Source organism: Myotis daubentonii, chromosome 4 (genome assembly GCF_963259705.1).
Source record: "Myotis daubentonii chromosome 4, mMyoDau2.1, whole genome shotgun sequence".
Lineage (NCBI taxonomy): Eukaryota > Metazoa > Chordata > Mammalia > Chiroptera > Vespertilionidae > Myotis > Myotis daubentonii.
The window spans coordinates 3,046,614-3,190,792 of record NC_081843.1 but is presented as its reverse complement, the minus strand read 5'-3'; the positions used below and the strand labels follow the sequence as shown (position 1 = coordinate 3,190,792).

Sequence of the window (144,179 nt, the reverse complement as noted above, 5' to 3'; positions counted from 1 at the left end):
CTGGGGGCAGCCCCCCCCCCATTAACACCCCAGCGTCCCTCTACCAGTTCCTGACATCCCCCTGTTCTTTGCTGCTGCTCCTACCCTGCCCTCGACTCCACAGCAGTCCCTTTAGTAACCGCTCCTTAGTGCTTCTCAAAGTTTGAAATCACAAGAATCACCTGGGGACTGGTCCCCCCCACGCCCACTCCCATGGGAGATTCTGCCTCAGGAGGCTGGGTGGGACCCGGGAAGTTTCCCTTGTAACCAGCTCTCAGGAGGTGTTATGTTGCCGTCCAACCCCACTTTGAGTAGCAGTCTGTTCGTGTTACCCTGTGGGTGTGTCCCTGATTCCTGAAGGGCCCCTGCTGGCACTGGGGGAGTTCACAGAAGTGTCTGTGTGTGGAAGGCCCTGTAGTCGCCTGCACTCCCTGGTCGGGTAGCCACAGGCTGTGGGCACTTGAAATGTGGCTAGTGCAACTGAAAGACTGGATTTTTATTTTATTGGATTTTAGTTAATAAAAATAATTAGCTCTGAGTTCATGAAAGTCAGTTGACACATTCCGCATTCTACCTAGAAATTCCCGTAACCAGACCGATGTGTTCATTAAGCACCGTTTCTGTCTCCATGTTACGGAAGGGACATTTGCTAGTTGTTCAGGCATTTTTTCTGCCTCCAGTATCCCTTCCAGCCTCCATTACCAGTCCCCTCAAGGCCCCTATGACTCTGTAACAAGGCCATTGCTGCAGGCTATAAGCTTATATCACATCAGCACCGTGCTCCTAGGTAACCACCTCTCTCAGGTATGTGCTGCTGCACAACAAACCACCCAAGATGTAGTAACTTAAATCAACACCCATCGTGATCTCTCCTAACTTTGTGTGTTGACTGGGTTCAGCAGGGTGATTCTTCTGCTCCATGTGGTGTTGGCTGGGGATACAGTTGTCTGGGGGTTCAGCTGTGATGGAACATCCTAGATCAGTGATGGCAAACCTATGACACGCGAACTCATTTTTTTGGTTGATTTTTCTTTGTTAAATGGCATTTAAATATATAAAATAAATATCAAAAATATAAGTCTTTGTTTGACTATGGTTGCAAAGATCAAAAAGTTTCTATATGTGACACGGCACCAGAGTTAAGTTAGGGTTTTTCAAAATGCTGACACGCCGAGCTCAAAAGGTTCGCCATTACTGTCCTAGATGGTCTATTCCCCCGGTTAGCAGCTGGGTTGGCTGGATGCTCAGATAGGGCTGTCAGCTAGAATGCCTCTATTCTCGTCCATGCAGCTTAGGCATCTCACAGCATCACAGCTGGATCCCCAGTGTGAGGATGAGAAAACTGTGCATAAATGCCAAGACATAGCTTCTGGTGCCTTCCAATGCCCAAAGCCAGTCACAGACCAGCTCAGATTCAGGGGATACAAGTATTTCCCTTATCTAAGAGCAATATGTTCCAAGACCCCCAGAAGGTGCCTGAGACCATGGATAGTACCGAACCCTATACACACGTACATATGATAAAGTTTAGGTTATAAATGAGGCCAGTAAGAGACAACAACAATAACTAATAATGACACACTGTAATGGAAGGTGTGAGGCTCTCTCTCTCAGTGTCACACGGCCCTGCGCACCCTGTGGGGATGATGTGAGGGCCGCCGTGCCCCTGACAGGAGGAGTGAGTGAAGGGCGCACCCTGTGGCCTAGCGCTGGGCACTGCTGGCCGCCTGACCACCTGCCAGAGGAGGGCTGTGAGCCTCGCGAGGCCTTCTCCGTCCTAACTGAGGATGGGTCATGCGCTGTGGCCGTAACTCTTCCAGTGTGAGGTGTGACAGCAAGACGAGCACATTTTGTTGTCCTTCACAATTTCGTGGACAGAGACCTGAACAAGCTCAGCAGGAAAAATTTCCTTCCTTATTAAGTCAAGAACTTCCACTTCTTCCCTTAAAAGAAGACCTGAGGGCTTCTTGCTGGCTTATCTAAATCGCTATCATTACAACGCTTGTGCTTTGGGGCCGATAATAAGTCCATAAGAGTCACCTGAGCACAAGCCTGTGACCCTGCTACAGCCAGTCTGCTCACTGGGGTGGCTGAGTGAGCAGTGGGCAGGCAGCCTCCATGGAGAGTATAACCGGACAAAGGGATGGCCCTTGTCCCAGGTGGGATGTCCTGATGGATGGAGCAGGACCCTTGAGATCAGTTTGTTGGAATTTTCCATTTAACATTTCAGACCATGGTGACCATGGGCAATGACCTGAGGAAAATGAACCGCAGCTAAGGGGGATGGCTGTAAAACGACATCACTCCAGCTCAAACTCCTGTAGGAACTCCCACTGCCTTTTGGGTCTGAGAGTCCAAAATCCATCCGAAACCCATCCCTGCTATTCCCTGCCCCACATCCTGGGCTCCACTCATGCCCAGTGTCCTGCCGCCACCACCGCCAGTGCTCAGCTCCCCACTCAGCCATGCTGTGCCTGGGGTGCCATGGCCCCAATCCCTAGCCTGGAAGGGTGGCCTCCAGCAAGTCCCTTCACCTCTCTGAGGTTCACCTGACACATCACGACAAGGAGGCCATAGGTATGCTGTCCTCATGGGGGAGAACGATGGGAATGACAAGATGTGCAGGAGCCCAGAGCAGGGCCTGGCAGCCACTCTGCCTGGCAGAGCCCTCCTTGCCAATAGCGCCTTAGTCAGTTGTATACCTTCTCAAAGAAGTTTCTCATACTGTCCTCTCCTCTACCCAAAGCCCCCCTGCCTCGAAAACCTAACTCTGAATGAGTTACAAGGAATTTTTAAAAAGCAGTATGTATTTTTTCTCTCCTGTGGCCAAGGGAGAGCAGAAGGAGAGAGAGATAGCCTAAGGAAAAGGCAACTTTGTGTTGGTCACTGGAGTTCTAGAGAGTCAGACTCAAGCTTAGGGATGGAGGGCCAGGGAGCTGACATGTCTCTTTCTCTTAGAAAGTAAGGACAGTCTCATTCAAGAGACATAGTTAGCTTTCGTGGCTAACTATGGCCATTTGTCACCTTTTGGGGAAAGCATGAGTAGAAGGGGAAAATATTAAAAAGTATTTTACCCTAAAAGCCCCGCAGTCTTTTGGGTGAATTGCCTGCCATGGCTAGAGCCACAGGGAGATTTCAAGTGGTTACTTGCCTGAGATTCTCATAAATTCAGCTTCGGCAGTCGGATGTAAATTGAACTCGAGGGACAAGAGGAAGAGCATAAACATTAAATACATAATCTTGAAGTGTGTCCCTTCATTTCCTGACTGTTTTTTAAAAAATAAATGTTTTATCTTTTTTATTTGGCGTTGCATGAAGGAGTCAGGGGTCATCAGTTGATTTCTTACTCACCACAGTGGCAGGGGACTGACAGAGAAGAGGTATCGGGGGGAAGCAGAATGTGGGAGTCATTATTCCCCCCCCCGCTTTGTTTTTATTCATAGCTCTTATCAATACATGGTATAAAATATATTCCCTTATTTTTAATTATATTCATTCCTCATGGGAAATGTGAGGTTGAGCACAAAGATCTTACCAAAATTCCAACAGTTATCACATGCCTGCCACATAGCAGATATTCAATAAATACTTGTTGGATGAATGAATGAACCTACTGCTACACTCTGTCACTCTAGCCATTGAAAAGGCAGAACTACCTCCTCTCCTGGTGTGCCCTCTGCAAGTTCAGCGACTGTGAAGGAGGTGAAACCAGGGTATTTGTTTTGGGTATCTTTGTGGTGAAATAAGACACCCTGAGCTTCATGGGGTAAAACAGCAACCACCTACTTTGCTCATGATTTTGTGGGCAGGAGTTCTGGGGTCTCAAGCACCTGCCACAGGTGTTGGCTGGGCTGCAATCACCCGAAGGCCCGATGGGGGCGGGAGGACTCAGTCTCAATGTGCTCACATGGGGTGGCACTGATGCAGCGTCAGCAGGAGCCTGGCGGGGGCTTCCCCAGGCACACCTACCACAGCCTCCCCCGTATGACAGTCCTGGAGTAGTTAGATGCCTCACAGGGCTTCCCCAGAGCACATGACCCAGGGGGACAAGGCAGAAGCTTTGCCTTTTTGGCCTCACCTTGCCATCACGTGGTCAGAGCAGTAGCCAGCCCACTGGTGCGAGAGGAAGGAACCAGGCCCTCCCTCCAAATGGAAGGAGAGCTGAGGACTTTGAGGCCAGTCTTCAAACCTGCACTGTCTCAGATGCTACGGTGGGGGGGGGGGGATGGGTATGAAAAGTAAGTGAAGGGGGTGTGGGCGAGTAGCAGAAAGTGGTGGGGACTACGGGAACCTTCACCCTGTCCAGAGGGGCCATTTATAACTCAGCTCAAGTGAAGTGTGAATTTGCAGAGGGATTTTCCAACTTCACAAACACTGTGTGAGCCAAAAAGAACAGATCTGAAGGCCCCTGGTTCCTCCGTGGTGATAACCTGAAGCCAGTGCTATGTGAGGACCGAGCGTGGGTCTGCCGCCTGTCCTTCCAGGAGCCTGGGGGACGCAGCGAGCACCCTCTCCACCAGGAAACAGTAAGAATGAAGTGGAGGGCCCCTTAGTAAGACAAGTTGGTACCAATTTTGAGGACTGGAAGGATGGGGTAGGCAGAATGACCTTCCTCACAGGAGCGTGAGCTGCCCTGCGTGGCCAGGCCCGTGCTGCATTCTCACCTACAGCAAGTGTGGAGCCCAGGTGGCAGGGCGCGAAGCCCACACACAAACCTCTGCACCAGACTGTGCCCCTGGAGTCACCACCGCTGCACAGTACTGTGGTGGCTCACACGGGCTCAACCGGACACCTGGTCACTGAGCTGACAAGTAAGTCCTTATGGCACCGTGGGCCTCAAAGTGGGCCAGAGGTTTGCCGTCTGCACGTTGAGCATCCCCTGGTTGTGGTCCTTGTGCCAGAGGAACCTTTCTATGATAATAACCAAAATGGCTAGTAAAACTAAAAATACCACTTGGAGAGTGTGCCATCTTCTGTTTATATGGATGGATATAGATGGATGGATATATATATATACACACACACACACACACTAGTAGACCGGTGCACGAAATTCGTGCACTGGGGTAGGGGGGTGAGGAAAGGGACCCCTCAGTCTGGCCTTCACCCTCTCCAATCTGAGACCCCTCAGGGAATGTCCAACTACCTGTTTGTGCCCACACTTTTAACAGATAACAGCTCCATTGTTGTTTCTTTCTTATGCTTAAAACCATTGGAATTAGTAGGTATTCAAAGTATGTATACATTTTGGGGGGACATCCTGCATATCTCTAGTTAGTAGTGAAAGAAACCAACAGCAGATTTGGAACCCCCAGACAGGGAACCTCACTTACTCCCCACATCTCCCCATTTCACTTTCCACCTTCTTGAGAAGCAGGAGAATCAACGTTTTCTCTCATCAATTCGGAAAAACACGTCCTGTCACCTGCTGCCTGGCAGGAGTGCACTAGGCCCCAAGCAAGCAAGGCTCAGTCAGGGCAGCCTTCGCTCATGGGTGCTGGCACCCAAAGTGCACATTCCTTCTCTACAGTTGCCCCGACTATCCCACTGTTTCACTGAGAGGACGGAATTCCTCTCCACCTCTGGGTTCTTGATCTTGAAGGCTGACCGAAGGCATCTCAGCGAGGGCCGCCCTCGCCCGCCAGGTGTGTCTGTCTGCACCTGCTCCTGCCTCAGCACCTGCATTAACCCCCCAGAGGTGATCTCATAGCTGCACTGGCCTCCGTGGAAACAGTGCATCACCACTCCGCCCTCTCACTGTCATCTCACAGGCGCCCACTCTCAGCACCCAGAACACCCAGACACTCTCCAAAGGATGTGAGCGCATCAGAGGGGATGTGTGCACATCCTGTGGGGGTGTTAGGCATGCTGGGTTGATGAAAGTGTGGTGGAGAGGCAGGGGGAACTTGTGCATGCCTTGGTTTGCAACTGTTGCAGGCACGGGAGGGTGACAGTGTGCTGGGGGATGTTCGCACGCCAAGGGGGGGATGTGCACACTGTAGGCTTCTGGCTTCGCAGATCCGCAAATCCCCATGGTGCGACCAGGAGGACGTCAGTCTGGCCCGCCACGGTGGCTGTCCCTGTGATCCTGCACCTTCTGGCCTAGGAGGCAGATCTTGCGCAGCCACTCCTGGGTGCTGATGGCCTGCAGGCACTACTTCAGCTCAGCCTGCAGGCTCTGCTTGGCACGCTCACAGCTGTCACCACTGCCATGTGGGGAGTACAGGCAGCCCTCCACTGGCCTGCTACTCTGTTCAGAGGCTCTCTGCACTGCTCACCTGCCCAGAGTGACTGGGGCTGGGCCGAAGCCAGGCATCCTGCCCTGCTCAACCCCGACCGATCCGCCCTGCTGGGAAGGGTCATGGATCCGGGTCCTGGGACCTCAGACAGCCTCAAGCATTGCCCCCCGCCTGGCAGGGTCACAGATCCATGCCTTGGTCCTGTAGACAGCCTCAAGCACTGCCCCCCACCCGTCAGAGTCACAGATCTGGGTCCCGGGACCACGGACAGCCTCAAGCACTGCCCCCCGCCGGCCAGGACATGCACCCGGATCCCAGATCGCCGACAGCCTCAAACGCTCCCTGCCGCCCACCAGGTCACGGATCCGGGTCTGGACCGCGGACAGCCTCAAGCACTGCCCCCTGCCTGGCAGGGTCACAGATCTGGGTCCCAGACTGCGGACCGCTTTTCCCGCTGCCGCCTGCCTTCAGTATGCAAATTAGCTGCCATCTTGTTGCTTCAGGGTGGGGGTCCCCACTGGGGTTCCTGGCCAGTCTGGGTGAGGGGCTGAGGGCCGTATTCAGGCTGGCAGGCAACTGAGGCTCCCAACCTCTCCTTTTTTTCTTTTCTTTTTTAATTCTGGGATTTATTTACCTTCTATGGCTGTCACTGGAGCTGAGAGCCGGTTTTAGCTCTGAGGCTCGGCTCCAGCTATGAGACCTCTGCTGCTGAAAGCAGGGATCTGGGTTTGTTTGGGTTCTATAATTGTAACACTGTTGCGGTCCTGCTGGCTGAAACCAGGCTGGCTGAAAGCAGGTTTCTGGGGATGGTTTACCTTCTATATTTGCAACAATGTTTCATAGAGTTGCAACTCAGAGGCCAGCAGTGGCAGGCGGGGAACCTTGGCTTCCTCCGTCACTGGAGCAAGCAAGCCTCCTGTTCGCGTCAGGTGCCTGGCTGCCAGCCGCCATCTTGGTTGGCAATTACTTTGCATATCTCCCTGATTAGCCAATGGGAAGGGTTCAGGGCCATGGTCAATTTGCATCTTTCTCTTTTATTAGATAGGATGGATATATATATATATATATATATATATATATATATATATATATATATATATATATACATACACACACACTAGAGGCCCGGTGCATGAAATTCATGCATGCAGGGGGCTGTCCCTCAGCCCAGCCTCCACCATCTTCAATCTGGGACCCCTCGGGGGGATGTCCAACTGCCGATTTGTTGGACAACTGGCAGTTGGACATTCCTCTCACAATCTGGATCTGCTGGCTCCTAACCGCCCACCTGCCTGCCTGCCTGATTGCCCCTAACCACTCTGCCTGCCAGCCTGCTTGCCCCCAACTGTCCCCCCGCCAGCCTGACCACTCCCACCTGTCCTCCCCACTGGCCTGCTCACCCCCACCTGCCATCCCCTCCTGGCCTGATCACCCCTAACCACCTCTGCCTCTGCCCCACTACCATGGCTTTGTCTGGAAGGACATCCGGAAGGTCTTCCGGAAGGTCTCCTGGTCTAATTAGCATATTTCACTTTTATTAGTATAGATAGAGACCTGGTGCACAGGTGGGGACCAACTGGTCTGCCCTGAAGTGGGTCCTGGATCAGGGTGGGGTTCCCTTTGCGGGGCAGGGCTGGCCTTGGCGAGGGACCTGGGGCAGTTTGCAGGCCAGCCATGCCCCCATCAGAGTGGGGGTCCACACTGGGGGTGGTACTGGTCTGGGGGAGGGCCTGGGGCAGTTTGCAGGCCGGCCATGCCCCATTGGGGTGGGGGTCCCCACTGGGGGGCATGGCCAGCCTGGGTGAAAGGCTGAGGGATGTTTTCATGCTGGCCATGACCCCATCTGGGTGAGGGTCCCTGCTGGGAGTGGGGTGTACCTGGGCATGGGGCTGAGGGCTGTTTGGGGGTGGTTTGCAGGCTGGCCAAACCCCCAGCATTGTCCAGAAGGACGTCTGCAAGGTCTCTGGAAGGTCTCCTGGTCTAATTAGCATATTACTCTTTTATTAGTATAGACTAGAGGCCCAATGCACAAAAATTTGTGCACTCTGAGGGGGGGGGTGGTCCCTCAGCCCGGCCTGTGCCCTCTCGCAGTCTGGGACCCCTTGGGGGATGACCACCTGCTGGCTTAGGCCCACTCCTCCCGGGATTGGGCCTAAGCTGGCAATCAGACATCCCTCTGACAGCCCGGGAACCCTTGGGGGATGTCCAATTGCCAATGGGGAGCAGGCCTAAGCTGCAGTCAGACTTCCTTAGAGCTGCTAAGGAGGCGGGAGAGGCTCCCACCACCACTGCTGTACTGGCAGCCATCAGCCTGGCTTGTGGCTGAGCAGAGCTCCCCCTGTGGGAGCACACTGACCACCAGGGGGAAGCTCCTGCATTGAGCATCTGCTCCCTGGTGGTCAATGTGTGTCATAGTTACCAGTCATTCCCAGTCATTCTGCTGTTATGGTCTGTTTGCATATTACCCTTTTATTATATAGGATAGAGGCCTGGTGCGTGGGTGGGGGCTGGCTGGTTTGCCCTGAAGGGTGTCCTGGATCAGGGTGGGGGTCCCGCTGGGGTGCCTGGCCAGCCTTGGTGAGGGGCTGATGGCTGTTTGCAGCTGGTCACACCCCCTTCAGGGTGGAGGTCCTCACTGGGGTGCCTGGCCAGCCTGGGTGAGGGGCTGATGGCCATTTTCAGGCTGGCCAAGCCCCCCAGTGACATAAACTCCCAGCCTCTCCTTTTTTTCTTTTTTTTTTGTTTTATTCTGAGATTTATTTACCTTCTATAATTGAAACTTTGTTGCCTTGAGTGGAGCTCAGAGCCAGCCAGGGTGGGTGAGAAGCTTGGCTTCCTCCATCACCAGGGGCAACCCAAGCCTCCTGCTCACTCCAGCTCTGTGGCCACGGCCGGCTGAAAGCAGGTATCTGGGGTTTATTTATCTTCTATAATTGAAACTTTGTTGCCTTGAGTGGAGCTCAGAGCTGGCTGCGGCAGGCAGGAAGCTTGGCTTCCTCCATTACTGGAGCAACCAAGCCTCCTGCTCGCTCCAGCTCCATGGCTTCCAGCCACCATCTTGGTTGGGGTAATTTGCATATAGTCACTCTGATTGGCTGGTGGGCATGGCTTTAGGGCATAGTGAAGGTATGGTCAATTTGCATGTTTGTCTTTTATCAGATTAGATATGTGTGTTTGTTTATTTGTTTGTTAATCCTTAAAATAGTTCATTTTATACATGAGGAAACTGAGGCAGAGGAGGTTAAATAACTTGCCTGAGGAAGCACAGTAGCAAGTTATAATCCTGTTCTGTTTCAATCAAAGCTGTGCTCTGGCCCTAGCTTGTTTTGCTCAGTGGATAGAGCATCGGCCTGAGGACTGAAGGGTCCTGGGTTCAATTCTGGTCAAGGGCACGTACCTTGGTTGCAGGTTCCCTGGCCCTGGTCAGGGTGTGTGCAGGAGGCAACCAATTGACGTTTCTCTCTTACATTGATGTCTCTCTCTGTCTTTTCTTCTCTCTTCCTCTCTCTCTAAAATCAATGGAAAACTATCCTCGAGTGAGGATTAACCAAAAAAGTCAAAGCATGTGCTCTGAAGTCCTGGCTGCCCTAGCTGTTCGCCCTTCCTCAAGGCCTGTGGACCAGAGAGGTCTGAACGGCTGCAGCTGTCAGGACGGGACATCACCGGGGGTGGGGGTGGGGTGGGGGAAAGGCGGGGGGATGCCTCTCCGAGGCCTGCGGGTGCCCTCATGGCTGGCCAGTGTCCCTGAGTGGCACTAGCACAGGCACTCGGTGCAGTCGTGTGCTCAGGAGACTGGCCCAGGCTGGCGAAACTCAGACTGCTGAGCACACAGCAAAGCCTTCATCGCAGTGACTGTTAGAGTGCCAAGGGGACCAGAGTGCACACTAACTCTTGTCTGGAGCCAAACTGCAATCATTTCTCCATTAAACAAATATTTACGGAGCATCTGCCCAGCCGAGTAAAAGTGACCGCAAGAGGGCTGTTGGGTGAGTGTGTTACCAACAAGCGGATGACGCTGTACCCTGTGGCGGGTAGGCACAGCGACAAGAGGCCTTACACACAGAAAGACCAGTTATTACAAGCATGCAGGCCCTGCACCCTGAGGGCAGGAGTTCCCTTGGTCTTAAGTGGGAGAGGAAGTAAGACCCAAAGGACAGACCATGAGATCCTCTTTCTCTCAAATGTGTGTTCCATACAGTCCCTCTCCTTGCAGGCTCCCCTAGAGCGGCTTCTCCCTCTACACCTGCTCCACTTTCCATCGCACCCCCCAGCCCCCTGGCTGCCTGGAAGCAGACAACTTTAAACAGGGAGTTTCCTGGAGGGCAGCAGCATGTGTCTGGAGCTGCATGGGCAGCGGGTGAGGGGGTGGGCTCCAGGAAAGCACTGCGTGGCTAAGCTTTATGGCTCCCTGTGTACCATCAACGGGACGCATCCTTCCTTTTAGTTTTGTCCTACGCAGATGTATTATTTATTCAAAAAACAAATGATACAAGTTAAAATGACACTTGATCACTTTAAAATGTTTTTATAAAAGGATATTAGAGGACTCAAAGAATCTCCAGAAAGCCCAAAGAACTAGATTAAAAAGGCAAAATAAGGAGAGGCCAGCCAGCCACATGCAGCCAGAATCGTGCTGCAGCCGCAGCCCATGCCCAGGAGGTGCCCCGGCCACCACGGCACCACCTCACCTCCACAGGTTTTGTTATAGAAATTGACATATATGTACACACACCTTTACACATATGCAGTATGGTCATCCCTGGTATTCTCCAGGGATTGGTTCCCAGACCCCAGGTCCCTCAGGTAAAATGGTGCAGTACTTGCACATCACCTACACTCGCTCCGGAAGCTGTCAGCCATCTCCAGGTCCCTCCCCATTTCTAATGCAGTGTAAGCGCCAGGTAGGCAGTGCTGTGCCATATTGCTTAGGGGTTAACGACAGGAAGAAGCCTGCACATGCACAGGAAGAGGCAGCCAGGCAGGCCCTCTACATGTGCATCAGCAGCAGCGCTTTCCTTTCTCATGTTCACTCTGCAGTTGGCTGAACCTGAGGAGTCAGAGCCCACAGATGCAAAGGGCAGGCTGTGTGTGTATTTCCCCAAACGCAGGCGGGGGGGGGGGGGGGGGGGGGCAGTGACAGGTCCCCGAGACAGCTGCTCCTGGTCTCTCGCCCTCCAAACAGATCTTCCGGGTCCACATGGCCAAGCGTGGCTGCCTGGCTCAGGGACCGACAAAACCAGGTCCCAGTTCTAAACTCCCAGGAGCTGTGGTCTTGTGGTTCCAACCTGGATCCATTGCAATCAGGCTTAGCCTAGGGGCAGGGTCGCACAAGATAATCCTGCCCACAGGGCGGCTCCTGAGCACAGAACTCAAGTCCCCGAGGAAGGAGACCATCCTGAGCCCACACCCAGGAAGAGTCCTCACTCAGAACCAAAGGAGGACCGGACGATGATTCGAACGTTGTCAGCTTTGGGGTCCGGAAATGCAACGGGCCCCTTCCTGCAGGCCCCACTCTGCCGAGCTCTGAGGATCCCCCCCAGGCCTGCGCAGTCCTAGAGGGCCCTTGTCTCGGGGACATTGTGACTGCTGCCCCCTCTCCTGCCAACAGTCACATGAGTGAGCGCAGAAGCACACCCTCCCCACTGACACCTGCAGCTGGGGAAGACCCTGCATCAGGAGAGACCCTGGGCCAGAGCCACTCACTAAGCCATGTGAACCAGGCTTCAGTGGGCAGCTCCTGACCCACAGAAACTATGAAAAAAAGTTTGTTCTTTTAAGTGCAAAGCTTCGCGGTGCACACACAGGAATAAGTACCTAATCCATCCGGGGACTGTTCTCAAGGTCAAAGTAAGCCCATCCTGGAGGCTCCTCCACCATCAGCTCTCCCATGATGTTTTTCAAAAGGCAGATGACAAAGGGCATATCACTAAGTCCTGGACGCCTTTCAGCGCCGGCCTGTGAGTGAGCGTGGGCCCTGGAGTGGCCTGGCCAGTTCCGTGACCAGCTCCACACACTGGCCTTGGCAACAGTCTCCTCTCCTTTAAAATGAAGATGAGGTGCGTGCCCACCTCAGATGGCGCATGCAGTCAGATAACGACCAGCACAAGCGTGTAAGAGCCAGCAAAGTCAGTGCTTGCTCACACTGGCTAGTGTGGTGTGAGTGTTACTGTTGGAACTGGCATTATTAAGGCTGAGTAAGAACTGCAAAAAAAAAAGCATAAGAATTTCTGTTACCTAAAATATCTGTTTAGAGACGGAACTCTGGTTTGAAATAAGACAAATAACTGCCTGCAAAGGGCACGGAAGAACGTTGATTATGTAAGTGCGGAAAGTCATCCCAAGCAGTGCTTCTGTACCCCCACCTCAGGCACCAGAGGTGCTCTGACGGGCCCACTGCTGGCAGGTGGCTGCTTCTAGGTGCCACACTCTGCATCTGAGCTGGACTCCTGAGGGCATACAGGAGCAAGCCATGGCTTAGTCACTGTGGGCAGGTGGCAGAGATCTGCTTATGAGAGAAACTTAACTCAGAGGCAGAGCCTTGTCCCAAAAGACCTCATTACTCCCTCTCTCCCTCGCCCTGGAAACCCCTGGTTGCTCCGGAGCCACCCCGTTCCAGGAGGGCAGTAGCGGGCAGGAAGGCCAAGATGAAATCACTCCTGTGTTTAATGGAATCCTACCTAAGGGTTCTTTCCAAACCCCAGTAGGATTAGGACCCCGGGGTCAAAACAGCTCAGTTCCAGCCCCAGTTCAGCCACATACAGCTGTGTGGCTTGGGGCACGTCACTTATACATCTGGGACTCAATTTCTTTGCTGTAAAATGGTGCAATTGATGCCTACTTGGCACGGTTTTGTGAGACTAAACCAAGGTCACATGAGTAAAGCAAAGTATCTAGCACACAGTAGGCCCACAATAAATGGTAGTTAGACATTTACCAGGGTTTGCTCCTTGGGGATAATAAAACTGCCTTCAAGTTGTTGCCATGAGGACTAAATGAGATAACAAGTAGAGCATCAGGCACACTCTGTGCATAGTAGGTCTTCAACAAGTTGAAGTCTTTTCTTTCTAGTAGTTTCTAAAATCTCTTCTCCTTCAGGGAGTCTTCCCAGACTCACCAGAAGAGGGTTGGTAAATTCCTCTGGCGCTTCTTAACCAAATTTAAAGATGCTTTGGTGTGAGCACTGAGGGAGACACCAGCTGGTTAGTCACCAAGCCTGTCCCCTCTTCTTGGGTGCACTATTGGACCGCACTTCCCAGGCTCTTTTTTTTCCCCCGCACCCCTACACCCCTTTCCACCACCCCCAGAATAGTCAGTCCACTCCCTTTCTATGCCCCTGATTCTATTATAATCACCAGTTTATTCTGTTCATCAGAGTATTTGTTCACTTGATTTTTAGATTCACTTGTTGATAGATGTGTATTTGCTGTTCATAATTTGTATCTTTACCTTTTTCTTCTTCTTCCTCTTCTTAAAGGATACCTTTCAGCATTTCATATAATACTGGTTTGGTGGTGATGAACTCCTTTAGCTTTTTCTTATCTGTGAAGCTCTTTATCTGGCCTTCACTTCTGAATGATAGCTTTGCTGGATAAAGTAAACTTGGTTGTAGGTTCTTGCTATTCATCACTTTGAATATTTCTTGCTACTCCCTTCTGGCCTGCATAGTTTCTGTTGAGAAATCAGCTGACAGTCATATGGGTACTCCCTTGTAGGTAACCAACTGTTTTTCTCTTGCTTCTTTTAAGATTCTCTCTTTGTCTTTTGCTCTTGGCATTTTAATTATGATGTGTCTTGGTGTGATCCTCCTGGATTCCTTTTGTTTGGGCTTCCTGGACTTGTAAGCCTATTCCTTTCACCAGGTAGGGGAAGTTTTCTGTCATTATTTCTTCAAATAGGTCTTCAATATCTTGCTCTCTCTCTTCTTCTGGCACCCCCACAATTCAGATGTTGGTACACTTGAAGTTGTCCCAGAGGCTCCTTACACTATCCTCATATTTTTGGATTCTTTTTTCTTTTTGCTTTTTCGGTTGGGTGTTTTTTGCTTCTTCGTATTTCACATCTTTGACTTGATTCTTGAGATCTTCTAGTCTGCTGTTGGATCTCTGTACAATATTCTTTATTTCAGTCAGTGTATGCTTAATTTCTAGTTGGTTCTTTTTCATATCCTCGAGGGTCTCACTAGATTTCTTGAGGGTCTCACTAAATTTATTGGTGGTTTCTAGAAAATTCTTGAAAAACCTTATAAGTGTGGTTTTGAACTCTATATCCATTCGTTTCTTTCCTCCACTTCTGTCATTTGTGACCTGTTTCTTTGTCTCTGCATTTTTTATGCTTCCCTGTGTTGATAGAGTGGCTTTCTGTGCTAGGTGTCCTATAAGGCCCAGTGGCTCAGCCTCCCCAATTACCTGAGGTGGACACTCTTGGTGCACTCCTTTGTGGACTTTGTGCACAGTCTTGTTGTAGTTAAGCCTTGATTGTTGTAGGTATCACGGGGAGAATTGACCTCCAGGCCAATTGGTAGTGAGAATCAGCTGTGTCTGCAGTGGGAGAACTTCTGTCCTGGAGACACCTTTCTGGGGCAAGACTTGCTTCAGTGAGGCTTTGGTACTTACTGAGTCTGCTCCCTGAGTGTGTCCCTTATGCATCTGAGGAGTTGTAATCTTGATGGTCCCACTCTGACCACTGGGTACACTGGCTCTTGGATCTCTAAGGAGGTGCTAATTTAGCCTCTGCCTGAGGCTATCCAGCAGGAGCTATGGAGAGATCTGCAGATTCCTCTTCTTTGTTTGGGGTTTGGAGGTGCCCAGATGAGGCCCAGCTGTGAAGTACTGCAAACTGCTGTGGGGCCTTGGGTCTTCTTTTGGAAGTTCTGGGTCTCTCTGACCCAGCTGCAGTTTGTTAGGTAATTTTCAGATTGCAAAGGGCCAGACCTTTCATATGCAAAAGCCTCTGCGCACAGCTTGGGTGGGGCGGGTCTTAAGGGATCAACAGGGTGGAGCAAGCAGCTGTGGCTGCTCCTCAGTCCTGCCCTAAGAGACCCTGTGTCTCAATGTCCTGGTAATCACTGCAAGCACCTCTGAGAGAAAGCTGCCCTCGAGTTCCGACCAATGCCAGACAGTCCAGTTTCTCCCTGTATGAGTCTGGGTCCCCAGAGACTTGCCCAGAACTGGAGTTTAGAGCAGTCAGGAGCTTGAGACTCCCTCCCGATTGAAAAAGACAACCGTGTCCTCAGTTGCCAGCCCTTTCCATGTGCGCCTCCGTACCTCTGCACCTTACTTCTGCACCTCCTCTGAGTCTCAGTGTGCTTTTCTCTTTCCTTCTAGTTGTAGAATTTCCACTCAGCCAGCCTTCCTGTGGTTCTGGATGATGTCTGTTTTGTCTTTTAGTTGTATTTTTGAAGTGGTTGTGCAAAGCAGCAATTTCCGGTGTTTACCTATGCCGCCATCTTGGTTTCTCTCCCCAGGCTCTTATAGCTGTGTGTGACCATGTGACTGAATTCCAGGCAAAGGTGCAGACAGAAGTGATGCAGGCCCTTCTGTGCCTGGCCCTTGGAGACACCCCTATTGCTCCTCTGCTCCTCCATGCTCTCTCCCATCCTCTGGTGATCAGAAGATTCACAGCCCCAGAGTGGAAAGAGCCACAGGATGGAAGAACCTGGGCCCAGGCCTCATACTGTGAATGACACCCAGTGACCAGGAACACCCATTCAAACTGGTATGTGAGCAAGAAGTCAACCTTTATAGTGCTAAGATGCTGGATTGCAGGTCTGTTCATTTCAGCAGCTGACATGACAGCACCTGGAGAATCCCACTCTAAGTCCCCACTTCACAAGGGACCAAATGGATACACGAACTTGGCAACTCCAGAGATGTGAGAGTCAGATATCCAACCTAAATATGAATGCTTTTGACCTCATGGCCATAAAAGAAACCTCATGAGGAATTAAACCAGGAAGTGCCATTCATAATAATACCCAACATTACTGAGGGTAGTAGAAATGATTATGTGTTACACGCTGTACATGCTTGATCTTCTATATTCCTCAAAATAATAATATGCAAGAAATATTGTTAAGCCCATTTACCATGGAGAGAAGTGAGGGTAAGTGAGACTAGCATTTTCTCAATCTGTGGCAGAGAACTACTCCGTGGCATGAGACGATGGCGGATCCATTTTGTCAGGAGAGGGGCAGGAACAGCCCTGCCCTGCTCCTCTGGGGCCACTGGGAGCAGGCAGGCCCTGGGTCCTGAACGTGGGCAGAGAGCACACTCCCGTTTCTGGGTGGTGGGAAAAAACAATGTCCGGACCTGGCAGCACGTACCCCGCCAGCCCCACGCAGTCTCCCGTGCTTGATGCAGACTATGACCAAGGTTCCACAGAGGCATGTCCCGGTCTGTGGGCTGGAAGCTTTCCCGGCCACGCCAGGCCCACCATAGACGCTCTCTTAACCCTCAGGGCACTTTATTTCACTCCCTCGCTATATGAACACAGGCAAGTCACCTAACCTCTCTGAACCTCCACGTTCATGCATGGTCTAGAGATAGTAAGAGCACCAATGTCCTGGGGCTGTTGTGAAGGTTCGACAATGTAGTGCCTGCACAGTGTCTGCCATACAACAGGTGCTCAATCAACCAGGTGTATGTGTGTACGTGTACATATTTTCTGCCCACCTTCCTACCTTCCCAAGATAATATTAACTCCTTTGGTGTCAGGAGAATTGACTAAAATCACACATTTCCAGTCAGTCCAGCACCCAGCACAGAGACAATACTCAGTGAATCTTAGTGGGTGTTGCTGCTTCAGGCCCACCACCACCTGCACTGGACTGAGACGGAGGCCCTGGTTTGAGTCCTAAATCGCCTGGCTTAGCAGCTGTATCCAGGATGTTCATTTTCCTGGGCCTCAGTCTTTATGGCAATGCCATGGTGACAATGACAATGGTGACAGAGGATTTCTTTAAAGTATTGAATAATGTATACAAATATTTTAGATGGTAATAACACTTTAAAATGTATGTTTAAAATTAGAGCTATTTGGGACATCCTTTCTAATTGTTGACAGGAAACTGATTTTGCTTCTTTTATCCCCCACAGTGACTGGCACATAGTAGGTGCTCCATAAGTGCTGAACAAATGTGTAAGCAAACAAATGTGTTTGGTTTTCAATAACAATGGTGAGAATCCACCAAATCCTTTCCAATAAGCGTAACAACAAAAATTATTGAATTCTTTACTTTCAAAATTCTTTACTTTATTTCATACTTTATTCTGTCAGCCCCCTTATAAAAGCAAGAATTATTATTTTCACTTTGCAAATGGAAAAAAATATTGAAGGCAAGAGAGGAAATGTAACTTCTCCAACTGGGACAGCCAATGGCCTCTGGAGTGTTTAGGAGAAATCTGATTTCATCAGTTCTTCTCCTTCTCGGGGTATCTTGATTTAGGGATTTTACAAAGTGCCCAGATGGTTGGCATCCCTAAGAGCTCATTTTAAATTGGTTATTTGCTCTGCTGGATAAATGGAATCATCTTTTATACAAATGTCCTGTTTAGAAATCTGGAAATTGTTCCAGGTTCCCCACCATCTCACATGTCCCCCAATCCATACCGCACATTCTTGCCCACTCAGGCACAAGCATTCACAAGCCAGTCACCATGTTTTGAACCTTTTTACCTATCTCCATTCCCACAGTAGCCAGGACCATCATTGTGTCTCAACCAATGACTTCAATCCTCTGATGAGCCACTCTACCCCACCCCTGCTCCCTCCGACCATCCCACAGGCTAAGGGATCTTTTAAACATATGCATTTTATTTCATAGCCTTGGGATAAAATTCACTCTTCACCATGACGCACCCTCCCTTCAGGATCTGCCTTCTGCATTCCTGACTTCCGTTCTGGCTACCACCCCCTCCACTCATGTTCCTACCAGAGAAAAGTCCTTGAAATTCCTAGGGTGCTCCCTTCTCTCTCCAGCCCTTCACACACATTGCCCCCTCCTCTGGGAAGAGCTGTCTCCCTGCCATATGCTTCTGGTCTTCAAGACTTAGCCTAAACATCCCCCTCAAGGAACCCTCCCTGTTCTTGCAATCCCCTATCCATCCTGTATCATTCAATAAACTTGGTTATTTGTGTGACTCCATTACCAGCTGTAAGAGCTAAATAAGATTTCATTGAGCCATCATTTCCCAGTGAATTCCACTTCTGTTCAAAGTCCTCCCAAAGACTGGCAACAGAGGAATTCACTGCCTCCTTTGGCGGATTATGCCCAATGGGAAGCTAGTTCTGCTCCAGCTCACATTCAAAACCACTCTCACCTACGGCGGGGGTGCCGCTTGGGTGCCTGGCCAGCTTGGGTGAGGGGCTGAGGGCCGTTTTCAGGCTGATGGGTGACTGAAGCTCCCAACCTGTCCTTTTTTCCTTTTTTTTTTTTCATTCTGGGCCAGCTTTAGCTCTGAGGCTTGGCTCCAGCTATGAGACCTCCGCTGCTGAAAGCAGGTTTCTGGCCTTTGTTTACCTTCTGTATTTGAAACAATGTTGCGGTCCTGCTAGCTGAAGCCCGGGGCTTTGTTTAGCTTCTATATTTGTTATGGTGTTGCTTAGAGTGCAGCTGAGAGGCCAGCAAGGCAGGCGGGGAACATTGGTTTCCTCCGTCACTGAAGCAAGCAAGCCTCCCTGTTTGCATCAGCTGCCTGGCTTCCGGCTATCATCTTGGCTGGCAGTTAATTTGCATATCTCACTGATTAGCCAATGGGAAGGGTAGCGGCCGTAAGGCTAATTACCATGTTTCTCTTTTATTAGATAGGATTTATTCTGTACAAAACCTGCAGTTTTAGAAACCATCTTGTTTAACTTTCATAATAACTGTGATAATTGGACACTAATAAGTTGAATTCTCAGATGAGGGAACTGAGGTTCAGAGAAGTTTAGTCATTTCCCTAGTTCACACAGCTAAAAACTGGCATTTGAACAAAGGTTTGTGCAACAAGGAGGAGGGAAGGCTGAACCTCATGGTTTCATGAGGCCGAGGTAGAATTGAAGACAACAGCTCTTCTCCCTTTCTCTCCACAGACTCTCCTCTAGACTTTCTTGCCAACTCCCTTGGAAACTGGTCTAAGCTGGAAGGACCCTGAGACAAATGAGACCGTTTCCGTAACAACTCACGAGGGACAGAAAACAGCATACACAGGTATACGCCAAACAAAGGCAGGAATGGAACCAGAATTCTTGGCTCAGCAATTTCAAAGTCCAGGGACATTTGGCTTCAGGCATAGCTTGCTTGTGCCCAGCACATGTCCACAGAGCCTAGGACTGACCATCTCTCTGGCACCTTCTCCTGATGTTGCTCCTCTGTGCTCTTCATAAGCTCCTACAACCTCTCCTTCTCGGCAGCAACACTCTCTTCCTTATGTGGTCACAAAAAGCTCCATAATTGACTCTAATTGGTTTTAAATGGGTCACATGACCTTCTGTGAACTAATCACTGTGGCCAGGAGGATGGATCACTTTGGACCTGGGGAATAGGGTCAGTCCCACCCAAGCCAAAGGCCTGAGGTGAGTGGAGAATGTTCCCCAAAGAAAACAGAAGAGGCAAAAGGATGGATGGTGGGTAGGCAAAACCCACAGATATCAACTATAGCCTACTTTTTAATAGAATTTATTGGGATGACATTGGTTCATAAAACCATATGGGTTTCAAGTGTACAACTTAATAAGACATCACCTGCACCTGCGCTGTGTGCACCCACCGCCCCAAGCAAAGTCTCTTTCCATCCCCATTAATTCTCCCTTTGCCCACCTCAGCCTATCCCCACCCCCTTCCACTCTGGCTAGCACCACACTGTTGTCTGCGTCTGTGCTTTATATATGTGCTGGGTTGTTTGGGGAGGGGTCACTTAATTCCTTCACCTTCTTTCATCCAGCCCCCGAACCCCTTCCCTCTGAAAGCTGTCAGTCTATTCCATGCATCCCTGCCCCTGGTTCTATTTTTTCCATCAGTTTATTTTGTTCATCAGGTTCCTCATATAATTGAGATCATATGGTAGTTGTCTTTCTCTGACTGGCTTATTTCATTTAGCATAATAATCTCCAGGTCCATCCATGCTTTTACAAAAGCTAAGATTTTTTTTCTTTTTTTAATGCCCAATAGTATTACATTGTGTAAATGTACCACAGCTTTTTCATCTACTCATCTACTGATGGGCACTTGGATAGTTTACAGATCTTGGATATTGTAATTAATGCTGCTATGACCATAAGGATGCATACATTCTTTCTGATTGGTGTTTCTGGATTAGGATATATTACCAGAAGTGGAATCGCTGGGTCATGAGGCAGTTCCATTTTTAATATTTTTAGGAAACTCCATACTGTTTTTCATAGTGGTTGCACCAATCTGCATCCCCACCAGCCGTGTATGAGGGCTCCCTTTTCTCTGCATCCTCACCAGCACTTGCTGTTTGCTGATTTATTGATGGTAGCCATTCTGACAGGTGTGAGGTGTTATTTCATTGTGGTTTTAATTTGCATCTCTCTGATGATTAGTGACATTGAGCACCTTTTCATATGTCTCTTGGTCATGTGTATGTCCTTTTCAGAGAAGTGGCTATTTTGGTTCTTTGCCAACTTTTTAAGTGGTGTTGAGTTGTATAAGTTCTTTATATGCAGGGTTGAGCAAAAGTAGGTTTACTGTTGTGAGTATGTGAAACAGTTTATTCTTGTATTATTTATTAACTAACTAGAGGCCCGATGCACAAAATTCATGCTAGAGTAGGTCTTCCTTCCCCTGCTACCAGCACCACCTTCCCTCAGGCATCTGGGACCTGGGCTTCCCTCGCAGAGGGATGCCCCACCCACCTGCCGCAGCCCGCTGGTCAGTGGTCTGGGCCTCCCTCTTTTGGGCGATTGTGGAACCCCCACAATTGATTGCTCTGCCGGGCAGTCACCTGGGCCTCCCTCTGCAGGTTGATCATGGGGCAATGGCTGGGCCCCTGACCAATCGTGTTACACCTGCCTTGGCTGGCCTGGTGCAGGTGGGTGTCATAGTGTGGTCCCAGATGGTCATCTGGGTGGTTGTTCCACTGTTCAGCTATTCGGTCAATTTGCATATTATGCTTTTATTTTATAGGATTAGTATATGATTTATTTGTCTTCTTATTATTAGTTATTATTTTGTACACATACTTATGATTTATCTTTTAGGTAATGATGGCTAATAATTTTATCTACTTCTACCCATACCTGTATTTTGTTAATTAACTCCTTATCAGTTGTATCTTTGGCAGATATATTCTCCCATTCAATGGGCTCCCTTTTCCTTTTGTTGATGGCTTCTTTTGCTGTGCAGAAGCTTTTTAGTTTGATGTAGTCCCATTTGTTTTGTTTCTTTTCCCTTTGTCTCTCTTGCCCTAGGACAGTGGTCAGCAAACTGCGGCTCGGTGGGCCGTGGCTCACGAGCCACATGCAGTTCTTTGGCCCCTTGGGTGTGGCTCTTCCACAAAATACAGGCTCTTCCACAAAATACCGACTTCTGTGCATGGGCCACGAAGTTTTAATCGCACTGTATGTGTGCACCCACACGTGGTGTTTTGTGGAGGAGCTGCGTTCGGGGGGGCTGGGGAGCCGCATGTGGCTCGCGAGCCGCGGTTTGCCAACCACGGTCCTAGGAGATGTAGTATCTGTGGTAATACAAGAGATGTCTGAGATTTTACTGCCTATGGCTTCTTCTAGGATTCTTATGGGTTTCACGACTTACATTTAAGTGTTTTATCCAATTTTGAGCTTATTCTTGTGTATGGTGTAAGCTGGTGATCTAGTTGTGTTTTGTTTTTATGTATCTGTCCAATTCCTATTAAAAAACCAATGGCATATCTCACAGGTATAGAACAAATATTTCAAAATTTTTTATTGCAGAATAGTTCAGCAATATTGAGAAGGAAAGACAAAATTGGATGTATAACAATACCTGATATCAAACTATACTACAAGGTCATAATAATCCAAACAGCCTCATACTGGCACAAGAACAGGCAGATAGATCAATGGAACAGAATAGAGAGCACAGATGCAAACCCACACCTATATGTCAATTAATATTTGACAAAGGAGGCAAGAACATACAATGGGGTAAAGACAGTGTCTTCAATAAATGGTCTGGGAAAATCAGCTGTAGTCTTTATTTCTGGTTCTATGCAGGTAAACTGGCTCTCAGGAAAACAAATGAACCATTATTTGTAACATTTGAAAATTTCAATAATCCCACCATAGCTAATTTTAAGCTACCAACACCCCAAAATTCCTGACTATGTAACCGTTTGTTCCCATGAGCCATGGTAGCTGGTCTCGGCACAGCACTGCGTCCTCCAAACTAAGGAGAGGACAGCCCCACGAGAGGAGGTATTGGTAAAAGGGAGAGGACCTTCAAAGCCTCTTTGTATTTTGGATTTTATTAAATGAAGTCTAAGTCTCCTATAGTCTCAGAAGTCGTCCTTCCTCTTATCGTCAGAGCACGGGAGAAGCACGAGACAGCCCGAGTGGCTGCAGAGCAGCTAGAATTCTTGACATTCCGTGGAAAGCTCCATTACCCATTAACCCAAAATCTTTCAGAAAAAAACACACATGGCCAAACTATAGCTCCTCTTTGTACCTTAGGATTTATGTTTAATGTTATTATCAAAACACCTATTCCAAGAAAATTCTACCTTCTGTGAACATCTCTTGTCATTGATTGAAGCCACTTAGAACTAACCCATTTTCCATCTTACCCTATATTAACAGCAAACAGGCGCCATGGCATGGCCAATGTCTTCTGAATGCCTTGTAGGAAACGGGGATGATTCCTTAAATGCATGTTCCAATGAGGACTCCCCACAGGAGTGCCAGGAGGTGAGCCGCATGCTGAATCACAGAGGGTGCTGCATTAGTCTGGGTTCTCAGAGAAACAGACCCAATAGGAAACAGATGTAGTTATAGATATGGATACAGATACAGATATTTACTATAAGAAATTGGCTCACCTTATTATGGAGCCTGAAAAGTCAAGATGGGCAGCTGGTAACCTGGAGATCCGGAAGCATCAATGGGTTCCATTCAGCCCGAGTGTGAGGGCTGATGGCAGAGGTTTCAGTCAGAGTCCAAGTTGAGGCAGAAGAAGACTGATATCCCAGCTCAAAGGCAGCCAAGTAGAGAGAAAGAATTCTTTCTTTCAGCTTTTCATTCTATTCTGATCTTCAACTGATTGGATGCAGCCCACCCATGGTGAAGAGGGCAATCTGCTTTAGTCAGTCACTAATTGAGTTAGTATCATTCAGAAACACCCTCACCGACCATCCAGAAATGTTTAACCAAACATCTTACCATCCATAGCCCAGTCTAGTTGACACTTAGAATTAACCATCACAGTGGCCATCTACCCTATATTCCACTTTTTGAGAAATGATCTGTTAGCCTGAGACTGTATATTACACATTTTATTAAGGAATTTCTATAGACAAATATCCGATAAGCTTAACCCCCCTGACTTCCTCATGTTTGAATCCTAAGTACGAGGAGGGTGCTGGGTTGTGGCAGTGAATATCAGAAATTTGATTTCTGGTGAATATTTTCAATCTAGAAGGGATCATGAAACTCCTCTTTGAGAAGACACGAGGAGTCTTGGCACTGAGTCTCGGACCCTGCCCAACAAAACCACTTCCGGGGTCAATTTTTAGAGGCAAGTCAGGGCAGGCCTAGGGACTCCTGGAAAGAGCATTGTTAAGTGCCCCCCAGAGCAGGAGCATGGAGGCCAAGGCTCAGCTTGCTACCCACAAAAGCAACAGTGAGGATGGAGACCCTGAGGACCAAGGATCACAGCAGCAAGTAGGACTAAGCCCCATCAACCAAGCAGGTAAGCTTTAGAGAGCAATTTCATTGTTTCAAAAAAATCTAATAATGCTATATTTCTGAGTGTCATTCACAAGTTTCTAAGCCTAATCTCAACTGGAAATCACTCAGAGCAAAGGCCACCATGTCCTCTCAAGCAAGGGACCCAATCAAGGCTGATGGATCTTCAGAAATCCAGCATCTCCGATGCAGAAACTATGGTGACGGTCTCCTAACTGCTCATTTGGTTCCGTATTGAATGAGGATTCACCTCCACCATTGTCTCATTCAAGTCTCTCTTCCAACAACTCTCAGAGTGATGTTTTAAAATCCAAATCCGGTTATATCAGTCTCTTGCTTACAATATCTCAATGGCTTCCCATTGCACTTAGAAGAATGTGCAAACCCCTCAACATGACTTGAGGTTCAACGTGACTGTATCCCTGCCTACTTCTTGCATATTCTTTGGTGCCTCTGTCTTCCTTACGTTATAAGTCAGTGCAACCCACCCTTAGGTCTGGGAGGGACAGGGCCCCACACTGGGGCTCCCACCCACATATCATAAACACACATGAAAATAAATGTATTAAAGAACACTAGAGCAGCTCTTAAGAACACTTGAGATCTGACATTGAATGCCAGCACAGTGGGACCCATATTCTTAACATCCACACTCATGACTAACTTGATTGAAGCCCCCCAGAAATGCTTCCCCTACCCTTTGTCCCATTAAAACAAAAGGCACTGCCATTCACATGCCAATGAAGGGGTGCTTTGGGGCCTCCTTTGACTTTGGAAGAAAACACTGCCTTGGAAGGCAGAGATTGCAGCATTGAAAACACTTAAGTAAGAGAAAGTTAATTAACCTGTCACATCCTTCCCTTTGATAGCACAAAGTGAGGCACTGGAAATAACTCTGAGCAAAAGGCTAACACGTCCTTACTAAGTGAGGCACTGTTTCCTAGTATTTCCAAGCAGCCATTTTCTTGCTTCTCTTCATGTTTCAATTTATGGGCTCAAGGGGACTCAAAAATTAGCATGGCATTTGCAATGGTTAAATAGGGGGATGAGAAATACTTTGTAATATTAAATGGTTTATTATTTTCTGGAGTTTTTATGTCTGTTGATCTAGATTCCATTCATGACAAGCATGAAGCATGGGCTCTGTTCTTCTTGCTGAACTTTACATGCTAAGATTATTTGATGAGTTTGAATTTAAGTTCTTAAAGCTAAAATAAATTTCAGTTTTATTTGAATAATTTAGATTTGGATTTTGATATTTGTTATCATAGATGGGAAGAATTAACATCATTAAAAATGTCCTTATTAATGAAAGCAATCTATAAGTTCAACGCAATTCCTACCAAAATACCAATGGCATATTTCACAGAACTAGAACACACCATCTAAACATTTGTATGGAGCCGAAAAGACCCCAAATAGCCTCAGAAATCTTGAGAAAGAAGAATAAAGTTAGAGATAACATGATACCTAGTATCAATCTACACTACAAGGCTCTGGGAATGCAAACAGCATGGTGCTGGCATAAAAACAGACACAGATGAATGAATGGAACAGAGTAGAGGGCCCAGAAATAAACTCAGGCTTATATGGTCAATTAATATATGGCAAAGGAGGCATTCAATGAATAATATGGAAAATGGGAAAATGGGACAGATATATGCAAAGAAAATGAACTTAGACCACCTTCTTACACCATATACAGGAACAAACTCAAAATGAATTAAAGATTTAAATGTTAGACTTGAAACCTTAAAACTCCTAGAAAAAACATTGGCAGTAAAATCTCTGACTTTTCTCTTAGCAATATTTTTTACTGACATATCTACTCAGACAAGGGAAACTAAAGAAAAAGTGAACAGCTGGGACAACATCAAACTAAAAAGGCTTTGACGGCAAAGGAAACCATCAACAAAACAAAAAAGACAGCTTACTGAATGGGGGAGAGTATTTGCCAATGATACATCTGATAAGGGGTTAATATCCAAACTTTATAAAGTATGCAAACTCAACACCAGAAAAACAAACAATACAATTTTAAAAAGGGCAGAGAACCTAAATACACACTTCTCCAAAAAGGACATACAGATTTTCAACATCACTAGTCTTCAGAAAAATGCAAATTAAAGCCTCAGTGAAATATCACCTCACACCTGTCAGAATGGCTACCATCAATACATCAACAAACAAGTGTTTGGTGAGGATGTGGAGAAAAGGGAGCCCTCATGCACTGTTGGTGAGAGTGCAGCCTCTATGGAAAACTGTATGGAGAGTCCTCAAAAAATTAAAAATGGAACTGCCTCATGACCCAGTGATTCCGCTTCAGGGAATATACCCTAAAAACCCCGAAACCAATCAGAAAGAGAATATGCACCCCTACATTCATAGCAGCAATAGCTAAGATCTGGAAATAACACAAGTTCCTATCGATAGACGAGTGGGGGTGGGGGGAGGGATTGTAGATATACACAATGGAATATTACTCAGCCATTAAGAAGAATGAGATTTCACCATTTGCAACAGCATGGGTGGACCTACAGGGTATTATGCTAAGTGAAATAAGCCAGTCAGAGAAAGACAAATACCATATGATTTCACAAATAAATGAACAAGCAAAATTGAGCCAGACTTAGCGACACAGAGAACAGACTGGTGATTGCCAGAGGGGTCAGGGGTTAGGGGACTGGGTGAAGGTGAAGGTATTAAGAAGCACAAATTGGTAGTGATAACATAGTCATGGGATATAAAGTACAGCATAGGAAGTAAAGTCAATAATATTGTGATAACTACGTATGGTGGGCACTGGAAATATCGGGGGACACTTTGTGAAGTATATGGCAGTCTAACTACTATGCTGTACACCTGAATCCATACAACGTAGTATAGAAAGTAAACTGTAATTGAAAAATGTTTTTTTAAAGTGTGGGGTTTTTAAAACAGACAAACCCACCTTCAATTCTTGGCTCCACCACTTACTTACTAGGTATTTAATCTACAGAATGGGCTCAGTGCTCAAGTAGTCAGGTTGTCATGAGAATTAAATTGGCTAATGCAAGTATAGTGTCTATTATGACACCTGGCCCTTAGCAAGCAGGTAATAAAAGGTAGCAAGCATTATTATTATGGTTATCAATATTATCACAGAAATTGTATGAAAAAATTAAAATTAAGCAGTTCAATCAGGGTCTCAGCACGTGTAAATGGTGGGTCAGGTCCTTAAATCAACATTTGAACATTCAGTATCATTTTACTTTCTTGTGATGACTGGGAGGAGCAGGGGATGAAGATCAATTAGCCAGGATGGTGACTGGCACTTTGCATGGCCTTCCTTAATCTCACCACCACAATGAGAATCAGTGGACGGTGTCTCCAAAGAGAAGTCACTCGCCCACTGTCACTCAAGTTGGGAGTGAGGTGGATTATCATTTTGTGATAATTATGAAGCCCTACCACTCATTCTTATGCAATTCTGGTGACTGGGGTGTGGGATAGCAACACAACACTGGCCATGAAGACCTGAGGGTCTCAGGGTGTAGGGGAGCCTTTAAGAAAGTTTTCCCTCCCTGAAAAATAAAAATAGATGCCCAGGGGAAGACTGGCCCCTCCTTTGTGTAATTTACACAGAACAGCTGTCAGCATCTTCAAACATGAGAAGGGCAACTACAGAGGAAAACTCAGCAAAAGAGATAACAGAGCAGAGCAGAAGGGAATCTAGTCCTTGATGGAGTCACTCACCAACCACTGATTTAACAGCTCGGGGCACTCTGTACTGGGACTTGTTTTCTTGTGAAAAAATAAAGTACTCTTTTTGTTTCGTCCATTTGAATCAGGTTTGCTCTTACTTGTAGCCAATGCATTCTGAGACCATCAACCACTATTGTGATACCCTTCCTTCTGGTAAGAATAGGATTCATGATAAACTTACTACATTCCAAATATTACACTAAGCTTTTTAGATTTGATATTTCATTCGATGTTTTATCCGTGTGACAAACTCACAAAGTAAATACTGTTATGAACCCCATTTTACAAGCATATAATAGAGTGAAGAAAGAAAACTAGCATTTGCAGGTTGATGACACACCCACAGCCTCTAGGCACACTGGGGAGATGGTTCAGAGCACAGACTCTGAGTCAGTCTACACTCAGATCACTTACTGACCATGTGATCTTGGCCCAAGATGGACAAAGTATTCTTTTTGAGCCTCTGTTTCCTCATCCTTAAAATGAACATAACAGTGACATCTATCTCAAAGCATCATTAGGCTGAAATGAAATGCGTGCAATCAACAAATATTGTGTGGGTGACCTGATGTTCCTCATTTTGAAGGCCGGGAAATCCTGCCTCTGGAGACCAATTCCAGCATGACAGCAGGGCTGCATCTGGGAATGGCTGAAGGCATCTCCCCAAACCTGAATAGGATACATTCAGTGGTTTTCAACCTTCTTAATGCTGCGACCCTTTCATACAGTTCCTCATGTTGTGGTGACCCCCAACCATAAAATTATTTTCGTTGCTACTTCATAACTGTAATTTTGCTACTGTTATGATTCGTAATGTAAATATCTGATATGCTATATGTGTTTTCCGATGGTCGCGACCCACAGGTGGAGAAACACTGCATGATTAAATTGATTTCTTGGCTGCCAGACAGTTAAAGGGCATCTTAATCTACATGTTATTGCCTCCTACTGGCCAAACACCTGAACAGCCGTAGGCTAATTCCCCCATTCTGACAATGGACTCTGTACTGAAACCCTGACCCTTTGATGTGTATATCTCTGCCTCGCCTCAGGACAAGTTGTGTTAATAAAAAGCATGGCGTCCTGGGAGGAGGAGAATCTAAGGCCTTAGACTTAAGATCTTAGAACTTAGCTCCTCTGACCCCCAAATGCCTTTCAAAATTATATTTTGTCTCTGGACTCTTTATTAGTCTCTGGATTCCTATTTAATCTACACACAGCCGTCTCTAGATTCCTGAACCCTTCTTGATGCTGGGACAAGAACCCCGGCATGCCTCCATTTGTGTAAATGAGGAAACCGAAGTTTAAAGGGATTCGTTCAGTGGACAGGACACCAACACCTGGAGCCTGACACAGGGGCTTGAACTGAAGGACAGAGCACTGGACACGGGCCTGGAAGGTTTGCCCAGGTGGATGCGGTGGAGCAAGCAGAGCACAGCAAGCTGAAGAGTTAGGGAAGCCAGGGCTATGTGCATGGTCCCAGGAGGTGGGAGCAACAGCGACCTTAGGTAGCTCCAGCATCGGGGCAGGAAGGAGAGAATTCTGAACTCAGGTAGTAAATACAGATTTGGAACTGTTAACTGACACGCACTAGGTCACTTAATCTCAGGACAATTTGATGAATAAATAACTAGATAGATGATAGATAGATGATAGATAGATGATAGATAGATAGATAGATAGATAGATAGATAGATAGATAGATGATAGATAATCAATAGATGATAGATAGATAGATAGATGGATGATAGAAAAATACACTCAGTCTGTGGAAAGCATCCAGCCTCTGGGGGGACACTCACTCCAAGAAGGCCATGGGCTTTGCCCTGTGCTCTGTGGTTTTGGATTCACTCTAAGAAATATCTGTTTGGTTATCTGAGAACACCATTCTCAGACCCGAGGTAACTATGAGCACATTGCTTGCTGTCTCTGGGCCACAAATTTCTCGTGTGCAAAGTGAGCTGATTAAACCCTATTCACTTCACAAGGGTAAGGACGAGGGTGAAAATAGAATGGCCCCCATGCTCTTCTGCGTAAAGCCCATGCATTGCCAAGTGTTACTGCAAGGAAACAGTGTCACCAGTGGATCAATGATTGTCCTCGAGTTGCTACTAACAGAACCTTCTCTGACCAACTTCAATGAAAGGGCATTTTTTGGAGACATACTCCTTACACCTCTGGAGTTTTATCTAGACAGTCTTCATGGCTTTTTTAAATTGTTTTTTAAAAATTGTAGTGAGAACATTTAACATAAGACTTAATCCTTTAACAAACTTTAAGTGTACAATACAATATTGTTCAGTATGGGCACAACCTCAGAGTTAAGTTCTACGGAACTTATTCATCTTGTGTAACAGACTTCATGCTCCTTGAGTGGTGTTTCCACTCCCATCTCCCTCTCCGCCCAACCCTCCAGCCCTCGGAACCACCTGTCTACCTCCTGCTTCTCCGGGTTTGACTACTTTAGACACTTCATTAAGTGGAATTGCACACTATTTGTCCTTCTTATTGTCATGGCTTACTTCACTCAGCATAATGTCCATGTTGTCACATATAGCAGGGATTCCTTCTCTTTTCTTTAATTGGGTGATTTTATTTATTGTATTTATCTTTTTCCCTATCACCATTTACCCCCCCATACCCTCCTCCACCTTTACCCACCCTCCCCCCACAATAACCACACTGTTGTTCATATCAATGAGTTCTTTCTCTTTTTCTCTTTTTGGCTCAATCCCTCCACCCCCAACATCCAGCCCTCACATTGACAGCCATCAGCCTGCTCTCTATGAGTCTATCTCTATTTTGCCTGTTAGTTCATTTTGTTCATTAGATTCCACATAAAAGTGACATCAAATGGTATTTGTCTTTCTCTGATGCTTATTTCACTTAAGATAATACTCTCCAGGTTGCAAATGATAAGATATCATTCTTTTTATGACTGAGTAATATCCCATTGTGTAAGTTTATCACTGCTGCTTTATCCACTCATCTACTGATGGAGACTTGGGCTGCTTCCAAATCTTGGTTATTATAAACTAGAGGCCCGGTGCACGAATTTGTGCATGGGTGGGATCTGGCTGGCCTGCCCCAATGGGGGCCCATCTGGCTGGGCTGGCAGGGAGGAGGGGCCACAGGTGGTTGGCTGGTTGACCCTGCACCTGATTGGGGTGTTGGGGACAGATCCGGGATGGGGCCGGCTGGGGGGAGGGGCTGTGGGCAACATCCCGATCGGGGTGTTGGGGGCCAATCAGGGGCTGGGCCTGCTGGTGGGGGGTGCTGATCAGGGCCCAGATCAGGCTGGTTGGCTGCTGCAGTGCATGTCATAGCCAGGTCAGCTCTGGCCCCATGCTGCTAACAAACCCGGCTTCAGAGGGCAGATTGGCCCCTCCTGCTTGCAGCCAAGTCCTGTGCAGACACACAAATTGTGGGTCAATGGAGCTTCAAGCAGGTTGCCTAATGCCAAAGGAGCACAGTCCCATGACAGTGGTCAGCACCTGTGTACCTCACAGGAAGCCCAGGATGGGTGGAGAGAACAGAAGAGTGGGGACCAAAGCAAGCTCCCATGGGGCACTAAACTTGGCTGAAACAAACACCACTTCACTTTCTTTTTTCTCTTTATTTCCTCCCTTTTTTCTTCTCTTTTCTTTTTTTTAATGTTTTCTCTTTTGTTTCTTTTTTTTCCTTTTTAAATTTATCTTTTTTATCTATCTGCTTTATTGATTTGTAATTATTCTAGTCTTTGTTGTTCCATTCATATATCTAATTTTTTCTTCCTTTTTACTACTCAATTTTTTTCTCGTTTATTTCTTTTCTTTTTCTGCTGTTTGCTCATCTTTTTTCTTTTTCTTATTTTAGGTATATTAGCTTTATCCTCTATCTTCCTTTGCAATTTTTTCTTATCTTTTCATTCATTTTCCCCTTTATTTTAAACCATTTCCTTCTCTTATTCCCCCAATTCTTTATTCTTATTTTCTTTATTTCAGCTCTGCATCTACATATTCTATCCCCCCTCTTTCTGCTGTTTTTCATTTGTGCTTTTATTGTTTATTTGTTTACTTTGTTTTATTTTCTTCTCATATTTTTTTTCTTTTTTATTTCTCTCATTCTTACCCCCTTTTCTCTTTACTAATTATCTCTTCTCTGGTGGTTGTTTCTGTTGGTGCTGTAGAAATCTTGTGTATGTTTTTGTTTTGTTTCTTCTGTTTCATGTTTTGTTGTGTTGTATTTTGTTTTTTTCACTCAGCATCTTCACAACAACTCACACAACGTTATCAGTGATGAGCCACATAGTCAGCCAGCCTGAGAGGAGACTCCATCCATGAATGGGACAATAATATTCAAGACACAACTACAACAAGAGTACCCATAAAACTCAAGTCAGGGGCTTTCCTAGAGCACCCAGCCCAGGAGTTCTAGGAGACTGCACCACTGGGTCCTACAGAACATCTACTACATAAGATCACCCCACAAAATCTGGGAGGCATAGCAGTTTTATCTAATATATAGAAACAAAAACAAAGAGATAGCAAAAATGGGGAGACAAAGAAACAAACTCCAAATGAAAAAATAGGAGGAATCGCCAGAAAAAGAACTAAATGAAATAGAAGTAAACAATTTTTCAGACAAAGAATTCAGAGTAATGGTAATAAGGGTGTGCAAACAATTCATTGAGAACTACAAACAAGTTAATGAGAGTTATAAGGGTATCAACGAGAGCTACACTAACTTAAAAGGAGATCTTGAAACAATAAATAAAAGTCAATTGGAAATGAGGGATTCCATAGCTGAAATAAAGTACACCCTGGAAAGATTCAGCAGTAGACTAGAAGAAGCTGAGGACCGAATCAGTGAATTAGAAGACAAGGTAGACAAAAACTCCCATTCAGAGCAGCAAATGGAAAAAAAAAATTAAAAAGCAGGAGGGGAATGTAAGTGTGCTTTGGAACAACATGAAACATAACAACATTTGCATTATAGGGATGCCAGAGGGAGCAGAATCTCAGAGAGGAATAGAGAACCTGTTTGAAGAAACAATAATGGAAAATTTCCTTAATCTAGTGAAGGAAAAAGTCACTCAAGTTTAGGAAACACAGAGTCCTAATCAAGATGAACACCAAAAGATCCACACCTAGGCACATATTAATTAAAATGGCAAAAATTAAAGACAAAGAAATAATCTTAAAGACTATAATAGAGAGACAAAAAGTTGCCTATAAAGGAGCTCCCTTTAGACTGACTTCTCAATAGAAATATTTCAGGCCAGAAGAGTGTGGCATAAAGTATACAAAGTAATGAAAACCAAGGGACTGAACCCAAGACTACTCTATCTAGCAAGCCTATCATTCAAAATTGAAGGTGAAATAAAGAATTTCAAGATAAAAAAAAAAGACTAAAAGAATTTAAGAATTTATTACCACCAAACCAGCACTGCAAGAAATGTTAATGGGACTGTTGTAAGAAGAAGAAATAGAGAAAAATAGAACACAGAAACAAAGAACAAGAATCACAATAAATAAGTACCTATCAATAATAACCTTAAATGTAAATGGCTTAAATGCTCCAATCAAAAGACATAGGGTAGCTGAATGGATAAGAAAACATGACCCATATTAATGCTGTCTATAAGAGACCCACTTCAGAACAAAAGGATCACACAGACAGAAAAGGGAGGGATAGAAATAAAATTTCTAGGCAAATGGAAATAAAAAAGCTGTAATAGCAATACTCATAACTAACTAAATACAAAGTGAATGCCATAATAAGAGATAATGAAGGCAACCTCGTAACACTAAAGGGATCAATACAACAAAAGGATATAACTCTAATAGACATATGAACCAAATACAGGAGCATCCAAATATATGAAAAAAACTTCTGGAGGATTTTAAGGGAGAGATTGACAATAATCTATATATATAAAAGCCTAAGCGACCGTTACAACCAGACAACTGGATGACTGGACAACCAGCCAGTAGCTATGACGTGCACTGACCACCAGAGGGCAGATGCTCAAAACAGGAGCTGCCCCCTGGTGATCAGTGTGCTCCCAAGGCCAGCCTCCAGCAGCCAGCCAACCTCCTGCAGCCCCTCCCCCTGGCCAGCCTCACTTGGGACTGGGTGAGATGGCCCAGATCAGCCAGGAAGGAGCCCACCCATGCACAAATTCATGCACCGGGCCTCTAGTATAATCATAATATGGGACTTTAACACGACACTGACATCACTGGATAGATCTTCTAGACAAAAAAAAATCAACAAGGAAACATGGGACATTTTCAAAGATAGACCACATATGAGGACACAAACTATGTCTCTACAAGTTCAAGAAGATTGAAACCATATCAAGCATCTTCTGAGATCACAATGGCATGAAATAAGAAATCAACCACAATAAAAACACTAAAAAATATTCAAACACATGGTAACTAAAACACATGCAAATAAACAACGAATGGGTTAAATGAGATCAAAGAAGAAATAAATAACATCCAGAAACAAATTAAAATGAACACACAACATCTCAAAATCTATGGGACAGAGTGAAGGCAGTCCTGAGAGGAAAGTTTATAGCATTACAGGCCTAACTTAAAAAAACAAGAAAAAAATTTAAGTTATCTAACTCTACAGCTTAAAGAATTAGAAAGAGAACAACAGAAAAGCCAAAAATAAGTAGAAGGAAGGAAATAATAAAGATCAGAGCAGAAATAAATGACAGAAACTAAAAATCAATACAAAGGATCAACAAAACCAAGAGCTAATTGTCTGAGAAGATAAACAAGATTGAAAAACCTCTAACCAGACTCATCAAGAAACAAAGAGAGAGAACCCATATAAACAAAACCAGAAACAAAAAAGTTGAAGTAACTGACACATGGAAGTACAAAACATTGTAAAAACATACTATCAAAGACTGTATTCCAACAAACTGGACAACCTGAACAAAATGGACATATTCCTAGAAAAATATAATCTTCCAAAACTCAATCAGGAAGAATCAGAAAACCTGAATAGCCCAATAACTACTGATGAAATTGAAGCAGTAATTTTAAAAAACTCCCAGCAAACAAGAGCCTTGTTACCAAACATTCAAAGAGTTAACACCTATTTTCCTCACACCATTTCAAAAAAATTGAAGAGGAAGAAAGACTTCCAAGCTCTTTCTATGAGGCCAGGATTACCCTAATTCTGAAACAAGTTAAAGACACTACAAAGAAAGAAAATTACAGTCCAATATCCCTGATGAACATAGATGCTAAAATCCTCAAAAAAATATTAGGAAATCATATCCAGCAATACATACACCATAGCCAAGGGAGATTTATTCTGGGGATGCAAGGATGGTATAATATTATCAAATCAATAAACAGATTGCAAGACAAAAATTACATGATCATATCAATTACTACAGAAAAGGCATTTGACAAAATCCAACACCTTTTTTTATAAAAACGTTAGCAAAGTGGGAATACAAGCATCATACCTCAACATAATAAGGGCCATATATAACAAACCTACAGCCAACATCATATTCAATGGGCAAAACCTAAAACCATTTCCCCTAAGAACGGGAACGAGACGGATGTCCACTTTCACCACTATTATTTAATACTAGAGGCCTAGCACGCACAAAATCGTGTGCTAGTAGCTCGCTTCCGCTTGCCTCAGCTGGCCGCCCAGCCCATTGCCGCTCGTAGCCCTCTGCCACTCATAGGCCTCCGCTGCTCTTGTAGCTCTCCACCACTAGTAGCTTGTCCCCCACCCTTCCCACTGCGAACGCTGCTATTCATTTGGTCGTGATGGTGTTACAGCATTATGGCCACAGCCTTTTATTAATATAGTTAGTACTGGAAATCCTATCCTCAGCAATCAGATAAGAAGAAAAAAAAAGGCATCCAAATAGGAAAGGAGGATAAAAAACTGTCATTATTCACAAATGACATGATATTGTATATACAGTAGAAAACCCTAAAGAATCCATCAAAAAACTTCTAGATTTAATAAATGAATTTGGCAACATAGCAAGATACAAAATTAACACCCAGAAATTGATGGCATTCTTATACACCAATAATGAACTCTCAGAAAGAAAAACTAAAAAAACAATCCCATTTACCATTGTAACAAAAAAATTGAGATACTTAGCAATAAACTTAACCAAAAAGATAAAAGACCTGTACTAGGAAAACTACAGGATGTTGAGAAAAGACATAGAGGAAGATATAAACAAGTAGAAGAAAATACTATGTTCATGGATTGGTAGAGTCAACATAATAAAAATGTCCATATGACCATAAGCAATCTATAAATTCAATGCAATCCCTATTAAAATACCACAGGCATATTCCACAGATCTAGAAAAAACTCTCAAAAATGTATATGGAACCAAAATGATTCCAAATAGCCACAGCAATCTTGAGAAAGAACAAAGTTGGAGGGATCACCATACCAGATATCAAATTATAATACAAAGCCACCATAATCAAAACAGTGTGGTACTGGCACAAGCACAGGTATAGATCAATGGAACAGAACAGAGACCCCAGAAATCGACCCAAGCCATTATGCTCAATTAATAGTTGACAAAGGAGGCAAGAGCATACAATGGAGTAAGGACAGTCTCTTTAATAAATGGTGCTGGGAAAACTGGTCAGGTATAAGCAAATAAATGAAACTAGATCACCAACTTACACCACACACAAGAATAAACTCAAAATGGATAAAAGACTTAAATGTAACTCATGAAACTATAAAAAAAAAACATTAGAAGAAATCACAGGCAGCAAAATCGCAGACATCTCTCATAGCAATATGTTTATGGATACATCTCCTTGGGCAAAGGAAACTAAGGAGAAAATAAACAAATGGGACCACATCAAAATAAAAGCTTCTGCACAGCAAAATAAACCATCAACAAATGAAAAGGGAGCCCACTGTAAGAGAACATATTTGGCAATGATACATCCAATAAGGGGTTCATTTTCAAAATATATAGGGAACTCATACAACTTAACAAAAGGAAGACAAACAATCCAATTAAAAAATGGACAAAGGACCTATATAGACACTTCTCCAAAATGGACATACAGATGGCCAAAAGACATATGAAAACATGCTCAAAGTCACTAATCTTCTGAGAGATGCAAATTAAAATTACAATGAAGTATCACCTCACACCTGTCAGAATGGCTATCAACAAATCACAAATGACAAGCACTGGAGAGTATGTTTTAAAAAGGGAACCCTCATGCACCGCTGGTGGGAATGCAGACAGGTGCAGCCACTGTGGAAAACAGTATGGAGTTTTCTCAAAACATTAAAAATGGAACTGCCGTTTAACTCAGTGATCCACTTCTAAGAATAGATCCTAAGAAACCTGAAACACCAATCAGAAAGGATATATGCACCCCTATAGCAGTGCAATTTACAATAGCTAAGATCTGGGAAATAGCCTACATGGCCATTAGCAGATGAGTGAATAAAAAAGCTATGCTACATTTATACAATGGAATACTAAGAAGCTATAAACAAAAACAACACAAGAACTCTTACCATTTGCAACAGCATGAATGGACCTGGAGAATATTTTTTAAAATATATTTTATTGATTTTTTACAGAGAGGAAGGGAGAGGGATAGAGAGTTAGAAACATCGATGAGAGAGAAACATTGATCAGCTGCCTCTTGCACACCCCCTACTGGGTATGTGCCCACAACCAAGGTACATGCCCTTGACTGGAATCACACCTGGGACCTTTCAGTCCACAGGCTGACGTTCTATCCACTGAGCCAAACCGGTTAAGGCAGACCTGGAAAATATTACACTAAACAAAATAAGCTAGTCAGAGAAAAATAAGTATCACATGATTCCCACTCATATGTGGAATATAATGAACAAAATAAACTGCTAATGAATAAAATAGAAACATAGATTCAGGGAACAAACTGATGAATTTCAGAGGAAAGGCTAGAGTGGGAGGTTGGGAGAGGAGTGATTAACCAGGGAACTTACATGCAAATATGCATAGTCCATCGACACAGATATTAGAGTGGTGAAGGCCTGAGGGGGACATGTATTGGGTGGAGGAGGTCAATGGGGAAAAACACAAACAAACAAAATGGAATACTTTCAACAGCAAAGACAAATTTTAAGATAATAATAAAATTTAAAAATAAGAGCTTTATTCTGTTGAGCTATGTTCCCTCTATTCCCATAGAAAGTTTTTTTTTTCCATAAATGGCTGCTGGATTTTATCAAATGCATTTTCTGCATCTATTGTTATGATCATGTAGTTTGTGTCCTTCATTTTATGTGGTGAATCACGTTTATTGATATGTGGATATTGTACCAACCTTGCATCCCCAGAATAAATCCCACCTGATCATCATCTATGATCATTTTAATGTATTGCTGGATTTGGTTTGCTAATATTTTGTTAAGGATTTTAGCATATATGTTCATCAGGGATATTGGCCTGTAATATTTTTCTTTGTACTGTCTTTACCTGGTTTTGGAATTAGGATATTGCTGGGCTTGTTAAAATGAGCTTAGGAGTCTTTGATCTTCTTGAATTTTTTGGAGTAGTTTGATAAGTTTGTTAGCTCTTCGTTGAATGATTGGTAGAATTCACCTGTGATGCCATCCAGTTGAGAACTTTTGTTTGTTGGTAGTTTTGTGATTACTGGTTCAATTTTATTAATTGTAATCTGTTTTTTCATAGTCTCTGATTATTCCTGATTTGGTTTCCAAAGATTGTATTTGTGAGGAATGTATCTATTTCATCCAGATTGTTCAATTTATTGGCATATAATTGTTCATAAAGTAGTTTTTGCTTTTCATTACTTTGGATATTTAATGCCACTCCCTTCTGGCCTAAAATGTTTCTGTTGAGAAATCAGCTGACAGTCTTATGGGAGCTCCCTTGTAGGCAACTAACTATCTTTCTCTTGCAGCTCTTAGCTTTCTCTCTTTGTCTTTATCCTTTGCCATTTTAATTATGATGTGTCTTGTGGGCTTCTTTGGGTCCATCCTGTTTGAAACTCTCTGCACTCCCTGGACTTGTGTGTCTTTCTCCTTCACCAAGTTAGGGAAGTTTCAGTCATTTTTACAACTACGTTCTTGATATCCTGCTCTCTCTCTTCTCCTTCTGGTACCCCTAAGATGTAGATGTTGTTATGCTTCATGTTGTCCCACAGGTCCCTTAAACTCTCTTCATTTTGTAATACTCTTTTTGCTCTGATTGGGTAGTTTTTTCTACTTTGTCTTTTAAAACACTGACTTGACCTCTGCTTCATTCAACCTATTGTTTATTCCTTCCAGTGTATTCTTCTTTAAAAATATTGTTTTATTGATTTCAGAGAGAAAAGGAGAGGGAGAGATAGAAACATCAATGATGAGAGAGAATCATTTATTGGCTGCCTCCTGCATGCCCCACATTGGAGATCGAGCCCACAGCCCAGGCATGTGCCCTGGCCAGGAATTGAACCATGACCTCCTGGTTCAGGAGTCAATGCTCAACCACTGAGCCACTCTGGCCAGGCCTTTCAGTGTATTCTTTATTTCAGATATGCCATTCTTCATTTCAGACTGGTTGTTTTTCATGGTTCTATGTTTTTGTTGTTGTTGTTTTCCTATGCTTTTGAGCATCCTTATAATCATTACTTTGAACTCTATATCTGATAAATTGCTTACCTCCATTTCATTTAGCTCTTCTTCTGGATAATTTTATTCTTTCATTTGGGGACTGTTTCTTTGTCTCTCCATTGTTGCTGCATCTTTGTGTTTGTTCCTATGTATTTGGTAGATCTGCTATGATTCCCAGACTTGGTAGAGTGGTTGTATGTAGTAATGGGACCCAGTGGTGCAGTCTCCTTGATCACTTGAGCTGGGTGCTCTAGGAATGTCCCCTGTGTGGCTTATGTGGGCCCTCTTATTGTAGTTGAGTCTTGATTGCTATTGGCCTCTTCGTTCATGGTATTAACCCTCACATTGACTGACAGTGAGACTCACCCCACACCACAATGTGTGAGCTGCTGTGTAGGTGCTAACCACATGGAGCAGAATTTGTCCAAGAGGGTTTGGTGTCTGCCAAGATCTCCCTTTGGATTTTCTTCTTGTGAAGCTTATTGGACCCTACTCTGTAGTTGTCTGAAGGTGGCCACTAGGTGTATTGATTCTTGGCCTCTTGGGATGGACTCTGGTGCAGGCCAGTGTCAGATGCTGCTTGTGACTGGCCCTGGCAACCTGTTTGGAGTTATTGGCAATCCAATGTTTGTGGCTGCCTATGCTGGGTCTGGGTGCATGTGGAAAGGACCAAGCTGTGCACCAAGGCCGGCTTTTACCAGCACCCAGAATGGGGGCAGGTCAGCAAATGTCCCAAAGATCCCAGATATCAGCCTCCACTGCCAGCTGCCTGTTAGCCTCAGTTACTGAAGCATCCCCTGGCTGTACTCCTTAAGCAGGGCACAAGCTCTGCAGAGTGGGACAAGAGGTATTCCAGAGTGTGGGACTGTTGCTCTTCCCCAGACTGATGCCCCAAGAGGGGAATACTCCACCCAAGAAAGATGGTGCCTGCGTTATGAAGCAATGACTCAGCACAGGGATCCTGGAAGCTGACCTCTCAGCTCTCCCTAGAGCCACCAACCCCAGACTCTTCTCACACACCTCTAGTCCACCCTACCCTACCTCTACTGGATCCCAGGGTGAGTGGCAATGAATGGAATTTTGTGAGTTGGCCCTTTAAGAGGGCACTTGTGTCTCTCCCTGGTGGACAGAAACCCTGCTGCTTTTCACAGCCAGATGTTATGTGGGCACCTTCTCCTGGCTTGGGTGCACTGGGCTGGGGAGCCCTGCCTAAGTTTGAAACCCCACAGTTCTCATGGGGGGACCTCTGCAGCTGAGCTATCCCTCCGACACTCAGCCTTCACCAATGGGTGCAGAGCCAGCCCTCTGCGCCTCGGCCCTGCCTACCAGTGTCGATGTGCTCACCTCTCGTTGGTGACATCAGTTGGAGGGGCCAGGATGAGGGTGCGATTGTATGCACTAACTATAAAGTGTGTCAAAGATTACACAGGCTAATGGGTAACTAGAAGAATGGCTACGTGTATGTTTAAACCAGGAGACATTAATAGCAGAATCTAGGTATTGGGTATATGAGTTTTCACTGTAAAATTCTTCCCATTCACATATCCTTGAAAATTCTCATGGTAGAGACAGGAAGGAACATCTTGTGTCATGTGGCTTGAACCTGTAGGTTACTGCGCATTGTCGAAGCCAAGCCCTCCTGGTGGTGCAGTTCCTCAGGAGCCCAGCCTGGGAGCTGGAGCTGGTGGAGTGGCCCTGCATCCTCCCGGCGCTGGTCTCTGTGACCTTGGCAGTGCTGCTGGAACTTCATCAGCTCTTGTTTGCCTTCCCGCAAACACTGCAGCGCTGTGTCTCTGCTGTTTGTTCCACTCCACATGCGTGGCCCCTGGCAGAGGGCGTTTGGTGAGCTGCTGAGGGCTCTCCATGTAACCTGCCTCTCCCTGACACAGACACTCCTTTTCTACACCAACTACTACACGGTATTTTTGACATAAAATATAAAACCCAGGGGTTAGGGGGAGGGAGGAAGAGGCGGGCACAGAGAAGTCTGAGGGCAGTGGAAATACTCTTTGCGATGCTCTAATGTAGAACCGGTGTCTGTGTCCAGCGACAGGAGGTGAGCTGTGCCCTGCAGGTGAGCTGAGTAGGTAGGTCCATGGGCTGGGATGTTCCCTCTGCCCGTGCTGATGGCGGGAGGCCGAGCGTGTGGGGGGCAGAGGAACCAGAGGGGCCTCTGCTCAGTTTTGCTGTGAATCTAACCTGTTCTAAAGAATAAACTTTATTTTTAAAGTAAACTTTATCATTAAATGACAAACTCCGCAATAGAGCTCTCACCCGGACTAGTAAGCGCCTCTGGTGGCTGCACTCAGCCTGCAACGCTATCCCTCCCTCTGTCCCCAAGCACCAGGCTGCCCAGGCCATTGCCCCTCCTCCAGACTCCTGTGGTCTAAGCACTAAGCATCGCTGGCGGCTCCTCTTGGCCCATCCCTGACCCAGGAGTCCCGTGGCCATTGCGCGGACTCTGGGTTGAGCTGTCCCGGGAGTCCCTTGGCCCGCAGAGAGCCTGCTGGACTCACTGAGCTGACAGCGCGTCCGCAGGCCGGTCGGCCTCTGAGAACCTGCTTATGATGCGGATGCGGCGAATCCCATGCAAAGCAGAACCCACGGAAGGAGAGGGACGGCGACCTTTGCCCCTGCGCCCAGGGGACCTAAACAAAGTCCTTCAGACGGAGGTACTTCTCAGCCATGGACGTCACCACGTTCCCTTAGAAACGAAGCCCCTGTGGGCTGCTCCCTGTCAGTGCCCAGGAGGACCTGGTGAAGGCAGGACCCGGCTGAGTCTGTGCTCACCTGCGCATTGGCTCACCGGCTCCCTACTGACCCTGCCATTAGGTCACGTCCTGGCGGAGCCGCAGAGCAAGGACACTTACCTGCCCGCGAGTGGTCTGCTCCAGGAAGGGCCATGGCATGTGCGGAGTGAAGGGAAGGGGCGCCTGTGCCAGGGGGTGCGGGACTGGCAGGTGGGGAAGGCCTACCTGGAAGGAGATGGCCCTTAGAGGACGATAGAAAAGTGAGGAAAAGCCACAGGAGACAAGTTACACTCCAGAGAGGCGGAGCCGCAGGTGGGCAGAGAGGTCCCAGGGTGCTCCACTCTCCCTCCACAGCCCGACTGCCTGGGGGTCCAGGGCAACTCAGTCCTAAACCTGTGTCCTCCCTCCCCATCCACCTGTCTGTCCAATCCCCTATGTCAACTATCCCTCTATCCCTTTGTCTCTATTTTTCTGTTCCACTCAGTTTCTTTATTTTTCTCTCTCTCCCTCCCTCTATGTACTCTCTCTCTCTCTCTCCCCATGCCTCTATGCACTCTCTCCCTCCCTCTCTCCACTCCCTCTATTCTCTCTCTCTCTCTCTCTCTCTCTCTCTCTCTCTCTCTCTCTCCCTCCTCTCTCTATATACTCTCTCTCCTAAATTCTGGGGTACAGCCCACTCTGTGGTTAGTTCCACCCTAGCCTAAGCCACCATCACTTCTCATGTGTCCAACTCAATAGCCTCATCACTTGTCTTCCCACCTCCATTCTTGCCTCCCCCATCAATCCTCTGCCTCCCACAAAGCAAATGTCTTCAAATGAACATCGCATCATGGTGCTTCCCTGCTTAAAACCAGGGGTCAAGACAACACTGGCCACAGCCTGTGGAAGCCTACCTTCTCTCCTGCTGCCTCCAGCTCCATGTGCTTGCCCACTCACTGGACTCAGCCTGCCTGGCCATCTGGTTCTTCAAAGAATCCTTTCCCTCCCATCCCAGGACCTTTGCACTTGCTCTTTTCTCTCCCTGGGATGCTGCCCTCACCCCCAGTTGCACATACATTCACCTCATTAACCTTTTTCATTCTCTGCCTCTTCTCTGCAGTTCAAATATCACGTCCTCAGAAAAGCCTTCCCTGATTGCCAGGCCGCAGAGCTCTAGTGCCCACCTGGCAGCACACACAGTTCTACAATATTACTGACTGTTCCCTATGCTGCACTCTACATCCCGTGACTGTTCTGTAATGCCAGTTTGTACATCTCAATCCTTCTCCTTCACCCAGTCCCCTAACCCCTCCACCAGTCTGTTCTCTATTATCTATGAGTCTGTTTTTGTTTTGTTTGTTCATTTATTTTCTTTAGATTTCTTTAGTGAAATCATATGGTATTTGGTATTGTCTTTCTCTGACTGACTTATTTAATTTAGTATAATACCCTCTAGGCCAGCGGTTCTCAACCTGTGGGTCACGACCCTTTTGGGGGCCGGATGACCCTTTCACAGGGGTCACCTAAGACCATCAGAAAACACATATATAATTACATATTGTTTTTGTGATTGATCACTATGCTTCAATTATGTTTAATTTGTAACAATGAAATTGGGGGTCACTGCAATATGAGGAATTGTATGAAAGGGTCACGGCATTAGGAAGGTTGAGAACCACTGCTCTAGGTCCATCCATGTTGTTGCAAATCTTACTACATTTCATTATTTTTATGATGGAGTAATATTCCATGGTGTACATGTCCCACAGCTTTTTTATCTACTTGTCTAATGATGAGCACTTGGGTTGTTTTCATACCTCGGCTATTGTAAATTGCTCTACAATGAACATATGGGTGCATATATTCTTTTGAATTCGTGTTTTTATGTTTCTTTGGAAATATACCCCAAAGTGGAATTGCTGGATCATAAGGCAGTTCCATTTTTAATATTTTGAGGAAACTCTATACTGCTTTCCACAGTGGCTGCACCTGTCTGCATTCCCACCAGCAGTGCGTGAGGGTTCCCTTTTCTCCACATCCTCACCAGCACTTTTCTGTTGATTTGTTGGTGATAGCCATTCTGACAGGTGTGAGGTGATATCTTAATGTGGTTTTAATTTGTCTTTGATGAATAGTGATATTGTACATCTTTTCATATGTCTCTTGGCTGTCTGTATGTCATCTTTGGAGAAGTGTCTATTTGGGTCCTTTGCCTATTTTTTAATTGAATTGTTGGTTGGTTGGTGTTAAGTTGTATGCATTCTTTACAAATTTTGGATCTTAACCCCTTATCAGATGTGTCATTGACAAATATCTTCTCCCATTTAGAAGGATTTCTTTTCATTTTGTTGATGGTTTCCTTTGCTGTGCAAAGTCTTTTTAGATGAATGTAGACCCACTTGTTTATTTTTTATTTTGTTTCTGTAGCCCAAGGAAATACAGTAGAATAAATATAACTAAGAGAAATGCCAGAGAGTTTACTGACTGTTTCTTTCTTAGAGTTATGGTTTTGGGTCTAACATTTAAGTCTTTAATCCATTTTGAGTTTATTCTTGTGTATGGTGTAAGAATGTGGTTTTTTTTTTCTTTTTTTTTTCTTTTTTTGCAAATATCTGTCCAGTTTTCCCAAAAACATTTATTTAAGAGACTGTTTTTCCTCATTGCATGATGTTGCCTCCTTTGTCAATATTAATTGACCATCTGTGTGTGGGCTGATTTGGAGGCTCTATCCTGCTCCATTGATCTGTGGGTCTGTTTTATGCCAGTGCCATGCTGTTTTGATTCCTATGGCCTTGCAATGCAGTTTGACCTCAGTAGTGTGATACCTCCAACTTTGTTCTTCTTTTTCAACATTGCTGAGACTATTGGGGGTCTTTTGTAGTTCCATATAAATTTTTGGAATATTTGTTCTAGATCTGTGAAATACACATTGGTATTTTGATAGGATTTGCATCAAATTTATAGATTGTTTGGGTAGTATGGACAATTAAATCATGTTAATTCTTCCAATCTATAGCATAGTATATGCTTCCATTTATTTGTATCTTCTTCAATTTCTCTCTTCAGTGTGTTATAATTTCCTGAATACAGGTCCTTTATCTCCTTGGTTAAATGTATCCCTAGGTGTGATTTCTATGCAATTGTAAATGGGAGAGAGCATATTCTATATAATAAAAGCCCAGTGGCTGAAACGGCAGAATGATGAGAGACCAGAACCACCAGGCCCCTCACCCGGGATGGCCCTGCCCCCCAGCAAGGGATTAGGGGTGATCAGGCAGGCAGGTGAACAGTTAGGGACAAGGAGGAAGGCAAGCGAGTGGTTAGGGGAGATCAGGCAGACAGGCAAGTGGTTAGAGGTGATCAGGCAGGCAGGAGAGTGGTTAGGGGTGATCAGGAAGGCAGGCAAGTGGTTGGGGCAAATGAGTCAAGCAGGCAGAGCCCTGCAATCGATCGCCTCAAAGAGGGATACTCAGGCCACCCACCACAGCCTGCGGAGGGACGCTCAGCAGCTGCGATGGGAGGTGCTGGTGGTGGTAGATGCTGCAGGGTGGGGCTGGCACCACCACGGCTCCTGAGCGGGCAAGGTGCCTGCAGCCTGGCCCAGGCCCTGGGGTAGCCGCCTCTGCCTGCAGCTTCAGCAGGGCTGGACTGCCACTCCTGCTATGATGCCTGGGCAGATCTGGACCCTTCCATGACTGCGGGCTCACTGCCAGGGCTTGGCCCCCTGACTGGACTCTCCAGCTCGGCCCTGACTGCAGAGGAGCTGAAATATGCTGACATCCACAACATTGGGACCATGAAAGCCCCTTGCACTTCCTGGAGGTGAAACTGGGCAAGAGGCCTCAACCTGTGAAAAGTGAGCTAGATGAGGAAGAGGAGCGGAGGAAGAGGCACCGGAAAAAGAACAAAATGGGGCAGCCGGATGCCGGAACAAGAAGGAGCAGATGAAGTGCCTGCAGGGGAAGCTGAGTGGCTGGAGCTCATGAATGTAAAGCTGAACACCCAGATGGAGGAGCTGAAGCAGGAGTGGCATCGCCCCACCTGCATCGTCAGGACCGACAGCGTTAAGACCCCCGACTCAGAAGGCAACCCACTGCTGGAGCAGCTGGAGGAGAAGTGACCATGGCTGGGAGGAGGAGATGAGGAGAGGGAGGAGGAGGAGGGTCCCAGAGGGCTCTTCCTTGCTGTATGCAAAACTTTTCAATGAGGCTCAGCACAGCCAGCATCGGCTGGGGTTTTTTGTGAAACTCAGATCAGCCACACCAGGGTGATCAGAAACCCAGGCTGATGAAACCCAGGACCAAGTGCTGAGACCAAAGTAGTCCTGAGGGGGACTGTTCTGCCTGGGGCCAGGCTTGCAGGAGGCAGGACAGAGGCTCTGGGCCAGAGAGATGCCCAACCAGGCAGCTGTGGGCACTTCTCCGGCCTCTCTGCCAGGGCACCCACCCAAGGACCTCCGAGCAGCCAGGAAAAGCCATGAGTTGCAACCAAAATTAGGTTAAGGATGGATTCAGAGTGAAACTGCAATCTACCTGCCCCCAGCCCTGCCCCTGATCCTGGAGAAGGCTGGAGAAGGGCACAGTGCCAGGCCCTGCTGTACCCACCCACCATGGTCCACTCAGTCTTGCCCAGAGTGGCAGCCGGGGAGCACCCTCGCCGGCCCTGCTGGAGCTGCTGTGGGCATGAGGCACAGGTGCCCTTCCAAAGCACATGCTCACTGAATGCTTACAGACTGGCTGTCCTGGCAGGGCTTTTAACTGCACGTGTTTCTTTTACTTTCTTTTTTTAAAATATTCTTTACAAAAAAAATATTTTATACAAGCAAAATATAAATGTGTTTCCATAATCACTCGATGTGATACAGTATAAATGTGCTATGGTTTGTTTGTTACGAACAGATATTCAGCAGTTATGGCCATTGTGTGTAACTTCTAAGTACTGTAGTCTCTGGGTGTTGGGGTGGCAAGGGCGGGGTGCAGTGCATTTCTGTCCTGGTGAACCCTTCATAGTACTCAGTTCTGTATTGCTCAGTAAACATGACTCTTACTTAAAGGAAAAGAAAGAAGGAGGCCCAGGCCACGTGGCTGGTGGTGCTTCAGCCGGTGTCCCTCTGCGGGGTGATCGATCTGGGGGCCCCACCATCAATCGCTCTGCAGAGGGAGGCCCAGGCCAGCCAAGCGATCGCACCCTATGCCGTTCGCCTGCAGAGGGAGGTGACCGGTGGTGGGGGGGGGGGTAGCGCTGCTGCACAGACAGCAAGCAGTGGCAGTGGTGGGGGCGGGGCCAGCTGCCTGCAGTGAGGGCGGGGGGGGGGAACCCCAATAGGCCCTGATCTCAGGCCAGGCCTAGGAACCCTACCCAAGGGGTCCCGGATTGTGAGAGGGTGCAGGCTGGGCTGAGGGACACCTCCTGCCCTCGAGTGTATGAATTTTCATGCACTGAGCCTCTAGTTTTTTTTTTTTTATAAAAGAAAAGGATATACATTAGTGCTTCCACATGTATGCTAATTGCTGCCTCAGCTTATAGACATTTGAGTTTGCAATCCCCTCCCCTAACAGTCTTCATATATTCCTATTATATTTATGTTTATTTATTTAAGATTTATTTCTTTTTTTAAAATATATTTTATTGATTCTTTACAGAGAGGAAGGGAGAGGGATAGAGAGTTAGAAACATCGATGAGAGAGAAACATCGATCAGCTGCCTCCTGCACACTCCCTGCTAGGGATGTCCCCGCAACCCAGGTACATGCCCTTGACCGGAATCGAACCTGGGACCCTTCAGTCTGCAGGCCGATGTTCTATCCACTGAGCCAAACCAGTTAGGGCTAAGATTTATTTCTGGACAGTGTCCTGGCACTGCTGTGGGCAGTGGTACACAGTGCCAAGAAGGACAATGCAATGACGTGCTTGCCCTTGTGTCACATGGATCCACAGTATATCTTGTGACAGTTTTGGGTTGTAGGTTTGTCCTTCCACTGCATGGAGCTCCCCTAGTGGTGAGAGTGCAGGCTCTGAAGCCCTACTGCCGTGGACCTAATTCCAGCTGGGCGGCCTCCAGAAAATTGCCAAACTTCTCTGTGACTTGCTTTTCTCAGCTGTAAAATGGGACTAGTAACTGTCCTTTCCTTCCAGTGTAAGCATGAGGATGAGATAAGACACAGCTTCTCCTAATAAACCCCTCATAAAGGTGAGCTCTTCTTACCCACCTGTATCCCTTAAGCAGGACTGGCTCATGGTGCGTGGCCTGGGCAGTCACACAGGGCCCCACACTTAGCCGGGCTCAGTGCTTAGTGTAAAGCTCTGCTATTCCTGGAATTCTCAATTTTTTAAAAAATTTCTATTCACAACTTTACTCACACAAAGTAGAATACAGCACAAACCTTCCCAACTTGATTACAGAAGCCAAAAAAATGTGGTAATTTTATTTCAGAAATCACATCAGAATGTGTACTTCAGATTACTTCAGAACCTGCCCTTCAAATTACAGGACTGTCTTTGGGACACACCTCAACACGGTATTTCCAAAAAAGTTACATCACACTGACGCTTTGATACCGTGGAAGTCATGAGAATCCTCAGTGTTTTGCAAAACAACAATGTTGGAAAGTAAATAAGGTTTGTTGGCATCTCTGAAGCGGAATGGATACATACCACCCACTCCACAGATGACAGAAACTAGGTAATAACTTAAGTGATATTTAGATGGCAACAATACCCTTTTCCCTTTTTTCAGCATAAATATATAGGAACCTTGCTAATACATTTTTAAAACTATCCTAACCTTGGATTTATATTTAGGTATCAAATGAAAAGATTATGGGATTAATTTTATTTTTTCCTTCTTTTTCTTTTTTTATTTTATTGTCTAAAGTTTTACATATGTCTCCTTTTTCCCCAATTGACACTCCCCCCTCCCCCCAAGTCATTCCCACCCCGGGCAAGTCCCCACTGCCCCAGTGTCTGTGTCCATTGATTATGCTAATATGCATGCATACAAGTCCTTTGGTTGCTCTCTAACCCCACCTCCCCTACCATTTGTCTCTAGATCGATCTATTCTTGTTCATCAAATTATGTTGATCATTATATCCCACATATGAGTGAGATCATGTGTTATTTATCTTTCTCCAACTGGCTTATTTTGCTTAGCATAATGTTCTCCAGGTCCATCCACGCTGTTGCAAATGGTAAGAGTTCTTTCTTTTTTACGGCAGTGTAGTATTCCATTGTGTAGATGTACCACAGGTTTCTAATCCACTCATCTGTTGATGGGCACTTAGGCTGTTTCCAAATCTTAGCTATGGTGAATTGTGCTGCTATGAACATAGGGGTGCATATGTCTTTTCTGATTGGTGTTTCTGGTTTCTTGGGATATAGTCCTAGGAGTGGGATGACTGGGTCAAATGGGAGTTCCATTTTTAACTTTTTGAGGAATGCACCAGTCTGCATATGGAATTCTTAATTTTTGAATATTTTTATTTTCGCATCAAGCTCTGCAATTATGTGTCTAGTCCTGATAAACACACATTAAATATCCAGGAAAAGTCTTTTGAAAGAATGAATGGGTGGGTGAGCTTAGCCACCCACATTGTCAGTGCAGCACCCACTATCCCAAAGAGCCAGTCAGGGGGCAAAGTCCCCCCTTGATGTGGACTCACCTGCCCTTTCCCTGGGACCAAAGGCCTGCCCTAGGTCTTACAGTCCTTCCATCCAATGGACAGCCCCTCCATTTCCTGGGAAACTGGCTGCCAAAGAGAGGCCGCAGGCCCATCCCCATCTCCACAGGGCAGCCTGCACATGCCCCCTGCCCCCTCTCCTGGCTCAGTGTCCTTCTTCCCCAGTCAATACGTGGGCAAATGGAGGCTCAGACACAGTAAGGCTCATTAGGAGTCCCTGCAGCCCAGTACCTCTGCCTGGCCACGCTTCTAGTTTCATAAGGAGTCTAGCTGCAGCCCAGAAGCCACACAATTCATCGCAGAGTGGCCGTCACATCGGGTCGTACATGCTGAGTCTGAGGTCGTGCCCCATCCCCAAACCTATTGGATCCACGCTGTGACCTGTGGCTGAAACACGCAAAGAACAACACACCTTCCCGTGCCCTGCATGCCCCGGCCAGTGCGCGTTAGAGGGGCCTTTCGTTCTTCAAGGCTTCTGGAAAGTTCAACATTCAGGATCTGTGTAAAAGCCAGTGATGTCACCATAAGCAAAACATGCCAGAGGGCCTGCCCCTAAGAGGGGAAAAGATGAGAAACTACGTTGATAAATAGTATATGGTAGGCCAGAGTGCTAGCCCCAGAGGAAAAGAAGCAGGGGAGAGGCAGAGGGACTGAGCGTTTGGGAGTGGAGAGTTCGGTTAAATAGGATATTTAGGGTTAGCCTCCATGAGAAGGGGACAATAGGTAAGACCTAAAGAAGGGGGTGAAGCAGCAGGTTAATGCAGCTTTCTAGACAAAGAGCATTCCAGGCAGAGGAGGCAGCCAGCGCTACAGCCTGTGGCACTGCTGTGGTTACAGAGGGGGTGTCTGATGGACAAGGGACCCTCAGGACTACAGCCTGCAGCACTGCCTGTGGTCACAGAGGTGTCTGATGGACAGGGAGCTTTGTCAAGTCCATCTCCTCCCCTCCTCAGCCCCAGTGTCCATCTCTGACTAGCTGACTGCAGACCAATCCAGTGTATAAGGTTTTGAACAATTATTTATTGAGCCTCTATGAGTGGTACTGCTTTATTATCATCATGTGGGTTTTGTTTTTGTTTGGGGTTATTCACATTCAAACAACAGAATTCACAACCACATTCCAGTACCTAACTCGGCCTGAGATGCCAGCCCTGCACTCTCTGTGCCCAAGGACTCTTAGTAACAATCTGTCCCTTTAGGCCCACAGCCTCCCTGCTCACCAGGGGCCCAGCCCAGTGGGCACAGCACATCCCACTGCTCTCCTCTCCTGACCTGAGGGTGGGGGTCCCCTCCACCTTGGGATCCCGGGATGAGGTGGAGAAAGGGCAGCCAGTTCGCTCTGCCCAGACATGGCTGTCCTGGGGCTGTGAGGCCTCTGTGGTTCCTCTGAGCCACCACAGCTCCACTTGCCCTGGCGGCTCCTCCCTTCCATTTGCAGAAGCTTTGACTCTCTCACTGTCCTGAGCCCCAGGCAGCTCCTCTCTCTGCTCAGTTCTGCTGTGGCCCCGGAAAGCTGCCTGGGGGGCTCTCCCACTGCCTGCCTGAGAAGGACCTGGCTGTGCACCCCATCTCTCCAGGTAACCAGACCCACCGCTTTCCCCTCCTGACCTTCCAGGCCTCCACACACTAGACTAGACCACACCCCATGGCTCCTGTGGGTGTGTATGCTGGGATGGGTGTGAGTGTGGGCCGTGCACAGTGGTAAGGATGCCCAGGTTTTCATGTGTCTGAGTGGAATGAGGGGGCCTCTGCATGCCCCTGTGAGTGTGTGTGTGTGTGTGTGTGTCTGTGTGAGTGTGTGTGTGTGTGAGTATGTGTGTGTGAGTGTGTGTGTGTCTGTGTGAGTGTGTGTGTGTGAGTATGTGTGTGTGAGTGTGTGTGCGTCTGTGTGAGTGTGTGTGTGAGTGGGTGTGTGTGTGTGTGAGTGGGTGTGCATCTGTGTGAGTGGGTGTGAGTCTGTGTGAGTGGGTGTGTGCATCTGTGTGAGTGGGGGTATGCATGTGTGAGTGGGTGTGTGTCTGTGTGAGTGTGTGTGTGTGTATATGAGAGAGTGTGTGTGTGTGTGTGTGTATGAGAGTGTGTGTGTGTGTCTGTGTGAGTGTGTGTGTGTGTGTGAGTATGTGTGTGTGAGTGTGTGTGCGTCTGTGTGAGTGTGTGTGTGAGTGGGTGTGTGTGTGTCTGTGTGAGTGTGTGTGTGTGTGTGAGTATGTGTGTGTGAGTGTGTGTGCGTCTGTGTGAGTGTGTGTGTGAGTGGGTGTGTGTCTGTGTGAGTGGGTGTGTGCGTATGTGAGTAGGTGTGCATCTGTGTGAGTGGATGTGTGTCTGTGTGAGTGGGTGTGTGTCTGTGTGAGTGGGTGTGCATCTGTGTGAGTGGGTGTGCATCTGTGTGAGTGGATGTGTGTCTGTGTGAGTGGGTGTGCATCTGTGTGAATGGATGTGTGTCTGTGTGAGTGGGTGTGTGCGTGTGTGAGTGGGTGTGCATCTGTGTGAGTGGGTGTGTGTCTGTGTGAGTGGGTGTGTGCGTGTGTGAGTGGGTGTGCATCTGTGTGAGTGGATGTGAGTCTGTGTGAGTGGGTGTGTGCATCTGTGTGAGTGGGGGTATGCATGTGTGAGTGGGTGTGTGTCTGTGTGAGTGGGGGTATGCATGTGTGAGTGGGTGTGTGTCTGTGTGAGTGGGTGTGTGCATGTGTGAGTGGGTGTGCATCTGTGTGAGTGGATGTGAGTCTGTGTGAGTGGGTGTGTGCATCTGTGTGAGTGGGGGTATGCATGTGTGAGTGGGTGTGTGTCTGTGTGAGTGGGGGTATGCATGTGTGAGTGGGTGTGTGTCTGTGTGAGTGGGTGTGTGCGTGTGTGAGTGGGTGTGCATCTGTGTGAGTGGATGTGAGTCTGTGTGAGTGGGTGTGTGCATCTGTGTGAGTGGGGGTATGCATGTGTGAGTGGGTGTGTGTCTGTGTGAGTGGGTGTGTGCGTATGTGAGTAGGTGTGCATCTGTGTGAGTGGATGTGTGTCTGTGTGAGTGGGTGTGTGCGTGTGTGAGTGGGTGTGCATCTGTGTGAGTGGATGTGAGTCTGTGTGAGTGGGTGTGTGCATCTGTGTGAGTGGGGGTATGCATGTGTGAGTGGGTGTGTGTCTGTGTGAGTGGGGGTATGCATGTGTGAGTGGGTGTGTGTCTGTGTGAGTGGGTGTGTGCGTGTGTGAGTGGGTGTGCATCTGTGTGAGTGGATGTGAGTCTGTGTGAGTGGGTGTGTGCATCTGTGTGAGTGGGGGTATGCATGTGTGAGTGGGTGTGTGTCTGTGTGAGTGGGTGTGTGCGTATGTGAGTAGGTGTGCATCTGTGTGAGTGGATGTGTGTCTGTGTGAGTGTATGTGGCTTTGGGAGTAGGTGTGTATCTGAGAGGCTGCACTAGCCTTGGTCCTGACAGGAGGCTTCCCTGAGCCAGCCTGCACCCTCTCAGAGGCTCCTGCTCCAGAACCAGTCACAGGTGCACAGACACACACACACACACACACGCATGCATACAGACACACACACACACATACACACTCACACACGCATGCATACAGACATACACACACACACACACACACACACACACACTCTCTCTCTCTCTCTCTCTCCAGCTCAGCCTCTGAAGGGATAGCATCCTTGCTCCCGCCCCGCTGCAGCTGCGCTGCCGCCTCCCGGCTCCTGGGTGGAGGGTCCTCCTGGAGACTGGCTGGGGGGAGAGGGGGTGGGGGAGAGGGGTCGGGCGAGAGGGGGCTGGGGGAGCGGGGCTGGGGGAGAGGGGCTGGGGGAGAGGGGGCTGGGGGAGCGGGGCTGGGGGAGAGGGGTTGGAAGAGAGGGGTAGGGGGAGAGGGGCTGGGGGAGAGGGGTTGGGGGAGCGGGGCTGTGGGAGCAGGGCTAGGGGAGAGGGGCTGGGGGAGTGGGGCTGGGGGAGCGGGGCTGTTGGAGGAGGCCGACTGAGGACAAGCGAGGGGAGGACGAGCAGCAGGAGCAGAGGGTGCACCCCCTCCGCCCCTCCCACAGCGGGGTGGCGGGGCGCCCGCTCTTGGTCCCCACTCGCCTCCCTGGGGGTTCCTCGTGGAACTCTTTCTCCTCTCCTGACCCTGGAGCCCAGGGAGGCAGCCCAGAGACCCTCCTCTGAGCATCCCCCACCCCCTCTCCCCACACCCCCACCCGTCCAGGCGGGTGCTGATTGGCTCTGGGGAGCTCGCTCCGCCAGCCCCGCCCTCGGCTCAGGCTGGAGGCAGGAGCCAGCGGTACACCCGCTGGAGCCCCCCTGAGGCTGAGGGCTCTGGCGGGTGCAGGTGCGGAGGGAGCAGGGACCACGGAGGGAGCGGAGAGGACACGGCCAGGGGAGGCGCAGGTCCCGCGTGGAGGAGGCGCCGTTTCCACAGCCCCGCTTGTGGAGCGGGACGCAGCCCCGAGGCCAGGAGACCGCCCAGGGCCCATGGAGCACACGCACGCCCACCTCGCCGCCAACAGCTCGTCCTGGTCCCCTGGCTCGGCCTGCGGCCTGGGCCTCCTGCCCGTGGTCTATTACAGCCTCCTGCTGTGCCTCGGCTTACCAGGTGAGGGGGTACCAGGTGAGGGGGGCGGAGCCCTAAGAGCGCGCGCCCTGCCCGGGACCAAGGCTGTCCACCTCCTCTGCGCCGCCCGTGGCCCCTCTGAGAAAGTTTAAGCCTAGAGGGCAACTGCAGACGTTGCGGGGGGAGGGGGGACGGGCATGTGTGCGTTCCACCCGTGTGCGCGGCGGCTGCGTGGTTGTGGGTTGGAGGGTGCTGGTGAGTGTGTGTGCGTCTGACGGGACTGTGGTCCGCGAGGGGTCAGGGAGGGCGGCGTGTGCCTGACTGCACATCTGGACAGACGCGGGCCTCCTTCTCCCGCCTGATACTGGGCAGTCTCCGCTGGGACAGGGAGGCGCTGGGACGGAGGAAGGACTGCGCTCCCGCTGCACCCCCTAAGCAGGACTGTCCCCAGCCAGCGGGGGGTGGGGGGGGGGCGGGAAGGGGGGAGCTCTGGGATCAAGCTCCGCCGGGGGCAGGGGTGCAGAGATGCGGGCGCTGCCAAGGCGCCACCTAAGGTCGCAGTCTCCTTGAGGACCAACCTTACCCCTGGCTGTGCCACTTGGCAAACACCCCACATCCTAAGTGCGCTGGGAGATTTGCTGAGCTCCTCAGAGAGCTGAGCTGGGAGGGTGCCTCTGAGGGTGGGGGTGGGGGCTCCTGGGCTCTGAGAGATGGCCTCACTTCCAGGTGACTGAGTTCGGAAAGGCTCCCAATGAGCACTTGCAGGAGATGGGAGAGAGCGAAGGGCAGGGAGAGGGGCATCCCTGTGCGGACTGGGATCCTAGCACCATTCCCGGCCTCCAGCACCCTGAGACCCAGGCTTGGGAGCTGTGTTTCTGAGAGCCCGTCTGAGGTTTCCATTCCAAACCTTCACCTGGGTAGCCAGGGCCCCAATGCGGTAGTGTAAATACCCCCGTGCCAAATTATGCAGGTGCCAGAAACCTAACTTTACTAAGGCTGCCTCCCCACGCCTCTCCCTGCCCAGCCAGCGATGAGGCTTTATTACTAACTGATGGCCCGTCCCCTGGGAGCTGAGCCGCCAGCCCCGCAGCCACAGCCTCAGGCACTGCCCTGGTCCTGCAGTGACCTGGAGCGGGTGGACTCGGCCAGCTTGCATCCTGCTCTGCTCTGCCCTCCTGCCCCCCCCCTCCCCCGGAGCTCTCTCTGGGGAGTGGGTTTCTCAGGAGGTCGCTGACCTGGAGACGTGGCCGGTCTCTCTCCCCTGAGCCCTCACATCGGAGAGTGTCTCCCCAGCCCTCCCTGCTGACTGAGGCAGCCACTCTCACTGGCTTTTCTTCTGAAAAGCCAGTCAGGGACAGAGTCATTGGGACAAGGAGAGGCTGACCCAAAGCAGGGGCATGTGGGTGGGGAGAACAGAGCGAGGCGAAGCTCAGACCTTCACACACCCCACACCTCACAGCCTAAACCCCATGTCAGCTGGGCCCGCCCCACCCACAGCATTGGCACCTGCTTATGCCAGGCATGGCGCTAGGCGTGGACTCAACCAGGCTGGGCCAGGGCTTGGAGACTTTAAGAGTGGGGGCAGGGAGGAGGGCCTTGGACTGAGATTAGAGAGTCAAGGGCAGTTATGTGTTTAAACACCCAACTAAGTGTTAGGATCACCTACTGTGTGCCAAAGGGACTCAGGGAGCCCTGGACAGCTCCTGGGTTCACAAGTTTAGGCTTGTGGTTCTAGAGACAGCGGTGGGTGCAGGGCCCGGCATTTTAGAGAAGAATGATTGACAGGCCGCTCGCATAAAGGTCATGGGCTGATGATGGTTGTTTTGTTAACTGTATTCGAGGTGGTTCAAGGTGAACTCCTTGTTACTCTCTTTAAACCAAAAGGGCAGGCAAGTCTGCCTGGTGACTAAGATGCAGTTTGTAGAATGAAGCAGAACTGGTGTTAATTTGTGGCCTTTTGTATCCGGTGCCTCTGTCTCCACATCTGTCAACAGCTTTCTGAGGGCAGCTCCCCCTGGAACCGCAGTGAGAAGGGGCCAGGTGGACCAGGGAGGTGGCAGGAGCTGGGCACTGGGCTCAGGCCTGGCCCCTTCATTGCTGATGCCATGCTGGTGACCAGGAGGTTGTTGGTTGTGAGGAGGAGCAGCAGCTGGCCTGCAGTGAGCCAGAGAAAGGCCTGGGAGGCCCCAGAGAAAAGCACTGGCTCAGCACCTACTCCCAGTGCTGTGCTCGCTGCAGCCTTTGCCTCCCTCCCCATCCCCCATCCCCCACCCCCCATCCCAGCACCAGCAGTTAGCAAACACTCCTGCCCCACCCCTGATGCCCCCCCACCCCACTCAGCTGGGTGTGAGGTAATGACCACGCGGGGCTTGGGAATATTGTTGAAAAGTGAGATTTTAATTGAATCCCTTTTCCTGGCAGAGGACTCAGCCTGACTGAGTTCTCACTGTGGTGGCCAGAGGTGTGGATGGGAGCGGGTGGGGGTGGGGAGTGGGGAGCGGCTGTGTGGCTGCGGGGAGGCAGTGACTAGGAGGAAGGGCCCACTTTTCCTACCACCTTCCTTCTCTCAATGAAGAGGAAGAGCTTGAGATGGGTCATGTGGTCTAGTCCCCTGCCTCCAGGAACTGCCCAGGCAGGTGCATTTAACAGGCTGATGTGGGTGCAGGGGGCTCTGATGTTGAAGTATGGACTGAGCTCTGCCACTTGAGAATTCCCAACTACTCTGTACCCTGATTTCCTCCCCCTGGAAAATCAAAGAAGAGCCACCCACACAGGTAGTTGATATTATTGAGGTTACCTATGGAAGCCATTGCACCCAGCCATGGCACCCTTCATCACTGCCATGGAGTTCTCTGCACCAACTCAGCCCTTAAGGCTGTGTGCTCAGTGTGAAGATTGCTGGCTCAGCTGTTCCTTAAACTCCATCCCTTTCCGCCTCCTTGTTAGGTAAGCCAGATGTTTCTAACTGTGAACACACATAGCAGAGCCCACCCGGAGCTGGGGACACTGGCTGGGCCGCTGGGATGAGACGTGCACAGCAGGAGGCAGTGCAGGCAGGAAAGGCAAGCCTGAGTGTCTGGGGGAGGGGGCAGTGAGCCCACCGGGAGGAAAGCAGCACCACATGAAACTCACTCAGAGGTAGTCTTTACCTTTAAGGGAGGCAAGGTGAGGAAGATGGTGGCCACCAAGCAGGTGGGAGTATTTCCAAACTGCCCAGTGAGGGCGTAGCGCCTGCCTCAGGCTGTGAGATGGAGGCTGTGACTGCCTGGCCTGGGAGGCAAGCAGTGCTTTGGCACACGGTAGTCACAGTTGTTGTCAACCAGAGGTGGAAGAAGGTGACCAGAAAGCCGGACCGAGCCCTCCAGCTGTGTTCTCCTGCCCACTGTTCTAACGCCCAGAAACATCTTCAGAGAAGATGAGGTAAACGGGGTAAGAGGACAAAGCCCGGAGTTGGACCTGAGGGTGAGCCTGGCTCTGCGGCTTATTAATATAAGGGTGTGACCTTAGACAAGTGGCTTCCCCTGGTGCCTCACTGACCTCACTCGCAAAGTGCAGGTAAGTGTAGGCACACTTCAGAGGGCTCCTGGGAGGGCCCAATGGGCTAAGCATGTCACACCATGTCTGCACACAGCACCCATCCCTAAGCCGTTTTTTGTCATTTAGAGATTACTTCCTAGGCCCTGGCCCAGTGCTAAGTTGGTTGGAGTATTGTCCTGAACACCAAAAGGTTGCAGGTTTGATACCCAGTGTGGGTGCAAATGGGAGGCAGCCGATCAATGTTTCTCCCCCTCTCTCTTTTTCTCTCCCCCTTCATCTCTCTCTAAAATCATTTAAAAAACACACACACATATCCTTGGGTGAGAATTAAAAATATATATTTCAGGGAAAATTGACAACTTATTTTATGACACCAGCTTACCCTAAATCAAATCCAGACAAAGATATTACAAAAAACTACAGACCAATCTTCCTCATGAGCACAGACTTAAAATTCCTCAACAGGGTGTCAGCAAATTCAATCCAGGAATGCGTAAGGCAGGTAATACATCAAGACGAAGTGGGCTTTATCCCAGGCATGCAAGGCTGGTTCAGCATTGGAAAGTCATTCAGTGTGAGTCACCATATTAACAAGCTGAAAGAGGGAATCCACATGATCATCTCAATAGATGCAGAAAAAGTATTTGACAAAATTCAACCTTCATTTATAATAAAAACTTATCAAACTAGGAACAGAGATAGTACTTCTTTCTATTTGCAGATGATATCATTGGCTGGAGATGAGGAACAGGCTGCTTTTCTCATGCAGCTATGTGTGTCTGTGTCTGTGTGTATGTCTGTGTGTGTGTGTGTGTGTGTTCACTAAATAGGTAATGACATTCATATTATTAAAAAAATTAAAACTATAAATAGGCACACATTGTAATTTTAACTCTCCCATTTTTTTTACTCTCTGCAAAATGAGTACATTCTACACACAGTCCTACATATTGCTGTTTCACTTATAAACTAGAGGCCTGGTACACGAAATCGTGCACCAAGGGGATCCCTAGGCCTGGCCTGTGGGATCAGGTCGAAACCGGCTCTCTGACATCCCTTGAGGGGTCCTGGATTGTGAGAGGGCGCAGGCCAGACCGAGGGACCCCACCAGTGCATGATCGGGGCCAGGGAGGGATGCAGGAGGTTGGCTAGACAGGGAGGGGCCACGGGAGAGCTCCAGGGCTCCAGGGCTCCAGGGCATGGGAGGGCTCCAGGGCATGTCCAGCTCATCTTGCTCAGTCCCAATCAGCCGAACTCCAGCAGCAACCTACCGGTCAGAGCATCTGCCCCTGGTGGTCAGTGCATGTCATAGAGACTGGTTGACAGGTTGACTGCTGCCCCCTGGTGGTCATTGCACATCATAGGGAGTGGTTGAGCAGCCTTAGCATATCATTAGCATATTATGCTTTGGTTGGTTGAACAGCCGACTGGTTGACCAGACACTTAGCATATTAGGCTTTATTATATAGGGTCATCCATACCAGTATCTATTAGGCTTTTTCATTTTTTTATGATGCTGCATAGCATTCTATTGTATATTTGCACCCTAATTTATTTAATAGCTGCCCCTTTAAAAAGCACACATGCATTCCAATTTGAGCTAGTCCATACATGGAGCACGTCACACTCCTGTGTAACTGGCCTGGCCCTCTGTGCACGTTTGGCCTTCAGGTCACTGCTGTCATAGGTGAGAAGGAGCCCTGCATAAGCAGCCCTAGAGTCCAGGTGTGGCGCAGGTAATAACTCCCTGGGCACCCTGGGACAAGCCACTCTCGGTGCGTCTGTCCAAGGCCCAGGGGAGCCAGGCTGTGCTGTGCAGCCCAGTGGGAGACATGGCCCATGGGTGGGACACAGCACAGACCAGTGAAACAGCTACACTGGAGGCTGTTTGGGCTGCCTTGGGCCGGGGTCCAGAATACTTATTTTGTAATCCTTGCCCCTGCGCTTTCTAGAATGGCCCCCTGTATCAGTTCTGCTCTGTGAAACTGGATGTAAAATGCATTGCTGTGGAACTGGACAAACACGGATTTGAATCTTAAATCTTACTCTTGTTTGCCGTGTGACCGCAGATGTAATACCCCGCCTCTCTGAAAACCAGTTTTCATGTGCAAGAAAGTGGGCAGGCCAGTTGGGCAGCTAAACAAGTGGTCTCTGGTGTCAGAAGGCCTGGGGTCACACTGGCTCCCCTGCCTGCTAGTCTGTGACCTCAGGAAATTGCTCACCCTCTCTGGGCCCCCTCATCAGCAAGAGGGTATAACAATAACACCTCCCTCGCAGGCAGGGCTGTTTTAAAGGTTAAGTGGAGTTTTAAACATGCGTATCACCATTCTTGGGAAGTGTTTGCTCTCCCGTAGAGTAAGAGCTCAATGACTGCCATTCACCTTCTGTGCCTCGCATTGCTGCTGTGCTGATTGCAATGAAGCACACGGAGGTGGAGACAAAGGTATCCTTTGCACATTGTAGGAGCCTAACAGATACTGGCTGCCATTGTTTTCTGGTCTGATGTGCCAGCGTGCTTGGGCCCTGCCAGTGACCTGGAGCAATGCACTGCTTTCTGCAGCATCTTTTCCCTAAATGCAGAACCCCACCAGAGGGCACGCCTGCTGGTGGGAGATGAGGGGAGAATGACCTGATGGAGGAAGCAGTCAGTCCATGATGAACCCAGGGAATGTGTGGCCCTGAGAAAAACCATGGAGATAACACCAGCCCAAACATGAATGTCTCCAGCTGGAGCTGCTGAGCAGTTTCAAGCTCCAGCCACAGGGCCCTCTGCTGCAGCCTGGCAGGGGCAGAGAGGGAGTGGGAGGGAGCACAGGTCTGCCCTGGAAGCTCCTGGGAAGCTGAGGTTTGTGGGTGCTGCTGGCAGGGTGCTCGCCCTGCAGAGGCACAGGAAACGCTGGGTGGGGAGGATGGGGGTGCCTTGAATGCCAGGGGCAGTCAGATAGCGTGAATGAGCTAAGTGGCCCAGTTTTAGGAAATGTTTTGCCTTCGCAGAGAATCGCGCTTCCCTCCTGTTTTTCTGAAAACATGTGGCTCTTTTGCTCTCTCTCATTTTTTCCAGTGTTAGAGATGTTAGGTTAGGTGGCTCAGGAGGTGGAATAAGAAATAAAGAGTCCAGTGAATCAGAAAAAAAGAAAGGAAAGGTTTATTTCTGCGTCCCCGGGAGACCCACGTACCCGAAAGACAGGGCAAGTGGATTCACACCAACAGGGAGGGGGGCGCTTTTTTTTTCTTTTTTTTTTATTGCTTAAAGTAATACAAAGGGTATTACATATGTGTCCATTTTCCCCCCCTCCCCGCCCTAGACAGTCCCCTAGCCTCCCCTATCCCTCAGTGTCTTATGTCCATTGGTTATGCTTATATGCATGCATACAAGTCCTTTGGTTGATCTCTTACCCCCCTACCTCCTGTCCCCCAACCCTCCCCGGCCTTCCCGCTGCAGTTTGACAATCTGTTTGAGGCAGCTCTGCCTCTGTATCTATTATTGTTCAAAAGTTTATAATGGTCTCTATTATCCATGATGAGTGAGATCATGTGGTATTTATCCTTCATTGACTGGCTTATTTCACTTAGCATAATGCTCTCCAGTTCCATCCATGCCGTTGCAAATGGTAAGAGTTCCTTACTTTTTAGAGCAGCATAGTATTCCATCGTGTAGATGTACCACATTTTTCTAATCCATTCATCTACTGATGGGCACTTAGGCTGTTTCCAGATCTTAGCTATGGTGAATTGTGCTGCTATGAACATATGGGTGCATATATCCTTTCTGATTGGGGTTTCTGGTTTCTTGGGATATATTCCTAGAAGTGGGATCACAGGGTCAAATGGGAGTTCCATTTGTAGTTTTTTGAGGAAACTCCATACTGTCATCCATAGTGGCTGCACCAGTCTGCATTCCCACCAGCAGTGCACGAGTGTTCCTTTTTCTCCACATCCTCTCCAGCACTTGTCATTTGTTGATTTGTTGATGATAGCCAGTCTGACGGGTGTGAGATGGTACCTCATTGTTGTTTTGATTTGCATCTCTCGGATGATTAGTGACTTTGAGCATGTTTTCATATGTCTCTTGGCTTTCTGAATGTCCTCTTTTAAAAGGTGTCTATTTAGGTCCTTTGCCCATTTTTTGATTGGATTGTTTATCTTCCTTTTGTTAAGTTGTATGAGTTCCCTATACATTTTGGAGATTAGGCCCTTATCAGATATGACATTGGCAAATATGTTTTCCCACACAGTGGGTTTTCTCATTGTTTTGTTGATGGTTTCTTTTGCTGTGCAGAAGCTTTTTATTTTGATGTAGTCCCATTTGTTCATTTTCTCTTTAGTTTCAAGTGCCCTAGGAGCTGTATCAGTGAAGAAATTGCTTCGGCATATGTCTGAGATTTTGTTGCCTTTGGATTCTTCTAGAATTTTTATGGTTTCCTGTTGTACATTTAAGTCCTTTATCCATTTTGAGTTTATTTTTGTGTATGGTGTAAGTTGGTGGTCTAGTTTCATTTTCTTGCATATATCTGTCCAATTTTCCCAACACCATTTATCGAAGAGACTATCTTGGCTCCATTGTATGTTCTTGCCTTCTTTGTCAAATATTAATTGAGCATATTGGTTCGGGCTGATTTCTGGGCTCTCTATTCTATTCCATTGATCTATATGCCTATTCTTGTGCCAGTACCAGGCAGTTTTGAGAACAGTGGCTTTGTAATACAGCTTGATATCTGGTATTGAGATCCCACCTACTTTGTTCTTTTTCAGGATTGCTGCAGCTATTCGGGGTCTTTTTTTTATTCCAGATGAATTTTTGGAGAGTTCGTTCTAGATCTATGAAGTATGCCATTGGTATTTTAATGGGAAGTGCGTTGAATTTATAGATTGCTTTGGGTAGTATGGACATTTTAATGATGTTGATTCTACCAATCCATGAACACGGTATGTTCTTCCATCTGTTTATATCTTCTTCTATATCTTTTTTCAACATCCTGCAGTTTTCTGAGTAGAGGTCTTTTACCTCTTTAGTTAAGTTTATTCCTAGGTAGCTTAATTTTTTTGGTGCGATGGTAAACGGGATTGTTTTTATAATCTCTCTTTCTGAAAGTTCACTATTGGTGTATAGAAATGCCTCAGATTTCTTGGGGTTAATTTTGTATCCTGCTACATTGCCAAATTCATGTATTAGGTCTAGTAGCTTTTTGATGGAGTCTCTAGGGTTTTGTATGTATAATATCATGTCGTCTGCAAATAAGGACAGTTTTACTTCCTCTTTTCCAATTTGGATGCCTTTTATTTCTTCTTCTTGCCGAATTGCAATGGCTAACACTTCCAGTACTATGTTGAACAGGAGTGGTGAGAGGGGGCATCCCTGTCTTGTTCCTGTTCTTAGGGGAAATGGTGTTAGTTTTTGTCCATTGAGTATGATGCTGGCTGTGGGCCTGTCATATATGGCTTTTATTATGTTGAGGTATGATCCTTCTACTCCTGCCTTACTGAGAGTTTTTATCAAAAATGGGTGTTGAGCCGAAACCGGTTTGGCTCAGTGGATAGAGCGTCGGCTTGCGGACTGAAGGGTCCCAGGTTCGATTCCGGTCAAGGGCATGTACCTGGGTTGCGGGCACATCCCCAGTGGGGAGTGTGCAGGAGGCAGCTGATCAATGTTTCTCTCTCATCGATGTTTCTGACTCTCTATCTCTCTCCCTTCCTCTCTGTGAAAAATCAATGAAATATATTAAAAAAAAAATTGGTGTTGAATTTTGTCAAATGCTTTTTCTGCATCAATTGATATGACCATGTGGTTTTTTTCTTTCAATTTGTTTATGCGATGTATCACGTTTATTGATTTGCAGATATTGTACCATCCTTGCATCCCTGGAATAAATCCTACTTGGTCATGGTGTATGATCTTTCTGATGTACTGCTGGATCCGATTTGCTAAGATTTTGTTGAGGATTTTGGCATCTATGTTCATGAGGGATATTGGCCTGTAATTCTCTTTCATTGTGTTGTCTTTACCTGGTTTGGGTATTAGGGTGATGCTGGCTTCATAGAATGAGCTTGGAAGTGTTCCTTCCTCTTGAATTTTTTGTAGTAGTCTGAGGAGGATAGGTTTTAGTTCTTCCTTGAATGTTTGGTAAAACTCCCCTGTGAAGCCGTCTGGTCCGGGGCTTTTGTTTGATGGAAGCTTTTTGATGACTGCTTCAATTTCTTCCATAGTTATTGGCCTGTTGAGATTTTTAGATTCTTCCTGATTGAGCTTTGGAATGTTGTATTTTTCTAGGAATTTGTCCATTTCCTCCAGGTTGTCTAGTTTGTTGGAGTAGAGCTGTCCATAGTATTTTTTAACAATCATTTGTATTTCTGTGGGGTCTGTTGTTATTTCGCCTCTATCGTTTCTGATTTTGTTTATTTGGGTCCTCTCTCTTTGCTTCTTGGTGAGTCTGGCTAGAGGTTTGTCAATCTTGTTTATCCTTTCAAAGAACCAGCTCTTGGTTTCATTGATTTTCTGTATTGTTTTATTGGTCTCTATGTCATTTATTTCTGCTCTAATCTTTATTATCTCCTTCCTTCTGCTCACTCTGGGGTTTTCTTGTTGCTCTCTTTCTAATTCTTTGAGTTGTAGAGTTAGATGATTTACTACCATTTTTTTCTTATTTTTTGAGATAGGCCTGTAGAGCTATAAACTTCCCTCTCAGGACTGTTTTCATTGTGTCCCATAGGTTTTGGATTGTTGTGTTTTCATTGTCATTAGTTTCCAGGATGTTTTTAATTTCTTCTTTGATCTCATTGGTAACCCAATCAATATTTAATAGCATGCTATTCAGCTTCTAGGTGTTTGAGTATTTTGGGTTGTTTTTATTGTAGTTTATTTCTAATATTATGCCATCGTGGTCTGCAAAGATGCTTTTTATGATTTCAATCTTCTTGAATTTGGGGATACTTTGCTTGTGACCCAATATATGGTCTATTTTTGAATATGTCTTATGAGCACTTGAGTAGAATGTATATTCCGTGGCATTGGGGTGAAGTGTTCTGAAGATGTCTATTAAGTCCATCTGATCTAGTGAGTCATTTAGGATTGCTGTATCTTTGCTGATTGTTTGTCTAGAGGACTTACCAAGTGCTGTCAGTGGTGTATTAAAGTCCCCTACTATGATTGTATTGTTGTCAATCTCTCCTTTGATATCTTCCAGGAGTTTTTTTATGAATTTGGGTGCTCCTGCATTGGGTGCATATATGTTTACCAGGGTTATATCTTCTTGTTGTATCGATCCCTTTAGTATTATGAAGTGGCCTTCCTTATCTCTTGTTATGGCCTTCACTTTGAGGTCTATTTTGTCCGATATAAGTATTGCTACCCCAGCTTTCTTTTCCTTTCCATTTGCCTGAAAGATATTTTTCCATCCTTTCACTTTCAGTCTGTGTGAGTCCCTTCTAATGAGGTGGGTTTCTTGTAGACAGCAGATGTATGGGTCATGTTTTTTTATCCATTCAGCCACTCAATGTCTTTTGGTTGGAGCATTTAGTCCATTTACGTTTAAAGTTATTATTGAAAGGTACTTGTTTGTAGCCATTTCTATTTTGTTGTGCCTGTTTTCTTTCTGAGCTTTTTATTTCTTCTTTTTACACCAGACCCTTTAGCATTTCTTGCATTGCTGGCTTGGTGGTGATAAACTCCCTTAGCCTTTTTTTGTCTGTGAAGCTTCTTATTTCTCCTTCAAGTTTGAATGATAGCCTTGCTGGATAGAGTATTCTTGGATTCAGTCCTTTGCTTTGCATCACTTTGTAAATTTCAGTCCATTCTTTTCTGGCCTGATGTGTTTCTGTTGAGAAATCATTTGATAATCTAATGGGAGATCCCTTGTATGTAACTTTCCGTCTCTCTCTTGCAGCCTGTAAGATTCTCTCTTTGTCCTGAACATTTGCCATGGTAATTATGATGTGTCTTGGTGTGGGTCTTTTCGGGTTCACCTTGTTTGGGACTCTCTGGGCTTGTGTGACTTTTTTCTTCCCCACCTCAGGGAAGTTTTCTGATATTATTTCTTCGAATAGGTTTTCTAATCCTTGTTCATCTTTCTGTTGTTCTGGCCCCCCTATTATTCGTATGTTGTTTCGTTTCATGTTGTTCCAAAGCTCCCTTAGGCTCTCCTCCTGTCTTTTAATTTTTTTCTCCAATTGCAGTACATTTTGGGTGTGTTTTGCTTCCTTGTCTTCTAATTCACTAATTCGGTCCTCCGCTTCTCCTAGTCTACTGTTGATACTTTCAATGGTGTTTTTTATTGCAGCTATATCACTCTTCATTTCTTCTTGGGTCTTACTTAAGTTGTTGATTTTTTCATCTGTTTCTTCTAGCTTCTTCCATATGTTATTGATTTTTTCATCTGTTTCTTCTTGCTTCTTGCATAGGTAGTTGACTTTTTCATCTGTTTCTTCTTGCTTCTTGCAGAAGTTGTTGATTTTTTCCTCCATCCGGTTTATGCACTCTAGGACCCTTATTCTGAATTCTTTTTCTGTCATGTTGCATGCCTCTGTATTACTTAGCTGCTTTTCTGGCGAGTCCTCCTTCTCTTTCCTTTGGGGGTTTCTTTGTCTACCCATGTTTGATCTCACTGACATATCTAGACATTGAGTCATTCAGTGGCTGCTCCCTGGGTGGCAGTGACTCCTTGGTCTGTGGTTGCTCTTTGGGCGGTTGCGGTAGCAGCTGCACTTCAGTTGGCAGCAGCTCCTCTTCACAGCTGTGGTGGCTCTTCTGGCTGGTGGGGGGAGGTTTCACTTACAGCTGCTGTTCCTCAGCAGAGGGTGTGGTGCTCAGGAGGCTGCTGTTGCTTGGATCTGCTGCGTTGATTTAAAGCCACAAAATACAACACAACAAGGCACCACGTACCAGGCACTAAACACAAATATATTCACGATATTAATAACCCCAAATAAAGGTGACCACCCAAATAAAGAGAATTAGGGGATAAGGAAGAAGGAAGAGAAAAAGATAAAAGAGAAAAAAGAAAAGAAAATTAGGGACCAAAAAAAGGAGTGAAAAAATGAAATTGGGAAAAAGGAGGGGGGAAAATAAAAGCGAGAAAAGAATAGAAAAAAAAAAAGAACGAAAAGAGAAAATGAAGTGGAAGAGGGAAAGAGACTTTTTATGTGAAGAGAATACTCCTATAGAACCGCCACTAATCCCAACAAATTCCAGCAACAGCTCCCTGGATATGGATGCAAATTAGAAACAACTAATAATGTAACGATGAAAATAGAATGGAGGACACTAATCCCAAAATAAAATAAAGAGAAAATAAAATGGCACTTTAAAAAATGGTAAAATGGTAGCAGTAATAATACTGGTTAAAAATAAGAAGGTAGTAATTAAAAGGGTAAAATCAGGTGATGGAAAAAGAAGGAAGCAAAAGAAAAGAAAAAGAAAAAAAAAGAAGAAAAAAAAGAAAGAAAAATTGGTTTCTTAGTTAAAAGGTGAAAAAAGAAAAAAAAAATTTGCAGTAGTGAAGGTCCTTCGGTTCTTCTATTCTTCAGTCTGGCTCGCCTTTAGTCCTGCCAGGTATTCAGGAGAGTGTTGAGTTTCCCTGCGATACACTGTTCCTCTGTGTTGTAAACCACAGTCCTTATTTTAAAGCAGGCCGTATTTGTTTCCCAGACTGCCTTATTTTGTGTTTAGCAAAGAGTCAGTTTGTGGCTCAGCCTCTGGGTGGCAGTGTTCTGGAGTTGGCCTCTGAGGCTATATGGCTTCTCTATCGCATTTAAAACTGATTTGGAGAGGTCAACTATCCAGAGGTGGTTCCTTAATAGTTACCCGCTCTGTGTTGTTGCTGGGATTGAAAATCCCTCTATAGGCCAGACCCTGTTAACTCCCAGGGACTGATCAGATTATTTTAATCCTTGATCTCATTCAGGGTGGGATCTGGTTGTGGCTGTGCTCCTTGCCTGGGGGCTGGGTGGAGGAGTCTCACTCTCCGGAGAGAATGGCTGCCCCAGTCCTGGGCTCAGGGGTGTCTCAGCACTCAATTCGCTGCCACCTCTCCTGGCCCCCCTTCTCTCCTCAGTCTCTCCCCAGATTCCACTCCTCCACACCCTCTCCCTCTCTTCAGCACAGGTGAGTGTCTGTATCCGAAATGTCTTATGAACAGGATTCAGTGAAAACAAACAAACAAACGCCGGCTGCGGAAATGGGGAAGGCTTGGTTTCTGTAAGCTCTTCTCTTACCGGCACTGCATGGTCTGGTCAGCTCTTCAGGCTGCCCCCTTTAGGCTCAGTCCTCCGTGATCACAGAACCCAGCTCTCAAATCCCCCGGTGGCGCCAGGAATCCCACGGATCTCCTTTCCCCAGTCAGGGGCTGTGCCTGTCCCAAGGGACGTGGCTGTCTGCCACGTGGTCTCCCTCCGACCCTCTGGGCTCAGAGGTCTGGCAAACTTTCCTGCCCAAACCCCTGGTTTTTTTTACCTTTCCAGGGGAGTTCTGCCCTTCCCGGCTGCAAACCGTCTCACCAGCTGAGCAATTTCGCCAATTCGGGGTGGGTGTTACTAGTTTCAGCTGCTCACTCCATTTGCTCTGGGACATGACCTGGGACGCCTCTGCCTATATCGCCGCCATCTTCCGTCTCCCCCGGGGCACTTTTTTATACTGCGGTTGGGTGAGGGGCCGGGACATGAGCTGAGGTATTTAGCTGAGGAAGTTTCAGCTGCAGGGGGTCAGCAGGGTATTCAGGAAGAAGTCAGTATCTGTGTGGGGGTCGGGGTTGATTCAGGGAGAAGCCAGTATCTGTGTCTGGCATGCTGATCTGCCAGACATGCCAGGGGGAGTCCATTATCTCGTCACATGTCTGCATGTATCCGATCCTGGGCTCTCTCTGACCTAACAAGAGACACATGTGCTAAAACACTGCACTTTCCTCTTAATAATCGCCAGCACTTACATAGCTCTTCCTAGATACTAGGGAGTCTTCAAAGCACTTTACATGATTCACTCATGTAACTCTCATGACAACCCTTTGGGGCATGTATAATTGTTATGCCCATTTCTCCGATGAAAGCATTGAAACACTTACCCAAAGTCACACAGCTAGGAAAGTGACCGAGCAGCATCCCACCTCCATTATAAGAAAATGGCAGCAATGACAGCTGACTACTGGCATTCAGGCTGGGTGAAGAGGGAGCGGTGGAGACAATAGGGAGAGTGGGTACTGCTCGGCCTTCCAGCCAGTGGCCCAGTGTTGCCAAATTGTTAAGGAGAATTTAGAAATCTAGATTTTTATATGAAACTAGAGGCCCAGTACATGAAATTCATGCACTCAGGGGGTCCCTCAGTCCAGCCTGGCCCCTCTCACAGTCCAGGAGCCCTCAGGGGAGCAGGCTTAAGCCAGCAGTCGGACATCCTTGGGGCTGCAGCGGAGGTGGGAGAGGCTCCCGCCACTGCCATTGTGTTAGCTGTGAGCCTGGCTTCTGGCTGAGCAGTGCGTCCCCTGTGGGAATGCACTGACCACCAGGGGGCAGCTCCTGCATTGAGTGTCTGCCCCCTGGTGGTTAGCGCGTATCATAGTGCCTGGTCATCCCACCGTTCGGTTGATTTGCATATTAGCCTTTTATTATATAGGATATTCCAATATTTTGATGTTAGCAACTAATTTAAAAGTTTATAAAACACTAAGCAAGCCAGCACTGCATGAACCAATCAAACATATATGCAGGCTTGATGTGGTCCAGTAGGTCAGCAATTCCACACTCCAGAATGGGCAAGGCTCCAAGAAGCACCAAGAGCCCTGGCAGGGGTGGCTCAGTGGGTAGAGTGTCAGCCAGCATGCTGAAGGGTCCCAGGTTCATTTCTAGTCAAGGGCATGTACCTTGTTTGCAGGCTCAATCCCTGGCCCCCTGTGTGGAAAGCAACCAATCGATGTGTCTCTTTCACATCAATGTTTCTCTCTATCCCTCTCCCTTCCACTCTCTCTAAAACCAATGTAAAAATGTCCTCAGGTGAGGATAAACAAAAAGAAAAGAAGAAGAAGAATCACCCAGGAGATCTCAGTGGGAGAAGAATAAAAACAAAAAGCTAGAAGGAGGAAAATCTAATAGATGGAAACCCAGAGAAATACATGCTGTCTAAGAGATACATGCTGACTCAGGAAACCAGGGATCTGGTATAAACTGGAAGGAAAACTCCAAGAAATGCCATGGTTTGCATGCTGACATGCTTTGGAACACACACCTACCATTTTTTTAAACTTTTAACCTACCATGTTTTATTCTGAGAAGAGCCCTTGGAAGCTGGGAGGATGGTGGATTAGGATTGTGCTCAGTGGCCCCTCCAGCCTTGTGGTTTCCTGTCGGTGGGGCTCTGGCAAGTTGCTTGAACCACTCTGAGCCTCAGTGGTCCTCTCTGGAAAATGGGTATGATAGTGCCTTCCTCACAGTGTTTATGGTAGACAAAATGGGATGGTCTGTAACTGGTACAGGGTCTGTCCTGCCACTCCATGGCTGCTGCTTTCTGATGAGTCTAAACACCTCATTTTACAAAAGGAACCCAACCTCACCCAGAGTCACAGAGTTCGGGATGCAGAGATGGAACCAACTCTGGCTTAGTTTGCTTTTCACAAATCCCCACTGCTAGTGGCCTCTAAGAGGAAGCAAAGTGATAGTCACACGAGAGAAATACCCAGAATGTTAGCACTTAGAGATCCTCTCCATGCCGGGGTTGTTTCGTTGCTGGGTTATTTCAGGCGTACAGTGCTGCAGCATTAAGTCCCTTCCCAGTGTTCTCAGTCCTGCTGATTCCCTCACGGGAGTTTCCGCTTGGGGCTAGTGTGTCTTTAACACCTTTCATATGTGCTAACTTATCCTTCTGAATGGACACAGAGCAGGCAGCAGATCTAGGTGGAATTTAGTGTCACTGATGCATTGTCAGGGTCCTTACTTTTAAGGCACCTCTTTTATAGCAGGGAGGTGGGGGAGCCATGCTTTCATGCTGAGCGATATAGTGACCGCCAGCCACGTGGCCCTGGAGTGTGTGATACTTAGTTGGTGCAAGGGTGGAACCCGGGCTCACTTCATTTCACTGTAATCAGTTTACAATTAATATCTGATACTCGGTTCAGTTCTGTTATTGGAAAGTCACTGTATACTTGGGATAACTTGGATATATGAATCTACTCAGTGTATTCGATCTAAATGTATTCACTATACATTTATGACACCTGGACAGAGATCAGGGATTTCCAGGGAAAATTCAGCATCTATAGAGAGATATGCTGAGTGTAAAATACCCACCAGATTTTAGACATTTAGTATGAATAAGAAGTTAAATATCTCATTAATAATTTACTTGGATTACATTTTAGATGAACATGATTAAATAAAATATATCATTAAAATTTATTTCACCTGTGTGTGTGTGTGTGTGTGTGTGTGTGTGTGTGTGTGTGTGTGTTTTAATGTAGCCACAAGAAAAATGGAAATTTCTTTTGTGTCTCACATTATTTTAGATTGGGCAGCAATATGACACAAAGTATAAATTCAAGAAAAAAAGGCCAATCACTTTAAAACAATATAAGTAAATAATAGTACAGGGGACACAAGAATATAGCAAAAATCATATATTGGTGGTCCAATCTCTAAAATCTGGGTAACACTGCTCTAGTACAATGGTCTCGAAGAAGAAACTGAGGATCAGAGAGGATGAAGAAGTTCCCCAAGGTTACAGATCCAGGGGTGACCTTGACCCTAAGTCTTCCAGTTCCAAATTCAGTGTGCTTTGGACATTGCATCAGGAATAACCCTGGCATTCCCACTCCTAAATGAAATATAAAGAAGGTATGGGTGGGTATGGCAAGGGCATGGCACTTGGTCCCAGTGGGATTTAAAGGCAGGGAACTCCTTTGCTTTTCTATGAAATGGAAACAGAAGAAAATGAATTTGACTTCTCTTGAGTAAAGGTGATGACTAACTGAACAACAATGAGAGAACACAAGGACTTTTAACCCAAATGTATGTTTTAATTTTGCCCCATGGTAAAGAAGATGAGAGCACAATTAGACTTCATCTGCATTCATTGATTCACTTATTCATCTATCCATTTATCTGTCCATCCATCCACCCATCTACACATCCTTCCACCCATCCATCCATCCATCCATCCATCCATCCATCCATCCATCCATACATCCATCCATCTACCCATCCATCCATCTATCCATCCATCCATCCACCCATCCATCGATCTACCCATTCACCCACTCATCCACCATCCATCCATCCATCCACCCACCCACACACCCATCCATCCATCCATCCATCCATCCATCCATCCATCCACCCACCCACACACCCATCCATCCATCCATCCATCTATCCACCCACCCACTCATCCACCATCCATCCATCCATCCACCCACCCACACACCCATCCATCCATCCATCCATCCATCCATCCATCCATCCATCTATCCACCCACCCACTCATCCACCATCCATCCATCCATCCACCCACCCACACACCCATCCATCCATCCATCCATCCATCCATCCATCTATCCACCCACCCACTCATCCACCATCCATCCATCCATCCACCCACCCACACACCCATCCATCCATCCATCCATCCATCCATCCATCCATCCATCTATCCATCCACCCACTCATCACCATCCATCCATCCATGCACCCATCCATCCACCTGTGTTCAGAGGAACATTCATTTGTCCTCTGAACAACTGAAACCTGAATGCTGAGGAAGGAGTCATGAAGGAAGAGGGCAAAGGGGGTAGACTGTGCAATGGTCCTGGAAGGGGGTCTGTTGCTGGAGTCTGGAGTGCCAAGGTGGGGTGGGACCAGGCAGAACATGGTGTGAGATGCAAGAAGAGAGAAACAGGAAGCCAGGACTTAATAGAAACTGCACAAATGGACCCTGACCTGGGACCACACATGCTACAGTGAGAGGACTGATGTGTCCACCAGTCACCTCTTTTCCTTCTCGATGGCTAGCATATTTGGAAGCCAGTTCAGCTGGGGGTTTTGCTTTTCTGCCACGGGCATTTATCATTTTCAGCTTAAATGCAGAGCAAACTAGCAGCCACATTGAAGGGACTCTACAGAGACACACACACAGACATGCGCACACACACATACACACAGAGACGTGCACAAGCACCTCCCACATCAAAGGCATAACATGGCCTGGTTATTTTGTGCTGGCTGCAGCCCTTTGCTTTTAGCATTCCTGGCCTCACCCAGAGCTGCCAACAAGAACCATCATCTGCCTTTTGAAGAACAATCAGCGGCTTCCCTGGAAGGTGGCAGATTGGAGCAGCAATTGGAGAGAGGACTCAGGAGGGGCTGGTGCTGTGAGCGGGTGGGGTGGGCCCACGCTCCTAACCCTACAGAGTGAGTAACCAACCTTGCCCACCCTCCCCACCCAGGACCCTTCCCGATCACAGGCACGACTTCCCCCAGCTGGAGGGCACCAGGGGAGTGACACTAGCTTAGGAAGTGGGCTCACCTGCCCTGGACCTGAGTCCCAGGCCTGCAGCTGTGCTCCTTGGCAGGTTTTGAACTAGTGCTTTCTCTTTCTTTGAGCCTCAGTTTTCTCATCTGGGAACGGGGGTGAGAATGTCAACTTTTTTCACTTAGCACACATACCATAGTTCCTCGCTATCTGCAACTTTACTTTCTACCTTTTCTGTTACCAAAGGTCAACTACAGCCTGAAATATTAAATAGAAAGTTCCAAAGCTAAACAACAAGTTTTACATCTCAGCTGTCTGAGTAGTGTGGTGCAATCTCGTGCGGTCTTGCTCCTTCCCGCCCCCGCCCCCCACCCCCGGAAGCGACTCATCCCTTTGCTCCACATCCCCATGCTGTGGACACACACTGTCCACCAGTCACTTAGTAGCCATCACAGTATCGCAGTACTTCTTCAAGTCACCCTTGTTTTCCTTAATAATGCCACAGTCACATAACTTTTATTAGAAATGTATTGTAGCAATTTTTTATTTTATTATTGTTCATCTCTTCCCTTGCCTAACATAAATTAAGCTCTATCATAGGTGTGCGTGTACAGGAGGGACACCGTCTATGTGAGGTGCAGTACCACCCGCTGCCTCAGGAGCCCACTGGGACCTGGAACGTCTCCCCTGTGGGCAAGGGCTGCTGTGTGGAACTCCTACTCTATGCCAGCCCTGTTTTAGGCACCAGAAGAGCAAAGGAGAAGGCAAAACGCCCTGCTCAGGCGTACATCCCCAGGGAGATGAGTATAGCAGTAAACAAATGTACACACACCATTGTAGACCCTGAAATGTGCCATGGTGGTGAGGAAACTGGTGAGATGGGAGGGAGCTGCCTTAGACAAGTGGTCAGGAAGGGCTTCCAAGAGCTGGTGTGGGAGCGGAGAAGAGGACAGTGAGAAGGAGCCAGCCTTGGGGAAGGGCAGGCCAGGCTGGGGGACCAGCCAGGGGAAAGCCAGAGGGGGACGATCGGCACAAAGGGGGGCCAGTGCGGCTGGGATGCATGGGCCAGAGGGAGCGGTGGGAGGGGAGAGGCAGGTTGAACTGTGGGGGCCTTTGGTCCCTGGTGAGGAACCTGGAAATTACAGTAGCCTCCCTATTTGTGGGTTCCCTGTCTGCAGATTCAATCAACCACAGATGGAAAATACTTGAAAAGAGAAATCCTGACAAGTGATTCCCTAAGCAACCTGGTATAACAGCTACTGGCATTGTTTGGGGCAGTAAATAATCTAGAGATGATTTAAAGTGCTCAGAGGATGTGTAGTCATATGCAAATGCTACATTTTTTTATAGAAGGGGTTTGAGCACCCAGGATATTGGTATCGGGGGTCCTGGAGCCATCCTCTGAGGATACTCTGCATGTTGCATAGGACACAGGAGCCCTTTGAGCAGATGGCACGATCTAATTTGAGTTTTCAGAGGTCTCCTGGCTGTTGTGGAAGGAATAGGTGGCACATGATGAGAGGGAGGCGGCAGGAAGGGAAGGCGGTGGCTGCAGTGGGAGCTCTGGGCTCTGGCAGGAGTGAGTGAACCACACCTCGAGGGTGCCCAACACAGTGGCACACAGTGGGAGTGCGGGTCAAGGTCTTGGCCACAGCCCCTCACACCCTGTTCCTACCTCATCCAGCCCAGCCTCAGTCTCCAAGAAAAACAGACAGCAAGGGAAGTGAATAAAGTAGTAATGATGGTGCCTAGCTTGCCAGGGCCCTGGAATGTGTCATGGGGAGCCCTCAGCTTGGAGGGGGTGGTGGGCAGGCCTTGGTCCTGCCCAGCTGAGTGCAAGAGCCCTGGACAGAGAGAAAGCAAGTGCCTGGCAAGGAGGAGCACAGGTCCTTCAGCACGTCGTTTGGCACATGAGTGGGACTGTGTCCTCGCCGGCGTGTGGAGGGATGAGTCACTGTGATGCATGCAGTCCGGGGACCCAGAGCCCAGCAGGAAGAGGGGGAAGGCCCAAGACTGAGGTGGAGACTCTCAGAGAATCCTGCAAACCGGGATCTCCTCAGAGTGCAGCTCTGGCTGAAGAAGGCGGCTCTGGGAAATGAGAGAACTGTTTTTTCTTAATCGCTGTCATCATCACTGAATGACTCCCTGGAAGTGCTGATCAGAGGCATACTGGTTCACATCCTGCTCAGCGCCCTCATCTAACTTCCGGAAGAGGCCTGGGCTGGGGTCTGAGCCAGCCAGCAGCCACCTGCCAGCTCGCTTTCCGAACCTGAGAGAAGCCTACCTTCTTCAAAAGCAGTGCCTCTCCAGTTAACATTCAGAGGCAGGCTCACACAAAGCCAGGCGACTGGGAACTCCTGACGTCCGTACAGCAGACCTCCCTGGCCAGCTGTGTGCTGCCCAAGTCACCAGTCCCCACCTCTCCCCCTGGGTCCCCACCACAAAAACTTTGCCTTATACCCGGTCTGCCTTTCTCACTTGTGCCCCTGCCTTGCCCTTATAAAATGTTGACCTTACTTTGTGAATGCCTTTTCAGATTTGACTGCGTGCACAACACACACACACACACATTTCCACGAACACTTTCGGCCTCATCTCCTCTTTTCAGTCACTCTAAATGCTGTCCTGCAAGAAGGGAAGTTGGCAAGACCTTGATTTGAGCTCCACCTGGACTTGCTAGCTTCATGTAATTAACTTCTCAAACTTCTATTTCCGTATCTGTACTTGAGGACAAGAGGGCCTGCCCGGGTGAAGGGAATACATAGACAGTGCCCACAGAGTGCATGTGCTCAGAAGCTTTTTTCTTAAGACTGACAAGGACCTCCTAGCAGGTCCCTGCCTGGGCTTTCTAGGCTCACTAAGGACAAGGCTCCATGTCCTGAGGCCCCATGTTATGCCGGGCCCTAGGGGACAGCCCTGGGGAAAAGACAAAAGTGCCCAGGAAGTGGTCCTTGCTCTTATAGCACTCACACTCTAGCTAGTTTCTTGTAGACAGAATATATATGGGTAATGCTTTCTTATTCATTCAGTACTCTATGTCTTTCAATTGGAGCATTTAATCCATTTACATTTAAGGTTATTATTGATAGGTACTTGTTTGTTGCCATATTTATTCTTTATGACTGGGTTCTTGTCTTTCTTTCTATTTCTTCTTTTTACAACAGTCCCTTTAGCATTTTTTGCAGTTCTGGTTTTGTGGCAGTAAATTATTTTAGCCTGTTTTTTGTCTGTGAAGCTCTTTTTTTTTTTTTTAATTAAATCTTTATTGTTCAGATTATTACATTTGTTCCTTTTCCCCCCCCCCCCATAACTCCCCTCCTCCCAGTTCCCGCCCCACCCTCCGCCCTCACTCCCCACCCACTGTCCTCATCCATAGGTGCACGATTTTTGTCCAGTCTCTTCCCACATCTCCCACACCCCTTTCCCCCCCAAGAATAGTCAGTCCATTCCCTTTCTATGTCCCTGATTCTATTATAATCAACAGTTCATTCTGTTCATCAGATTGTTTATTCACTTGATTCTTAGATTCACTTGTTGATAGATGCATATTTGTTGTTCATAATTTGTATCTTTACCTTTTTCTTCCTCTTCCTCTTCTTAAAGGATACCTTTCAGCATTTCATATAATCCTGGTTTGGTGGTGATGAACTCCTTTAGCTTTTCCTTATCTGTGAAGCTCTTTATCTGACCTTCAATTCTGAATGATAGCTTTGCTGGATAAAGTAATCTTGGTTGTAGGTTCTTGGTATTCATCACTTTGAATATTTCTTGCCACTCCCTTCTGGCCTGCAAAGTTTCTGTTGAGAAATCAGCTGACAGTCGTATGGGTATTCCCTTGTAGGTAACTGAGTTTCTTTCTCTTGCTGTTTTTAAGATTCTCTCTTTATCTTTTGCTCTTGGCATTTTAATTATGATGTGTCTTGGTGTGGTCCTCTTTGGATTCCTTTTGTTTGGGGTTCTCCGCGCTTCTTGGACCTGTAAGTCCATTTCTTTCACCAGGTGGGGGAAGTTTTCTGTCATTATTTCTTCAAATAGGTTTTCAATATCTTGCTCTCTCTCATCTTCTGGCACCCCTATAATTCTGATGTTGGTACGCTTGAAGCTGTCCCAGAGGCTCCTTACACTATCCTCGCATTTTTGGATTCTTTTTTCATTTTGCTTTTCCGGTTGGATGTTTTTTGCTTCCTCGCATTTCAAATCATTGACTTGATTCTTGCGCTCCTCTGGTCTGCTGTCGGGCGTCTGTATAATATTCGTTATTTCAGTCCGTGTATGCTTAATTTCTAGTTGGTTCCCCAATATAAGATCGAGGGTCTTATTAGTTTTCGTGTAGATCTCATTAAGTTTATTGACAGCTTCTAAACAGTTCTTGAGAGACCTTAAAAGTGTGGTTCTGAACTCTATTTCTTCCATTGACAATTTTGTCCTGTTTCTTTGTCTCCGCATTTTGTTATGCTTCCTTGGTGCACCCCCTAGTGGTCTTTGTTCGCAGTCTTATAGATAAATCTTGATTGTTGTAGCTAATTCCAGGGAGGGTTTGACCTCCAGGCCAAGTGGCTATGAGAATCAGCTGTGTCAGCAGTGAGAGAACTTCTGTCCTCTAGGGAGGTGCTAATCTAGCCTTTGCCTGAGGCTATCCGGCAAATGGTTCTGCGCTGGGCTTGGGTGGGGCGGGTCGCACAGGATCAACAGGGTGGGCCGGAGAGAGCAGTTATGGCGGCTCTCAGTCCTGTCCCCAGGGGCTCTGCCTCTCTGAGTCCCAGCACCCGCTGCAAAGCTCGGAGAGAAAGCTGCACTCGCTCTGACCGAAGCCACACAGTCCCGCTTCTCCCGTTTGAGTCTGGGTCCCTAAAGACTCGCCTGGATCTGGTGCTCAGAGTCTGTGACTCCCTCCCGATTGAAAACAACAACCGCGCCCTCCGCCGCCAGCCCGCTCCGCGCACTCCGCACCTCAGAATTTGACTTCAGCACTGCGCCTCCTCTGAGTGTCCGTATGCGTTTCTCTTTCCTCCTAGTTGTAGGACTTCCACTCAGCCAGCGTTCCTGTGGTTCTGGGTGATGTCCCTTCCGTTTTTTGGTTTCACTTTTGAAGTAGTTGTTCAAAGCAGCAAACTCCGGCGTTAACCTATGCCGCCATCTTGGTTCTTGTCTGTGAAGCTCTTGATTTCACCTTTGATTTTGAGTGATAGCTGGCTGGATCGAGTAGTCTTGGGTTCCGTCCCTTTAGCCAGACTCATCAGGAAACAAAGAGAGAGGACCGAAATAAGCAAAATCAGAAACAAAAGAGGTGAAGTAACAGTTGGTCCCACAGAAATATAAAGGACTGTAAAAAAAATACTATGAATAGCTATACTCCAACAAGCTGGACAACCTGGATGACATGGACATATTCCTAGAAAAATACAATCTTTCAAAAACTCAAGAATAATCAGAAAACCTGAAGAGGCCAATAACTACTGAGGAAATAGAAGCAATAATCAAAAAAACTCCCAGCAAGCAAAAGCCCTGGTCAATGCCTTCACAGGAGAGTTTTACCAAATATTCAAAGAAGAACTAATACCTGTCCCCCCCAAACTATTCCAAAAACTCCAAGAGGAAGGCACACTTACAAGCTCTTCTTATTAGGCCAGCATTAGCCTAATTTCAAAACCAGATGAAGACAAAGAGAGAATTACAGGTCATAGATGCTAAAATCCTCAACAAAATATTAGCAAATTGGATCTAGCAGTGCATTTTAAAGATCATACACACCATGAGCAAGTGGGATTTATTCTGGGGATGCGAGGATGATACAATATTTCCAGATCAATAAATGTAATATATCATATAAACAAGTTGGAAGACAAAAATCGCAAGATCATATCAATTGATGCAGAAAAAGCATCAAAATCCAATAGCCTTTTTGATAAAAACTCTTAACAAAATGGGAATAGAGGGATCATACTACAACATAATAAAGGCCATATATGACAAACCTACAGCCTACATCATACTCAATGGGTAAAAACTAAAACCAATTTTCTTAAGACCAGGAACAACATAGGGATGTCCATTTCACCACTCCTACTCAACATAGTACTGGAAGTATTATCCTCAGTGATCAGATAAGAAGGAAAAATAAAAGGCATCAAAATTGGAAAGCAGGAAGTAAAACCGTCACTATTTGCAGATGGCATGATATTTGAAAGATCAGACGGAGGCCTAAAACCAGGACTACAGGCTTTATTAGAGGAGAAGCACCTGCCGGGCTGCCTCACAAGGGGAAGACAGCAACACGTGCAGGGGTGGGCATGCCTTTTGAGGGGCGGAATGGGAAGGGGTTGGGGGCTTAGTGTACTCGGCGCACACTGATTGGTGGCTTACTGTATTGTCCATATAGGACAAGGGCTTAGGGTATTTGGCAGGTGTGGATTGGTGGTCCAATGTATAGTCCATATAAGGTACCTGGTTAGTCACTCAGGTATTTCTGGGCTGCAGGTTACGTCATACCCCACCTACCAGTTGGGGGAAGGGAGGATCTATCATTCCAGGCTTTTGGTAATAGTAAAAAAAAATTGAGAGTCCGGGCAAGGTCAGGGGGCGAAGGTCTGTCTTCCATAGCTACTTCCTGCTGAGAGGGGACGTCGTCAGGGGCATCTACCCGGCGTCTCAAAGATTCCGGTGACAGGTGTCTCTAGGTTCTGAATTCAAGGCCAGATAGATTTCTCCCACCTTCTGGTTGGTGAACGCCTGCATTCTGTTCTGCAAAAAACTAGTGAAACAGCGCATGAGACAGGGGTCAAAGAGCAAAATTAAAAGAATAAATACCAGTGGGCCTAATAGTGGGAGGAGCCATGGAGTAAGTGAGCCAAAGATGGCATACCCCCCTTCTAGCTGGTTACAGCGTCTTTGGCCAGTCCTGTCCCGGAGGGATTTAATGTGATCTTTGACAATTCCTGATTCATTTACAAAGTAGCAGCATTCTTCCCCAAGAGAGACACAGGTACCTCCTTTTTCTGCTGTCAAGAGATCTAAAGCACACAGGTTCTGTAGGGCTACTGCTGCTAAGGAGTCTACCTGCCTTTGAATGGATTCAAGGGAATTGCTAATGATGGAGATATCTTCTGAAAATTCAGCAGACAATTTGTGGTAGAAATGAACAGAGGAGGAAATGCCTCCTACGCCTGTCCCTACTGCAGTGAGAACTCCCGTACCCACTAAGAGGGGAACAAGGGCCGCCCTTTGTGGCGAGACCTGAGAAGACCAAGAGAGGATTCGAGTTCTTCCTCTGTTCTGATAGAAAGATTGGGGGTTAGGAAGACATAAAGGCAGAACGAGTGTGACAGGTCCTGGGGGACACAGGTGTAAGCTGTAGTCCCACAAAGGAGAAAAATACCCAGTGGAGGGCAGGCTAAGGGAGGGGGTAAATTTATAGATTGTGCACAGTAGCAAGGTGTAGGAGTAGTTGAGGTAGTGGTTTGAGAGGTATTTGTTAAACGGGTAGTGTTTTCCGTATTAAAGAGAGGGTGCATTGTTGTATAGGGTGCATTGAAGTCTGGTATAGGTAAGAGTTAAGTTAGTGGTCCAATAGGTTGGGATTGGAGTGGCTGTGATGAGGGTTCAAGCCAGTGACAGACAAATCCAGCAGGATGTAGAGAAGGAGGGATTGATGTTAGAGAGTAGATGGAAAGTTGTGTTGATGAGGGTGGGCAAAGGAGTAGGTCCAAGGTTTGCAGGGCGAGAGAGAATGTCCTTTAGTGAGGGAGGGATAGGTCGGGATTAATAAAGACAATTATAGTAGAATTGATGACTCCCTCAACATCCCAAGTCCGTTTCACCTGAAAAAACCAAAACCCTTCATTGGTGAACTCATTGTTAGCTGCCTGTAGGAGGATTATGATGAGGAGACATATAAAAGGAATTCAAAACCTGAGCTTCTTCCAGAGTAAAAAGTCGGAGGGTCCCTGGCCAGGTAAGAGCCTGTGAGGAATGATGGGTCATCAGGTCCTGGATGGTGCCGCTGAGTCTTCTTCGGGGACGTGGGAGGCATTTGGTGAGCCTGAGAGAGGTAGGTATTGCAGTGAAAGTGGGAGGGAATGTTAGAATGGGCTGTTATCCAAGGGAAAAGAGAATAGGAAGGAAAGGAGCAGTGGAAGCCGGGGACCTGGATGGTTGGATAAGAAGTAAGACACTGCTGGCTTAACTTCTTATTTTTAATTAAAACATGTCATTTAACCCAGCAATGCACCAAAGTCTTTAAGTTAATAAAGACTTTGGAAAATTATGTATAGGTATATGAGGCTGGAGAAAACGCAGGGGGAGGAGGGAGTAGGCCCTGCAGCCTGTCCCAGGCCTCTGGCCGCTTGGATTTTAAAACTGCCGCATTTTCCCAGAGATAACGATCTCAGCTTCTGATAGTAGCCGGACTGTTGAGTAAACCTGCCCAGTCAAGGAAGTTATTTTTTGGGAAGGGTGGAGTGGGTGAGGGGAGCAGGGTGAGAAGACACTGAGGTCAGAGTAGTTTTCAGAGCATTAAAAGGGTGAGAATGTTGGCCTTGGGATCTAAAGGCTCAGTGAGGGGGGGTCCCTTCGCCATGTCATGTCATGGAGGAGCTTTGCAAGAAGACTACAGTTGTGAACCCAGAGGCAAGAGTACCCAGTGAGCCTGAGAAAGAAGAAAATTTCTTGTTCAGAGGAGGGGACAGTCACAGAGGAGATAAGATAAGGCATTTACAGTCCCAGGAATGGCGCAGCTTTGTGGAGTGAGACAGTGAAACTGAGGTAGGTGACTGTGGTTTGGGGCAACTGGGCTTTATGAGGGGATGCATGGTAGCCCTGGCTGGGCACCGAGGTAGAATGAGAAAACAGTGAATGGGGGAATTTAGTAAGATGCAGGGTAGATATGAGGTGGCTGATGGCTGTGAGACTAATCCGTCAACCCCCATAATAGAGACTGAGGAGTGGACAAGGGTCCCAGCGAATTCGGAGAGGGCAGAATAAGTGGCCCCAGTGTCCGTTAAAAGGAGATCGGCTTACCTGTCGCCACAGTCCTTACCCGAGGCTCTGTCCTGTGATGTCAGTCTGTGGGCCCTGTTGGGGCCTGGGCAGCTTCTTCAGTGGCCAGTCCCAGGAGGTCTGGGAGCTCCAAACCGGATCCAGAGGGCGGCCATGCTGGACTGGCTGAGGCCTGACCCGGAGGGCCAGACTACAGTCTGATTTCCAGTGGCCTTTCCTTCCACACCTTGGGCAGGGGCCAGGCGGGGGTCTCGGGTTTGAGCAGGACTTGGCTCACTGTCTTTCCTTGCTGCATTGGAAGCATGGGCCCGGAGGAGGCTTAGCCCCTGACTTACCCTCAGTTGGAGGACCGGCACGTCGTTTGGGGTTTGAAAGCGGTGGCTAGGAGCTGGAAGGCTCCTAATTGGCCTCAGCCTTGGCCTGATCTCGTCTTTGATTTTGGATATGGGTTTCCTCGTCTCTATTATTAAAGGCCTTAAAGATCAGATTAACGAGGTCTTCTTGAGGGGTTTGTGGAAGTTTGCTGCGCATGTCAGGGGAGTAAAGGTGGTGAGGTCAGTGGAAAAAGAAACCTGAGGTGCCTCTCAATCTGTGAGGCTGGACACAGAGAGTGGGGCATGGACTCAGACTATGTCCTCAGTTCCTGCTGCCTCCCTCAGGGGTAGAATGGATGCGAGAATAAAAGAGGCTGTCGAGGAAGGCAGTCTTTGGGTGGCCTGAGAATGAGTGTTAGTGGGAAAAGCTGTTTTAGAGCTCACGTTCTCAGGATTTGGGCTCTCAGAGACTGGGAGAAGGTGGCTGCTGGTTAAAGGGTCTGAAGAGAAAGAGCTGAAGTGTTTTTCAATTTGAGAAAGATCAGAGTGAGAGGGGAATGGCTACCCGGGTAATACCCTCCCCTGCGACTTTCCAGCAAAGGAAACTGGCCAGCCACCTGAATTCAGTTGCTGGTGGTCAGTGGGCGGAGATTCGGCAGAGAGCACACAGGGGAAGGCTGGCGGTTAGAGATCTCAGAAGGTAGAGGATGCAGGTTTCTACAGCAGGGTTGTAAGAGTCAGAAGACAGAGAAAGGAGCTGAGAATCAGTTTGAGAGGCAAAGAGGACTTTGCGAGGAGGATCTGATGAGTGGAACATGAGAAGTAAAGCGAGGAGCGAGAGCAGAGGGAAAAAGAAGCCTGTTTGTAGGGATTTCGAAAGCTTTCCCTGTCCGGTGGCAAAAATTATCTAGATCTCAGAGGATATTGGAATCGAAAGTGCTGTTTTCGGGCCACTGAGAGAGTTTATATTTTGGCCAGGTAGAGCTTCTTTGGTTTGATGTAGCTGGAAAGACTAAGGGTCGAGAGATTGGCGAGGAGACACCCTGAGGGTGTGTTTCGAGGGGGTTTGGACTGAGAGGTCCCCATGACCGGAGGGAAGGGCGATTGGAAGTTGGAGAAGGAACAAGGAGTGTCCTCCTTTTCCCTCAGCCAACCTGTAGCGAGAGGGAGAGACGAGAAAAGGTTCCAAGGTCGTCACCCCGAGACCTTTCCCACGGAGTAGAAGAGAATTCCCGGCCAGGCGCCTGGGCTTTCGTAGAACGCACGAAACGTGTAGCCGAGTAGACGGGAAACTCTGTAGGCCCTAATGCTCCCAGGTCACAGGGAGCTAGCAAAAAAAAGTGGGGGTGGAGGAGGAGTCCCTGAAGCCTACTGGAGAAGGGAAGCGACGAGATCCCCACGTGTCCTGGTGCGGCAGGGTTCGAGAGGTGTCCGGAGCGGGCCAATCAACTCAGAACCGTACCACCAAGCAGACCCAGAGCAGGAATCAGAAGTTCGGGCCTAGGTTCGAGGATCGTCCACGCTCCCATTTGTTAGGTTAGGTGGCTCAGGAGGCGACACAAGAAATAGAGAGTCCAGTGAATCAGAAAAGAAAGGAAAGGAAAAGGTTTATTTCTGCGTCCCCGGGAGACCCACGTACCCCAAAGAGAGGGCACGTGGATTCACACCAACAGGGAGGGGGGCGCTTTTTTTATACTGCAGTTGGGTGAGGGGCGGGGACATGAGCTGAGGAATTCTCTGCTGCAGGGGATGGGCGGGGGTATTCAGGAATGAGTCAGTATCTGTGTGGGGATCGTTGTGGATTCAGGGAGAAGCCTGTATCTGTGTCTGGCACGTTGATCTGTGAGAAATCCCAGGGGAAGTCCATTGTCTCATCACATGTATCCGATCCTGGGCTCTCTCTGACCTAACATCCCTGCCTTTTGGTGATAAGGGACGGCGACTCGTTCTGACTGCTTCCAGCTGACCATGGACGATGAAGGGGGTTTTAAAGAGGCAGATCAGAGGGCAGCCGAGCGTAGGGATGGAGCAGGAGCTGATTCACAGTCACCCGTGACATCTCTGTGATCCGGGAGTGGATGAACTTGAGGAGGCAGGGGGCTAGGAGAAAAAAGACACAGATGAGAATCAGGGGCCCTCATGCACTGTTGGTGGGAATGCAGACTGGTGCAGCCATTGTGGAAAACAGTATGAAGTTTCCTCAAGTAATTAAATATGGAACTGCCATTTGACCTAGTGAACCCACTTCTAGGACTATATCCTAAGAAACCTGAAACACCAATCAGAAAGAAAGTATGCACCCCTATGTTCAAAGCAGCACAATTTACAATGGCTAAGATTTGGAAACAGCCCAAGTGTCTATCAGCAGATGAATGGATATAAAAGCTGTGGTATATTTATACCAAAAAAAATGTTATGTAGCAGTAAAAAAGATAGATCTTTTAGTTATGCCCAGAATTCAAGAAACCACGCCAGGGAGCCAGTCCGATGCAAAAGCAGAGGGTCTCCTATACAAGCTCGCTTGGTCCCCCCCTTGCCTCCATTACTGGGTGCAAGAGAGAGCCCTGAATCCCAAGAGAACAAAGAATTTATAGGGCTTGGGGTCGGGGGTTGGGGCAGGGTGCAGCTAGGGTCTGGTTACACAAAGACAGGGGGGGGTGGCCAGCATACTTTTGGCCTTGGGCTAGTTTCCCCCGCTTTCCCATTGGCCGAGATAAGGGCAGGCTGAGTAACTTATACACCCTGGGGCTTTTTCTTGGAAGAGGGGTTAAGGACACAGCCATCAGTCCTGCTCTATCCTTTCACTTTTACCCTTTGAGACAACATGGAGGGACCTGGAGACTATTATGTTAAGCGAAATAAGCCAGTCAGAGAAAGACAAGTATCACATGATCTCACTCATTTATGGAATATAATGAACAAATAAACTGACAAACAAAATAGATCCAGAGACATAGAACCATGAACAGTCAGAAGAATTTCAGAGAGAAGGTGGGGGTGGGGTGAGAAGGGGAGAGATCAACCAGGGAATGTATATGCATATATGTATAGCCCATGGACACAAGACTTGGGATGGGCAGATGTGAGGAGGAGTGGGTCAGTGTGGGGGGAAAGGGGACATATGTAATACTTTCAACAATAAAGAAAATCTTTTTAAAGAACAACATTTAAAATTTTTATTTTTAAGCGAGGATAGGCAGGTGAATTCTCTTTCCTCCTCACACCTCACCTACAAAATGAAAATTTAGTTGCCTCTTTTTTTAAGTAGCATTTTGTGATGAAACAATTCCCCTGAAAAATCTGTGATTTTCCAAGGTTCCCTTTTCAGCCATAACTTGGCTCCCTTTCAGCTAAGTGCTCAGAATGTGGTTTAGATAGTGAATGTTTACTGACCACCTATTACATGCCAGGCTCTATTCCTAATGCTTTAAAGGCGCTGTCATTAACAGACATTAATATTAATGTAGTGCTGGCCAGTATGTAAAGTGAATGAAAATGTCCAAAGGACTGTCTCATCATCACAAAGCTGGCGCCTGGCTGGGTTAGATGCTTTCCCAAGTTACTGCTGGTTGCAGGGCTGAAAACCCAAACCCAGGGCTAGGGCTGCACTGAATATACAAAGCTGTCAAAGCATGGATGGCCCCACAGCGGAGCCACCCCCTGAATCCTGCTGGGACTTTGAATCATACATTCATTTGCAAATCGTGTGCTAGCTACTGACAAAGACAAATAGATGCAGGTTCCTGCCCTCAGCAGGATGCCCTCCAGTGCCTAGCTGGAGAAATGAAGGCGCAGACTGCTTTGATGTGAAGGTCCATGGGAGTGCTCTCGGAGGAGGCCCCAACCACAGAACAAGGAGGAAGGCCTGGGTCCCAGCCCTGCCCAGGAGGCAGGACTGTGGGTGCAGTGAGAGCTGTCAGATGGGACTTTGTGCCTCACTGTCTGGCACTCACCTTCCTCTTTCTGGGAGCCAATATGCCATGTGCTCAGATCACACGTCCATTTCTCCATCATACGCACGCACTGAGCGTCTCCTGGGCATCAGGACCAGGGACAAAAGGGGCGAATACATGTGCTTCGACATATGTACTGTCAAGTGGGAAAAACAAGTAAATTGAAAAGTATTATTTGTACCATGTGAAATTGTCAATAGTTGGCCACTTCTTACCTTTTAAATGTCCATTTATGTGGTTCAATATTTTACCTTGTAGTGTAATAATCTGCTGTCCTGAAGAAAAGCTTGGGATGATATGGGAGCCCCAAAGCAGGGGCCCAATGCAGCATCCACACCTCCTCACCCCGTCCCGCACACAGCAGCATCCCTGGGTAGCACAATTGCTGGTAGAAACTACTAATAGTCATTTACCAAAATTATAACTAACTCCTTGAGCGCTTGCATCCTGTTGGGCACTGTTTCAAGCACTTTTCATAAATTAACTAAATCTTTCTAACCCCATGAAACGGGTGCTATTATTACCCCATTCTATAGATGGGGACATTGAGGAACATGGTTAAGTGGTCATGTGGCTCAAGGTCAGGCTTCTGACCCCACGTCAGGACCCGGAGCCTGTGCTCCCACCTGCTCAGTAGTGCTTTGCTGGGGACACTAGCTCCAAGACCACACAGGTGGGCATTTTCATTAAAGCCCTGCCTCTTGCTGTGAAGTGGAGATGTATGAGACAGCCACCCTCAGGGGAGGAAATCGCAAAGGCTGCCCATGGGCGCAGGGGAGGGGGGGGGAATGGAGTTGGGGGGGGGGGGCAGAGGCGCATCTTCACACACCAGGTAGAGAGGAGGGCCGCACCTGATCCCATTGGGCAGCCTGGGCGGAAGCTGGTAAGAGCTAGAGCTGAGAGAAGAACTTTGTAGGAGAGTCTGGGGACTGTGAGCACATGCAGAGCTTCCTGGGAGCTGGCGTCCCTGCAGTCCACAGCTGGGAAGGAGGCCACTCGTCACCTGTGCTCAGAGCACAGCCCTGGGCAGCGTTGTGTGTGGAATCCATTCCCACCCCATTGTCTAGCCAGTGCTGCCATTGCATTGGGCTTGGGTCCCCTTGAAGGCTCTTGCTGGTTCCAGTAACAATTCAGCAAATGTTCTTGAGTTTTCTAAGCATATTATTACATTATGTGCACATGATAATAATTATTATGCCTACTTCCAGTTACAGCTCTCATTTTAGCTTCCTACCTTATCATTTTGGCTAACCTGTAGGTTTGGGTTCTTCACTGGTAGCATTATTGTTTAAGATTAGTTAAATTTGTTTACCATAGTGTTTTATTAAACTGGGGGAGATGGATTGAGTTTTGAGCAAATGCAGGCAGTTGGGCGCCGAGGGGCCACAGCAGGAGCGAGCAGCCTGCAGGAGGTTGGGTGGGACTATGATGACCGCTAGGCTCAGATGCCGCGCCAAACAGTTGTCAAGCAGCTACTCTGTGGTGGGCATGGTGCTGGCCATTAAGAACGTGGCCCTAAACACAGCAGACACAGAGCTGCCCGCCCAGAGCTCCCCATGCCAGGATGACCCCAGAGCTCCCCGTGCCAAGATGACCAAGGAGAGAGAGAGGACAGAATGCATCTGAGAGGCATTTGCATAGTGAATCCTCTGCACTGGCCTTGTGGGGGGTGGAGGTGGGGGGGGGGCCTATCATTGATAGTGACTGTGTAAGCTTCTGAAATGTGTGACAATCTCTTAATCTAGAAAAAGGAGATGAGAGCAATGAGATTAGAACTTTTCAAAATTTATGAATGCTTTGAGAATATGAGTTGCAAAGAAATTAGCAGATATTTTAATTGTCTGCTCTCTCACTGCTGACACCAATCAGGCAACCTCTGAACTGTCTCATGATGACTAACATTTGCCTAAATAAATACTTTCCTATTTGCAAAGCTGCTCATCCCCCCGCCCCCCACTGTTCCCTTCAGTCCTCACAACCACCTCAGGGGGTTGCAAAGCAATTTCCCTGAGGTTAACACACTGGGTTCTTGGATTCTCACACCTCTTTTCCCCTCAGACCCTCAGACCAGCCACGCCTGTTGCTTCCCAGCATCCTTGATTTTGCGTGGCAGTTCCCTCTGCCCAGAGAGAAGCCCACCCCTCCGTGTTCCACCACAGAACCTCTGCTCCCTCCAGGGACCCCAGCGAGGTGGGAAAGGCCTTTGCACCCTGGGTGGTGCGAAGGCACAGAAGGCCTGGGCAGCCTGGAGTCAGAGTGCCAACAGGATGCACCTCAGGTGGCAGCAGGCCACACGCACAGGTCCTGCTCCACAGCTGAATCGGGTGTCACTGGCAGCAACACACGAGCTGACCTGCGTGCAGCTCAGGCCTTTGTGACTTCCTAGCTGTTACTCTCCGTGGGCCCCTCAGCCTCGTCCTAAATGCCCACCTTAGGAAAGGACCCAATAATATCCACTTTCAAAGTAAAGCGAGCAGTAGTGGCTACTGAGCGTAAAACACGTATCCAGGCTGCCGGCATATAACACAGATTGCTAAATAGAAGCTATTATTTTATTATTAAGACACTTACCTCATGGCAGGAAAACATAAAGACCCCTTTATCATCTTCATCACTGTTCCTGCTACTGCTGCCAGGATTATCTACATCCTCCCTTATTTCTACAGGGAACGCCCACCTGCTTTTCCCACTAACACAGCCCCTATCCTCCCTTGAAAATGATGTGGGAGGAGTCTTTTTTGTCATAGGCGGGAGGACAGCAAAGTGATGGAGGCATCAATCTCTCTTTTCACTGGGGCGGGACAAGCTGGGTCCTGGAGGTCAGACAGAGTAGATGCGAAAGTACAGGAAGGGGAACTGCATGGGCACAGGCCCAGAGGTAAGGAGAGTGGGGCTTAGCCAGGACAGAGGGTCGGCAGGAGTGAAATGGGTGCAGAGGGGAGCAGAGGCCACAGTTGGTGTCTTCTATGCAACCCACACTCTCCTAAGCCCTTTCTGTGCATTTACCTACCTAGTCCTCACAGTCAGCCCATTTTACAGATGAGTAAAGGGAGGCACAGAAACATGAGGTAACTTGCCCAAAGTCACAGAGCAAGGACATGTCAGTCTGTTTCCAGCGTCCATGCTGCACCAGGAAGGCACTGTTTCCTTTCCTCTGTGACACTGAGGCAGGTGTCCAGGAGCCAGGGAGGAAACAGGCTTCCAAAGTGAGAGGAAGCAAGCCACCTGCACCTGATGACCCGGCTGGGGCGGAGTGGACACTGAGTGGACGCTGACCCGGCTGGGGCGGAGTGGACGCTGACCCGGCTGGGGCGGAGTGGACACTGACCGGCAGGGGCGGAGTGGACGCTGACCCGCGTGGGCGGAGTGGACGCCGACCCGACTGGGCGGAGTGGACGCCGACCCGGCTGGGGCGGAGTGGACTCTGACCAGGCTGGGGCGGAGTGGACGCTGACCCGGCTGGGGCTGAGTGGACGCTGACCCGGCTGCGGCGGAGTGGACTCTGACCAGGCTGGGGCGGAGTGGACGCCGACCTGGCTGGGGCGGAGTGGACGCCGACCAGGCTGGGGCGGAGTGGACGCCGTCCCGGCTGGGGCGGAGTGGACGCCGACCCGGCTGGGGCGGAGTGGAAACTGACCCGGTTAGGGCAGAGTGGACACTGAGCTCTCTCTGCCCCTCCCAATGTGCACAGGTGGATTTTTAGAAGTTTCTAAACATAAAACCATTTCTGTATAATTAATCCTCCTTAACCTACATGTTACTGGGCTGTGTTCATCGGCTGGCGACACAAAAACCCCTTTTTCCAACAAGAGTAACTGCTTCCTGAGATGCCGGGCAATCAGACATTCTGGGCATGGCCTGTCCCTACCCATCCACACCCCTGGCACAGGTTCTGTCACATCAGCGCCATCTATGCTGGGGAAACGCAGGGCCCATGGGGGACAGTGTTCACCAGGACAGCGCCCTGGGAGGGCGTGCAGTCGGTAATGGGCACCAGTGAGCTTCCAATGTTTTTTTATTTTGTTTTGTTTATTAAATTTATTAGGGTGACATTGGTTAATATGATCATTTTAGAGGCCTGGCGCATGAAATTCATGCACTTGGGGAGATCCCCTCAGCCCAGCCTGCACCCTCTCCAATCCAGGACCCCTCAGGGGATGTTTGACTGCCGGCAGTCGGACATCCCTCTCACAATCTGGGACCACTGGCTCCTAACTGCTCACCTGCCTTCCAGCCTGATCACCCCTAACTGCCTCTGCCTGATGGCCTGATTGCCCCTAACTGACCCCCCTGCTGGCCTGGTTGCCCCCAACTGCCACCCCTGCCAGCCTGGTTGCCCCTCACTGCCTCCCCTGCTGGCCTGGTCACCCCCAACCGCCCCCCTGCTAGCCTGGTCGCCCCATGCAGCCTGCTTGTTCAGTTGTTTGGTCATCCCTTACTAACCCTCCTGCTGGCCTTGTTGCCCCAGGCAGCCTGTTGGTAGTTACTGTTACTGTGACGGCATCCCGGACAATTTGCATATTCCTCTATTATTAGTATAGATAGGTTTCAATATTACAATATCTGTATATTACACTGTGTGCTCACCACCCAAATCTTCTCCCATCACCATCTATTGGGACCCCCTTCACTTCCCACCCCCTTCCTTCTGTGTCCACCAGTTTCAATTTCCTTGTTTCAGTCTTGTATGTAGGTCTTTGATCCATTTTGAATTAATATTAGTACATGAGGACAAACTCTAATCCTGTTTCATCTTTTGCATGACCAATATCTCTGATGACTACAGATGCAAAAATCCTAAACAAAATACTAGCAAATCAAATACAACAGTGCACCAAAAATAAAAATACATAATAATAAACCATCATTCAAGGGGCACAAGGATGGCTCAACACATGCAAATCAATCAAACTAATACACCACATCAACAAAAGGAAGGATAAAATCATATGACCTTATCAAGAGATGCAGAAAAAGCATTTAAACATCCATTATGATTAAAACACTCAGTCAAATAGGAGTAGAAGACAAGTACCTCAACATAATAAAGGCCATATATGACAAACCCTCAGCTAATATACTCAATGGTGAAAAACTGAAAACTTTTCCTCTAAGATCAGGAACAAGACAAGGATGCCCACTCTCACCGCTCTTCTTCAGCACAGAGGCCTAGCCAGAGCCATGAGGCAAGAGAAAGAAATAAAAGGCATCAAAATAGGGAAGGAAGAAGTCAAACTGTCACTTTCTACAGAGACGTGATTCTGTATATAGAAAACCCTAAAAACTCTGCGAAAAAACCATTAGAAACAATAAACAAATACAGTCAGGTTGCAGGATACAAAATCAATGTGCAAAATCCATTGCCTTCCTAACAATAAAACTTCAGAAATGAACAAAAAATTCCCTTTGCAATTGCAACCAAAGGAATAAAATACCTAGGAATGAACTTAACAAAGAATGTGAAAAACCTATATACTGAAAATTATAAAACATTATTAAAAGAGATTGAAAAAGACATAACAAAATGGAAAAATATCCTGTGTTCATAGATTGGAAGAATCAACATAGATACAATGGCCATATTACCCAAAGCAATATACAGACTTAATGCAATACCCATCAAAATCCCAATGTCATCTTTTAAAGAAATAGAATGAGAAACCATCAGATTTGTATGGAACCACAAAAGACCTGAATAGCCAATGCAATCCTGAGAAAAAAGAACGAAGCCGGAGGTATCATGCTACCTGACTTCAAATTATACTGCAGAGCTACAATCATCAAAACAGCATGATATTGGCAGAGAGACAGACAAACAGATCAATGGAATGGAACAGAGAGTTAAGCTGTAACACCACATGTTATGGGCAGATAATTTTCAACAAAGGGGCCAGAAACACACAATGGAGTAAAGATAGTCTCCTCAACAAATGGTGCTGGGAAAACTGGAAAGCCACATGCAAACAAATAAGAACAAATAAAGCTGGACTACAGTTTGTCCAAATGTTCTTGAACACCTGGATCCCATGGAGCAGCAGTTGCCAAACTTTCGGACCTCACGGACCACCAGTTGGCAACCACTGCCATGGAGTATACCCCACAAGCCCTAGAGGGGAAGGGGGTAGGTCATGGGAGAAGTCATCGCCTCTCAGCACTTCTGCCGGCTCCTGTCAAGGGAGCTAAGTGCCAGCCCACGTCTGACACTTTCAACAAGGTGCATAAAGGGCGCTCTCTCTGTTCTTCGCCCCCCACCTGTCTCCCATTGGGACAGGAATAATAAGCCCTGTACTTAGTAAAACCCTTTAATGCTAAAGCCCATCAACAACGCTCCATTGCCTTCGGACAAAAGCAGCTCAAACTGAGCTGAGAAGCCATTTGACTGGTTCCTGTCCATGCTGCTTCTGCCAGCACCGCCCCCCCCCCCCCCCCCAGCTTACTCCCTGCAGGGACAGGCAGGGGGAGAAATGGGTGAGGCCAGAGGGACTTGTGGAGCGAGAGGGCAGCCTCAGGTGGAAATGTGGGCCCAGCATAGCCTCCCCTTCTGATTTTCAAAAGAAGCTCAAATCCTTGGTTGGACATGAAATCCTCCAATTTGTCATGGCAACTGATTAAAAAATCTTAAAGACGCATCTGCACCCTGGAATTCACCACACTAGCCTCCAACAGCATCTGTTCTCGCTCTCCTCCTGGCCATTAAGCATCTGTCCTCTGGTCAGCCTGCTCTGCTCCCAGGCCATGAGTTGACTCCCCCTCCACCTCATTTCACACATGCCCCTTCCTCCAATAAGCCTCCCATAACCCTCAAGGCAGGTTGTTGCCCTCCACGCCTTCCTTGCCTTCCTCGTGGTCCTGGGCCTTTGCCCTGGTTGTCTCTGCTCCTGCCAGGCTGGAGGTGCTCGGAGAGGAGAAAGGTTTGGTGTTACTGTGAAGCAGCTCACAGAAGGCACCTGCAATCAGAGGGAGCAGGTCTCTGACAGAAGAAGCGGCTTGGGTGGTCTTAGTGAAGTGCAACCCCCCCACCCCCAGAGCCTCTGGGTTGGGTGGGTGAGCACTCACTCTGTGCCAGAAACTCTTCAAAGCACTTGGTTTAATCCCCCAGAACCCCTGAGATGGTGCCAAGTATTCTCTTTACAGATGAGAAACAGCAAGGCACAGAGTATTCAGGAAATTTAGACAGGATCACAAATGGGCAAGCTTGTTTTACAAGTTCTTGTCTGAACTCTGCCGCAAGCTTTTGCAACAAGGATTCAGGATCTGGAGAAGGGGATGCACACAAATGGATACACTAGACAAAAAAATATAAATTTAGAAGGCATGGGGAGCCAGGTGGAGACCTTATTCTCCAGTGGAGAGGCTCTCTCAATCCCCAGACCCTTTAGCTTTTATTTACTAGAATACACATTTGCCCTTTAGCAAAGCAAACAGGCATATCAATGGTAAAGTTTGGTAAACAATAAAAGGATCATCAGGTTAGGGGATTGCCTTCAGTTATTTGGCCAAAGCAGGGCAATATTGTGCTGATTTTCAGCCCTTGCTGAATATCAAAGTCCATTAACCTTCCAACAGACTTCCTGAATAATTATGCTAACTACTTGTTGGTTTTAGCTCTGGCATTTCCCCCTTTTTGTTTCTTAATAATTTTAGAAAAGTGTATGCCATTTGCAGGGCTTGAGTCCTTTTAAGACTTTTAGATTCAATGAAAAGGATTGAGTTCTTTCATGTCCTTTTAAATTGCTGCCAGGCATTTAAGGAACTAGTTTGCAGTAGGCTCCTTTCTGGGCCATCAGTTCTTTGAGTCCCCTTCCCAGTCACGGTCCCCTGTGACATGACAGCAATGATATTCCAGTTCTGGATGGTGGACAAACGGTGGGCAATGGCAATGCAGGTCTGACCTTCTTTGGCTTTGCCCAGGGCAACCTGCACCGATGTACAGCTGATGACTGCTAGCATGGCAAGGCGTCTTTACCATCCCTCATCTCTGGACTGTTTCTCCTCTGTCTTGTCAGCATGTTGCTTGGGGCTACTGCTATCTGTGGTTGGAGTAGTCTGATCAGTTCCTCTCTCAGATCCATTGTTGCAGGAATCCACACAGGCTTGGAGGAGTTTTCTGGAAATACACAAGCATATCCTCGACCAAAGATCAATAAAGGGATCCTTCCATAAACTAGGCTTGGGATTTTTTTATTTAACCAGACCATTTTCCTTTGGCTTATTCTGACACCAGTGTAATTCCATGGGTGTCTTGCCATCATCATTACAAGTGAACAAATTTAAAGTAATTAAGGCTTGATGTGGTTTACTTACAGGAAATTTCTTCACTATAATTATTAGAGGATTAATTGGTTAAGACCTTATCTAAAAATCCCAATTTGAAAAACAAAAAGGGAGAATAGTAAAGAAATATCCTGTAAGTAAACTACATCAAGCCTTAACTACTTTAAACTTTAAAACCACCACATTCTTCCTTAGAGATAACATCTGAGGTTGCTGCTGCCGGGCTTTCCCCTTTTGCAGGGAGAAGAGCCACTGGCCCTTTCCTCCAGCAGAGAGCGCAGCCAGCCCTCTCCTCAGTGACTGGACCCTCATCATGAATGTATTTATAATTGTTACTGAAAAGCTCCACTACAAAGTCTTCATTTTAGTTACATTTATTTATTTATGTTTTTAACAAGTTTTGAGATTTTAAAGCTAATTATTTTTGGCAAATTCTGTAACAGAGATAACTTATTGACTTTCAGTGGCTTTAATGTTAACCTTGGAATGCGGTCCATTATTATTTAAGAATGACCCTTTATTATGGAAACACTAATCTTGTTGCCTAAACCCAGCCTGCATATTTTCCTTGTGTCATTTTTGCCATCTTTTAAAGAAAAACTATCGTGGGTTTATTCTATAGTATCCATAAAGAGGTGGGGCTCAAGAGGCCACCCCAAATTGGGCGGGGCTTCCCTTCTCTTAAGCTAGCCTTTTTCTGTTCACGGGTACAGAAATCCCAGACGTATCCCTAAATTGTGAGAAATGTCTCATCTATTCAAATGAAGGACTGGGAAATAAAAACATGGTGAAAATGAGACTTTTAATAGCATGCTTGGGAGTGGGCATCCATTTTACAGGATCACCAAAAGACCTAGTAATTAATGGGCTGGAGCCTTTTTTCAGTTACTCCCTTGGTCTAGGCCTAGGGAAGTTTCCTAGGACCTGTGTTATCAGCCGCATGTACCACTTGTATTCTTTCTTTTTACCCCCACATTCTGTTTGCTCTGGGGAAATTTAGTAATGGCCTGGCCATCTACTGTTTCTTTACTATTAAATTAAATTAAATTAAATGCATCTTAATAAACTAACAATAGACAACAAAGACAGATAAAACAACAATCAACAGACAAGCACCCATAACACATAGACAAGGCTTAATAAATCAGAGTTTTTTTCATGGATCTTTTCCTATTCTGTTCTCCATAGCATTGACTGGCCTCTAACATTATTTTGGCTAAAATATGGCATTATATGGTAATTTTCAGACAAAGCATTAAAGAGTCCTTTTGTAAAATGACTGGTAGCCCTATTTTCTCTAGCTGTTGAGCCTTCCCACACTAGAGGCAGAGGATCTGGGGCCTTAGGTATTACAAACTTTCGATCCACAATATGAATTAGGCATAATGCAGTTTGAACAAGAGCCCATCTAATTAAAGATGACAAGGGTACTTTCAGAGTACCTTTTGACATTTTAATTTCTTTATCCTTGAGTATACAAACTAAAAATTTACAATGATGTGTTTGCCTTTTACTCAAATTCTTCCCCATTATAGCTTGGCTAAAATAAAAGACATCCCCACCCACTTTATGGTTCATGACTTCCAATGTTGTCATGGGCTTTGTATGCAGTGATTTTTTCCACCTTTTCAGTGCTCCCACCTTTCTGGTGAACTTTCTTTGTTTTTCACTCCAGTGAATCTTCTTCTCCATGTCCCTTTTTGAGTAGCCAGATGTGAATGCTGCATCCATTTGTGGCTAGGGTTCAAGGTCTGGAGAAGGGGCTGCACACAAATGAATATACTAGACAAGAAATATAAATTTAGAAGACATGGGGGAGCCAGGCGGAGACCTTACTCTCCAGTGGAGAGTCTCTCTCAATCCCCAGACCCTTTAGCTTTTATTTACTGGAATACACATTTGCCCTTTAGCAAAGCAAACAGGCATATCAATGGTAAAGTTTGGTAAACAATAAAAGGATCATCAGGTTAGGGGATTGCCTTCAGCTATTTGGCCAAAGCAGGGCAATATTATGCTGATTTTCAGCCCTTGCTGAATATCAAAATTCATTAGCCTCCCAGCAGACTTCTCACATAATTATGCTAACTACTTGTTGGTCTTAGCCTCTGGCAGACCTCTTCACTTTTCTTTTTCTTTTTTTAATATATTTTTATTGATTTCAGAGAGGAAGGGAGAGGGAGAGAGAAAAACATCAATGATGAAAGAGAATCACTGATTGGCTGCCTCCTGCACGTCCCCCCAAACCCCCAAGGGATCAAGTCCACAACCTGGGCATGTGCCCTTGACCAGAATCGAACCTGGGACCCTTCAGTCCCAGTCCGCAGGCGACACTCTATCCACTGAGCCAAACCAGCTAGGGCCTCTTCACCTTTCAACAAAGAAAGGGGTCAGACTCTAAGAAAGAAACTCACATTCAATAGAAAAGTGAACAATATTTCTGAGCTCCAACTGCAGCTAGGCATGGCACTAGTACTTTTATATGTTAAGTTACTCGGGCTTCTTAAAAGCCCTATGGGAAGATGCCATTGTCCCCATTGCCCAGAGGAGGAAACTGAGTTGAGTAAATGGAGAATTGGAACTCAGATCCATTGGCCATCACAGGAGGTAACACAGGGGAGTTCCCAAGAGGCTACTTAGAATGACTGGGTTTAGAGAGAAGAAAGCAGCGGGAAAGAATAAGACCAGTCAACATGGATATATAATGGAAAAGCAGAAAAGTGACAGCAAGCAGATGAATGTTCCACAGAGAGGGCCTTGAGGAATCCATTATCCACTTATCCACCCACCCATCTATCCATCCACCTATCCATCCATCCATCTATCCATCCATCCACCTTTCCATCCATACACCCATCCATCCATCATCCATATATCCACCCACTCATTCCCCCCCTTCCATTCCCCACCCATCCATCCATCCATCCATCCACCTTTCCATCCACACACCCATCCATCCATCCATCCATCCATCCATCCATCCATCCATCCATCCATCTATCCATCCACCCACTCATTCACCCACCCTCCATCCCCCACCCACCCATCAATCCATCTATCCATCATCCATCCATCCACCCACTCATTCACCCACCCTCCATCCCCCAACCACCCATCCATCCATCATCCATCCATCCACCCACTCATTCAACCACCCTCCATCCCCTACCCACCCATCTATCCATCTATCCACCCATCCATCTGTCACTCTTTTATCCCACAAACATTGATGAAGTGCACACAGTTTTACGCCCTGATAGGCTCTCTGAGCAGTAAAAAGAGACACAGTCCTTGCCTTCCAGGAGCACCCAGGGAGCAGGTGAGAGAGATTTTGAATATCATTACAAAACTGTTTTAAATGCTTTATTCAATGAGATTCTTAACTCAGCCCATTGAGATCAGGGATGACTTTAAAATAAAAGGTCTGCCAATTGAAGGGTTGCAGGCAGGGAAGGCCTTCCAGGCAGAACTAGCCGTGCAATGCTAGGAGGAGGAAGGGAGCACTGCTCACTCAGGCACTGTGTAAAGCAAAGAGCAGTTGCATCTCAGGTTGCAGAGGAGCTGATGGTGTGGACTGTGCAAAGACACTGGCCTTGGGCTATAGCGTGGAGTCTTAAACCAGCAACCCACTGGCCAAAGAATGTGCATGTGTGTCCATGTGTGTATGTGTGCACATGTGTGTGCACATGTGTGTGTGTTGCTGGCAAGCCTCTGTTGAAACACTGAAAGACCTGCCACAGGTGGCTGTCCTTTCCTTCTGGGAAACCACAAGTGGGCCTAAGTAGTGACTGCCCTTGGAAGGGGCATGAGCTGTCGGTTCACGAAAGTCGCCCACATCCCCCTCACACATTGGTGTTATCTGCCAGGCCCCTGTCCCCAGGTCATGTGCAAGCCCTGGCATAGAGCTGTTAAAGGGAGCTTGGAGTTTAACATGAGCCTCAGTCTGTCTTCTGAGCACCCTGCACCCAGGGAGTGGGCTCCCAGGAGCCCGACACAGGCTTGGCACACAGTTGGGCATCACTACATTTACGTTGAACCGAATTAGATTCACAAGAAAGATTCTGGCACAAAACCTCTTTTCGGGCAGCTGATAGTCCTCACACAGTGAACACTGAGTTAATTCCCAATCACCGTGATCGCACTCCCGGACCCATTCCCTGCAGTAAACCCTTCATTGCTTCTACTCAAAACGCTAACCAGTCTTCCGCATGTCTGTGATGTTGTGTGAATCTATATCGTACTCATCCATTCGTTCATTTATTCGTTGGTTCAACAGATATTTCTGAAGCACCCATATATGCCAGAAATTATATAAGAGATTGATAATTTATTAACAATAATAAGCAAAACAGACATACTTCTCACCCTTCTGACTTACTGCTTAATAGTAACGATGGTAAAATTCATATGGCATGCATGGCACCAGGCACTGTGCTTGGCACTTCCCTAAACCATTTTTTTAATGCTGTGATGGGTACCATTAAGTCTGTGACGGGTGCCATGTCATCATGGATTTTAGAGGTGAGTAAACCGAGGCACGCGGAGGTGATGTCCACAGTCACACAGCTGGAGAGTGGGCCCTCGCAGCCTGGCCCTCAGTCTGTCCTCATTGCTGCTTGTCCTGCTGGAATGGCACTGGGAGGTGCCCACTGAGCCTCAGCATGCTGGTCATCGGGTGTGGCCAGCCCTGGCGCTGCCTAGGGCAGTGGAAACCCGGGAGGCAGAGGAGCTCCAACAGCAGGCTCTGACTCGTGCCCATAGTAACCAGTTTTCCCTGATGTCACACGTTTCTGCTGCTTCTTTTGAGTTGGAGGCACCCAATGCAGGACTAGCACTAGGAGGCAGCGGGTTTGCAGCCAGCAGCTGACGGCTGCAGTCTCCATGTGCAAGGCAGCCAGCTGTCCCGGGACGTGGTCCTAGGAAGAGACGCCTCAAGGAGAGCAGGCCAGCCAGGCCTCCTTCGCTCCTGCCATCCCTGGTCCTGGAGGGCTGCCCGTCTCCTCCTCCCCCAGGCCTCGGTGTGCTTTTCTAAATGCATCGGGAGCCCTTTTCTCTTTCTTGGCCCAAGAAGAGGCCTGGGCTTCAGGTCACATTTGCTGCTTATCATGCCACCCCCTCCCTCTCTGCCTTCCTCCCTGGAAGGGGGGACACTCCCCCCCAGCAGCCTCGCACCTTGAAGGGCACACAGCACATGCAGTCTGGCTGGAAGAAGGGGCCCAGAAGAATGTGTGACCTGCTCAGGGCACCAGCCCGCAGGGAGCGAGCGGCATTGCACTGAGACTCTAAGCTCCACGTGGGCCCAGTCCACATGTGTGTGTGTTCCTGTCTGCGGCCCGTTTCCGGCACAATGCCAGGTACACGGCGGGCGGCTCAGTGAATGCCATAAGGGAGTGCCAACGACCTACTTTAATTCTTCCAAAAAAGAGCAGCAACAGAAAATGCAGGCTTCAGCAGTGTGGTGACTGCGGGGGTGGGCATAGAGGGGATAAAAATGAAGGGAAAAATGAAACTAAAATAAAAAAATAATAAATTTAAAAAGGAAAGAAAATGAAGGTTTTGTGTCGGCTGTGCTTTGTATGCAAACTGATAGCTGTTTGCCCACAGCTAAACTATCTGCCCCTGTAGCCGCTGGGCAGGTGGGTGGTGCTGAGCCGAAGATGTTTAATCAAACAGCAACACTCCCAGCCGAGCCCCTGTAGCGTAGCCACTGACACCCCAGTGGGTCCCCTGGCACCCAGTGCCCGTCACTTTGGTCTGCAAAAGAAAAAAAAAGCCAAATGAGCCCCTGGTGCACACGGCAGCCACCAGCTGGGAGTGAGGGGTGGGTGGTGTGGCTGGACACAGCCCCTCGGATGAGTACAGTGAGAGTTAGCCAGGGGGTGCCATGCGATGCCGGGAAGAGCAGAGGACAGGGTCTCGGTCACGTGCTGTGGGTTTCAAGAAAGTGATTGATCCTCAGGCACAGAGATGAACTCACTGTCTCTCTATCCCCTAACCCCAGGCGGGAGTGGTGGGCATTCTCACAGGCCCTGCAAGGCCTCCCAGGAATCCCTCCCCAGACCCCATGGCACAGCCTGCCAGCTGATAGGCACTGTTTGTTTTTTCAAAGGAAAAAGAGGGATGAACAGGTGCACCTATGGCTAATGGTCCATTTCCTCCAGCTAATCTGGAAGCATCTGGGTGAGCAGGGGCATCGAATGGGCTCTAGCGGTTAATACATTGGGTATGGCTGATGCTTAATGTCTGATTGGCCAGGCTCTTATCCACTGAGCTTCGGTGTTCAGGTCTCTACAATGGGGATATATTTGTTTAAACAGGAAAATAAACAAATTTATTTTGATAGCAATAAAAATACAATTAACTGCTTTGTCTTTTCTGGGGGAAAGCAAACTACATGGCTAATTATAAAAATACCCTAGGAAAGACTCTTGGTCCACTTTATTTTATTTTTTATTGTTGATAGTATTACAGATGTTCCCCATTTTTCCTGTTTCCCCCCTCAACCCAGCCCCGGACCCACCCCCTGCCTTCACAGGTTAATCTCTTCCTGTTCTCCCAGCCCCACTCCCCTGAGATCTGTCAGTCTGTTCCATATGTCCAGGTCTCTGGACCTATTTTTGTTCTTTAGTTTATTTTGTTGATTAGATTCCACACATAAGTGAGATTATATGATACTTGTCTTTCTCTGACTAGCTTATTTCACTTAGCATAATACTCTCCAGGTCCCTTCATGCTCTCTCAAAGGGTAAGAGATCCTTCTTTTTTATTGCTGCATAGTGTTTCATGGTGTAAATGCATCCCAGCTTTTTTATCCACTCATGTACTGATGGGCAGTTGGCTTTTTCCAGATATTAGCTATTGTAAATTGTGCTGCTCATAGGGGTGCATACATTCTTTCTGATTGGTGCTTCAGGTTTCCTAGAATATATTTCCAGAAGTGGAATCGCTGGGTCAAACAGCAATAACATTTTTAATTTTCTGAGGAAACTCCATACTGTGTTCCACAGTGGCTGCACCAGTCTGCATTCCCACCAGCAGTGCATGAGGGTTCCCTTTACTCCACATCCTCGCCAGCACTTGTCATTTGTTGATGTGTAGATGGTAGCCATTCTGACAGGTGTGAGGTGAAACCTCATTGTCGTTTCTCGCATGATTAGTGAAGTTGAGCATTTTTTCATATGTCTACTGGTCATCTGTATGTCCACTGTGGAGGTTTTTTTTTTCCTCATCTTTTAATTGGATTGTTTGTCTCCCAGGTGTTGAGTTGTATGAGTTCTTTATATATTTGGGATATTAACCCTTTATCAGATGTATCATTGGGAATATGTTCTCCCATACAGTGGGCTCCCTTTTCCTTTTGTTGATGGTTTCTTTTGCTGTGCAGAAGCTTTTTGGTTTGATGTAGTCCAATTTATTTATTTTTCCTTTTTTCTCTTGCCCTAGGAGGTGTACTGGTAAAAATACTGCTACGAGAGATGTCTGAGATTTTACTGCCTATGGTTTCTTCGTGGATTTTGATGGTTTTGTGACTTACATTTAAGTCTTTTATTCATTTTGAGTTTATTCCTGTGTGTGGTGTAAGTTGGTGGTCTCATTTCAGTTTTTTGGATGCATCTGTCCAGTTGTTATAATGAGATATTGATAGTATTACCTACTAATGTCATGTGAGGATTAGATTTAATGCAAGTAATGCCTCTCCCAAGTGACCTGCAATGGTAAGTGCTCAGTCAAGGGAACTGTGGTTAATAAATGTACCAGTTGCTGTTAAGTGTGCTCAGCTCTTGTGTAACAGGTGTGATAAGTGGGTAATTGATTCCTTTGTGTCCAACCTCAGTCTTCTTCTCACCCCTCCTGAACCTCAGCCTTTCTCATGAACACCCAGGGAGTGGAAATGATACACATGCTATTAGTGAGGCGTTAACCTGGATAGTTAATCCTATATAATTAAAGGCTAATATGCAAATTGCCCCCTTGACTGGGAGTTCAACCAGAAGTTTGACCAGGGGGTGGGGCCGACTGGCCAACTGCCTGAGGCCCCTCCCCATGGTTGGCTGTTATAGTAATCATTATGGTACTTAATGTTAGGACCTTAGAATGTAAGGCTTAAAGCATGTATCCCTGTGTGGACTGTTACAGTAATTATTATAGTACATAATGTTAGATATAGGAATACTGTGTGAGACCCAAGAATGCACCCTTGTAACACTTATGCACTCAGTAAACAACCTATCTGATGGGAACGCCCAAAGCCTGTACACAGCATAGATTAGCAGACCCCGGGTGGATCCACATATGGCAGCCGCTGATAACACACACACCAGCGAGGACCACGTCTACAGAGGGGTATATAATCAGACAGTCTGATCAACTCAGCAGCGCATAGCTCTCCTGTCACCAGAGCGTGAGGACCTGTGTGTGCTCACGTCTCAGTTCCCAGCACGAAACTCTGCCCAATTAACTGTCAATCGACGAGGGAGACAGCAGTCAACAGCGCCGTCTATCCCTTTGTGTGTGTCAGCGAGCATCGCCGGGTGGATCCTTCCCAGTGTCTGAGGCCCATCAGGGACTGGTAAATAAACCCCCTGTGTGCTTGCATCTAACCTGTTTGTCTGTGTGTAATTCTCCAGCTTGGCTCAGATCTTGGTGCTGTCTCTGTGAAAGTGTCTGACTAGAAGGTATTGGCGCAAGCCTCAAGCGGATGGTCCAGACCACCTGTGCATGTCCCACTTAGGAGCAGCACCTATATGGGAACCCCCCGCACCTCGACATAGGTGACGGGCCTTAAATATATAAGAAATAGAAGCTTATTTGGGACATTGGCCCTACCCTCGATCAGCTCTGATGGGGGCAGGCTGGTCAGACCCCACCCATGCACGAATTCATGCACCAGGTCTCTAGTATTAGATAGTAGTTCATGAAGATGTGAGCCCAGGCTGAATTCGGGGTACGCCCGGGGCAGCCTCCAGCGGGTCTGAAGGACCATGAGGCCCTCTCTTTCACACTCTGCCTTTGCACATGCTGTTCGCTCCTGCAGAGCCCTGTGGCCCATCTGCCCGTTAGACTTTCGCCTTCACCGGACGTGAGGTGTGATCCTGTCATTATTATTATTGCTTCACTATCGACTGGACTGTTTTTGCAGAGCAGGGAACGAAAGCCCTGGGATGAGGGCTGGTCCCTGGGCACATGGGGTCCATGTCAGATCCCAGTCTCACCTGAGGTAGCTCCCCTGCCTGCCCCCACTCACCCACCACAGCCAGTTCTGTGCCCCTGGTAACCAGCTGCAGGAAAAACACCTCATGCCCCAAGTCTCTGCCTTGGGCAAGTGGGTGATAGAAACAGGGAGGGCACTGGCCTGTGGCAGTGGCTGGAGCTATAACCCTACAGTGGGAGGTGGGAGGGGGGAGGTGGGAGGTGGGAGGTGGGAGGTGGGAGGTGGCAGGTGGCAGGTGGCAGGTGGCAGGTGGGACCGCTGCCCCTGGAAACCCTTCCTGCTCTGCGAGGGGAGCCGCAGACAGAGCCTCCTGAGGATCCCGCTCTCTCAGCGGCGAAGGCCGAAGGCCAAGCGCCAAGTCCTGCCAGCACTGCCTTTCATTTTCCTTTCCTCCAGGAGTGGAACAGGAAGCTGTGAAGGAGGTGATGACTTCCAAGAGGCAGCGTCCCCCCATGCAATTCAGTCTCCTGTTCCCACCTGATCTGCACAAGGGGCAACTGAAAGAACCACTGGGACTGCCCCTGGTGTGGAGGGTCTGTCTGTATGTGTCTGCAAGTCCTGGGGGCTGATTCTTCGGGTGCAAAGGAGCAGAAGACAGGCAGCTGGAGGAGGAAGGATGCACTTAGGTCAGGGGGCAGGGTGAAACGGGCGGGTGGCTCTCTTTGTGAAATTCACAAGGACCTACCTACTCAGAGGGCAGAGATGGAGGGTTTGCAGAATGTAGTCCCAGAGTTTACTCGCTGAGATCAGCAGGTCCCTGTCCTTCCGAAGACCTGTGTGGACCAGGGACCAGCCGTCAGGGCTGCTCGGTCCAGGTGCCTGCCGATGCGGGAGGAGGTCTTGGTGTCTGACTTAAATCTCTGGTGCTCGGGCCTGAGCTCTTTGCTTACAAACCCTCCCAGCTGCCTTGGGAAGGAAGGGGAGGAGGGGGAAATACTGTCGCCCTTTGAACAAGTATTTTTACTTTGGGGAGTTTATTCAACAGAAATAGATAAAGATGCTTAATGAAGGTCTGCAGTGGACAAAAAATAAAATCAGCAATGTCTGGCCCTGGGTGACTATTCCGTGAATATTACTAACATAGAAAAAAGTCCCTGGTTTATTTATAACAGAAAACAATCGGGTGCACACAGTATTGTATTGTACCCCACAAGTAAATACTCAGGACGCAAGACCAGATCGAGTCATTTAATAAGCTGGCCACTGAGAGGGAGTTATGGCTCCAAATCTCCCAGTCCCGAAATGGTGGCAACATCATGCTTCTATAGGCAAATATTACAAAGGTATCGATTACATCTTTGGGTTTGGAATGAGGAGCCTGCTTTGCACAAAGCAGTTACAGAAGTGAAATTGAGCAAGTTAGTTAACTATAAAGATTAATTATAGTTGTGGGCTCCGGATCACTGAGTCAACCGGAACGCATTATCTGTGGCCACTGAGGCCACTGAGGGTGATTGTGCTGTCCTGGTGCCCAGGAACAGAAGAATGTGCTTCGATGACCAGTGAGATCACAACCAATGGGATATTCACACCACCAACAGCGAAGGATTTAATCGGGGACAGCACATATAAGTGCTGGGGTCCAACCCCAGCAGGTCCAGGGGTCCCAAAGGTGTGGACGGAGTCGGCGAAGAAGGAATGACACGGAGACAGCGTTCAGTTGATCAGCAGCCTAGCCAGGATCTCCAGCCAAGTTCTGGTCTCGATCTCCAGAGAGGTTCTGCTTCCATGTTCTCTTGCTAGGTTCTCCAGCCAGGTTCAGTCACCAGGTTCTAGTCAGGCTCTCTTGCCAACCTCTGCAGTCAGGTTCAGTCCAGGATCCCTTGCCATGTTCTCTCCAGCGAAGTTCTTCTGTCTGTAGGTTCTGTGTAGGTTCTGTCTTCTTGGCTCTGTGTTCTAAGTTCTGTCTCCTCCTAAGTTCTGTGTTCTGAGTTCTGTCCGTTGTTGTCTTGTTGCATCTGTATTTATACCAGTTGATTCTAATCCTGTCAATTTCTATTACAAAGGTTAGGGCGTTTCTTATCTCCATTCCAGGGAGTAAAGATTATGTAGCTTAAGCATGATTGTTCGTAGTTAAAGTGATTAACTACCCGCCTGGCACTTAGTTAAGGAGTTTCATCCCCTCCCTAACTTCAGGGGAAAATCCCTACCTGGGGATTCAACCTTTCTCGGAGAGGTGACCTTGGTTAAAACACAGCGCCAAGAAGGTGAGCAAACATATTAAGAACAGTATTCCATATATGCCAGGTCCCTTGAAACAGCAAGGATGGACCGGCTCCCGGCATATAAGTTCGAAAATCAAAGTAACTTTTCTGTTGTTAAACAAAGCAAATAAGTACAGAAGCCAAACAGCAGGGTTAGAGTTAAACTGCAGTTTCTATCTGATGACTGCTACCAGACTTCAGCAGGAGCGTTCGGCGCTGGCTGTGCGGGCTAGTCTTTAGAATGTGGGCACATCAGCACCCGAGGACATCACCCCATGGGTAACAATGCTGAGCTAGGGCCGCACAGCGCACCGCTCCCAGGGGCTCCCAGCCACAGCTGATGCCCGCGGGGGCCACAGGGAGGCAGCCACTAGGGTCCCCTGCCCAGGCCGGTGCCCTGTCTGCTGAGTCACCAAGCCACCCGGCTCTCACCCCGAGTCCCTGGGCATGGCCTGTCCATGTGGGTGGGCGACGAGCGGGGCCCAGGGGCGCTGACCAGCGGGCCGGGCGGGCCTGCGCCTTTGCAGTGGAAGTGGCAGCTCCTGTATCACCCAGGGGACCAGGCCGGCTGACGGGCTGGCGCGCCTCTTGCTGGGTGGCCTCGGTCACTGGCCGCCACGGGCGCCGACGCTCAGATCTCGCAGCCTGGGAGCGCCGCTCAAGGCGGATGCCGGGTAAAGCTGGCTGCGAGCGCTGTGCACGGACGAGCCTGCTTTCATGGTGTATTTTCCTTTTGTGATTGAAGGCATCGTTTTCAAAGACGGAAAAGAAAAAGAACCCGAGTAGCACTAAGAGATATACACTCGGAATTCGCGCCTCCCCCCCCCCCCCCCGGAAATGCTCTGGAGCCCTGGGCCCCTCCGGCGGGTCCGGTGGGTCCGGTGGCCACTCCCCTAGCCCTGGCGCTTCAGCACAGCCCGCTGCAGAGGCGGGCAGCCGTCCCGGAATGTGACCGAGAGGCTCTGCGGGCGCAGCTCACACCTTCCCATGACGCCCGGACAGAGGGCCGCCTCCCTGAGGCTGAGGACCCGGGGCCCGGTGCTGGCGGGGCCAGCTCTCCCAGGGGCTTCGAGTCTTGGATTAGCTGGCGAGGGAAACTGAGGCAGGACCGCAGTCAGGGCCTGGGCTTCTGCTCCCGCACAGCGCTCCGCCCACACCACCCCTGTGTTTGGGGGAACGCGTGCCTCGGGGAGGAGACTGTTTTTGATGCGGGAATTACAGCAAACGCCGCTCCTTCCAGTTAAACCTCCACCTTCTCGTTTCCTTTTTAGAAAATCGATGCACCAGCGGGCCTCCTCGCCCCGCGGGCCCCAGGTGCACAGGTCTGTCTCCTGCAAGGACCTCCGGGGTGGCCTTGGAGGGCCCCGGGCAGCTACCTGCACAGAAGCACCGGAAACGCAGGGCCTGTGGCTTAGTTTCCCAGAAGAGGCAGTGAGCAGAGACCTAAGGAAATGTCAGCTATGGATACCGAGCGTTTGGGTGACGGCTGCGTGATGGCGGCATAGACGGGACAGAGACATTTGAAAGCGTTTGATGGAGAAGTTTAGCAGCACCCGTCAAGCAGGGTTCAACTGGGGGTGAGAGACAGTGGTGAAAAGTGAGGATACATATAACATTCTTTTCTGGGGAGACCCTAGCATCTATTCATTCCTGCCTCCTTAGGGCTGCAGGCAAGGTGGGGTGTGAGAGAACGTGGGCATGGCTCAATGGATAGAAAAAATAGGTTCTGAGGAATGAGGTGCTTTTCTAAGTCAGGGGGACAGGATCCCTTTCCTCCAGCTGATAACCTTTCTTATGACCCAAATCAGCCGAGCAGAGTTTGGCATGCCTTAGAGTCAGGCAAGCTAGAGTCGCCTGCTCCCTCCCCCACCCACTCACTATGTGGCTTTGGGCAAATCCCTGAAAATCCAAGCCTTACTTCCCTCCTCTGTAAAATGGGGATGTAAGCATGACAAGAGGCCTCCTTTCTCTTCCATGATTCCCACCTCAGGGGCTTTGCACTTACCGTTCCCACTGCTTGGGATGCTGTTCCCACATACATGTACGTGTAATGTCTGTGCATATATAAACACATATTGACATGTTTGTGTACCTGTGTGCATGTCTATATGTGTATATATAAATAGATCTAGACATATATAGATGTGTGTCTATTTGCAGAGATATGTCTATATATGTTTGTATTATGAATAAACAAATTGTAGCACATTTACACACAGGAATGCCACATAGCTGTTAAAAGGAGTGAAAGAGATCTATAAGTACCCAAAACACACAGGCCTCAAGAACTAACGTTGAGTGAAAAAAGTAGCTGGGTGGTGGACTCAGTAAAAGAAAGTAAGAGCAGACAGCATGGCCCTGAGACTCTGGCTGCCCCTGAGGGAGCAAGAGGAGGTAGGAAAGGATGGGAAAGAGGAGGGAGGGAAAGAGTGGGACTGCAGGGCCCCAGCCGGTGTGGCTCAGTGGATAGAGCGTCGGCCTGCGACTGAAGGGTCCCAGGTTCAATTCTGACCAAGGGCATGTACCTTGGTTGTAGGCTCCCAGCCCTGGTCAGGGGCATACAGGAGGCAACCAATCAATGTGTCTCTCTCACATCAGTGTTTCTTTCTGTCTCTCCATCTCTCTTCCACTCTCTCTAAAAATTAATGGAAAAAATATCCTCGGATGAGGATTAAAAAAATACAATTAAAAATATATTTAAAAATACAGAATGGGCCTTCAGGGAGAAAGAGAAGGAGGGAGAGAATGGGCCTGTGGGAATTTGAGAGGACTTCAGCTGTGTGGATAGAGTCATTTCTTTAAAAAAAAAAAAAAAAGAACAGAAGAAAATATGACAAAATGTTACAGTTTGTTTAACGTGAATGCACTGGGGTATGTATATTTCATATTTTAAAAGGAGGGAGAGAAAGGAAACGAGATTCCAGCCCCCATTGCAGCTTTGCCACTGGACATCAGACAGAGGACATAGGTTCTTTGAGGCCAGTTCTCACAGAAGGATGAGTAACGCTCAGAATTCAGGGCCCTGCGAGCGGGTGGCAGAGGCGTCTGAGGGAGGGACAGGGCGCGGTGCCAAGTGGCAGGAGTGTGAGTCCCAGTGCCTTTCCAGAGGTGCCCTATGCAGAGAGACATTTGTTTTCAAAACTGATCAGGAATCATGTGGGTGCAGCTTCAAGCAAATGTGACGCCAAGAGAAATAACAGGTGCTACTGTCCCAGCACACACTCTGCACCGCAGGCACGGACACGCCGGCACAGGTCTGCGCCGATGGTGCTCGCCCCACCGAGGGCGCACGGGTGGTCGAAGCTTTACTTTCCTCTGCTGTTATTTTAAATTATGTGCCATGTGCGTAGGTCACCTGCTCAGAAAACAAACTCATTTATTTATTTGTTGGCAGTATTATTTTTAAATTAATTGAAAGGCCACGATCTTGTCCGTTCCTTCCATTCTAAACCTACTCAAAACGCAGAGGCCCTGAGTCCCATTTCTAAAAGGTTCTCACGGGGTTGTATAGTCAACCTCCTCCCTGAACACCCAGCCCCATGCTGCCTTGAGGTCGCACAAAGGGAGGAGAGGGTGTGAGATTGGTGCTTAGGGAAGCTGGGCAGTTCCCTCAGCTCCCTGGGCCCGGGGCACTCCTGAAGGGCGCATGGGGCAGCCCCACCGGCTCTATGAGAGGAAAAGTAAGTTCAACATGAGCATCAAACTGTGTCAAAATAGCACCCGCACATTCACGGGAGGTGTGATTTGCCGGGCAAACGTGATCTCTCCAAAGCCTTGGCTCTGTCTCCCCCACTCTCACAGGAGGGCCGGCCGCCTGTGCCCGGGCCCCCTGCGGCCAGGGAGACCTCTGGCTTCCGAGATAAAGCAGGTCCTCTCTCCCCGCAGCGAACATTCTGACGGTGATCATCCTGTCCCGGCTGGTGGCGCGGAGGCAGAAGTCCTCCTACAACTACCTCCTGGCGCTGGCCGCCGCCGACATCCTGGTCCTCTTCTTCATCGTGTTCGTGGACTTCCTGCTGGAGGACTTCATCCTGCGCACCCAGATGCCCGCGGTGCCCAACCAGGTGGTGGGCGTGCTGGAGTTCTCCGCCATCCACACCTCCACCTGGATCACCGTGCCGCTCACGGTGGACCGCTACATCGCCGTCTGCCACCCGCTGCGCTACCACGCCGTGTCCTACCCCGCGCGCGCCCGCAGGGTCATCGCGGGCGTGTACGCCGCCTGCCTGCTCACCAGCGTCCCCTACTACTGGTGGCCCGACCTCTGGGCGGAGGGCCACGCCAGCTCCGCCGCGCACCACGCGCTCGTCTGGGCGCACTGCGTCACCGTCTACCTGGTGCCCTGCTCCATCTTCTTCGCCCTGAACTCGGCCATCGTGCGCCGGCTGCGGCGGAGGAGCGCCCTCCGCCTGCGCGGCTGCCCCGCGGGCCGCACCACGGCCATCCTGCTCGCCATCACCTCGGCCTTCGCTGCGCTCTGGGCGCCGCGCATCGCCGTCATCCTCTACCACCTGTACGGCGCGCCTATGAGGAACCGCCGGCTGGCGCACGTGGTGGCGGACCTGGCCAACATGCTGGCGCTGCTGAACACGGCCGCCAACTTCTTCCTGTACTGCTTCATCAGCAGGCGCTTCCGCGCGCTGGCGGCCACCACGCTCAGGGCGCTGTTCACCTGCCGCAAGCAGCCCGCGCAGTTCCCCGCCAGCCACAACTTCTCCATCACCAGCAGCCCCTGGGTCTCCCCCGCCAACTCGCACTGCATCAAGATGCTGGTGTACCAGTACGACAGGGATGGTAAGCCTGCCAGCGCCTCCCCGTGACCGCGAGCTGATTCAGGCCGGGGTAGGAGGGCGGCGACAGAGGCTGCCTGCCTCCAGGGGCTGAGCAGATCAGACTTCGGGTGAGAACAGACAGAGGAGAACAAAGTTTGCACTTGCACCATTATTGTCACAAAGGCACCGTGACAGCTTAAGTCCCTGCCAGTTGAAGGTCGTGTCATCACCCTGTGGCCAGTAAGGACGGGGTAGAGACACGTGTGAAATAGTCTGTGACTTGGCCCTGTCGACAGTCACACTCACTGGAACTGTATGTGGCGCATGAGGCACAGTACCCCTAGCTGAGCCACTCTTCTTCAAAGAGCTGGGGTCACCCGTCACTTCCCAGTGCTCTTCCCAGCAGCTAGCAGTGCTGACCAATTTGGGATTTTTCTGGGGTGCCCTGTGTCCCAGAGAAGTTGTGGTTTTGGAGTGGCCCCAGCACTCGTCTCTGCAAAACGAATCTGTGAGAACAGGGTGGTATCGTGTCAGCACCCTGTGGCCAGTAAGGATGGGGTAGAGACATGTGTGACCCTGGCCAGAGCTTCTTTGGAAAGACTCCAAACCAACATCACTCTACCCTCAGCCTTTGAGGTCCGAGGCACAGTCTTTCTGTTCACCGTGATGTGGACACTATATCCAACTCCTTCAACGCAGAAACCCTACTGCTGCATGGCGGAGAGGATGGTTTCTTGAGCCCAGAAGAAAAAAGCCCACTTTGCCATTGTTTCAGTTCACCCGTGTGAGCTGTGTGCAGTCCTGTTAGTCGAACAGCTTCCTGCTGCAGCCCTGCTGCGCTTCCTGGAGAAGCCTTTCGCACACAGCCGCCATCGCCTCCTTGCTTGCTGAAGCCCCCACCACCTCCTTTTAGTTGAAGTGACTTCTGAGCTGGATTTGATTTTTGAGGGCCAAGAGCTGTAGCTCTCCAAGTGTGAAGACAGGATTCTCTGCTTTGCCCACAGGCCAGCTGGCTTTGCCATCCAGCCACACATGCAGACACACACTTTGCAGTCACACATGTACAGGCACACACATGCAGTCACACGTGTACAGGCACACACCTGCAGGCACACACATGCAGGCACAGTTGACATGGTGTCCGTGTTGTCCACTTGTCTGCCCTTGGATGCACATGGCGCAGGATGGTGGTGAAGCTATTTAACCCAGATCCTTTGCAAAATGATAAAATATAAATTTATGTATTTATTCTCCCCTTGCCTATCCAAGGCAAGAACAGTACGAGGTGGTAATTAATAGCAGCTTCCCTGGAAATTACCACTCATGCGTGTGCACACACACACACACACACACACACGAGCGCATACACACAGTTGACTATATTAGCTTCTGTGTATCTAGTGATGTGTTTGAAAGGAAAAACCACACTGGAGCTCCTCTTATTCCACCTTTCGTTCTCTCTCAGATTCCCTGTTCTGGAGGAAATCACCTGAACAGCTTTGGAACTGCGTAATAGTCTTCGTGACCAAACAAACAGCAGACGGTCTGCCTGAACCCTTGGTTCCTCGGCATTTGTTTCTATATTAGAAGACATGTCCCCCTTTTCCAGGGAATTGGATGCGTGAGCGCAGTAGTGAGCGCCCAGAGCCACAGAAGCCCTGAACGTCAGCCGGTGCCCTCAGTACTGACTTGGTGTAATTTTAGGTCATGCTAGTCCTGATGATCCTAATTCCTGCTCCTTTTTACTAGTCGCAGTAGAATATCATCTTACCCAAAGTTTTGATATGAAAGTCAGTGCAGAAAACAAAAACCAGCAGAGCCGAAGCCGCCCGCCGGGCAGCACCCTCTGCAGGGAGCCCTAGTGGGGCCATATTCTATCCTTAGAACAACTGGACACAGCAAGTCTTGCTCCAGCAACGAACAGCTGCTGTTCTTCAGTCTGAGGACAAGATAGAACTGGCTTGTGTTTGGGGACACAAGGTCTGACTCTACAGTATGTGAGAATGTTAGGCTCAGTGGCAGGCTCCCTTTAGCAGAGGCTCATACAGCCATGAGACTGGGGAGCAAGCAGGTTCCTGCCACTCTCCCCAAGGCACCTGCGCCCGAGTGGCATGGCGGGTAGGCTCCCACACACCTGAAGTTGCATTTCTCTGTTTCTTTTTTGCTAAGCATGTGTAGTCAGATGTGTGTTCATTTAACATGTGTATGAGGAGATTCCACCACACTTCCTATGAATAAACATTGACCTACACTTACATTTATAGTAGCCCGTCATTCTGAACATGCCAGCTTGAGCATATGTGAACGGGCCGCAATGCAATGTCCATGAAGGTTAGGCAGTTCCTTTTTTAGAATGCATGCAAGATGGGAGAGGTACGTGTGCGCTCAGTGCTCTCCGCTCCATGGTTTGAGTTACACGTGAGAGGTCATTGCTGATGTTTAAAAGTAAAAGCTGGGCGTGCGTGTGAGGTGTTTTCCTTGTTCACTCACTTGTCACTTCTGTTAACAGTAGAGGCTGCACCAAGTAGCCCTGTGACCCCTTCCTTCTGACTGTATTTTGTATTTTGATAAAATGATATTTAAAAGAGGTCTAGTTTTTAAATTTTTCCTTTTGCATTGTTTATTTATATTTTTCAATTACAGTTTGCTTTCAGTATTATTTTGTATCAGTTTCAGAGTTAGACAATCACATACTTTTCAATCACATAATTTCCCCCGGCACCATATATAGTTACCACAGTATTAATGACGCTGCAACATTAAAGTACAAAATGCTGTACTTCACATCCCGATGCTATTTCATTACTGCCCATTGCTACTTCTTCACCCTCTACAGACGGTCTGATTCTTGTAGGCACTCTGCAGTACTGTCTTTTGACTAAAATGCATATGAACACCTGTTGGGTTAGGTTGATACATGTCTCCTAAATGCATTTCAAATAATCTATGGACTTCTAATTTATTGTTATTTTCAAGTTATTATTATTTATAGTAATAATTGTGGGCAATAACGAAAAGGTTTTTTTAAAATTTTGTCTTTTCCTCAGGCCAGTTTGTAAATAAAGCCTTGCATTGTGAAGCTGCCGTGTAAGCAGCTGCTGCTGACAGCACCAGGCACCTCCCTCCCAGGTCTCTGCGGTGCCGCTAGCTGCCTCTTGTTCTCTGTGTCTGTGTCCTTCTGGACACGCAGTGATGCTCCATGCTCCAGACACACGCACTGTGTCTTCTGGCTGAACAATGTGAGGACTGACATGTCTTGTGGGGAAGGAAATGAGGAGGATGAGAGACAAACCATAAAAGCCAGGAAACGAGAGGGCACACACTTCATTCTGCAAACACTGCAATTGGAGAAGATTACTTTGCACAGTTGTTCCTCCTTGTCCAACGGGGAGGCCTATTTGAAGTGAATATAAGACACTAAAGTAGGCTATTCCAGCTCAAGTAACGGATAGAGTATTATAATAGAAAACCAGGAATTTTCATATTTTCTTAATTAGAAAATACATTGTATTTGGACTTGTCTCTATTATAATAAATTCTAATATGGTGCACACGTGGTGTTTGGTATTTGCCTATATGTTCAAGCCCTTGCAGAACACTGACTCAAATTGTTTCGATGAGCATCTTGCTTATACTTCATTCTGATCCAGCCTACATCCTGGTGAGTCAGATATATTTCAGAATTTAAGGCCGCTGAACTCAGATTCCAGCGGTCCTGACTTAGGCAGCTTGCTTGGTTTAAATCTGAATGCTCTTATGTCCACATCTTCTCTGTGCCTTCCAGACAGTCAGAGCTCATTGTAGGTAGAAACCTAGCATAAGGCTAAGAGCTTAGACTTAGAAGTCAGACAATCATAGGTTCGTGGCCCAGCTCCACCATTGACCAGATGTATGGCCGTGAGCAAAGCCCTGAGACCTCTGAAAGGCCATCCTCAGGCAGAAAAATGGTGCACGAGTTAATTTTTTCCCAGTTGCCTGCAAGGTATGTATGAGCTTTCATGGTCAGTAAGCCAAGGTTTTGAGTCCATTATTCTGAGCTATAACTTTGCCGGCTCTGCCACTTCCTAACTGCATGGCCCTGGGCAATGTTCTCAATCTCTCTGGGTCTCCGTTTCCCCTCCTAAAACAGGGGTAACAATAACCCAGGACATACTGCATGGGGCAATTACTAGCAGTAGAACTAAAAAGAGCCGCCAAGTGTACATCCTTTCCCAGGAGAGGATGCGGGGCCCAAAGAGTTAATGATTTTGTCCAGAGTAGAAGGCAGGTCACCTAACATTCTATCCTCCCGACTCTGCCTCATTGCTTCCACGATTCTGACTCATGCTCCATAAGGTCACATTATCTTTGGCCCTTTATAGACTTGGGTAGACTGCATAGTTTTTCAACCCTTCAAACCCAGGGCATCCAAGCACGAGATCTATTATAAAAGCATCATAATTAAAATATTTGGTTTGACCTTCCCCTGTGAGGGAAATACTTCAAATTGACTGCACAGTTCTCATACTTGTTATGCATTTTCCTCACAAACCACCATAGATTCTGACATCCACCCACAAACTGTTGTCACAATCAACCTTTGCATCAACTTGGAGAATGAAAGTAACTTACAAGTGGTTGAGAGGGAGATATAGGAAAGCAAAGACTTTGCTAGGAAGGTCACACGTAGACGCTGTTAGGCATGGCCACGGCGTCCTCATTAATTTTGCTCACCATGCAGGGAAGCAGGAGAAGAGTGAAGTGATGGCAGCTGAACTGTGTAATAATAAGCCTCTGGTGGGTGTGCTCAGCTAAGTGTGACGGCTCGGCCTCTGCGGACGCGTGCGATGAATCCACATACTTGCCAGGCACCACAAGGAAAAGAGGCCCGTGTCAACTGGGATAAATAGACACCATGCGTTTCCTGGTTTATTGCGAGAATCTATCACTGTCATGCCAGAAAAATAAAACTTTTCTGATTAAAAAACAACAACAACAACAGAGAAAATAAACCAGGGCCACTGGGAAGAGGATGCTTTCTCATCAGCTCTGCGGGAGGAGTCACGGGCCTCAGGCGCTTTGCTGCTGTGACTGTCAGGAGCACATTTTCTCTCCACCGGAGACAGGACAGGAGGGTGAGGCTTAGACAGAGCATGAAGCAAACAGATTAAACTCCAAGAAGAAATATCCACGTGATGCTACTGACTTTGCAAACGGTCTTTGCAGGCATCCGTAGGACCTATTTTCCCAGACATATTTCCACATGGACTATCAGTCAGTCTTGGAGAGAAGCAACTTTCACTCAGAGAGTTTCAATGAAAAGCCTTTCATCAAGAGACTGCTAAAAGTGGTCTGAGCAGGAATACGGAAACCAACAGGAGCCACTGCGGCACCGAGGAACTAGAAGTAAGAGAAGCTTTCCCTCCTGAGGCCATGGGTGACAGCGGGAACCGCCTCTGCAGCCCAGCCAGGCTGTGCTGTGGAGGCAGCCTCCCAGCAAGCACCCACGCCCAGCCGGGCCATGATGCCAGAAAGGAGGGCGGTGCCCAATCTCGCTCTCCCTCCCCTGATATCATGTGATGCCTCCCCTGGCCATGCTCAAAGAGAAGTCAGCCAGGAAGAGAGAGCAAGTGGTGCAGTCCACAGGGACCAGACACCCAGACACAAAAGAGTAAAAAAAAGATCCAGGGTGAAGTGAGACAAAAAACTATTGAAGAATACCCAGCAAGGGTTAGAGTCTTAGTTCTCTACCATTGGATATTGGAGGGACCTTAAAGAGCATGTCACTCAAATATCAAAGGAAGCTAAGGCCTCAGAGATTCCCTGACCCAAAGTCACACAGCCTTGATGTTGGTAGGTCCTCTTTCCAACAATTTTCTAGCACATCCCCAAAAACATAGTACAGACCGTCATATACTGGTTTTCTGTCTAACTGTCATGGTTAGACATTTCTTTTATTGATGCTTAGCATTTCTAATGATCAGACTCTCAATCTGAACATGTTCAGGAATAAAATGGAGAAGGTCAAGAGGGTGGGCACTCATTTTATAACCACATGTCCTAGGTACTCTGTGGTCATTCATTTACTTGACTAATCTGAGTTGAAAGGACTGTGTGTCAGGATCTATTACCGAAGTAGTGACTCACCAGCGAAGAAGACAGGTGGGACCCTGCCCTCTCAAAGTTTCAAGAGACAGTTAGTTATCCACAGGGAGTTCCCAAAAGACTGTCAGCTGATTTCTCAACAGAAACATTTCAGGCCAGAAGAGACTGGCATAAAATATTCAAAATGATGAAAAGCGAGACCTAAAACCAAGACTATTCTATCCAGCAAGGCTATCATTTAAAATTAAAGGAGAAATAAAGAAGAAGTTAACGGAATCTGTTACCACCAAACCAGTATTACAAGAAATGTTAAAGGGCCTTTCAAAACAAAATAGAGGAACATAGTTAATAGAATAAAATGGCAATAAATACATGCCTATCAATAATCAATTAAAATGTAAACAGATTAAATACTCCAATAAAAAAACCCATAGGGTAGGCAAATGGATAAGAAAGCATTTATATATATATATATACTAGAGGTCCAGTGCACAAAATTTGTGCACAGGTGGGGGGTTACCTCAGCCCAGCCTGCATCCTCTCCAATCAGGGACCGCTTGGGAGATGTCCGACTGCCGGTTTAGGCCTGGGCCTAAACCGGCAGTCGGACACCCTTCTCGCAATCTGGGACCTCTGGCTCCTAACTGCTCACCTACCTGCCTGTCTGATCGCCCCTAACCACTCTGCCTGCCTGCTTGATTGCCCCTAACCACCTCTGCCTGCCTGCCTGATCACCCCTAATGACTCTCCTGCCAGCCTATTGCCCCCAACTGCTCTCCCTGCCTGCCTGATCACCCCTAACTTCCCCCCTGCTGGCCTGGTCATCCCCCAACTGCCCCCCCCCACCAGCCTGGTCGCCCCCAACTGCCCCCCACACCACTGGCCTGGTTGCCCCTAACTGCCCTTCCCTGCCAGCCTGATTGCCCCTAACCCCCTGCCAGCCTGATCACCCCTAACTGCCTCTGCCTCAGCCCCCACCACCATGGCTTTGTCCAGAAGGAAGTCAGACATCCGGAAGATAGCCGGTTGGCCGGGTCTAATTAGCATATTACCCTTTTATTAGTATAGATGCATGCTGCCTACAAGAGACCCACATCATAATGAAAGATACATGCAGACTAAAAGTAGAAGGATGGAAAAGCTATTTCATACAAAGGGAAAGAATAAAAAGCTGTGGTAGCAATACTTATATCTGACAATATAGACTTTAAAACAAAAGCTATGCCAAGTGACAAAGAGGGACACTACATAATGATAAAGGGAGCAATCCAACAAAAGGTTATAACCCTTCAAAACATTTACGTACCCAACATAGAAGCACCTAAATAAGTAAAGCAAATCTTGATGGACATAAAGCAATACAGTCACAGCAGGGGATTTTAACACCCCATTGGAATTCGATGGATAGACTTTCCTGATAGAAAGTCAACAAGACAACAGCAACCTTAAACATCACACTAAACCAGATGGATGTAATTGATATCTTAAGAACATTTCACTCGAAAGCAGCAGAATATACATTTTTCAAGTGCAAATGGAACATTTTCTAGGATAGATCACATGCTATGACACAAAATGCCTCAATAAATTTTAAAAAATAAAATCACATCAAGCATCTTCTCTGACCATCTATAATAATAAAATGGTAATATGCTAATTAGACCAGATGTCCTTCCAGATGAAGCTAGGGCCAGAGGGAAGCCCAGGTCCCAGGTGCCAGAGGGAAGCCAGTGCCGGCAACCAGGGCAAGGAAGGCCTACTCTTGCACAAATTTTGTGCATCAGGCCTCTAGTAATGGTATAAAACTAGAAATTAATCACAAGAACAAAAACTAAAACACACAAAGATATGGAAGGCTCAAAAACATGTTACTGAATAATGAATAAGTTAACAATGAGCTCAAGAAAGAAATTAAAAGACACCTTAACAAATGAAAATGAGAACACAAGAACCCAAAATTTATGGGACACAGGGAAAGCAGTTCTCAGAGGATAATTCATAGTATTATAGTCCTATCTCAAGAAATGAGAAAAGTCTCAAGTAAACAATCTAATTTTATACTTATACTTAAAGTAACTTGAAAAGAACAATTAACAAAGCCCAAAGTGAGTAGAAGAAAGGAAATAATAAAGATCAGAGCTTAAATATACAAAATAGTCTACAGAAGATCAATCAATCCAAGAGCTGGTCTACTGTGATGTTTAAGGTTGCTGTTGTCTTGTTGACTTTCTGTCTGGAAAGTCTATCCATCGAATACCAGTGGGGTGTTAAAATCCCCTGCTATGACTATATTGCTGTTCATCTCTCCCTTTATGTTCATCAAGATTTTCTTTACTTATTTAGGTGCCTTTATGTTGGGTGCACAAATGTTTTTGAAGGGTTATAACCTTTTGCTGGATTGCTCCCTTTATCATTATGTAGTGTTCCTCTTTGTCACTTGGCATAGCTTTTGTTTGAAAAGATAAACAAAATTGATGAACCCTTAGCCAGACTCATCAAGAAACAAAGAGAGAAGACCCAAATAAATAAAATCAGAAATGAAAGAGGTGAAATAACAACAGACACCACAGAAATACAAAGGATTGTAAGAAAATACTATAAACAACTATATGCTAACAAGCTAGAAATCCTAGAAAAATACAATCTTCCAAATCTGAATCAGGAAGAATCAGAACAGGTGAATAGGACAATAACAATTGATGAAATTGAAGCAGTAATCAAAAAACTCCCAACAAATAAAATCCCTGGTTTGAAGGGCTTCACAGGGGAGTTTTACCAAATAGTCAAAGAAGAACTGACACCTATCTTCCTCAAACTATTCCAAAAAATCCAAGAGGAAGGAACACTTCCAAGCTCTTTTTATGAAGCCGGCATTATCCTATTTCCAAAACCAGATAAAGACACTACAAAGAAAGAGAATTAGAGGCCAATATCCCTGATAAACATAGATGCTAAAATTCTCAACAAAATGTTAGCAAATCTGATCCAGCAATATATTGGCAAGATCATACAACATGACCAAGTGGGATTTATTTCACAGATGCAAGGCTGGCAAAAGATTTGCAAATCAATAAACATGATACACCACACAAAACAAAATTAAGGATAAAAAAAATCACATGATCATATTAATAGATGCAGAAAAAGCATTTGATAAATTCCAGCACCCATTTATTATAAATACTCTCAGCAAAGTAGGAATAGAGGGATCATATCTCAGCATAATAAAAGCCATAGATGACAAACCCACAGCCAACATCATATTCATATAAACATTCCCCTTAAGATTGGGAACTAGACAAGGCTGTTCATTTTCACCACCCTTATTCAACGTACCACTGGAAGTCCTAGCCACAGCAACCAGGCAAGAAGAAGAAATACAAAGCATCCAAATTACAAAGGAAGAAGTAAAACTGTTATTATTTGCAGATGATATAATACTGTATATAGAAAACCCTAAAGATTCCACCAAAAAAATACTAGAACTGATAAATGAATTCAGTAAAGTAGCAGGATACACAATAAATACCCAATAAATGTATCAGTTGCATTTTTATTTGCTAATAATGAGCTATCGGAAAGAGAAACCAAGAGAATAATTCCATTTACAATTGCATAAAAAATACATAGGGATAAATTTAATTAAGGATGTAAAAGAACTGTGCTTGGAGAATTATAACACACTGATGAAGGAAATTGAAGAAAATATAAATAAATGGAAGAATATACATTGCTCATGGATAGGAAGAATTAAGATCATTAAAATGTCTATGCTATCTAAGCAATCTATAGATCAATACAATTCCCATCAAAATACCAATGCTGTATTTCACAGAACTAGAACAAAAAAATGCAAAAAATTTAAATGGAACCACAAAAGACCCCAAATTGTCACAGCAATCTTTAGGGGGGTCAAAATAAAGTTGAGGGTATCATTCTACCAGACATCAAACTATACTACAAGGCTATTGTAATCAAAACAGCATGTTACTGGCATTAAAAACAGATTCATAGCCCTGAATGGGTGGCTCAGTTGGTTGGAGCATTGTCCTATGCACCAAAGGTTGTGGCATACACCTAGGTTGTGGGTTCAACCCTGGTCGGGGCAAGTTCAGGAGGCTACTGATCAATGTTTCTCTCTCACATCAATATTTCTCTCATTCTCTCTCTCTCTCTCTCAAAAAAAAATTAATAAAATATATCCTTGCCCTAGCCAGTTTTTCTCACTGGTTAGCATGTTGACCCTCAGACTGAAGGGTCATGGGTTTGATTCCATGGGTACATACTGAATCAAAGGTACATACCTTTGATTGCAGGCTCCATCCCTGGCCCCAGTTGGGGCATGTGCAGGAAGCAACCAATCAATGTGTCTCTCTCAAATCAATATTTCTGTCTGTGTGTCTCTTCCCCTCCCATCCACTCTCTCTAAAAGTCAATGGAAAAAATATCCTCAGGTGAGTATTAACAAAAAAACAAAAAATATATATCCTCAAGTAAGGTTTAAAAAAGGAGAGAGCCCGGCCAGCATGGCTCAGTGGTTGAGCGTCGACCTGTGAACCAGGAGGTCATGGTTTGATTCCTGGTCAGAGTGCATGCTAGGTTGTGGGCTCAATCCCCAGTGGGGCGTGCAGGAGGCAGCCAATCAATGATTCTCTCTCATCATTGATGTTTCTATCTGTTTGTTCCTCTCTCTTCCTCTCTGAAATCAATAAAAATACCTAAAGAGGGAGAGAGAGAGAGAGAGAGAGAGAGAGAGAGAGAGAGAGACAGAGAGAGAGACAGAGAGAGACAGAGACAGAGAGAGACAGAGACAGAGATCAATGGAGCTAAATAGAGAGCCCAGAAATAAATCCACACCTATATTGCCAATTAACATTGGACAAATGCAAGAACACGCGAGGGTAAAGATAGTCTATTTAACAAAAGGTGTTGGGAACATTGGACAGATACGTGACCGCCTTCTTCACCACATACAAGAATAAACTCAGAAAAAAAGAATAAAATAAAAACAGATTAAAGACCTAAATGTAAGACTCAAAACTATAAAATTCCTAGAAAGAGAACACAGTAAAATCTCTGACATGTGTCTTACTAATATTTTTTCTACTATATCTCCTTCAGCTACAGAAACAAAATAAAAATAAACAAATGGGACTACAGCAAACTAAAAAGATTTTGCACAGCAAAGTAAACCATCAACAAAACAAAAAGACAACCGACTGAATGGGAGAGCATATTCACCAATGATACATCCAATATTTAATATCCAAAATTTATAAAGAACTCATACTACTCAACACCACAGAAACAAACAATCCAATGAAAAAGATAGGCAAAGTACCCGAATAGGACATACAGAGATGGCCAAGAGACACATGAAAAGATGCTCGATGCCACTGATCATCAGAGAAACTATAATTAAAACCACAATGAGATATCACCACAAACCTGTCAGAATGACTACCATCAATAAAGCAACAATCGTTGGAGAGACTGTGAAGAAGAGGGAACCCTCGTGCACTGTTCCTGGGAGTGGGACTGGTGCAGCCACTGTGGGAACAGTGTGGAGGTTCCTAAAAAATAAATAAAAATGAAACTGCCTTATAACCAAGAGATTTTGCTTCTGGGAAAATATTTGGAGAAACCCAAAACACTAATTTGAAAGAATAAATGCAGTGTTATTTACAATAGGCAAGATTCGGAAGCAACCCAAGTGCCCACCCGTATATGAGTAGAAGGAAGAAGCCTTGGTACATTTACACACAGAACATTACTTGTCCACTAACAATAAAATGAAATCTTACCATTTGTGACAGCATGAGTGGACCTAGAGGGTAGTGTGCTAAGCAAAGTAAGTCAAACAGAGAAAGGCGAGTATCATGATTTCACTTATATGTGGAATCTGTAGAATAAAATAAACAAACAAAATAGAAACAGACTCATAGATACAGAGCACAGACGGGTGGTTGCCAGAGGGGGGGACTTGGAGGCTGGGTGAAAAGTGAAGAGGTAAGAAGTCAAATGGGCAGCCATGGGGTGTGAAGTACAGCACAGGGAATATGGTCACTATTGCAATAGCGATGCAGGGTGCCAGGTGGGGATGTGAAATAAATTATATAATTTTCTAACCACTATGCTATGTTCCTGCAACTAATACAAATAATATTAGATGTAAACTGTAATTGAACATAAAATTTAAATTTAAAAATAAAAATTTATGTATGATGATATAAATTTGCCTCGTACACCCACCCACCCATAAAAAAGGAATTGGTGTAGCTTTATCTATACAACAAAACTATTTAAGATAGGGTTCCTACAGAGCTAGCGCCACTGGTACCTTGCTCCTCAAACCATGGCCCACCTGCCAGAGCGGCCTCACCTGGGCAACCCTGGGCCTTGGGAGGATGCAGCATCCCAGGCCCCGCCCAGGCCTTAGAGCAGGATCTGAGCCTTAAGCGGAGCCCAGGAGAGCCCCACACACCACAGTTAGGACACACTGCTTTCCCCAGAGTGGCTTTGCCGCCCTGGGAAACTTTTCAAAATCCCACACCTGAGGTGAGATCCAGGCAGCAGTATGTTCTAAATTCCTGATGCTTCCAGCCTGCAGCCAAGGTGGAGAACCATAGATTGTTTTTGGAAGAAAACCTAATATCACTACCATAAATAGCAATCAATAAAGAAAACAAAGATGATCAATAATTTTTACCACGTGTGATTGTCTAAAACTAATATCTATAGTTTCCCCCTTATCCATGCTTTTGTTTCCTGCTGTCTCAGTTGTAGTCAACTACAGTCCAAAAACACTAAATGGAAAATTCCAGAATAAACACTGCGTAAGTTTGAATTGTGAGTGGTCTGAGCAGCGTGGCGGAGTCTCCCACTGCCCTGCTCTGTCCTCCCTGGGATGTGGACCATCCCTCCCCCAGGATCCCCACGGTGTAGACACGCTCCCAGCCTTGGTCAGGCAGCAGCTGTCTTGGTTATCAGGTCAAAGTTCACGACAGAGCCCTGCTGCTGCTCCAGTCACCTGACTTACTAGCCCCAGCCACAAAGTACACCAGGGCGAGGCTGCAGTTCTGAGGTGCGAGAGGGAAGACATGAAGGGCCTCCTCCAGGAAAAAGGGTAGGGGTAGGAAAGACCATGGCACATGCAGGGTTCAGTGCTGCCCGAGTTTGGGTGTCTCAGAGGTCTTGGAACGTCTCCCCAGTGAACACAGAGGAACTATGCATTCTCCTTTGTTAGAAAACAGCAGCAAAGGCCAAGTGTCAAGGGCCTGATCGCACAGCTCGGTGGCAATGAGCAAGGGCAAGGCTTTTCCCCCATGTGCCCAGCCCTGCCGTCCAGCCCACGTGCACCTGGACTCACCAAGGCTAGACTTGGGATACGTGGGTCTAGCCTGCACGGGTGCTCGGCGGCTTCTTCAGCTCATTAGTCCCCGCCTTTGCTGCTCTTGAGACTCACCTGCAGGTTCTATAAACCCATGCCAGACTCTCACCCGGATGAATTAAGTCAGAAACTCTGGGGATGGTGTAGGCATCTGAATGGTCTAAGCATCCCCGGGTGAACCTGATACACAGCCGGACAGAGAACTGTCTACGTGGGATCAGTTGGGACACTATAACGCTGCTTTTCCAAAGAGCCTGTCACGGGGCCACTTCACTAATTCCAGCGTCACATACTTGGTGGGCTGTCACCGTGTGCACTCTCTCGCTGTTGCGGATGTAGGGATGAGAGATCACACCCATATACCTCCTCCTGGGTTCGGAACCAGTCGGAAAATACAGTGGAAATGGGTGCATGGAGATCCATGTTCAGCTCTGTTACGGGAGGGAGGGGAGTGGTGGTGGAACCAGGCGATGGACCTGCCCCAGCCAGTGTGGATCTGACTCCATAACCCACGAGTCATCCTGGAGCTGCGTGGAAGAAGGCACCCAGGCGCTGCGGCAGGTGTCTGCCCTCAGCAGAGCCCAGAGTGAGGACATCGGAGGCGACCTCCTGCGCAGCCAGCTGGGCTTGCCCAGGGGAGGAAGCTCCTCCCGGGCAGGTGGCCTGAGGGATGGAGAGGGAGAGAGCCTGGTCCGCAGTACTGTGCTCCTCCTCCCAGGCTCAGGAGCCAGGCTGCCTCGCTGCTCCGCTGAGGAGGAAGTGGGTACAGGGGCGATGTTTCCATCCAAACCACTGGAACTTCAAGTCCCTAAATGATGGGCTAAGGTAGAACCATTAGAAGAGAGAACGGTGTCTCCTACACTCACCTCCTTATGGCATTTGCAGTTTTACAGCTGCGCTCAGGGAACTCCTGCCCACAGAAAGAGTCGGTGTGCTGTGCTGTCAAGATACTTAGAGGAAATTGAGAAAAGACCCTTCTTTTTTTCTTTTCTTTATTGATTACGATATTACATATGTGTCCTACTCCCCCCACTGCCCCTCCCCCCGCCACTCATGCCCTCACCCCCTGGTGTCTGTGCCTTGGTTCGGCTTATATGCCTGCATGCACGTCCTTTGGTTGCTCCTCTGATCTCCCCGGGGCCTCATCATCCTCACATGAAAGCTGCTGGGGACCTCCAGAGGTCAGAGTCTCGGCTGGCACACAGGGCCCTAAAAGCTCTGAAATAAAAAATAATTTTAATTTACTTTTATTAAAATAAGGAAGCCAAGCAGCACTTTTAGGAATGAGCAAAGGTCGTGCCAAAATCAGACACCTTAACAGCAGGACCACTCCCAAGGCAGGCGTCCGGGGTGCAAGGATGGGTCGTGCTGACCTGGTTTGGAGTCCTGACTTCACCACATTCCAGCCAAGCAACACTGCACGTGTTACTGCTGGTCTCTGAGCGACTGTTGCATCACCTGGAAAACAGAAACAACAGTGCTGACTTCAAAAAGGGGTGTGGGATTACTCGTAATACCTTAAAGTGTCTGAACACATTTGTCTTATTAGTAAGTTATATTAGTTCCCTGTGATCAGGATGGTAGAAACATTGCATTTTTCAGAGCCTCTCTGAGAAACTGGGTCCCCTTTGCAATGCTGAGGCCCCTCCCAGGAAGAAAGGGTGTAACTATGTCGTGTTCCAAAGTAGAGGAAGCATGTCACTCACTGCAGCCCTCACTGGCAGTCCCTGAAGACAGCATCGGGACTTGAAGGCTGGAGGCGGCCCATCCATCACTCCAGACTCTGTTTCAGTTCCATGAAACGTGGCCTCCAGTCTGACCCTAATTTTTTCTCCCAAACAGTTGGCATCCACTGCTAATCTCTGGAGCAAAACCTCCGCCTCCGGGTTCGGTGTTGGAGGCCACATAGAGGTCTCTGGCCACCTCATTAGCGTGGGCACTGGACCCCGTGCTGAGAAGAGTGAAAGCAGTTCCTGTCCCCACCATGTCATGTGTGCCCCTATGGCTCTGAGAGAGGAATCAAATATTCCTCAGTGAAGACAAGGACTTCTTGTCATTGTAAATTACTCTTGCAAATGTCTTATTTCAAAGAGGCTTTAAAGAAATGACACCCTGTGGCTAGATGCATGTGCCTCTTAGTGTCTCTGAGTGCTAAGGCAGGGGTTGGGCTCCGGCCTTACTGTCCCGGGAGGTCTGCAAGGAAAAGGCCACAGCTGGAGAGGAAAGGGCAGGCCCTTCCCCAGGAGTGAGAGCATCGTGGCACCTGCCGCCCAGGGAGGAGCAAGTCACGCACAGCTCAGCGTCTCTTTGCCTCGACTGGGAGAGTCTATAGGTCTTCAGTAGTTTTCCTGGGGAGAAGATGCTGAAGATGGGGCTTGAGACGAGAAGAAAAGGGATGGGATGGGCCGTTTTTCCTGAGACCCCATAATGAGCCAGGTCTGCCTGGAGAGGCAGCTCCTCTGCAAATCTGACTATCCTCGCAGTTCTCTTCACTGGTTTCCTGCTATAATCCTAGACCTTAGGCCGAGTGCTGTTTAGCCATTTCATCTTGTCTCCGTTGAGCTGAAATGGTAAAGAGGAGTGTATCCCAGCCGCGGTCAGCACAGCTACAGAGGCTGAGCTGCCTCACCCCCAAGAGAAAACAAGAGCAGACCGCATGGAGAGACCCTGCCGGCGAGGCACCCATGCCTTCAGGACGCCGACTTCTCCTCTGGCTCACACATATGCTGCGGGTCAGAAAGGATGTCAGGGATGCCATATTGTCCACCGTCCAGAAAAGGCTAAGGTGTGTGACAACCCAAAGACGCCCCTGCCTCCATAGCCTCCAGCACACGAACAGCTGCCTTGAAAATGGCCTGTTAATCATAATGCCCCCAATGTCTGTGCGTTGCCTCTGTGCATTCACGCAGCTCCCCACCTCAGCATCTCTGGAGCCTGAGTCACCTCTCAAGCTCCCGGTCTGAGCTCTTGCTCCATGTGGAGCCTCCTCATTCTTCCTCTCTGGCCTGCGTCTTCCTTGGTGCTGTCTTCCAAGGACTTCAGAGGACCTCACTGTTGTCACTACGGACAGAGGCCACCATAAAAGGCCAACAAGAAGCGAGAGCAGGTCCACATCCCACGTAAAGGTGGGAAATGTGCCTTCTTATAGGTCAGGTCATTTTGGGGGGAAATGGATGAAGTTTCTGACTGTGAGTAAGTAGCTCATAGAAGAGGAAACCTAGATGGCTAATAAAATAGTAAGCATGCCACCCGGCCAGCATGGCTCAGTGGTTGAACCTCAACCTATGAACCAGGAGGTCATGGTTTGATTTCCTGTCAAGGGCACATGCCTGGAATGCAGGCTCCATACCCAGTGCGGGCCATGCAGGAGGCAGCCAATCCATGATTCTCTCTCATCATTGAGGTTTCTGTCTCTCTCTCCCTCTCCCTTCCTCTCTGAAATCAATAAAAGTATATATTAAAAAAATAGTAAGCGTGCCCTTGGTCTCTAAAAATTAAGAATGTGAACATTAAAACATCAGCAATGTTTACCCCTATCAGAGTGAGAGCAATTAAAATAATTTTATGTGTTTGGAAGGTATGAAAAAGATGGGGCCTTGGTGAGAATAAGAATGGGTATAGATACTTTGATGATACACTGGGAAACATATAGAAAAATTGGTGGCACATTACCTTACAACCAAACAACTCTATTTCCAGGTGTATCCTTTAGGACAAATAAATGAGCACACTTTCACTCCGTGGCTTATTCACCCTCTAGCTTCTAAATCATCTTTAGCCTTCTGCTTGAGTCTGGTGCCTGGGGATGGATAAATCTAGAGGATCCAACTTGAGGGCCCACCAAAGTCCTCTCAAAAGAACCTAACACCTCACTTTAGAATATATGGATCCCTTGCCCCAATTTCCCTCAGCTCTGGGGACTCACAAAAGCTAGGAAACATGAAGACTGTAGCTTGATCAGCGATTGCATCTCACTTTGGCTCATCACAGCATCCGAATGAGTGAGGACCAGTTTGTGGTTTGAGAGTGTGTGTCTCCCCCAGGTAAGAAGCGTGAGCACATGAATGTGACATGGAGGGGACGGTGTGTAGATGGGCAGACAGTGCTAAGGCGTTGGGTTTGCACTTGGCCACTGTGCCACGTGGCTATGCTGTGATCGTCATGCTGAATAGAGAGACACTGTTATGAAATATCACCATGGTTACCCAGCGCTGCTCATCAGAACTTGCACTGGTCTGAGAAGACAGGGCCCCAGTTCACCAAGATCCTTTAACACAGGCAGAAATCTAGGAGTTGCAGGAGTCAAATTGGCCTCATCCAGTGTATACTACAGATCTGAATCAAGCTGTGGTTTTTGCTGGCCCGTGGCCACATTTCTATTTAAGTGGTAGTCCGAAACAGGACAAATTTGAAACAGCCAATTATCAATTCTTCACCTTGCAATATACATTGGTTTTCCTCTAGCAAAGGGCTAGATCACAAATAATTTTGATTTTAGGACAATACCACCTCTGTCACAATTACTCAGCTCTGCCATTATAGTGTAAGAGCAGCCATAGACAATTCATAAGTGAATGGGCGTGGCTGTGTCCCAATAAAACATTATTTACAAAAACAAGTAGAGCCACATTTGGGTCATGGACTGTAGTTTACCAAACCCCTCCTCTAGCAGATTGAACTAGTTGTCAAAGATAGAATCACCTTCAAGAAACATAGGAAATATTTTGCCAGAGAATCTTGTTTCCTCAGAGTCTCATTTATTGCCCAATAAATTGTACATTTATGGGGACCAACTTTTGAGACATTCTAGTAAAGGTTGGTGGGAGGGAGTCCATACAGTAGAGATGTTGAAAATGCTGGAAATACTAGAGATAAGTGACAGAGCAAAGACCCTGAGTACACGCGAGGGGTGATTCCAGAGAACAGGTAAGATGCCTCTTGGACCCTAAGAAAGGGAGCGAGGAGAGGCTGGGTTGGAAAGAGGACTTCCCTTTTGACTGGTGGCTCCATCTGGTAAGAGGATGGCAGATGGTGGGAAGCATGAGGAGGAGAAGGCTTGACATTGTCACTAAAGACAATGGACATGAAAGCTAAGCAAGAAAATGGAGGACCCAATTCACTCATTTTAAAAATGAAACAATGCCACCTGCCTCCCAGGTAGTGATCAGGGTGAACATGGCTAGTTCATCCAGGCATGCAAGAATCCTGAAGTGTGTGAGCAAGGGGGCCTTGGGAATCCCGGAGGCTTCCCCAAATGACGGTGAGCATCACTGAGAGTGGAGATTGGTTTCATGTGGTGCTCAGACATGATGTCAAACAATTTTAATCCATATAGTGGGACAGCTTTTCTCCTCTGTGCTGTCTACCTTTCTAATCACCTCGCCTAGAAGTCTTCATCTGGTGCTGGCATGTCTATACCACCCTCTTTAATAAGCGCCAAGCCTGTTTTGTCTTCCTTTCTGGTTAGCCCGCGATATCTGATTTCACCCATATGCTGGCGGCACCAGTGACTGGCTGGTCCGGACGGAAAGTATAGTGTCAGTCACTGGTGACTGACATGGCGCTTAACGTGTTAACAAACTATGGTGAGTCCCAGACTTGGAGCTTTAACACTATCTGAGTAGAACTTAATTTTGTGGGTTTCTTTTCCTCTTATTTATTTCCATGTCTGTCTCCTATTTATGGCAATTGATTGATAATTGTTTTTTTATTTATGATATAAACATATGATGTATTATATCAATTTTCCTTTTAAAGTATATGTAAAGTGAGTCATTTTTAAATTAAATGTATTGTGGTGACACTGGTTAATAAGATTATATAGGTTTCAAGTGTCCATTTCTATTGTACATGATCTGTATATTGCACTGTGTGCCCACCACCCAAAGTCAAATCTCTTCTGTCACCACATATTTTCCCCCTTTACCCCTTACGACCCCTTCCCCCTTCCCTCTGGTCACCACCATGCTGTTGTCTCTGTCTATGAGTTTTTGTTTGTTTTGTTTGTCCATTTGTTGCTTTCACTTTTATATCCCACATCTGAGTGAAATTATATGGTTCTTGACTTTTTCTGTCTGATTTATTTCGCTTAACATGATATTCTCAAGGTCCACCCATGTTGTCACAATGGCAGTACTTCATCTTTTCTTAGAGCTGAGTAGTATTCCATTGGTATATGGACCACATCTTCTATGTAATCAGCTATCTAAGGGCACTTTGTTATTTCCATGTCTTGGTCACTGTGAGTAATGCTGCAGTGAACGTAGGGGTGCATATATTTTGCAAATTCTTGTTTTCAAATTTTTCAGGTAGATACCTAGAAGAGTAGTTGCTGGGTCATATGGTAACTCTACTCCTTTTTTCTGCTGTGGTTTTTTTTTTTTCTTTCAATTTATGTTTATTGTTGAAAGTATTACAGTTGTCCCCTTCTTCCCCCATTTACCCCTCCTCCCAGTTCCCACCCCCTCCCCAGGCCTTCACTGCACTACTGTCTGTGTCCATAGGTTATGATTACATGCATATAAGTTCTTTGGTTGATCTCTCCCTGCCCCTCTCCTCTAAGAATCATCAGTCTGTTTCATACTTCCATGTCTCTGGATCTGTTTTTGTTTGTCAGTTTGTTTTGGGTAACTCTATTCTTAATTTTTGAGGATCCTTCATACTGTTTTCCACAGTGGCTGTACCAGTTCACATTCCCACCAGCAGTGAATGAGGGTTCCTTTTTCTCCACAACCTCTCCAGCACTTGTAACTTGCCTTGTTGATAATAACTATTCTAACTGGTGTGAGGTGGTGTCTCATTGCAGTTTTCATTTGCATTTCCTTAAAAGCTAGTGAACATCTCTTCACATACCTGTTGGCCATTTGTATGTCATCTTGAGAGAAGTGTCCATTCAGGTCCTTTGCCCAATTTTTAATTGGATTGTTTGTTTGGTTTTGAGTTGTATGAGTTATTTCTATATTCTTTCTATATTTTGGATATTAAGCCCTTATTGTAGCTGTTGTTTGAAAATGGAAGGTGAATCATTTTAAAGAAAAAAAATAAGTAACTAGGTTTCCAGGTAGCACACAGATGTGGCAGAGCAGTGAGGGTGCTGTAAGAGTGAGGCACACTGGAGGGGGAGGGGTGCGGGGGAAGGTCTCTCCCCCAGCAGCTGCTGCCGCTGCTGGACTCAGACACCGGCTCCCCAGCCCATCTCACTGCATAGCTTTCATTGCTCACAGTGCAGAGCCCAAAGCTGAAGCCCTGTCCCCGGGCCATTTTCTTTCTCTGCAAAGGTGCAGCTCGCTGAGGACACGGTCAGCAGCGAGCCTGGTGCCTGGTGAAGACAGGAGCCTGTCCGTCAGCTCTGGCCTGTCGTGCAGGAAAGGGAGCAGGCCCTGGTGGCCTGAGAAAAGGGCCCATCACAGTCCGGAGTCAGGGAACTGTGCCTGCTCTGCCCCGACCCTCATGAAGAATCAGGGCCCTGTGGCAGCCACTGGTGCTGATGAGAAAATGTGAGGGAGTGTGGGGGGAATGCTGAGGGTGAGGAGCGGCACTGGCACTTGACCCAGGTGGTGGGGCTCCTGGAGGCCAAGGGGCCGAGCCCCTCAGGATTCCAGGGCCGAGCCTGCACTGCTCGTGTCCCAGGTAGAAGTTGCTGTTGCTGAGCACAGGTGATGCTGGTTTTGCTCACCACTCTGTCCCCATAGCGACAGTGAAGATCTGTTCACTGTCTAATGAAGGTGAACCTTAGTTAGAGAGAAAGAAGAGGAGGAGGGAGGGAGGCAGAGAGACTGACACGCAAAGGGGAGAAGGAAGACAAAACCAGTCTCCTCAAGGGTAGGGACTGTCTAAGATCTTTCCCGAAATGTCTCCATCTGGTGAGAGAACAAGGCTCAAGGGTGGCGCTCAGTGGTACCTTAAAAAAAAAAAAAAAAAAAAAAAAAAAGAATATATAGAAAGCTGAAGACCTTTATAAATAACAATATAACTTACCCGTGGGGACATCCAAATCCTTCTGACAGATAATATCTATTGAGAACCTCCTACAAGGGGTCAATAGATGCCAACAATGTGGCTTTGGCTGCCTTCACTCGTCTGGCTGAGCATCAGCCCTCATGCGCAGAGCTCGCCTAGATCAGCCCATGGGCCTCACTGTCCCAGCAGCAGGGCCTCCACAGCCTCATTTTACAAGATAAAGGCCCCGAGAGCCAAGGATCCCGCTCAGAGCCACTCACAGACTGAGAGAGCGGTGGGGCCACAGCCCCAGTCTAGGTCTGTGTGTCCGCAGAGGCCGGGGTCTGTCCCTATGTGACTGTGATTATGACACCCGAGCAGCGGTGACCTCAGGGGTGTTTGAGAAGTTTCGATCAGACACAGAAAGGAGAGAGGGTAAGAGGCCACTTGGGAGACACTGCTAGGCTCCCCAAGTGTGGCTTCTCCTCTCTTTCTGGGCAGATACCCTCTTGAGATGAGGCATCGACATATGCCTTTCCTCGGCCAATGGGATGTGAGCTCACATGACATAAATCACTTCTTGGCATTTAAGACCCACTAAGTGCTCGCTTTCCTTGCCGAGCCATTATTGCGAGAATCTGGGCCAAGCGCACACGTGGAGGTCAGACACCCACACCCGCAGGGGATTTTAAATGAATGATAATAAGATAACTCTATGTTGGTGACGTTTGCTACTGCAGCACCACGTCGTCTACCATGAGTAACAGTCACAAGGGCCCCTATCAACAGTGAAACGCAGGAAACAATGTGAGCACGGAAGTCTCTATTGGATGACAGTCCGAGGTTTTCCACCGGCGCCGTCAACCCTGTTGAAAGGTGGTGACATGTGCTGGGTAGGGGGCCTGGCCTCTGGTGCACTTCTTCCGGGACAAGCACCCGCTGGGTGGGCGTGGTTCCTCTGAGTCTGTTTTCTCCTCTGTAACGTGGGACAGTCACCTCATGGCAGGTGAGGAGTTTTAAATGGCACCTAGGAACTGAACACATGACCTGACACAGGTAAGGCCTCCAGAAATGTAACTGTTTTCACGAAGTCTGGCAAGAATGAAAAGCACTAGTTTCCCTCTCCTCTGCAAGGCCCATGAGTCCTGGAGGAGTTAACCCAAGACATGCATGCACATACACACATGCATGCACATGCGCACACGCACATACAGGCCCTCGAAGCCCCATGCCTTCCCTTCGGTTTCTCTCCCGAGGCAGAAAGGAAGCTGCAGCCTAATTGCATTTGCTTCCTGAGGAGGCCTGTGCAGGGCACCTGGGTCCAACACTACGTGCCGGCAAGGCCGTCCTGCAGGCAGCAGGGACACAGGCCACGTGCAGATGTGAGGGCTCTGGCATCTGAGACATGGCCAGACCTGCAGGTCCCCAGGTGGCCGCCCAGCTGCCGCCCCTCCGTGGAAAGGCTGGCGGCGGTCTGCAATCAATCCCCTTCTTAGGGGCCCCAGGGACTGGAGGGGGAGAAGACCACAGACATTTCCCCGGGGCCCCGGGAGGCAGAACGCACAGCCCAGTGTGAGCGCAGAGCTCCTGGGCAGACCCAGGCCGGGGGTCTCCAGGCGGAGCGTCTGCAGGCCTGGACGGGATGGTGCGCCCAGAGCGCTCAGCCAGCACCTGGCACGGGGTCGACCTGGTAAACTGTAGCCGCTGTAATTAAACGTATCTGTTTACTCGCTGCACAAGCATGTACTGCGCTCTGAGCATGTGTCAGGTCTCGCTCCAGCTCAGAAGACACGGGTAAAGCACTTAAACTGGCTCCGCCCTCACAGAGCCAGGTGCCCGTGGGCAGAAGTCAGCATGCAGCTGGGGATAACTGAGCCCAGAGCAGGACCTGAGGGGCAGGACACAGGGTGCGGGACGGGAAGGACCTGAGGGGAGAGCCCACCTCGGCCCAGCTGGCCGGGAAGTCTCAGGCACTTGGAGGGGAATGTGAGCGGTGAGGAGAGGAGGGCCAGCGCTTCCAGCAGAGGCACGCAGCAAGGCCGGTCACTGCCTGGAGGCGACAGGAAGGCCCACAGCCACGGCACTGCCGTTCTCGGGTCAGAAGAACCGGGGTCAGTGCCCAGGGCCCAGAGGGCCCACGCCCTGAAGCCAGAGCAGAGGGAAGGAAAAACAGCACAAAGCCCCAGGAGGTGGTTTGGGACCATGGACCCCGGAAGGAGAAGCCCACTAAGGCAGGGAGGGGCGGGGCTCCTGGTGGCAACTGAGCCCAAATCAAAAACAAACAGAAGCTGACACCTGTCTACACAGAGGCGCTCACACTAAGGGCACTGCAGGGAGCAGCCTGCCCTGACTGCTTGCCTCCACACTGAACTGCCGCCTGCACGGGGCCCCTGCATCGGAGCAGCCCTTGCTGGATTCCATTCCAAACACTGGGACTGAGGCTTTGGCCATGCACCCCAAGCAGAGCAGCTCCGTGCTGCCCAATCGGACCGTGAGGACTGACTAGTCAGGAACCAAGGTGAGGCCCTCTGACTATAGAAGCCAGCCCCGCTCTGGCTCTGGGAGAGCATTTCCCTTTCCACTGCGCTCCCCTGGCTGAGCGGACACTGACAGTGCCTCCAGGAACATAGCAGAGCAGACCAGCTAGATGTCCCCCCAGAGCAGCAGGGGGGAGCAGGGCAGGGCAGGGAGGAAAAGGGCAGGGAGGAGCAGGGCAGGGCAGGGAGGAGAAGGGCAGGGAGGAGCAGGGCAGGGCAGGGAGGAGAAGGGCAGGGAGGAGCAGGGCAGGGCAGGGAGGAGAAGGGCAGGGAGGAGCAGGGCAGGGCAGGGAGGGGTAGGGCAGGGAGGAGCAGGGCAGGGGAGGGAGGAGCAGGGCAGGGCTGTCCAGCCCGAAGGGGACCTGGCCCGAGGCTGCCTCACAGTCCAGTGGAGCTGTTCTCAGAGCCCTGCTCTATCACAATCGAGCTGCTTTATACTGAATAAAGTTTCCTTCTTCACTGCACCCCTAATTGGGGATTCCAGGTGGCATGGAAATGGCGCCAGCCACCACCACTCTACAAGTTATTTACTGGGCACCTCCATGGACCCGGCAGGAGGCTGGGTACTAGGAGACGGCAGTGTAGGTTGAAATGGCTGTTGCACCGTGAGCCTCGGGCTCCAAACCCAGCATCTGGAAGACAAAGTGCTCAGCAAGTGTTTGCGACAGAGACAACAACAGCAATAGTCGTATTTGTTCATCTCTTACCCAGGCCTTCCACACCATGGACAGGTGAACTCATCTAATCCTCACAACAACTCGCACCTTAAGTATTGAAAGAGGACGTGAGGGGCAGAGGGATGAGGTAAGGTGCCCAGGATCGCACAGCTGACAGGTGGCAGAGCCTGATCTTACCCACAGCCTGGCTGCACAGCCACGCTCTCCCCCGCCCGCGGGGCGCCCGCCTTCCTGGGCTGCGGGGAGCTGTCCGGCTTGCAGTGCTGACGCCTGTGACCTGGGAAACCCCTTAGAGCTGAGCCTGCAGGAGCCTCTCTAATGGGGCACATTGTCCTGAAATAAAATAAACCTCTGCATGGCGACCTCAGAACAACAGTGAGTGTGGGCACACCGCCAGGCGCCCAAAGAGAAGGAGCAATAGCGCTATGTGGGCAGAAAGGGGCCCCCAAGGTGGGCCTGAAGGGTGAACAGGCATTTCCTGTTGATGAGAGCAGGGCTGTGTGGGAGGAGGAGGGAAGTGGTGAAACGGTGTCAGAGGGAATCCTAAACCAGTAGGGATCGTTGAAGTAAGATTTAAGAAAGGAAAGGACGAGGGCAAATAGTAGGAAAATAGCACCAGAGAGAGCAGACCTGTGAGTACAGGTCTGAGGGTGTGAGGCTGGAGGGGGTGCTGTGAGACTCGCATTTCACAAGGACATCTGGCCGCCCTGTGGAGAGGCCCAGGCTCTGCGCTCCCTGCAGAGGACTCTGGTGAGGGGCCTGGACCTCACAGCCGCTCTGAGCGAGGGCAGAGCTTCAGAGCCGCCTCCATCACACGTGGAGAGGAGCAGAAGCTCCCGCAGGAGCCAGAGGTAGGAGACGGATTAGAGACAAGGCCCGGGAGCCCTGGAGAGGGTGCCCTGGCTGACGCACAGCTGGTGCAGGCAGCTGCCCTTCTGTGGATTTGAGGGGATGGTGTCACTCACTCACACAGCTGCCCAGCTTGCTTTATTCACGCAGCCCTCATTCACCGTTCACGTAAGGAGCCACCAGGATGGCACTAGACCTGGGCACTGAGGAGTCACAACAAATCAGACCAACGTAGACCTGCCCTCTTGTTGCTCCAACCTGCTGGGACACAGCCCCGAAAACACAATTAACTGTAGAATCCGGATTGTCAGAGCTATGAGGAAATGCACAGGGCACTAAGGGAGAAAGGATGGCCCTGGTTTAAACGTGGAATCGGGGAAATCGTCCCGACCCGAACCATGGCCAACAGGTAGCCAGCTAGCAGCTAGGCAGGTGAGCACTCCAGGTAAGAGAGGCAGCTGTGTCTGCAAAGGCCCGGAGGTGGGAACATGCCTAACATGTACCAGGAGCCTCAAGAAGACATGAGTGGCCATGGCGGGGTAGGTCGGTTGGTTAGAGTGTCGTCACAATACACTCCCCAGTCAGGGCACATACAAGCGTCAACTAGTGAATGCATAAATAAGTGGAACAACAAATCAATGTTTCTCTTTCTCAAAATCAATAAAGAACTTTAAAAGAAGGCGTGTGTGGCTGGGGTGCGGTAGCCAGGCTGGTGAGAGGCATGTGAGCTGGGGCGGGCAGGAGCTGGCCGTGATGGGCCTTTTAGGCCTTGGTGATGAGTCTGGATCTCATTCTAAGCACAAAGGGAAAAACTAGCAGAGGGTTTAGTTCTAACTATAAATGGTCAAGTTCACATTTTCCGAAGGCCTCTCTGACTGCGGATGCAGAGTGAATATAGATGAGCAAAGGTGGATGCAGGTGAGGTGACCCCAGAGGGGCAGGCAAGAGACGACATGGCCCTGGACCAGGCGGTGAGCAGGAACACCCAGTCGTAGTGGAGAACTGTCTGGGAAAGGCAGACAGATTTTTGAAGGTCACATGGAAAGAGAGGACTTTACAAATAGCACCACGTTCACCCCATTTCTTAGGCCGAGAACCTGAGTTATCTTTCCCATGAGAGGCGGCTTTCCCCTTGCCGGGAATTAGTCACTCTCCCAGCCCCCCAGGGCCCTGGTTTCTGATGGAAAATCACACCGTGATTTTGCACGGATCTTCCCTCCTCCTGTGCATGGTTGAGTCTTTCTCCCATAAAGTTAAGCTCGAGTGCTAACAACCTTATGCCCAGGACCTATGCAACCTTGTGTGGAAATAGGGTCTTTGAAGATGTCCTTTGAGGTGAGGTTATCCTGGACGGGGGTGGATGCTGCATCCAGTCATGGGTCTCTTTCTGAGAAGGGACACGGGCAGAGGGAGGTGCCTGAGGGAGCCGGGGGGCACCCAGGGCACCAGCACCTGCCACAGGCCAGGGCAGTCTCCTTCCCTCTGCTGGCTGGCAACGGGCCCCGTCCTCGCAAGGGCAAGGACAGACCAAAGAGAGGCAGGCCACCCCCACTTGGAGGTGGCAGGCTTCAGAGGCAAAGGAAGTTGCACAGGAGGCTTGGTGTGGGCAGCCACACACCAAGGGATCTCGGCCCGCCGCCAGGATCGTAGAGTTCATTCAGGCACCGGTGCTTCCGGATCAGCCCCTGACCTCTCCAGGTCTCATCCTGGGACCAGCTCCCACGGGAGCAGGGAGTAGAGCACACAGTCCAAGGCCAGGGGGCCGAGGAGCCCCCATTGCCTGGGTCCAGCTCATGGGTCAACCCAAGGTCACGTCGTCTCCATGGCCTCCCCCAACACCTGTCAGAAGTGGGGATGTGCCCCCCTTAAATATCTTAAGTGTGAAGAGACTGAGTCAGAGGGAACCTCATTCATTTCAGAAGACAGAGGTGGGATGCACCCTGACAGTTAGACCAGTGAAGGTCGGGGCCAGCACCCACAGCCAAGTCCAGCTGGCTGCCTGCTTTGTAAATAAAGCTTTATTGGCACTCAGGGGAGATGTTGTTTAAGGCCACAAACTGGGACTTAGAAGATAAGTAAGTCCTGGCAATCATGTGAGTGCCCAGCATAGTAATAGAGTCAGCAACACTGTGTCACAGACTCCTGAGTGGCTGAGAGACCAGATCTGAGCCAACCCCACCACAGAACAGAAGGGATGGTTCCCTGACATGCGGCAGTGTTAGCAGTGCTGTGGTGGTCATCATATTGCAATGGATAAAGGTATCAATCAACTAACTTATACCATGTTATATGTCAATTATATCTTAATAAAAACAAATATATGAATACAAATGTATAATAAAAAAAAGTCCTTTTTCTTCTTTTTCCATAGATAACCACTATTCACAGTTTATCATATGGCCATCAAATCATTTTCTACAGATAAATATCCTTTAAATGCACACATGCGCATACACATGTGTGCGCGCACACACACACAGAGGCACACACACACACACGCAGATGATATCATACTGCACCTGCTGACATAAACTTGCTTTTGTCAGGCTTTTTCCTGGATGTTTTTCTCTGTCATCCATATGGGGTGACCTCATTGCTTTAATCATGGCAAAGTCTTCTCTGATGAAGGACCAGTGTGCACTGCGAGACTGTCAGCCGCACACCAAGGGATCTCGGCCCCGCCGCCAGCGCAGAGCACACTGGTCCTTCATCAGAGAAGACTTTGCCCCAGGCCCGGCACGTAGTAAAGGCCGTGAGTGCTGTGGAGCTTTATCGCTAGGCTGTCGATAGGCCGAGGGCCAGGGGACTCGGACGTGGCTAAGCACGGGCAGCTGGGGCAGGAGCCGGTTGGCTTCGCCAGCAGGACTGGCTGCAGCCTCATACACTCCAGGGTCCAGCATGGTCCCTGCACCCCTCCCCCTCTGGTAGTGGATTGTGGGGGGAGCAGGGGAAAGAGGCGAACACGTGCACAATAGAAGTCAAAATGGCGCAGGGGGAGGTGCCTGACCTCAGAGGCCTCAGTCTTGCCTGGGAGAGGGCTCATTGTAGGGGATGGACCCATCGACAGCCCCCGAAAGCTTGGGGAGTTGATTGGCTATTTTGAAAAGTTCCTGGTTATAACCCCAGGGAAACAAAGAGCTCTTTCTCTCTCACTCAGTGATCACATCCCCCCGTGGTTGGCACATCTTCTGTCGCCCACAAACATGCAACCATGTAGGTCTAGGCCACCTGGGCCCAGGGAGGACCTCCGGCTCCAAAGGACTCAGCTTTCCTAGGAAGCAGAACCCTGGGCACGGGCCTTTGTTTGGCCTCAGTGAAGACACATTGGACCTTTTCCCTGGGGGCAGGTGGAGATGGGGCGCTGAGAGCCCAGAAGGGGAACTCGCTGGTTTTGCATCATGAATAAGCCCTCCCACACCACCAGGAATCCGTGGGAGTCTGCTTTGCAATCCCATGGAAGAGCCTAATTTCCTATGACAACAAAGTGAAGGAAGGAATAAATGCTTGCATGAATTAATGAATTTTATCATCACTCCATGAGACAGATGCTATCACTAGCCCATTTTACTGATAAGTAAGAGTAAACTGAGGCTCACATGGTGAGACAACTTGCCCAAGTAGAGAGCTAGAGAGCTCCTGGGCTGTGAGTCAGAGCCTGGCTTTCCCGCAGCCCTGAGCCGAGAAGCTGGGCCTCTGCCTCGCAGCACACGGCCCTCCACTTTTCTTGGGCATAAATATTAGCGGCGACACTCGCTGAACGTCATGTTTCCAGGCCCCACACTGCTGTGGCTCTGGTTTCATACATCCGTGTGAGGCCAAGGGTTTGTGGAGGGAAAGAGGAGGGAATGAGGTGATCACAGGGGCAGGGTGCCTACCAAGGACGGGAGGAATGTAAGTTTGTAATATGTGGTCCATTACGTCAACTCTCTCCTTCATCTTCCTACAGCTTTTTCAGTAAACAGTTCATGTTTCGTAAGGGCTATTTAAAGAGACAGAGAGAGAGTCACTGTGCCGGGTTAAGCCAAAACTTCATGCCTAACCTATTGCCCTCAGCCTCTCCCAGAATGTCACCGCCAGCCGGTCCCCCGGGTCCCTGGGCAGCACCAGTGAGCGGTCTGCCCTCTAGACCGGCTGTCCCTCAGGAAGGGGCCGCCTGCGCTAACCCACTCTTCTCCCTGCCTTCCCGCCCGCCCGGCCTTCCAAGGCCTCCCGTGTGGCACAGCCAGAACGCTCCTTCCTGCGGCGCCAGGGGGCGCTGCCCAATCCGAGGACTGTTGAGAAAAGCCAATGAATCCTTCAATTTACGCAGTTGAATTTTTAAAGCTTTTATTTACTTTATTGGGGTGACATTGATTAATACAATTACATAGATTTCACGTGTACAATTCTATCACACTTCATCTGTATATTGTACTGTTTGTTCCCCACCCCAAGTCAAGTCTCCATCCATCACCATTCATGCCCCCTGTACCCCCTTCTAGCCTCCCCAAGCCCTCCCCTCTTGTGATCACCACATTGTTGTCTGTCTGTGAATTCTGTGGTTTTTTTGTTTAAGCCTTTCACCTCAGCCGCTCTCTCCTCTGACAACTGTCAGTCTTTCTCTGTAGCTATGAGTCCGTCTCTGTTTTGCTTGTTTGTTTGCTTTGCTCATTAGATTCCACAGATGAGTGAGACCATGTGGCACTTGTCTTCCTCTGACTGGCTCACTTCCCCTGGCATCATGCTCTCCAGGCCCACACTCAGTTGAATTTTGTTTCTCAGCAGCCCCTGTTGGGGCAGGCTCGCCGGAATGGTGCACAGGCGCGCAGGGTGGTCCCTCTCCAGGGGGCACAGGGCGTGGCCTGGCTGAAGGCCTGGGGGACACTCAGAGCCACGCCCACTCCAGACACACACACAGCTGCCTGGCACCCACCTACAGAGGCCGTGGCGCGCTTGGCGGGGGCAGTACTTTATCACAGACATTGACCCAGTGCCCGGCTTAGGCTTGCCCACTCTTAGTTTTAATATTGATTTGAATGCTGTGCAGACAGTGACACCCATTTCCTGCTCGTCACCCTCCACTCGGATAAGTCACCGGCCTGTCCTCCCCCAGGGTGGCCTTCCCAGCTAATCCCCGTTTGTCCTCTGAAAGGGAGCCGCTAACTAAGCATGAGGGTGGGATTCCTCCAGACACTAGAGGGCTTTGGAGGGTGAGGATGGAAAAGGAAGTGGGTAAGGGGAAGGGAGAGGGGAAGCAGAGAGCAGTGGGGAGAGCAGCCAAGCCCCTGCTGGGAAGCAAGCTGGGCGGCAACCACGGAGGACGCAGTGGTTTCTGCAGACATTGGGCCTGCCAACCCCTGCCCGTGCCATCTTCAGAAACACAGGCATCGCTCCCAGGGCAGTGAGGAGCAGGGTGTGGGGACGCAGAGAGCAAAGGCCCAGGGCTCACGTGCCTGCCCACTGCGTTACAGGGCAGGTGACGGTGGCTGGCCCAGGCCCAGAACACGCGCTAAGAGGAGGAAAATGGGAGAGAGGAAGACAGGAACCGGAAAACAGAGACAGAAAGATGAACAGGAAAGGGAGGGCGGGAAGAGCGCTGGGAAGTGGTTGGTGTGGGGCACAGAGCAAAGGGAAACTCGGAAGTTCCAGGACAGGACAGGAGACCCTTCAGCCAGGATCTCACCCCAGGACGCAGCATGAGGCCCACCTGGGTGCATTCTCAGTGTGTTCTTGAATGTTTTAAAGAACATATATGAACAAAGGGGCATAAATTAAGCATTGGGGACGCTGTCCCTGGGCAGCCGGAGAAGAGTAGTATGAAACAAAGGGGTCTCTGTCCAGAGGCAGGATGCCATCTGCTGGAGAGAGGGCAGGCGTGCGCAGTGCTTGCAGCAGTGGCGCAGGGTAAATCCTCAATGAACATCAGCAACCCTGGGCCCGGGGGTCCAGACAGAATGAGCGAGGGAGGAAGGAAAGAGGAGCCGAAGGGAAAAGGAGGAAGAAGGGCTGGCTGGTGGATGAGGGCAAGTGGCAAGGAAGGCCGACTGGCTGCAGGGGCGGGGCTGAGAAAGAGCCTCACACTCCTGGTGTCCCATGAGGAGAAAGACCAGCCGCCTGCTGGCCGCCTCACTGAGACCCTGACAGAGGGAGGCGACCCGGGAAGACCTTTCATGCTGTTGAAGTTTGCACCACGTGGAAATGTTGGTGACTCAGATATAAAATCAAGCGTTTCTTTAAAAGTTGGTCAGGTTAATCATTGCTAGGGAAGAGGACCTCCAAGCATATACATACCCCTTTGCAAACACTTGGGGATCCTGTTTTATTTCCTGTGAAGAACAAGAGAGCCAGTGTTCGCCTTCTTCCAGCCCCAGAAGCAATTCACTGCGGGTCCACCCACCCCGCCGCACCAACCTCCCACCTCCGGGCTGCTGCCCAATGCCGCCAGCTGGCCCTGCGCGGCCCTGGGTGCTGCCCACCTATCAGCTCAGAGGAGATACTTGTTCGAGGCCGGCTGCTCAGCTGTGTATGGTGCCATCCCCTCCCGTAGCCCAGCCATCTCCAGGGAATAAAAGTTTCATCAGGTATGAAATGCAAAACAGCTCCAGCCAGAGCCCCTTTTCCTTCATCTGAGAGGGAGGGTGAGAACGTTGTTTACTCACTGGTTTTCCAAAGTGCAGAGGAAGCCATGAAGCCTCCGCCCCTCGCCCAGCACTGCAGTTCCCCGCCTGGCACCCATCCCTCCCCACGTGTGACCTGACCACGCCCACAGCAGCTACAACTGTCCGGTGGTTTGCCTTGTTATGCCCAGATTTCAAGACCCCCCAAAGATCCACCAGGGAGCACCAAATCCGATACAAAAGCAGAGAGTCTTTTATACAAGCTCGCTTGGTTCCCTCCCCCCCCCCCCCGCCTCCATTACTGGATGCAAGAGAGAGCCCCGAGTCCCAAGAGAACTAAGAATTTATAGGGCTTGGGGTCGGGGGTGGGGGCAGGGTGAAGCTAGGGTCTGGTTACACAAAGACAGGGGGGTGGCTAGCATACTCTTGGCCTTGGGCTAGTTTCCCCTGATTTCCCATTGGCCGAGATAAGGGCAGGCTGAGTAACTGATACATTCTGCGGCTTTTTCTTGGAAGAGGGGTTAAGGACACAGCTACCAGTCCTGTTCTGTCCTTTCAGCCTGCCTCTGGGAGTTTGGTTTGAGGAGTGTGTTCAGGGGAAGGGAGTGGCAGCACCGGATCTGAGACTGAAGGTTGTTATGGGGGAGGGGAGACAACAGCGGCTTCTGGAGGAAGCAGTCAGGCAGCACCTTGTCCTCCTGCCCTGCCTATCTCCAGCGTCAAAGCCGCTCAGCCGAGGCCAGCCTGACCTTGAGTCCCCAAGAAGACTCACTCCTCCTCCTCATGAATATCTGCCCTGGGTCTGGCATCTGTGTCTGCAAGGCCACCTGAGAGCCATCACTCACTGTGCACCCACCACAGAGTCCAGCCCAAACCTTGGCTGCAGGTTCCCAGGGGCTGACTCTGCCCTCCCTGCCCATTTCCCCTACACAGAGTCAGGTGCAGGGACTCACCCTCTCTTGCCTCCTGGCCTGTGCACACGCTGGCCCCTCTCCCAAG

At 48.1% G+C, this 144,179-nt stretch overlaps 1 protein-coding gene across 1 annotated transcript; it reads left to right on the top strand.

Annotated features, from left to right (window-relative positions):
• Positions 1-54,338: 54,338 nt before the first annotated feature.
• GPR139 (G protein-coupled receptor 139) lies at positions 54,339-111,157 on the top strand. The gene is made up of 2 exons (XM_059691992.1): positions 54,339-54,459; positions 110,223-111,157. The coding sequence occupies exons 1-2, from the start codon at positions 54,339-54,341 to the stop codon at positions 111,155-111,157; spliced, it is 1,056 nt and encodes a 351-aa protein (XP_059547975.1).
• The last annotated feature ends 33,022 nt before the right edge of the window (positions 111,158-144,179 follow it).

Excerpts from the sequence above, each read along its gene's own strand:
- GPR139 (XM_059691992.1), top strand. The coding sequence starts at position 54,339 with ATGGAGCACACGCACGCCCACCTCGCCGCCAACAGCTCGTCCTGGTCC. Across the intron at positions 54,460-110,222 it reads GCTGTGCCTCGGCTTACCAG|CGAACATTCTGACGGTGATC; the intron begins GTGAGGGGGTAC and ends CTCTCCCCGCAG.